This window comes from Lissotriton vulgaris, chromosome 5 (genome assembly GCF_964263255.1).
Source record: "Lissotriton vulgaris chromosome 5, aLisVul1.2, whole genome shotgun sequence".
NCBI lineage: Eukaryota > Metazoa > Chordata > Amphibia > Caudata > Salamandridae > Lissotriton > Lissotriton vulgaris.
In genome coordinates this window covers 507,651,708-507,795,886 of record NC_141693.1, presented here as the reverse complement: position 1 = coordinate 507,795,886, position 144,179 = coordinate 507,651,708, and positions in this window count along the sequence as shown.

The window sequence follows — 144,179 nt, the reverse complement described above, 5'->3', positions numbered from 1 at the left end:
GCTACCTGGCGATTAAAAATGCAATAAACAAACAGTATCTTTATTCGTCAATTACAAATGATCTAGCAGAATTCGTAAGAGAAAGGGGCCCACCCGGGTTGGCAACATCATATACAGGGCATAAAACACAGCCCTACTTCAGCCAAGCTCTTGGAAGGAAAGCACTCAAAAACATCATATGGGCCAGACTAGTGCCCCTTCAAATTAAAGAGCTAAACCCTGGGTGGAAGTCCCTGGAACACAAAATAAGATGCAGACTCTGCAACTATAAAAACGAATCTCTGTTACACATGATTTGCTGTTGCCCTGAGATGCTCCTGCCCCGACGGATCTTTTTAAAACAAATCTGGCTACGACAGAGGGTTCAAACAGTAAAAGAAGCCGTTTGGGAAATACATGGCCAAGCTTCGAAACAGGCTTTCGGAAAATGAAGGGTCAGGTATGATGAAAGTCACCTTAGACCAATAAGCCAACTTGCCCCACAAACCAGACGGATAAGACATCATTTTAATAACTATAATATCTTAACTTAAGCAAGCAAGTCACTATTGTGGACACACTGGTATATGCTTGCTGTTTTTATTCACAGGTGCAAATATTAATATATATTTGGAGTTTTTATATACTGATTTTGAAAGTTTCGTATACAAATGAATGTTTTAGGTCTGTTTTTTTTTTAAGATGTATTGGAAATGGTTTTAAGTAACTGTGCAATATAAATAAAATATAACATTCATTCAGTCTTCGACTCTTGAACAGCGTCCGACTCACTTGTTTGGGCAGGGTGACGGGATAAGAAATCAGCTGGGTTCTTAGCTCTGGGGCGGTATACTAAGTCCATTTGATATTGTTGCACCTGTATCGCCCAAGTCAAGTCAAGTCAAGTCAAAAACTTTATTCGGAGGCATGTAAATCATGTCCATAAAAGTACATACATATAATACATGTTAATAGAGAATACATGTTAATAGAAAATACACTTTACAATCGCAATCCGCATAGAATACAGTATGATACATTTGTTATTGTTATTATATTAAAAATTCATGCTTTTTCTAGAACTAATTGCCTTGAGTAAATAACTAGCCGTATAAAAACAGATGTCAGGGTGATGCAGATTAAAAAGTAATTTCATTGCCGCTTTGATGGTTCTTGCTCCAAATTTGATAAATAAAGGTTTTAAAAAGAATTTACGATATTCACTATACAGGTGACATATAAGTAAAAAGTGCTCTGTGCTTTGTTCTGAAATGTTGTCGCACCGACATGGACCTGTAGGGCGCATCTTAATCTCAGGGAATGCAACCAATAGGTGGACCGTACCCATCCTCATCCTGGTAAGAACAAACCGATGTTGCCCTTTAGTTACCTGGAAGAGGTAAGGGTGTAGGCCCACAAATTCGTTCAATTGGTTGTAACGTATACAGGTGGAAAGTTTAAGATCATCCGTGGCTCGTCTTTCTGCACAGTGATTTAAAAAGATTGATTTCAGACTCTCTTTAGAAAGATCCGAAGCAGAACAGTGATCTAATGTAACGTTTAACCCAAACACATTAGAAAAGGATTCAATTGTGTATTTAATCCATGGGATTTTGAGAAAGTAATTATAGAAAGGAAGCAAACCCTGCCTCAGGATATATAGGCCCTAGCTATGGGGTCCAAACTGATATATATGGAGGGGTGATTAACCAAGGGGTTGACGGCACATAGCAGAATCACATGGTCGAATCAAGAGGACTGAACAACTTCATTTTATGAAAATATATTTTTTATTTTTATTATTATTTTATAGTACAAAAATTACTCTTATTGTGGGGCAAAATAGATATTAGTTATGATGTATCACAGGTGCATATAAAAACAGATAAATTTGAAGGCAAAACTTTCACAACAGTTCATCCTACCCAGTAACAGCCTCAATTCACAAGCACATACTCATTCATTTCAACCCTACTTACACTCTCACTCCTAGTTACATACACCAATCACTCTCTCATTCATTCTACTTTCCCTTGCATTTATAACACATAGGTGATCATGTCGGGATGTTCATCCGGGTAGTTGATTTTTAGCTACAGGTCCTGGTGTTATGCGGGCAATAGCTGTGTTCCAGGGGACATACGCCGACGCGCGTTTCGGTGACCGGCCAATGAGGCCGCACCTTCGTCAGGGCAAGGGGCAGTATACTGGGGCGGGCACAGGGGTATAAAACTCTGGTTCTTTATTCAGTTCTGCTGTTTAGGGGAGGCAAGCTTCAAAGGACCCCGTCAAGTACATCAGCGTCTCCGCTGTGACAGTTTCGTGGAACTGAATGTTTGCTGAACATTCATAATTAGGTTCCTATTCATATATTGTGGTCTTCAACCTGGTAGCTGAGAGGCAGTTCACGGCGGCAGATTGATCGCAAAAGGGCCTTTCAGACTTTTTGGCGGAGTTAAAACTCTTGGATATCACAGATATTCAGAGGGGGCGTAAGGATATATGGATCCAATAGGTGCCTATATGCCTCTATATAGGCGGGAGGACATCTTGATGCAGGACTCGATTTAGTTCAATTTCCCTGCTGTTTACACGGCCGTTTTCAACAGGCGCCGACTGCTAACGCACCTTGTTTCCGGACATCTGTCTCCTCACAGAGGGGTTCCGCCGACTTAGTCCGTCGACCAATTTGAGAAAGTAGTCTAGACGTAAACAATCCTCAATGATAGCCCTATTAAATGAGGTTTCGTCTTTCATCCAGACCGAACGCCATAGTATCAGAGGTCTCAACAATAATAGATCATTTAGATGATGTAGTCCTAGTTCTTTGTGGACCAAACTATTAGCAGTGGATGTCGGGAGGCACAATAATTTTTTCAGAAATGTATTCTCTTCCACCTGTAGAGGTTCTACCCTGGATACCCCCCATACCCCTGCTCCATAGAGAGCAGCCGAAAGACACCTAGCTTCAAAGATCTTAAGCATTTCTTTGGGCCTTCTACTACCTAATTTACTTGCAAAAGCAAATATTCCATTGGCGCTCCTGATCATTTTGTCGCGCACCACCTTATGCTCGACATCCCAGCGACCATTTTTGGAAAAGGTGACCCCCAGGTAGCAGAAATTTTCCACACACTGCACCACTTGGCCATCAATAAGATACCTAAAGGGTTTTTTAGTTTTAACATTTCTAGCTCCACAATCCATCACATATGTCTTGCTCTTGTTAATGACCAGCTTTCTTTTTTCAATAAAGGCCACAAAGTTGTCCATCAAAAGCTGTAGACCCCGAGGAGTCCTAGAAAGCAACACAGCGTCATCCGCATAGAGTAACACGGGGATGTACTTGTGTTTACTCTAGGGGCGTCCGCTGGTGCCTTCTTAAGGATCGAGTCTACTTCATTAATAAACAGAGTGAAAAGCAGGGGTGCCAAAACACACCCTTGTCTAATACCTCTCTTGACCCTGAATTTGTCTGTACATTCGCCCTAAGTCCCGTACCGAGCACTCGAGCTAAGCCTCTCGTACAAACGGGCCAGAAAATATATAATTTCCCTAGGTGCTCCCATTTCTAGCAAGGTAGTCCATAGTATGGCGTGATCCACCAGGTCAAAAGTGCTGCTCAGATCAGCGAAACAGAGGTAGAGTGAACCATTTTTTGCTCTGGTGTATTTCCCTATCAGGAGTTCCAGGTTTAAACATTGTTCAATGCAACCTCTTCCTTTCCTGAACCCATATTGGCAGTCTGTCATTATCTGATTAGACTCTGCCCACTCTTCTAATCGGACGAGGAGTACACGGCTCATAATCTTGATGGAGGAATCCAACAATGAAATTGGCCGGTAGTTTTTAACGTTTCCTCGGTCCCCTTTCTTGTGAATGGGAACTATTATTGATTCAGACCAGGTACACGGGATAGTATAGCGAACAGCAGCATTAAAAACTTTGACTAGTACTGGCCCCCAAGTCTCAGGTGCGGATTTATACACATCAACTGGAACACCGTCGGGTCCCTGGGCCTTTCCGCCCTTACTAGCCCTGATACTACTTAGAACCTCCTGTAAGGTGATATCTAGGCTAAGTACTGGCCAAGAGCAACTTATCGGCAACATTACCGTGTTGGGATTAAAAATGCCGGAGAAATGCTGTACCCATGATTCCTTACCTACGTTTGAGGTTAACACGGGGAGTTTATCATCTTTTAAAAAGGGGCTGTTTACTACTGACCAAAAAAGAGTACAATTTTTCGATACAGCCGCTAAATCAAATCTCTCCCAAGCTTCCTCTCGTAGTTCAGCTTTCCTTTGCTTAAGAGCTAAGTTATAGTCAGATCTGAGCTTAGCTACAGCCGTTTTGTCTCTAGGTTTGGTGGATAATGCCATTTTTAATGTCTTCAGGGCCACAGTACATGCATTATTAAACCATCCCCTGGCTTTATTGTTAATATTCCCAGCAGCCCTAGTAAACTTACCACTAATAAAAACATTGATTTTGGTAAAGTGAATAATACAGGCCTCCATATTTGACTTCTCATCAATAATTGATGTAATGTCATTTAAGCAGCATGAGATAATGCAATTAGAAGTTACTTCAGCTTTATCCCCAGCCCACCTTATTCTAAATCCGTTCGGCCTATGTACATCAATGTTTGTGATAGGGCTACTATCTGGAATTATGCAAAATTTCCAAAACCTAGTTTCAATAACAAGACAGTTATGATCACTAACCATATAGTCTACAACCTTGACATCAGAGCTAAAATGAGCTAGTTCGGAAGACATACAAATAAAATCAATTACAGTGTTCGCCCCCCTCCCTACAAAAGTTGGCAAGCTATCACCCTTCCCATCCTGCTCAATCTCTAGGACCTCCACATCATAGGCGAGTAGGAAGGAGTTCAAAGTTTCTCCATATGTATTGTGTGGGAAATGTGTAGCTGGCTCTCCAACACGGTTCAAGGTGCCACACAACATTTGATTAGAGAGAGGGCAAACAGAAATGTTAAAATCTCCAACATATATGAACTCAAAAACTGTATTAGAAGCTTTCATCAATTGTTTGATTGCGATGTCTAATTCTAAAATAACCATGTGTCTGCTAGCATCAAAAACATTATTATACATATTAATCAGTAAAATGTTTTTGTCTGCCTCATCAGCTAACCACAGCAGTTGGGAATTATTGCCCACTGTGATATGCTCCTTCACCCTAATTCGCATTTTCACAGAAATCAGAATTAGCAAACCACCTTTGGCCCTCCCTGAGGTAGTTGCCACCGCTGGTAGCTCATATGCTACAAAACCATCGAGGCCCTTAAAGTTTAGACACCAGGTCTCTTGTAGACATAAGATATTGAATGTTCTGATTAGTTCTAGCCACCCTAATACTTCAGATTTAGAAGCTAGTCCTGCTATGTTCCAACTAGCAATATGGCAAGATGTTGATGCCCCCTCTAGGATATTGGAAGATGTACTCACAGACTTAAGCAGTGTACTACCTATAGTATTTGGGGACTGATTTAGGTCTACTTCTGCGGAAGCTTCGGCAATCTCGTGTCTGACCTCTTGTCAATCACAGTTATTAGGACCAGACAGGGCATCAAACCTGTTGTGTAACAGCAGGCTTGGTACTAGGGGAGTAGCCCAGCGGTTATGCATATTCAAGTTGTTATCCCATCCTAATGCTGGCGTTTTTGGTAGGGTTACATTTTGCTGTTCCCCATAAAAAAAATTTAATGTTAGGGGAACCACCGTACCTCTTCTACGCTGAGGCGGAAGAATATGAGTTAAGACATTTGGGAGTACTTCAGGGTGTGCAAATGTCACCGCCACACAGTCCCCTTTAAATCTTTTGGGGCGATTCCCAATCCAGGGAACGCAATTAACTGCTTTAATATCGTGCGCCAGTTGCTGTAACCCTCCAGGTGCTAACCTCATATTACCAGAGAGCCAATGGAGGGCCTTACTAGTCAGAGAGCTAGATGACTCGGTAATGCCGTCGTCCAAAAGGGGAACATTAGCTAACACCAGTACAACAGGTGAGGCTTCCTCGATAAACTGCAGTGGGTCTGTACCGTGAACTTGTGCTTGTGGTAAATTTACTATCAACGGACACCCTTCTGCTGTTGTTACGTGTTGATTATCTTTTGGGGCTGGCATATGGACTTGATTAGTCAGCACACCAGATGTCCCTTCTCCAACTTGGTTAACCCCTTCGGTACTATTTCTTGCTGTTAATAAGGTATTAAGACTGCCTATTTCCTCCGTCAACTTTATTTGCACACCTCCAAGTCTTTTTACTTCAGCCTGCAATTTATCGATTTTAGAGATCAGAGGTTTTACAATTTCATTAAGTTTACCCTCTACAACCTCGAGCAGTTTACTAATCATTTCGTCATCTCCTCTGTTTCTTAAAGTCCCTTCCCCTACAGCCTTTTGGGGGGCTCTCGAGGAGCCTGGGGATAATGTTCTTTTCCTTTTCACTCTTGGCCCTGGACCGCCCTGTTTCCGCTGGTTCTTCACACAGGTGCGCACAGGCCGGGGTGTGTGCTCAATCGGTGGTAAATCGTCCTCCACAGGACCAGTTACAGTTTCTAGGTCTGAATCTATAACATTGTCAGTGTCTACATCCAGAATAACAGGGGATGGTAACATGGTCAATGGCTGGCTACCAGACTCAATAATAGGTGATGCATTTGATGAAACCCTGGTTTCCACCAACACGAAAGGGCTATCGTCAGTTGACAGAGGTAAAGTAGGGCTTAGCCTGCGCAAATCTGGTGACTGGCTTAGCCCAAGTGATTCCCTCCTTTGTTCGTTTATTTTCTTTACTGTTTGCACAACATAGTTATCCATGGTGTTTGCGGGCAGAGCAGCAGGTTTCTTTTTGGACATCGTCTGTATATAACACAGTTCACAAACAACACAGGGACGACAACAGGGTCTTACTTGTGGGAGCGTCTCTGAAGGGACAGGGGGTCAGGCCCTGCCCCTGCCTCTTCCTGCCGATGAGGGCCGTAGAGGGCCCGCCCTTTGCCCGGGCTTAGCTCCGGGCGTCCCGCTCGCGTCCCGCGAAGCTGGTCCTGCGGCGCTTATGTGCGCCTCCCCTGGCGCCCTCGCGGTGTCACTAACGCGCGCCGCCGCGTAGGCTGCCGGGATTCGTAGTCCCGGAGCGGCGGCGCGAGCAAACTGCAGGTATGGTGACTCTCGGCGGTGGCGGCGTGGGCTGAGACTCCTGGCAAGCTGTGGAGTGTAGCGGCGTCTCTCAGGTAAGTTAATGCGTGTCCCAGAGCTCCGCCGGTCCTGCGGCGCTTATGTGCGCCTCCCCTGGCGCCCTCGCGGTGTCACTAACGCGCGCCGCCGCGTAGGCTGCCGGGATTCGGAGTCCCGGAGCGGCGGCACGAGCAAACTGCAGGTAAGGTGACTCTCGGCGGTGGCGGCGTGGGCTGAGACTCCTGGCAAGCTGTGGAGTGTAGCGGCGTCTCTCAGGTAAGTTAATGCGTGTCCCAGAGCTCCGCCGGTCCTGCGGCGCTTATGTGCGCCTCCCCTGGCGCCCTCGCGGTGTCACTAACGCGCGCCGCTGCGTAGGCTGCCGGGATTCGTAGTCCCGGAGCGGCGGCGCGAGCAAACTGCAGGTAAGGTGACTCTCTGCGGTGGCGGCGTGGGCTGAGACTCCTGGCAAGCTGTGGAGTGTAGCGGCGTCTCTCAGGTAAGTTAATGCGTGTCCCAGAGCTCCGCCGGTCCTGCGGCGCTTATGTGCGCCACCCCTGGCGCCCTTGCGGTGTCACTAACGCGCGCCGCCGCGTAGGCTGCCGGGATTCGTAGTCCCGGAGCGGCGGCGCGAGCAAACTGCAGGTAAGGTGACTCTCGGCGGTGGTGGCGTGGGCTGAGACTCCTGGCAAGCTGTGGAGTGTAGCGGCGTCTCTCAGGTAAGTTAATGCGTGTCCCAGAGCTCCGCCGGTCCTGCGATGCTTATGTGCGCCTCCCCTGGCGCCCTCGCGGTGTCACTAACGCGCGCCGCCGCGTAGGCTGCCGGGATTCGTAGTCCCGGAGCGGCGGCGCGAGCAAACTGCAGGTAAGGTGACTCTCGGCGGTGGTGGCGTGGGCTGAGACTCCTGGCAAGCTGTGGAGTGTAGCGGCGTCTCTCAGGTAAGTTAATGCGTGTCCCAGAGCTCCGCCGGTCCTGCGATGCTTATGTGCGCCTCCCCTGGCGCCCTCGCGGTGTCACTAACGCGCGCCGCCGCGTAGGCTGCCGGGATTCGTAGTCCCGGAGCGGCGGCGCGAGCAAACTGCAGGTAAGGTGACTCTCGGCGGTGGCGGCGTGGGCTGAGACTCCTGGCAAGCTGTGGAGTGTAGCGGCGTCTCTCAGGTAAGTTAATGAGTGTCCCAGAGCTCCGCCGGTCCTGCGGCGCTTATGTGCGCCTCCCCTGGTGCCCTCGCGGTGTCACTAACGCGCGCCGCCGCGTAGGCTGCCGGGATTCGTAGTCCCGGAGCGGCGGCGCGAGCAAACTGCAGGTAAGGTGACTCTCGGCGGTGGCGGCGTGGGCTGAGACTCCTGGCAAGCTGTGGAGTGTAGCGGCGTCTCTCAGGTAAGTTAATGCGTGTCCCCCTGTATCGCCCATTGTTATGTTCTGGGAGGTGGATGTGGCGCTGTCCCTTTGAATATTGGAATGAGCGGTTGATGGTCGGTCACCACCCGGAACAGGTGTCCGCTTACGTAGAGGTGAAAGTGGTTGCAGCCCACTTTACAGTGAGCGCTTCTCTCTCAATCTGCGAGTATCGTGACTCTGTTGGGTGAGGGCCTTGCTTGCGAACGCTAAAGGGGCCCAAGTGCCTGGCTCAGTCTCTTAGGTAAGTAGCGCTCCCAGGCCAACTGGGCTGGTGTCGACTAGCATTTCTGTAGGTCTGGAGGTGTCAAAGTAGGCCATGGTGGTGCTGTCTAGCAGCGATGACTTTACTTGTTCGAATGCCTTGCCTTCCGCCGGTGTGCATTTCCACAGAGTTTCTTTCTTTGTGAGGTTGCAGAGTGGCTCGGCGACGGTTGCCAGGTTCGGGATGAACCTTGCGCAATAAGTCACCCTCCCCAGGAAACTTCTGACTTCAGATGCGGTGGTCGGAGCAGGGGCGCCCTGGATTGCTTGCAATTTTCTGGGTCTACTTTGACTCCGTCAGAGCTGAACACGTAACCAAAGAAGTCGATGGTTTTTTGGAAAAACTGACACTTCTCCTTGTGGTGGGTTACTCCATGTTCCGCCAGCCATTGCAACCTGGCTCTGAGTCGCCGATGATGTTCTTCGACTGTCTTTGAGTGGATCAAAATATCATCGCTCACATTGAGCATGCCTTGAAGGCCTGATGAGATTTCTTTCACAGTGTTATGGAATATTTCGGCGGCTGATGAAATATCAAAATTGAGCCTCTTGTACCGGCGGAGTCCAAGATGGGTTGAGAGTGTCGTAATGTACCTACTCTCTTCTGCTAGTCTCAGCTGGTGATAGCCGGCATTGAGATCCAGCTTGGAGAACCATTGCAAGCCATTCAGGTCGGCAAGGATGTCGTCTACTGTCGGTGTGAGGTGCCTCTCCCATTTGATGGCTCTGTTCGGCATCGGCATGCCGATGCAGATCCTTATCTTGCCTGGCTGTTTCGGCTTTTCGGCGATGACCATGGGCGACACCCATGGGGTAGGGCCTGACACTTTTTCAATCATGCTTTGCTGTTCTAGTTTTAGTAGTTCCTGCTCGACTAACGGCCTCAGATGAAATGGGACCTGCCGGTGTCGTAGTGCCACTGGCTGCACAGCTTTATCGATGTGGAGCTTCACAGGTTGTTTCTTGATGGTTCCCAGCCCTTCGATGAGTTACGGGAATAACTCTAAGATGTCTTCCGTCTGGAGCATCTTTACCGCATTCGCGAATGCTATTAGTTGGAGGTCTTCTACGGTGTGGCTTCCTACTAGTGGGTCTGCCTCCCTGTCTTCACCGTGGAATGTCGTCGTGACTTCCTTGTCTTCCGCTTTCACCTGGACTACCATCTTTCCTCGGAGGGGTAGTGGCTTCTGGCTACCAGATGTCAGAATCTGGATTTTGGACGGTGTGAGCTGCGGCCTTGGGTTTAGACTTTTATAGTGCTGCAGGCCCATCACGTTGACAGTGGCCCCGTGTCAATTAGGCATGTCACTGATGACCCATCTACTTCAATGCTACACTTTGGCTGCTGTCTTCTTCGTCGCTTGAGATCACTTGCGAATGACACGAAGTAGCATTCTTCATCATTATCAGTCGAGGAGTCATCCAGGCGTTGATAGCTGCGAGACGGTGCCTTCGTTGACGGTGACGTCATTGGTTCTTCCAGCGATAGGTGCCTCACCGCGCCTGCTACTGACTTCTTCCCCGCGGCGCTCTTGCCTCGGAATCCTCCCCGGCACACACTTGCGAAGTGATTAGGGATTCCGCACTTGGAACACGTCTTGCCTCGCGCTGGGCAGCCGTCTGGGTTGTGTTCCTCTTTGCCACAGTACCCCCAAGGTGTACGTCGCATCGCTTTGCTGGGCCATCGTCCTCGTTCGCTCCGAGTTGGTGTGCGGATGGCGTCTACGTCTACTCGCTCTGTCTTCACGTGGGTGCTCACATCTGTCTGTTGATTAAGCGCGGCTTCCATTGCTGTAGCAAGAATATCAGATAGCTCGTGCGACCGCGTGAGGAGCAGGATCTCATCTAGGGTGATGCGCGATTGCCTGAGTATGAGTGTCGTCAAGGTCTTATTGCGGCAACCGTGGATCAGTTGTGCCGTGACTTCTTTAGCCCGGTCATCTTCCGTGCACGTGCTCACTAGTTCCCTGAGCCGGGCGTGAAAAGCGTCCATCGTCTCCCCCTCTCTTTGCCTGGATTGCCTAAACTTGAACCGTTTGTAGTGAGGGTTGAGCTACGGGTCAAAGTGAGCATTCAGGGCTCTGACTGCTGCGTCGTAGTTATTTGATGCTTATAGATTTCGTCTCCTCCAAAATGTAGGAGTAGCGACCTCTTCACTGCTACGTCTGTTTCTCTGGTCGCAATTAAGTAATTATTCAGGCACCCATTTAAACTGCCCACCGTGGGGCTGCAGTCAACGGGTCAATGAGTTTGCTGAAGGGTGGCAGCGCTTGAATCTGCGAGTGCGCTGGTGGAGGCGGTGGTTGGGCAGGTGCTGCAGCTTGCTGCTGCGCTGCATTTGGGGTTGGTTGGTTTGACATGGTGTGACCTTGTGTAGGTGGCACTTTCTTGAGTGGTCTGCTGTCTTGCTCTGTTCCAAAGCTTGTTGTTGGTGCCCCCTATATTGTGACTGTCCACTTTGCCTTTGCCACTGCTTGTTGTGTCGTGTTGCTGGCTGCTTTGCCTTTCGTTATGCTTTTGTTTATTTTTTTCACTGCTTGTTATGCCTTAGCGTGGGCTCCCTGTGCTGCTCCTTGCATTTGCCACTGCTTGCTACTTTGACTGATCCTTCCCCCTGGCGGGTGATGACTCAGCCTGGCCGGCATCTGGGGAAACTCTTCTCCCTTCTGAGTGCGCTCTGTTCCCACGTGGCGGTGTGCGGCTCGAGTGATCGTCTCCTTTCACTCTTTCTGAGCGTCGTAGGTGTCGCGCCGGCTCTGCATGGCGCATGCGCGTACTCTTCGGCGGGCCGCGGAGCATCTCAGCTTGAGCACAGGCCTTTCTGCTTGATGAACGCGTTTTTCACTCACTGCCCCCGGTAAACTCCTGCAGCTTTCTAGTCTTACGCCCCGCTTACCGGCCTCACCGCTGCTGACACGGGCCTTCGGCTCTCCCTCCTTGCGGCCGCCAATCAATTAAGGCACGTCCCACTCTTCCGCGGCGCGTTCACTTGGTGCTTTTCAGCGGGGCAGCTGCGGGTGGCGTGGGTTGTGGTATCCCACCCTCGTCGCCAGTGTGGGGCTGCTGATGGGCTTCACAGGACTCTCAGTGGATCACAGGCATACAAGCCCACGCAGGCATATGTGTATAACAAAGGGACATCCACACGTAGTACGGTAGCCTGGAGCGGAAGTCACGAGCAACCCCGGCCCGTTTATTTAACCTCTCTGGCCACGCCTGGCCAGAGAGTGATACATTGTTTGGGTGTGCTTCCTGCTATCTGCCCGAGGGCAGAAACACTAGAGCGTTACACACGTTACAATCCCTGCGATTTTTTGGGGGGTCTGGCCTAGAAATACATTTTTACGCTCTTCTCTCCTGACACACAAATACATGCACACACAGATTTCTGTTGGCTCGCCTCATCCACGAGACTGTTCATGTGTCATTTACGTTTTGCCTCAGCTCACCAAAGCCTACCTCATGGACGAATGGGTCTGCCCACTTCCGCCATTGTCATTCTTCACTGCGAGTGACGCATTCTGCTTGTGCACATCTGCGGTAGTTTACCTGTAGTGACCTGCCTAAAATGTAGTTCCATTTAGTGCTAATGTTGGTGGACCAATCTTTGCTTTCATTCGTGTTTTTATTTCATGTTCATTTTAATTTATTTTTGTGATGGGTGCATGTTTAGTTTTTTTCCTTTGTAAAAATATACAGGTCACTTTTAGATGGCGTCATTTTTACGTGTTATTATTTTTCAACTTGTATCACCTAATGTACAGCTTAGCAACAACAAAAAATTCAAAATTATGAAAAAATGCATACATTTGCCATGGCTAGACCCGATTGCTTTGCCAATGCTGTTTTTATTACCATTTCAAGACACAGAGTAAAGTCCAACAGCAGTGTTTACACCTAAAAGAATCCACTTAAATACTCTATCTTCCACAGAAGCCTCTGTTGGCGTATTATTATTAGGGGGTTTACAAGTTTGTGTTTATTGAATGAGACAGAACAACATCCCAACCAATGGAACAAAAGACGGATATGCCAGTAAGTGTAAAATGTGAGTCTATCCTGTCTGCTTCAATAGAGACCATCCCACTGTGAATTTAATCTGGTAATATTTTCGACAACACAACTGTAAAACCTGGAGATTATACCTGATTATACATACACAGCACAGTGGAAGAGGCTGCTGAAAGTCTACTGTGCACATTGTATGCCAGCAGCTCTATTGTGGCCCTAGCTAAATGACGAAACACATGGGGAAATGTCCAGTGCCCAGGTCCATCGTTTGAGGTGAACTGTCCTGTCGCCACTGCCCTCATAGGGTGGCAAATGCAAAAATGACATTTGATGGATAGAACGCAGAACAATGTCATACATTCATCCCAGTATAGAGATCTGGGCCTAAATCCATAGTTTTTTTGCTCACCATGCCATTCCAGTTTGGACTCAGTCATATGCAAATCAGTCTTGACCATGCGCCCAATGGGATCAGTCGAGCCTGAACTGCCAATACAGGTCCTCCCTGGACAGGAAACAGCCTTCCTAGGACCGGTTTCGGGCTTTCAGACCTCTTCAGCCAGGATAGCTTGACTCCATATGCATGGAGAGCACGGTACCCACAACTAGGCATTCCCGTCCCACTAAGGGTTACAAATGTAAAAAAAAACAATTGATGGAGAGAATGCAGAACAATGGCATACATTCACCCCAGTACAGAGATGTGGGCCTAAATCCATCATTTTTTGCTCACCATGCCATTCTAGTTTTTACCCAGCCATATGCAAATCAGTCTTAACTGTGCACCTAATTGGGAACAGTCCAGCCAGGCCAGGCCCTCCCTTGAATGGAAACAAGCATCCTAGGACCGGTTTCGGGCTTTGAGCCCTTATTAGCCAGGATAGCTTGACTCCCTTGGCATATAGAGCACAGGTCCAGGAAAGACATGGCTTTTTCAGTTTGGGCTGAACTGTTCTAATGAGGCACATGGTCAAGACTGGTTTGCATATAGCTGTGTCTGAACTGGGGTGGCGAAGTGAGCTACAAAACAATGGTGGATTCAACCCAGATCTGTGACTGGAGGTGAGTGTCTGAAAAGTTTCAGAACTCTGTCCATCATCTCCTTGTGTTTGCTTTGTTCGCCCTAAGTTGGCAGGGTATGCCCAGACGTGGGTCCCTTGCTGATTTTGCCACTGGATTCAAGCTAGCTTGGCTGATGAGGGCTGTTAGCCCGAAACTGGTCCCAGGATGCTTGTTTCTGGTCCAGGAAAGACATGGCTTGGCAGTTCAGACTGATTTGCATATAGCTGTGTCTGAACTAGGGTGACGAAGTGAGCTAAAAAGCGATGATGGATTCAACCCAGATCAGTGACTGGGGACGAGTGTCTGAAAAGTTTCAGCACTCCGTCCATCATCTCCTTGTGTTTCCCATAAGGTGGTGGTATGAGAGAACTGTGCTGTGTGCTGAGCCGTCCAACCACCTTTAGCTGCCAACTCTCCAAGTGACAGCAGGAAGCACGCGCTCCTGGTCCGACAAGAAGTGTGTGATTCAAGGGGTCCCAGGAACCCCTCCCGGGGCAGGTGTATCTAGGCTGTGGGATTCTCTTGTGCCAGCCACTTCACACCCAATCAATACCCAAACTGTCCATGTCCAATTAAGGTAGCAACAGCTGCACATGCTACAATGCCCCCGTTTACACTGCTCACATTTTCTTTTCACAACTTTTTCATAAACTGTTAAATGCTGATCTAGGCAATGGACCGTCTGAATAGCGACAGAAGCTTGCTGCTGAAATTCTCTAAAAAAGTGACTTCTCTGGCCAAAAATACACATACAATATTATGTTAACAGCACAAAGCTTCACAGAGTAGATCACCAGATGAGAACCCCACAAAAATACATATTTTCATAAATCCATCACCGAAGCACCAATGATTATACTTGTATTTTTTTTCTGAATATACTTTATGAGGTTAGCGGGATATCGCCTATTTGAAATGAAAATATTTTAAAAACTATTCGACCATTATACTAGTCCAAAATCGGCAGGTGGCTTGGCCATCCCACTCAACTGACTCGGTTTAAAAAATGGACACGCACATGTATTCAACATTATTATTGTTTATTTCTTTCATCTCAGCTGAGGTGGTCCTTGTGCCAATGTTGTAACACACGCAAAAGTCATCACCTTTCTGATGCTAAATCTCTTGGGTGTTTTTAAAGATGACAATGTTTGCCAAGTGAATGTTTGAAATTCGAAAGTACCCGTACAGAAAAAAACAGATGCGAGTCTCTCAGTGTTCTAAACACAGTTTGCCGCTACATTCACAGAACAAGTTGTACCATCATTCTTTTTTTAAGTGCTTTTTTGTTTTTATTTGTCGAGGTAGCGCATGTTCCACCTTTGCACTGTTAAACATCAGCCGCTGCTTTGCTTACAAAGTCATCAATAATTATATTAGTACGAAACAGGCAGATGGCACACATGCCTACAGGTCCTATTTAAAGTAAGGGCTCCCTCTATTTTCAGCCACTTTAATATTTCCCTTTGTTTACTTTCTTTTAACAGATAGCCACATAACAAATACACTTTTCTTCCTGACTAACTCATCGCTGCCCCAAACGTAAACAAGATGTTTTTTTTCAAGCATCAGACGACGTGAGAACACATGACAAGACAACGGGTGCATTAGCCTACAGCCCTGTTAATTGGGAGCAGAGCAAAATGAAGAAAAAAAAAAAAAAAACATTTGCAATGCAAATAGTACTCGCATTTATGTGAGACCTATTGCATTGCATCAAGGACAACGGGAGGGGGGAGAAGGGGGCGAGAAGGCACATACAAAGTAGTGCTCACAGTCTAAGTACTGTGTAAAACTTAAAGTAAAGGGGCCAGTATCCATTGGAGGGTACAAATGACAACATGGTCAACATAAGGAGGGACTAACAAGCCTTGTAATCAATCAGATGTCAGCATTTGCGACAGGCAATGACACAAGCCAATTAAACTATAGAGTTGCGTTTGCGGAAACCGCAGGTACATCCCCAAAGAGGCACACCGATAATGATCATCAAACGTGATTCAAAAGTTCATTTGAAACAAAACATTTATTTTCTTCAATGTTTTTTTGTATGTTCCGTTTTGGATTATTTTGCTGATATTCCAAGCATATCAGAGGACAACATGGTTAAACATATGAACAGTTGTTTCCAATGCATTTCGGGCTATTCAGCCCTTGATCACGGAAAAGCTGAAGAGGAAGAATACAAAAAGAGTGTTAGGGGTAACGTGACTATACAGCATAAGTGTTATATACAAGTGCAAGTGATGCTGAAACGTGTGCCAAATGATAAAGTGAAGGGTTAGGAGGTTGTTCCAAAATTTATCAATGGTGATAACGATACGAAGTGAAAATGTGTGACCGACGTAATAAAACAAGTGGTGACATTAGTAAGTAAAGTTACCATCGACAAAGTGCTCAATATTAGTGCAAAAGAGTGTCGGGGTGCTTCGGAAATTACCGATTGCGTGCTGTCAAGAGACAGGCAAAGAGGTAGATAGAAACGCGGGTTCGGCAAGCACACCAAAGTGCAACACTTACTTCATAGTGAGTAACGCGGTAGCGCAGAAACGTGCTCTCGGGCAGGTAACCGCCGGTTGTCTGGCGTGTAGGAAAAACGCGGGAGTATAAATAAACAGATAGTGTGAACGGACTAAAAAAAGCAGGGGAGGAGATAAAGCAGAGTAAAGCGGCCATATTGGAAAGGTGAAGTAATGGGTGAACCAAGGGGAATAGTTAAATCAACAAAGTGAATGATACAGGAGCAAGGTAAGGCAATGATGTTAATGCAGTAGTATAAACAATACAATATCATAAAAAGCAACTAAATTCAGTGCGGTCATTGAGCCCATTCGGCTTCAGAGTCTGTAACAGGTAGATCCATTCAAGTTCTCTCTTTAGTAGAAACTTGGTGTTGTCAATCCCTTCTCTCTTAGAGATAGTTTCTAGAATGATGAATTTCATTTGGGCGATGGAATGGCGAGCATCAATAAAATGCATGGCAATGTTGGATTTTTCTGATTTCAATCTGATGTTTGACTTATGCTCATTAAGGCGTGTTTTCATTTTCCGTTCTGTCTTGCCGATGTATAGTTTGTCTCATGGGCATTTTAACGCATAGATTACATTGGCGGTGTCACAGGTTGCATCAACACGAAGTTTAATTTGTGTCCTTTCATTGGGTGCTGTATAGTATTCCCTTTTATTACATTGTTGCAATGATTGCAGTTCAGGCAAGGTTGAGTGCCACGGTGGTGTTTTGGTATGTCAGTAGGTTTTGCAAGAATTTCCTTTATGTTATTGCTCCTGGTGTGTGCAAATATTGGAGGTTTAGCAAAAATGCGTTCTTCAACTATACATTCATCAGATACTACGCATTACTGAAATGGAAAACAGGTTCCTTGAACGAGGTTATCCGAAAAACGTCCTACAACAAGCACGAGCTCGTGTAACCAACATATCAAGATCAGACAGCATGACAAAAACCCACAAAAATCCAGATCAGCGTATGGTTCTTGTTTCCAAATTTTCCACCGCAAGTCCAACATACAAAAGAATCATATGGAAACATTGGCCCATCCTACAGAGTGAACCTGATTTTCAGGGCATTTCAGGGGACCCTTTGCTGGATTGGACTTCGTGCTACTGGGACCTTTGCTCTTGGACTCCTGGTTCTGGGCTGCTGACCTGCTTCTACACCACTGCTCGCCCAAGCCATTCTGCCGCAGGGGAAGCCGCCGGGGAATCTGTGGAGCTGTTGTGTTGACAGAGGAGTGTTGGGGCATCTGCTCAGGGCTGCGAGCGTTCTGCAGGGACTACATCTCCCAGGAGTTCCTGCCTGGCCAATTTAGATCACCTGGCCCGCTCTCCCTGTTGGCCCCGCCCCCTGTGCAAAGATCGTGTAAAAGAGACTCCCTGCCTCTCACCTGTGGGACCCTTTGCTGGATTGGACTTCGTGCTACTGGGACCTTTGCTCTTGGACTCCTGGTTCTGGGCTGCTGACCTGCTTCTACACCACTGCTCGCCGAACCCGCTTCGCGGATCCCGCTTCGCAGGGGAAGCCGCCGGGGAATCTGTGGAGCTGTTGTGTTGACAGAGGAGTGTTGGGGCATCTGCTCAGGGCTGCGAGCGTTCTGCAGGGACTACATTTCCCAGGAGTCCCTGCCTGGCCAATTTAGATCACCTGGCCCGCTCTCCCTGTTAGCCCCGCCCCCTGTGCACAGATCATGTAAAAGAGACTCCCTGCCTCTCACCTGTGGGACCCTTTGCTGGATTGGACTTCGTGCTACTGGGACCTTTGCTCTTGGACTCCTGGTTCTGGGCTGCTGACCTGCTTCTACACCACTGCTCGCCGGACCCGCTTCGCGGATCCCGCTTCGCAGGGGAAGCCGCCGGGGAATCTGTGGAGCTGTAGTGTTGACAGAGGAGTGTTGGGGCATCTGCTCAGGGCTGCGAGCGTTCTGCAGGGACTACATCTCCCAGGAGTCCCTGGCTGGCCAATTTAGATCACCTGGCCCGCTCTCCATGTTAGCCCCGCCCCCTGTGCGTCACCCCTAACCTATAATAGTGGTGTCTACTTCCGCTGCGCGGGAGCGCGCGGGAGCGTCCCGGGAGAAGCCCGGGACAAGGGCGGGACCGTCTGTGGCCGTCTGTGGTCGGGCGAGGTTGGGTTGGGCCATTCCCACTGGTTCATTTTGTATATATTATTGTTGGTGTTAGTATAATGTTGCTATTGTTATAGTGCTAATTAAAACTGCAATGCCTCTACGCTCCGGCAAGGAACCTACAGTACATTTGCAGACTGCTAAGGGGGTGGTCTCTGGTCCATTAGACGCATTCATTACTCGAGCTACTGGGATCTTAGAAAAAGAGATAGCGATGGCCGAGAAAAGGCTCTCTATTGACCTAGTTAGTGGGAAGCATTCCTCTCTGGGTAGGTTGGCAATAATACCCAGCCCCGTTGCACAATCCCCGAGTAGCAGTCTACATTTAGTTACAGCAGAGGTAGTTGTGCACCGCGAGGGGGAAGGGGAGGGCATCCCACCCTCCGTGGGGGAAACTGATCCGTATCTGGATGATACCCAAGATAGCAAGGGAAATGAAAATGAAAGTGTGCTCTTGGCCAGAAATTCTGAGTCCGGCTCACCAGGTGACGAGGACTCGTTGAGAATTGCACCTCGCAAAAGGAAAAGGCGCTTGGGCCACCAGGGGGGGGAGCTTAAAAGATACCAAAGACTATTGATCAGGCCCACACTAGTGCCCCAAACCCCGATGCCCTTCCTACTCTTTGTCCTGCCCCGGTACCAATAGATCCATTACGCCCCTCCCATATCCCCTTTGGTTCCTCTGATCCATGCCCAACCTGTTTTAGTAGCGATGAAAGCTTATTGGTAAAAATGGAGGCCATGAATAAAACTCTTTTACTTCCTGTACTTGAGAGAACAAGGCTGATGACCTCTAAATTGGATGTACTTGAGTCCATTGTAAATACTAATACTAGTTTACTACATAAGTTTACTAGCCCAAAAAATGTCGTGGGGAATCCTTGTTCCTCTACGATCAACACAAAGGGCCAGAAAATTGCCTTAACTGGTAAAACAGTAACCTCCGTGACCACTGGTTGAGCATTAAATTATCCTGAACCTAAAACAAATAAAGATTCAGTGGCGGGGGGATCCTCTAGGGTTAAGGATTGTACTTCGGTTGTAGGCTCTTTGTTGCAGGTGCCAAAGAAGGCCACCTCCAAATCTAATCCCCAACGAACATCGGCGTTACGGCCGCAAGACCGTGCAAAGGGTGCTCCTAGTACATCGTCTCAGTCTACCCCAGGGCAGGCAGCTAAAGGGAGCACAAACTCTCCCACCCCCTTAGGGAAACCTAACAAGCAGGCTCACCCTCGCACAGACCTACCCCCTGAAGCAACCCGGCACAAGATAGTTTTAACTGGTGTAGCACAACTTAGGGAGGGTGCCAACGAATCTTATGGGAACCTTCGTAACAAAGTGGTATTCTGGTTAAACAAAAATCGCCCCTTCCCCCATCATCCTCGACTGAAATTCTGTTTGTGAGGAGAGTTGAATGGGTGGGTCACGGCAGTAAGGACTTAGAGGGGGATTGTATTATTATATCTCTTAAAGATCCCTGGGTGGTAGATTTCTTACATAGGGAAGCAAGGTTTGCAAGATTGGGGGATGTGCAGACCGTAGGTCTTGGCTATTTTTATCCAAGACGATTCTGTGAGTTTCCCCCGAGACATCTACCCTCAAGATTGCCAGTCAGGAGGCACCACGTTGATAGAACACCCTACCTCCCGCAGTACCCATTATTGTTTAACCGCTTTGAGCCCCTCTCTGGCCTGAAGGCCATTGATTGACTCTACCCGGTTGCAGGGAATGAAAAGGTTATGAGGAATCGGGTGAGCGAGGCAGACGGAGCTGGTTTGGAGATGCCTCAGGGGGTTGTTGGGAAAGAGAGAATGGAGGTGCTGGATTCAGGGGAGAGTTCTGAAATACCCACATAGGGTGTGATAGAAGGTGCTGGTGGGGTGGGGTTCGAGTAGGGGGACACTAGCAAGGTGGTAATGGCTCGAGATGCGACTAGGGTGGAGAGTCATCAAGTGAGCTTAGCTGCACTCATGGCAGTGGACCGGAGTGGGCCACGTAGCATAACAACAATACAGGAAACACTCAAATTGGCCTCTTGGAATGTGGCAGGGATTAAGGGGCTGGTGGATTTTGAGGATTGGTTAGAATACATTGATACATTTGATGTTTTATTATTTCAAGAAACCTGGGCACCGGATCCAATTCATAGGGCCGGGTTTTTAAATTTTTACAAACCACCTATAAGGGGCAGCAAGGGCCGGGCATCAGGAGGACTAGTGACATGGGTTAAGCAGGCAATAGGATACCATCCAACTGAAATACTTGCGGATCACCCAGACCTCTTGGGTATTAAATTAAGCAAGGACGGCTACCAGGATCTCATAGTCATTAATATCTACGCACAAGGCCAACCGGGTGGCCGCTGCCCTAGCATTGTAGACTTTGTGGACACATATCTTGAAGGGATAGGGAGAGACAAGATACTTGTTCTAGCTGGGGATCTCAACTGTACCTTTGAGCCCCTTTATTCTGTAGAGGATAATTGGGGGTTAGCAGAGGATGTGGTTTGGAAGTTCCCAGAACTACCCGTTGATAAAATAAAAGGGACCACACTAATAGATAAAACTATCTTAAAGAATATCCCGAGACAACAACCCCAAAAAAAGCGAGGAGGCTGTTGAACCTGTTGGATCCGGCTACATGTAAAGTTACAGGTACACAATGATTCATAGATAGAAGTCAAGCGAAGCGCGATGGGTGAGATCTAAAAATTAAAGTATTGTTCTCTCTCGTTTGCACATTTCCCAGACTGAGAAAGGATAGAAGTGACAAGGCCCTGATGAGACCCCGTTTATTGATTTTACGGGTTCGAAATGCGTCGGCATCAAGAAGGTTATAAAAGTGCACAGGACTCACCGTGATATTGCATTTATTGATCTGTAGCCACTAGCCTTCTTGCAGACCCTTTGTCCTTCAATGATTCTTTGAAATTTTCATTTCTTGATATAGGCATTTTTGTAAAATTCGAATATTTGCCGCAATAGAAAACAATGTGCAAAGTGGTGTATGTTTTCATTGTTTTTTCATGTATTGTCTTTGGATCTAATGTTTTTGTAATAAATGTGTAGTCATTCATGATTTGTATATTATTTTGAATAAGTGTTACATGTTTCGTGTGTTTCTTATACATGCAACAGAAAACTAATTCTTGTATAAAAAGTAAATGGTTAAATTAAATAAACCTACATAATCAGAAGTAACTCTGGTTTATGTGCTTGTATTATCAAGCAACAAAGAAGTGTGAGAGGGGCATATTGTATGTTATTTGATTGTAATATGGTCCAGCTCCTCCCACGTTCCAGGACCTAACTTTAAGCTCTAGCCTCAAAGGAAACCAGGGCACAGTGTAAAAAAATCCAGTGGGAAGCATAAAGAGAGTGAGAAGATAATTATTGGTCTGACCTTCTGGACGCCTGCACTTCCAATAACCAGATTAAGTTCTGGGAAATTGTAAAGTGGGGCAGAAACCCCGACTCCCAAACACCTACTAGCCATGTATCCGCAGAAGCCTGGGTGGAGTTCTACTCCGGTCAATTCAAGGATTTGAATGTAGAATCCACTACAGGCTTACCCAGGTTACAAACTATGTTTGTCCATACAGAAGAGCTGACTTTTACAGAACAGGAGACCGAGATTGCACTTGGCCTGACCCAGCAGGGGATAGCACCGGGGATGGATCTAATCCCAGCTGATCTATATAAAAACAATCCCCAACTTTGGGTTCCTTACATTACCAGGATTGCAAATACTATTGCTAAAGGGGCCAGGATCCCCATGTCATGGAGGGGGGCTGAGATTCTCCCAATTTTTAAAAAAGGTGATCGCTCGAACCCAGGGAATTACCATCCAATTAGCCTTATAGACTCCTTCCAAAAGGTCATAGCAAGGATGGTCCTTGAAAGAGTTCAGGGCTGGATGGAGCTAGAGGGTATTTTGTCCCCAATGCTGGCCGGCTTCAGATCTGGTACAAGTACCATCGATCAGGTTTTCAGATTGTGTCTGATCTACTGGAAGGTGGAGCTGCTGGGCGGTGGAACTATCTATGCCGCGTTTATCGATCTGAAGTCGGCCTTCGACTTGGTGCCAAGGGCTAAACTTTGGTCCGTTCTTAGAGACCTGGGATTGCCAATATAATTATTAGATCTGATTGTCAGATTACATGAGGGCAATTTTGCAAGGGTTAGGTGGGGAGGCCAAGGACAGGTGACGGACTGCTTCCCCGTACACGGGGCGGCCGTCAGGGATGCGTATTGCCGCCCAGGCTCTGTCTATTGTTCATCGATCAAGTGGTTAAGTTTTTTGCTAGTACCCCCACTGATGCACCCACTCTGGGGAGGACCAGCTTTCCTATGCTTATCTTCGCTGATGACACATTACTCCTCTCTAAGACAAGTAGCGGTTTACAGTCAGCACTGGACCGCTTTCAGGAGTTCTGTCGCATCAATGATCTTAAGATTAATGTGAGCAAAACGAAATTTATGGTGCTCACTAAGAGTCATCCCCTAATGAGTGCAGTGACTATGAATGGAGAGAGTTTGGAACAAGTCGAGGTTATGACCTATTTGGGAGTAACCTTGGACTATCGTCTCCGTTGGAAAGCGCAGGTGGACACATTACATTTAAAATTTGCGCGTCTCACGGGTTGTCTCCTACAAGAGCCAAAAAGGTCCCTTACTAAACGAGTTAAACCTGCACTTCGGATCTATACCACCAAGGTTAACGCTGCAATTTTGTATGGGGCAGATCTTTGGGGACATATGGACCTCTCTACCCTGGTGAAAGTGCAGTGCAAGTTCATGCGGAAACTTGTAGGTCTAACCCAATCCTCTCCATCTAAACCACTTTGTCTGGATTTGGGTTGTAACCCAATAAACGAAATGGCAAGGTACAGACTGGTGGATTTTTGGAGACGTATTTGGACTTCTCCTGACCTTAGCCTTTTTGCTAATGAGCTTGCAGAAGTAAGATCAATTTGGGGGTCCGGTGGTATTCCATGGCTGCGTGCAGTAAAATCGATCCTGGTTGAAATGGGCCTTGAACAGTTGTGGGTTTCCCCGGGATCTAATATTTTTCCATCAAAACAGGAGTACAAGGCACTTTATTGGGCCTCTGTTCGTCAAGCTTTGGTCACTGCTTCTGGCTCCGCTAGTTTAACAGGAAGGTTCCTGACTCACAAGTTGGATCCCTTCCTAGAGAACTATTGGGACATTATCACTAGGCCACTTGACAAGAAACTTTACCAGTTTCGTGTGATCCTTGCCCTTGAATTCGTTCACTAAAAACTGGTCTAATGGAGTGAGTGAATATTGCCCTTGGTGCCCGGGACACAAGGAGAGTGTGGGTCATCTTCTATTTGCCTGTTCGATTTATCAAGCCCCTCGAAGTAAATGGATAAAACCCCTTTGCCAGCGACTTAAATACAAAGGGTGTGCTGAGGCTATTTGGGCACTTAGAACTAACACCTCTGATGTGATTGTTGTAAGCGTAGCCAAATTCTTGGGGTGGGCATGGGTGATCAGAATGAGAAGTAAGCAGAAATGATTAAGATCCTGTCTCTTTTTTAATTGCAACTTTAATTCCAATCTTTTTAATCTTTTTTAGTTTGTAGGTCAGGTTTGTCTTTGTATTGTCAGGCTGTTTAATTGTAATTTTAAAATAATGTTATATTCTATATGTATGAATTTCTTGAAATTTGAATTTGTATACAGTAATTGAAACTATAATTGTGTTTGCTGTAATACCAACTCTTTATAATATTCTGTATGTCCAAAACTTCACGTTTAAAAAAAGATGTCTTTTATGATTTTATTATCGAAATAAAGACTTTAAAACCTGAACCTGAATAATAACAGCTGTGAGCAACAGCATACTCTTGCACACACTCAAACTGCTCACCAATTCAAAGTTTGCTAAAGATTTTATGCAACGCATTGTCATACACGATGCCAATAACTCAAACTTTAACATGGACGGAGAGTGGGCAAAGCTTCCACTGAGCTTCCACTCCACACTCGATTACTGCATGCCTCATATGACATGCAAGACCAAACTCCAATTGTATCTGAGGTGGTGATGTGTGTTCTTTGAAGCCTGAATAGCTGCCTATATACGTTTGTTTGGTAAAACATCCATCATGTTTACATCTCTAATGCAGGGGCAGGGGCAGCTCCTCAGTTAAGGTAGAGAATCATCACCCAACTTATTAAAATGACCCCAGATAAAAACTAAAACGGCAATAAATATTTTTGCAATTTTACTTTTTAATAACTCTACAAACCTGCATCCCGAGCCGAGTGTCAGTGAGGTACAAGACTATACTCAGTGGCAGCACAAGAGAGGAGTGATGAGCTGGCCACTTCCAGCTTTGCAATGGCCAGACAGGTATGTACACTTTAAACCTCTCAATCCAGCTGTCTTGGACAGCTGGCGGAGAGCAAGGATAGGCCTCCAGACCCCTTTAGAGCACCGAGTGAGCCAATTCCATCCAATACTGGCGCTTCTCTAATGCTGGTTCACCGCCTGAGAACAGCACCAGAATTGGTTAGTTGAGTTGGCTTAGCCCGCGCTGGAGGAGAGAAGTACACAGCGACCGGAGCAGGAGCATGCAGCAAGGTAAATGACTTTCATTTACTTTTTTATGTATTCTATGTGTGTATGTACGCCCTACATTGCCGGCATACATTAAATTATTATTTTAAAGTGAAACATTTTAATTTTAAAACAATGATGTAATGCATGTATGCATTGATTTAGTTAATGTAGTTTTACGCATGCATGTACCTACCCTGCATTTGCCTGCCACACCACTCTGCATAGTTGGCAACCATCACCTCTCTCCTGTGCAGAATTTCAGATCCATCAGTTAGTGTAAGTATTAATTTACAATACATAACTTTGAGAAGTCGTGATTGCATAATTTGCTGTGCAATATTAAAATTAAATTTCAAAGATCTTGCTTTTGCACTTAAAGATTGAACATGAACCTTGAAGGTACAATGATTATTGAATATCATGCCTAGGTAGGTGTATATCAATATGGTAGCAAGATTTTCCTCTAAATACCACCTGCCAGAGTATTTAAATTGGGGGCCAGAGAACATTACTTTTTTCTTTTTAATGTTTGTTTCCATTCTATTTGTTTTGATGTAGGTTGCAAAGGTACTGATTAACCTCTACAGGTCAATAGGAGTTTTGCTCAAAAGAACAACGTCATCAACATATTATGGATTTGTTATTAGTTTAAAAAACGAGTCGAGGACAGTAGGAATTTGCTACATTGAGGGGCATATTAGCAAAACCTCGTTAAAATTATCGCCATTTTAGCGGCAGGAAACTGCTGCTAAAACGGCAATAATGGGCTTGCTAATATGCGTTTTAGAATTCCAATAGAAGCCCAGGTTAGATGTCCTGCACATCTAACCTGGGCTTCTATTGGAATTCTATAACACCCAGTTTTGGAGTCAAGAAAAAGAATGCAATAATTAAAGGCAAACATGTGAGTGGAACTAATAAGAACACACCGGCTAAAGCAGCTCAACAGGGTGGTGTATTAGGTAATAAGGAAATTAATGATACTTCCCTCCGCCGGTGGGTGCAAACGAAGGGTGGTGTCAAATCATTGGTCTCAAGACTCTCTGGGTCGAGCCCGACAGATACACTTTTGAGGGAAGGAGCATCAAGGAAAAATTCAGTAGGTACAGTTGGCTCCAGCATATCTCCCCCTTCTGCGATACCTATGATAACTTTTTCCGCCCCTCCACAAGTAAACCCGACTGATAATATCTCAGCCTCAGGTTCTCCTGGGATGAACGACGGAGCTGTCTTAAACACAGGAATCAGTTTTGAGCCATCATTAGCCCTTATTTTCAAGCTATAAAGGAGCAGAGGCAAGAATCACAGGAGTATTATTCACAACATAGGGTGGATAATGCAGATATCCAACAGGCTCTACAATCTACAACATCTAAAGTAGACTCTTTGGTAAATGACATGACAAATCTTCAGCAACGTGTCATGAAAATGAGGCGGCTGTGTTACAACCATCAGATCTAGCACAGACCCATGATGTTTCAAATAAAGAACTTCAACCTAAGGCGGAAGATTTCAAAAATTGCCAGAGATGGCAGAATTTGACACTATTTTGAGTTCTAGAAGGGAAGGAGGGCTCTGACCCTGGAGCTTACCTAGTGTTATTATTTCAGAAGGCTTTCCCAGATCCGGCGGATTGGGATTGGGACAGTCAGAAACAGCGGGCACACCGATTACCTTTTGGACCGCAAAGGCAGGGATCTAAATTTCCAAGGCCTATGTTAATCTATTTTGGTAATTTTTTGTTACGTCAGGCTGTATATTTAAAGGCCCGTCCTAGCTCTCCTATAACAACCGATACTGTCACTTTTTTTGCATGTTCAGATTTATGTAAGGCTAGGGGTTGGTCCATGTGACAGATAATAGAGCCTATGAAATCCCTGAACGCACAGGTCTTTTTACAAGAGCCAGCACTGCTAAAAGTACTTAGAGGGGGCCAAACTTATTTTTTCTCAATAATTGAAGAAGCTAAGAAGGCACTTAATACATGGCAACAGGAGAAGGGCGGAAAGCATTAAACCAATGAATATTTCTAGAATTGGTATAGAATTGTTATGTCGGGGTTGATCAATTATTCATTTTTATAAGTAGGCGGTGGTGGTTTCTGGGTGAGGGGGCGATTCAAGGGTTGCGCTGTCTCCCTTTGGCTGCTTGTTAGGAAGCTTTTACTAGGGCTAATTTCTCCTCCAAGGTACGAGGGTGGGTCAATAAGGGTAGGGGGGAGGAGGGAAAAAAATAAACAAAGTATTCAACAAGACAGCTAAAAAGAAATTTAAGACAATTATAATAAAGCAGGAAAGAAACAATCATGATCGAATGAGTGGTAATATTTTTATGACAAGTAAAGTTAAATGTATTATTTGGAACGTATCTGGTTTAAATGGTAAACTCAAGGGACAATTAGTGCGTGAGGAATTGAAAACATATAATCTGCATCTTGTAATATTAACTGAAACACACCTTGCTTATAAGGATCAGAAGTTATTAGGTCATCTGGGCTATGAAACAATCATATGTACTTCACAATCTTGTTCTATCAGGGGGGTCGCTATTTTCAATAAAAAGGGATTTTGCTGCATCCCCCTAAAAACTTTAACGGACCGAGCTGGAAGGTGGGCACTGGCCCAGTTATAAATACATGTTATAGGTGGGGTATACGGTCCTAATTTAAACGAACCACTGTTTTTCGATTCTCTAAATATGGAACTTCTGAATTGGGAAGGGGAAAAAATGATCATGGGGGATTTCAATCGTATTATGGATTGCGTTATAGACACTAGCAGACAGACATCTGTCCGTAGAATGAAAAAGTCAAGATCAGCTATAATAGAAATGGGGAGATTACATTTGGTGACTGATTTGTGGAGGCATTTACATCCTAATATGGCAGGCTTTACTTATTACTCGGCTCCGCATCAGTCATATTCTAGAATAGATATGGCATGGGTTTCTTACAGTATCGCCAATACAGCTGACATAACGGTATGTCCACGCATAACTACTGTTCATAATCCTCTTATGTTAATTTTTCAAGCGGCACCTTCAGAAAGGAATCGCAAAACTTTAATCTTTCCAAAATATTTACTTACAGACGAGCTTTATGTGGAGAGTATCAACAGGCAGCGTAACTTTTTTTCAAGAAAATAAGGATACTTCCACACCAATAGTGATATGGGATACATGGAAAGCGCTGGTACGTGGTTTGACATTACAGTTTATAGTGCAACAAAATAAAAAAAAGCAAGATCAAAAACAACAAGATATTTTGCTTATGATACAGGCTGAGGAGGCCCATATTAGGGCAGTTCGGTCTGCATCACCCCATCAGGAGGAGCTGTTACAAAAATTAATAGATCAAAGGGTATCTGCTAAAAAGGTACATAGGGAAAGTATGGTCAATAGATTCAACAAATATCGGGCTACACAGTATGAGTTTGGTGAGGATATGGGAAAGGTTTTAGCACATAAGGTAGCCGAAGGTCAGGCTAGAACCTATATTAAGGCAATTAAATCAGTAAATGGGACTTCATATTCGGAACCAAAGGGTATTTTAAAACAATGTTTTGCTTATTATAAGAAATTATATACTTCTGATACTATTGCTAACGACCAACATGTACAACAGTATTTTCTCTGCAAGAGGAAGATATAGCTATTATTGATAATGATATTAGCTTCGAGGAAATTATGCTGGCAATATTTGCACTTCCCTCGGGAAAAGCTACTGGGGACACACAATCCCTTTGGAATTCTATAAAGTCTTTCAGGAACATTTAGTTAACCCTTTAAGGGATTTAACACAATATATTGGTAAAAACGGAGTAGTACCAGAATCTTGGAACCTGACACAAATAGTATTTCTTTTAAAAAGACAAGTCTTCTTTAGAGTGTGGCTCTTATTGGCCTATCTCACTTAATATTTCAGGTGCTAAAATATTTTCTAAAATGTTGGCTACCCGATTAGCACCAGCAATGATGGAACTTGTATCAATCCATCAACATGGTTTCATTCAAGGCAGAAACTGCTGTTTCTGCTTTTGATTTTGTTGAAAAAAGGGGATCCAACTGGGGATGTTGCTTTTAGATGCCCAAAAGGCATTTGATCGAGTGGATTGGAAGTTTTTATGGGTAGTGCTGGAAAGGGCAGGCTTAGGAGGGAGATTTAAACAATTAGTCCAAGCTTTATATTGTAATCCCTGAGCTAAAGTAATGTATTTAGGTACACAATCAGAAATATTTTCTATATTCTCTTTTATTTGCACTTTATATTGAACCTTTTATGTTTTTGTTACAAGCTAACCCTCAAATCATGCCATTAAGGCAAGGTATAAATACACTAAAAGTAACAGCTTATGCTGATTATCTAGCTGTATTTTCACCCGAACCAGCAAGGGCCATGATAGAAATAGAGAAAGAAGCAGACAGGTTTTGAAAGGTAGCCGAATATAAGTTGAATGTACATAAAACACAGGTAGTGGTACATTTTAACACAGGGGATAGTCTAAGCGGTGTATGTACTGTAGCTGTTTACTTAGGGGTTAGAATAACATCGCAGGTTAGTCAAATAATTTCATTAAACTATGAGCTATTGATTAAAGAAACAGCTATCTTGCTAAAAAAGTGGCACACACTTCCAATCGGTATTTTGGGCTGTGCCAACATAATTAAAATTAGGATATTGCCAAGATTTTTATATCTCTTTAGATCTATTCCTTTACTTGTTCCCAATAGTTTTTTCAAAAGGTTGGATGTTTTTTTTTAGTAGTTTTCTATGGGGCTATAAGACGGCACATAGAGCTATGGCTCTATTAAAATGTCCCTTCGAACAAGGGGGCATGGACTTTCCAGATTTTAAAATGTATTTTTGGTCTTCTTTTACAGCTCGCTTTCAGAGTTTATTAATTTCTTCTTGTTCTACTTTCAACCATCAACTGCTTTTAGCAGAAAACTGTAAGATGTATATCTATAAAACTACTGATCCTAACTATATCAAGCGGGTAAAATTCAACACAGTGCTGGATACTATCTCCATTTGGAAAACCATTTTTAATAGCTGTGACCAATCCTACTACCACAAAAAACTCCCTTTATGGGGTAACCCAATGCTCCAGGAGATCTTTCATGATAACTTATCACGTCAGTGGGCGGAGTATGGGATTCAATCAGTAGAGGATTTATTTGATCACAATGGGTTCGATTCATTCGAAAAACTGCTAATTTTGTTTAACTTACCAGCCCATATGTTTTTTATATATTTGCAAATCAAGAGTTTTCTGGTGACGCATTTAAAACTGACTAATGTAATGGAGTCGGATAGATGGGACCTATTATACCAACAGTTATTATACCAACAGTAAAATCAAGGAAATCCCTTGGCAAGATTACGTACTAATCAGGCCCAAATGTTACTATTGGACGTTCGTATTGTACAAAGGTGACAAGACATATGCATATATATCAAAGTTATACCAAATTTATTGTTATATTAAAAACATAAAAATACACAATAAAGACAATTCCACATTATATTGGCATATACTGCTAAAATTATCACAGTGCTAAATCACATCTAAATTATAAAGTCAAGATATCAACTTAAAAAAGAGACAATACCATACAATTTATCAATTGTAAAAACACAAAAAGGGGGAGAGACAAACAAAAGACTGTGTAAATTGTCATTCAGACTATGCACATCAAGTATTCAAATTCAAAAACCCATTCCTGGACACATTCAATTATTGCGATACACAGGGGAAGCTGATTACTCAATTGTGCGGATTGTTGGGCGTCAATGCGTTTCGATAGCTTAGTTATTTTGCCATCTTTCTCAAGACTGAATTAATATTGATCTCTCCTATTGACCGGCACTGGATGGTTGCCTTGTAGTTAAAAATCCTGTTGATAAACATACTAGGATCAGTATTTTTCACAACATTCTCAAAATTACATATCTTAATTGATCATTTTAATGAAACTTCTATTATTTGTCACATCAAGTGTACAGTCCTTAGTCCTTTCACAGGCATCAATTCCATTATTTTGCACATCTTTTTAATTTATCTTCTTCTTATCTAAAGTTTAGAGCATTTACATTGTGTTACGTCCCATGTAACATATTCCAGGCACCTTATTAGCCTCATATTTATATCCATATTACTTTGAACAAAATAAAATACATGTCCAATGTTACCATGTGTGCTTGTTACATTTCATAGGTACTCCACCAATAGGGGAGGCCCACTGTCTAGGGAGCCATCTGGGGGATAAACCATCATGATCTATCATCGATCTATTATATTTTTCATATAGGCTGACAGTGTTATTACACCTACAGATAAATCATACCACCCTCTCTTGGAGTTATTACCTTATCTCTTATTATTATTTGAAGTTCTTCTGAGTTTCGGAGCTCAACATCATAGGATTTTTGGACAAATCTGCAAAGTAGTTTATTGTTTATTATTAGACTTTGTAAAGCAGAAAAGTTCTAACATGACAGAAGAGTAGTTCTCTCTATCTGGATACATTCTGTCTTTTTTTTTATTCCTAAATTACCTGAGTATATTATTTTTATGGCTACCACTCATGCCCCTGTTGTGTGATCATTCAGAATCGTGCAGAATCGGAAACTATATAAAAAAGATTTTTTAATTTATTATCATTCTTTGTTTCCTTCTGTTTCTTAAACTACCTAGCTATCATAATGTTTCCACACACTACGATTCTTTGTTGTTTAATAGATTTACCTGATTTTGCTGGTGCTTATTCCCAGATTTGGGGTTCTTTTATACTTTGCTGTCTGCCACCTTTTTGAAGAAAGTTGCTCCCTCAGATCTACGTATTTGGTAATTTCTGAATAAAGAGATAAAAATACAATGGGCATCTTATCGCAGAACGATCTACCCTTCCTGTATGTATTGTTTATAATGCGCTATAGACCCACCTCGTATCGTGCCTTGATGCGTTTAAAATGGGGTGGATAATCGGCGCCGTATGAAAGCTTGTTGTATCTGCAGGGAATTAAATTAAAGACAGCGCAGCTCCGTTAGTTACAGACACTGTCGCCCGTGGTTTCGAAAAGGTGCTAAAAATCAGCAGGAAGGCCCCATCAGCATAAGCGTTCCTTACCTGTTGCAGGTTTTAGCCTCCAAGTCTCCACACCCGTCCAGCGTCTAACGACGGCTCCTATCTTCTCATGGAAAGAGTCGAATGTTTCCGTCTCTTCCGCTGCCACTTTTTATCGTGCTCATGTTAATTGGCCAGTATTATTAGGTGCAGCTGTTCTTTCTAATTAGTGGCCATGGGCATTTTCATTATGGGCAGGCGTTATACACGGCTGAGCGTTTCACGCCTCGTTTCCATTCTCTATCTGTTTCACGCCTCATCCTAGTATTCTGACGACTTCCGGTTCCAAGCCTCATTCTCAATTGGAACCCATGCCTCGTTTCTACTTCTTATTAAGCCTAGTTTAAACAATCAAAATTACGAGCGTCCCTTCTTTACGATTCGAGGTGGGTCTATAGCGCATTATAAACAATACATACAGGAAGGGTAGATCGTTCTTCAATAAGATGCCCATTGTATTTTTATCTCTTTATTCAGAAATTACCAAATACGTAGATCTGAGGGAGCAACTTTCTTCAAAAAGGTGCAGACAGCAAAGTATAAAAGAACCCCAAATCTGGGAATAAGCACCAGCAAAATCAGGTAAATCTATTAAACAACAAAGAATCGTAGTGTGTGGAAACAATATGATAGCTAGGTAGTTTAAGAAACAGAAGGAAACAAAGAAGGATAATAAATTAAAAAATATTTTTTATATAGTTTCCGATCCTGCATGATTCTAAATGATCACACAACAGGGGCATGAGTGGAAGCCATAAAAATAATACACTCAGGTAATTTAGGAATTTAAAAAAAGACAGAACGTATCCAGATAGAGAGAACTACTCTTCTGTCATGTTAGAACTTTTCTGCTTTACAAAGTCTGGCGCTGCCTGTATACGGGACGCCAGTTGGAGAAGAGAGGTAAGGGTGCTAAAGCGATAATTATTTGGACCAGGAGAGCGAGTGGTTTTTATTCTTTAGAATACTAATGACGCGCCTTTCTGCTTAGGGTGCAGTTTTATGAAGGGCAGCGGAGCGGAAGTGATTTGCAGCGTAAAGCACTAAACGACAGGTATGAGTTTGAGTAACTGACATAAAAAGGATTTGTAGCGAATGTAACGGGGTTGGTAGAGTTGGTTATCTGATGATGGCTTTTTACTTTCAGAGAGAGTGCATTACGGAAATTGAGAGATAAGGCGAGACTTATACAAATGATATCGATTGGGAGACTTTAGACAAAAGTGCAGGTGAGGCTGGAAATTTTGTAAGCTATCAGTCGTGTCAGGACTTAATAGATAAAGAAGATAGTAGAGATGCTAAGAGTTGTTTTGATACATGGATACATATTTTCTTTTAGGACTTGAGAGTATAAGGATACTAGTCCCTCCGCCAAGCTAATATAGCAACAGATAAATCATAAAGCACCCGTGTGAAAAAATAGAAAAAACATTGAAAATACTCAAGGTATGCAACATGATATATTTATATGTATAATGCATTTGAGTAGGATTGTAATGGATCTAAGTTTGTCCTCTTGCCAAAACTTGAGAGTAAGGATCTGTCTCCCCCTTTCAGGCAGGTTCAATTTGAAGATAAGGTAAAACACTAGTATATGAAGTTGCTAGTCAATGAATTATAAGGATATGTGGGAGCAATTTCACACGATGTCTTTGTCACTTGTAATGTGCATGAACAGTGCTCACCGTAAAGGTGAAGGCAGGTGTTGTTTTCATACACTGGAAGTTGTTTTTATTTTTGATTAATGAGTTGTTAGAATGAATTCTAAAGCTGCATGCATTCACTTCTATTGTAAATATGGACACAGGTTTATTGAATGGGCCATGTGGGGCTCTATCCTCTTTTTTCAAATTTATGTAAATGTACATAATGGTAAAAGCATATTATTTTGTTTTGTTGCCAGCCCTGACGAAGCCGAAAGGTAGTTAATAACCTCGGCGAAACGCGTTGGTTGGGATTGGATCTACACAAAAAAGGAAATAAAGAAAGAAAATCTTCGTGGAAACTTTTGGATGTCTTTTTGTATGGACTATAGCTAACTTTGGGCTATTATAAGTTGGAGTGCTTCAAACTTTTTGTTAAATTGAATGTGTTTAATCGTTGGATTACACAGTGAGGAATTGGGTGTTATCCTCCCCTGAACATTGAAGCACCCAGTGTCTGCATCCACGGTCAAGTCTTAAAATAGAAGGTGAAATACGTCTAGAGCGCTAGTAATCTCCACCTGCACCCAAAGTTGAATTCCTATGATGTTGAGCCCAGAAACTCAGAAGAACTTCAAATAATAATATGAGATAAGGTAATAACTCCAAGAGAGGGTGGTATGATTTATCTGTAGGTGTATTAACACTGTCAGCCTATATGAAAAATATAATAGATCGATGATAGATCATGATGGTTTATCCCCCAGATGGCTCCCTAGACAGTGGGCCTCCCCTATTGGTGGAGTACCTATGAAATGTAACAAGCACACATGGTAACATTGGACATGTATTTTATTTTGTTCAAAGTAATATGGATATAAATATGAGGCTAATAAGGTCCTGGAATATGTTACATAGAACCTAACACAATGTACATGCTCTAAACTTTAGATAAGAAGAAGATACATTAAAAAGATGTGCAAAATAATGGAATTGATGCCTGTGAAAGGACTAAGGACTGTACACTTCATGTGACAAATAATGGAAGTTTTATTAAAATGATCAATTAAGATATGTAATTTTGAGAATGTTGTGAAAAAGACTAATCCTAGTATGTTTACCAACAGGATTTTTAACTACAAGGCAAGCATCTAGTGCCGGTCATTAGGAGAGATCATTATTAATTAAGTCTTGAGAAAGATGGCACAATAACTAAGCTATCGAAACGCGTCGACGCCCAACAATCCGCACAATTGAGTAATCAAGCTTCTCCTGTGTATTGCAATAATTGAATGTGTCCAGGATTGGGTTTTTGAATTTGAATACTTGATGTGCATAGTCTGAATGACAAATTACACTGTCTTTTGTTTGTCTCTACCCCTTTTTGTGTTTTTACAATTGATAAATTGTATGGTATTGTATCTTTTTTAAGTTGATATCTTGAGTTTATAATTTTGATGTGATTTAGCACTGTGATAATTTTAGCAGTTCATGCCAATATAATGTGGAATTGTTTTTTAATGTGTATTTTTATATTTTTAATATAACAATAAATTTGGTATAACTTTGATATATATGCATATGTCTTGTCACATTTGTACAATACGAACGTCCAATATTAACATTTGGGCCTGATTAGTTATTAATCTTGCCAAGGGATTTCCTTTATTTTACTGTTGAAAAATACCCTATTCCCCTGGTGTATACCTATTATTCCAAGACAGTGCTAAATTTAAGATTAGCCATATGTACAAAATTCTTAACGGTAATAGAAAGGGGAATTGTAATAAATTAGCTCATAAATGGTGTACGATACTTGCTGAGGAGGTCTCAAAAGACATAGAGCAAAGTTTACATATAGTAAAGAAGTCTGTGCATGCCACTAATCTTCAAATGCAGCAGTTTCGTACTATTTGCGATCTGTACTATACACCAGAGAAAATAACTAAATGGGTCCAAGCAGGTTCATCTAGAGTACATACGAAATGTCCTAAATGCGATCTTCGGGCTGCAAGCTTGATGCAAATGTTTTTTGAGTGTCCTAAATTGAAGGATCTATGGAAAGAAATAGGTCAAGTATGTTCTCAGAGACTAGGGATTGCTTTTTATCCAAACACAAGGGATATTATTTTAGGACCTCGGATGTTCAGTCATCAACTAAATCGGCTACTATTGATTATGTGTGTGGTAGCTAGATTGGTCATCGCTAGAGTTTGGATTAATATTTACTGTCCTAATATTAGTGATTGGTGAGCACTGTTAAAGGAGATATATTCAATGGAACTTTTATTGGCAAATACTAGGGGTTTACAAGCTCGGAACAAACTTAATTCTGTTTGGGGACTCATTTCGGAATGATTTTGATTAGGAATTGGGGATAACTGGGTACGGATGTTATGTCTCTTACTTTACTTTGGATTTTTATTTGGTGCTGCCTTTTCTACCTTCATGTTATCATTACCTTGTATTAACATATGTATTCCTGCTTATTATTTTTTGATTTATTCATTGAATTATTGACACGTTATTTATGTTAATGGCTGACTTGTTGAATAATAAAGAGATTCAAGAAAAAAAAAGAAATTCTATAACACATGTTAGCCAAACCATTATTGCCATTTCAGGAGCAGTTTCCTGCCACTAAAACGGCAATATTTTAACAAGGTTCTTGCTAATATGCCTCAGAGTTTGTTGTTCAAATCTGCATTATATAAGTTAAATAACGGGGATGCCAGAACATATCCTTGTTTTAGGCTCTCCTTAAAATATATTTTATTTGACATAACAATTTCTTATCCCAATTTTACATCACCAAGGTGTTCGAATACAATAATCAAATCACGCATAGGAACTTTTTAGAAATACCCCACTGATTTAACTTTGACCATTCAACTTAGCTTGATACCTTATCAAATGTGGATTTAAGTCCACAAACATGCACCTAATGGTGTTTTTTTTTTACTTAAACACCGATTGATTAAAATTGATAATGCTAAAATAACCATGGTTAGGCTGCTTATGGGGAGAAAGAGAATCTGATTTGCTCGCACCAGGGTGATTTTCTTCTGACTATGCTTCCAGGTCTTTTACTAAATGGTGAGCAAAGAACTTTTGGACATATTATCAAGAAAGGCGTTAAAATTATCGTTGTTTTAGTGGCAGGAAACTGCCGCTAAAGCGGCGATAATGGGCTTGATAATATGCTGTTGAGAATTCCCATAGAAGCCCATGTTCACACCAGAACATGGGCTTCTATAGGAATTCACAACAGCGATAATTTTAAAGCTGTTTCTTGATAATATGCCCATTTGCTTCTACCTCTATTAGGGCAATCAACCTGAAATTCTAACAGTCTCCGGGGAGCAATTTTTAAAAACTGGGTGAAATTTGACAACAAACACTGATTGAAGAAGACAGTCAGAACATTAGCCCTAAAATTTAAGTTGGATTTGAAGAGATCTGTTGGTGAGCTGTTGGGACTGGAGCACCATTTGACTTTGATTTGTTTATTTCCAGAGGCAATTAGTTGCTATTGTAACAGAGTTGGTTTGAATCGAGAGGCTTGTAACTTAACTTTTGCAATGTGTAAATTGAAAACAGAGTATTTGATTTTATTATATCACTGGTCTGGGCTGTCTCACTAATATTTGCATTTTTTGCTTTTGTATTCCTAAGTTATTTATCTATAAAACCCCAGAAACATTTCGACATGTCTTTACAAATATGAAACAAGATGCCCACAATTCATTTTGACCGTTTGCTTTTGCCCTCCAAATTGCTTTTTCATACATTTGTCTCAGGTTTTGCACTATTTGATGCTGGACAGGTTTTAGCACAGTTGCAGATTTTTCAAATAACCTTAGTTCTCTATTTGTTTTTTTTTCTTATTGGAGAGAATTAGAGAACTACTAATTTATTTGTGTGGGCATGCCGAGTCTAAATCCCCTGGTGTTGAAAGAGGTACAAAACTCTGTTATTTATTTAATTATAAAAGCAGAAAGTAACCTGGTTGAGAAGCCAGTGTATTATATTCTTCAAATAAACACAACAAAGGCGGGCCCATGTTGCTGATAGGGTGATCCATTCACGGTCTTGCGTATCTCTAGCTAACCATTTTAAGTTTGACATCTGTGGCTGAATCATTAGACTTTTTTCTTTTTGTTGGACGTGCTTATAGTGTTGAATGGAAATAAGCTGAGGAAAGTTATCAATCTGCATACGTGTTTCCATTTTAAAGTCTATTATATTAGACTCATTAAGGATTCCAATATAGTCCTAGATGTAAGAGATAGATGGATAAAAGCAGCAGGTTGATCTGCTATGAAGCATCCACCAATGACTATCAAGCTTGTTGAATGGAATAGTAGGAGAAAAGATTTCCATCACTAATCGGAGTACTCTTTTCTAGGCAAATTACATATAATAAGTGATTTAAAAAACGTATCAGTTCTATACCCTCTGCACTACTTGTTAAGTTCATGTTGAAATCATTGCTTTAAAACCACTGCTTAAAACCGAATACAGACAAAATGGAAGTTCTGATCATTGCGAACAACACCTCCCCGTGGAGCGACTCCTGGTGGCTGAACTAGGACCCTCACCCAAGCAGACAGACCACACCCACGACTTGGTCAGCATCCTAGACAGCAAACTCACCATGAAAAGCCAGATCAATGAAGTCTCTTCCGCTTGCTTACTCACTCGTCTCATGATACAGAAAATCTTAAGATGTCTCCCTGGTAACACCAAGAAAACCGTTAATCAATCCCTAGCCATGAGCCGGCTGGACTATGGTAACTCACTCTTGTAATGAATGCGCTTTTCGCTAAAAGGAGATACCCTAACTCAGCACTCCCAAAAGACGAGGCAAAGACCCATCACTCCCTTAAGGCGAGGCAAGAAAACTAATCCAAATGTATGTAAAATAAAACACAAGTTTATAAATGCAATATTTTAGAAAGGCAGGCCGAATATATCTGTCTTGGCAGACTCCCAAATATCAAGTGACCAATTAAAGGTACAATTGAAATAAAAATGCAATATATATACAAGTAGCAAAGAATAAAAAAATATGTACAGAAATGGTTAGGAACACCTCCCCTTCTGATTCTGCAACATCATTGCCAACTCAAGCTGGGGAAGCCCGTTCGACAGCCCAGGAAAGAGTTCATTCAGGACTCAAATTCCGTCACCTCCACAGCAATACGTCTATTCTGTGGTGAACTTCCACGTGACCCTCGAAGGTTCCCAGCTCAAATACCATTTCTAAACATGAGGCCAAGCATCTTGAAAACCTCGCCATCTTCTCATTAGAGAAGACCGAGCTGGCAGTACCAGTCTGTGTCAAGGCGAAAACGAAGGCTGGCAAAGCTCCCATATTTTAACACTGAGTAAGAGCTATACATTCCACAGACACTTACCGGAACATATTCCAGTTCACTCTGGTTGGTGAGGTGCGAATAACAAGAGAGGAGCAGAAAGACCTAGAATATGAATCACAAGCACTGCTGTGCACACAGAAGCAAGGCAAAGTCAACAAACAAGAAGACATGAGGCCATATCAAAGCCAATAGTAAGAACTCATGATTCTCATAAATGTACAACACAATACACATTTCTGCACAACTGCTTATAGCATTGCATACTTTATCTCTGAATGTACAACGCCAAGCACATGTGTGCACCACCGCTCACAACACTGCACTTTGAGACCAAAAAGTACAATCCACACCTCTCTCTCCCTCTCACGCCTTCAAATGCACATCCCAGACCTTCTGCTCTTGGTAAGACTGTTCCACTCCGTGACAGCTCCCACTGACAGACAGCAAGATTACAGGAAAGAAGGGAAGCAGACATATGCAGGACCGTCCTACATCAAGGCTAGGATAAATAGCACACTAAAGACAGGTAAAATGATGGTAGTTGAAGGTGATCATAGGGTGCCAAACCACAAGAGTGGCTCTTTCATTACAACTCTACGTAGAAATCACTACCCACCTCCTGATGCAGCTTCAGAAGATACAAAACACTCCTGCCAGACTCATCCTTGACCTCCCCAAAAATTATAGAGGTTAGCCTAACCCTTCAATGGGTTTAACAGTTTAAAGCTTAAAAGAAGAGGAAGAATGTTTGCTGTATGCCTCCGGATATTCAAATGGTGCAGCAAATCCTTGGCAAGCCCCTGAATGTGCAACCCAAACCAAGGGCCAGGCCTCTACAACCTGGAGCAAAGAGCAAGCTGATGGTCCACTATCGTGAGACGACAGTTTCTATGGTGGCAGTACAACAACACAGGAATACAACTAGGCTGAGCGGTAGCAGGGGCAGTGCGCCCTTTACCACCTATAATACTGAAGAGTCACTTTCAGATTGAAGGGAGTGCACAGATTGATCAGTGGAGTTTGGGGCAAGTCATGGGATTATTTTACCTGCTGACAGCAGGAAAAGGTTTGAGCCTGGGATGGTGTCAGGCCTTCAATAAATAGCTGTACGGGGTTCCGGCAGCAGTTGAGAACATGCATAGACATGTGGGAGCATCAGTTATTGGTCACAACCAGTATGTCTGCGATATCTTCTCTCACACCTCTTACATGGCAAAAAAGAGGGGTAGCAAAACACACAAGATGATGGATGAAATGTTGCACATTGGCAAAACATTCACAGATCTGGGTTTAATCCATCGTTATTTTGCTCACCTTGTCACCCCAGTTCAGACATGGCCATATGCAAATCAGTCTTGACCCTGTGCCTCATGGGAACAGTCCGGCCCGAACTGCCAAGCCATGTTTCCCTGGACCGGAATCAAGCATCCTAGGACTGGTTTCTGGTTATCAGCCATCATCAGCCAGGATAGCTTGACTCCAGTGGCGTAGTGAGCACGGGATCCATTTCTGGGCATACCCTTCCCACATAGGGTGAACAGCAAAACACACAATATGATGGACTTAATGTTGCACATTGGCAAAACATTCACCCCCAGTCACAGATCTGGGTTTATTCCATCTTTATAAAGCGGGGTACCCAGCCCATGTTGTGCTCTCTGCCTTCCCCCTTGCACCTGGTCCACATGGCTGCCGACGTTGCAAGCCCAGCTGATCATCCGGTTCAGCCACAGCAGTGGAGGGCCGCTGATGGTTCACCCAAGCCACGGGCCTCTGCAGTGCTGCAAGGCTCATATAGATGCACCCCACCTGGACTCAGAACAATGATTTCTGGCACTGCCCGATCAATCTGGTCTGTGACACATCAAGTGCCCTTTTCTGACCTGCAAAACCTGCCAAGGCAGCAGCTGCAAGGGGTCTGGTCTGGGGACACAATCCCAGCGCAGCTCGAGAGGGGAGAACAGGCGGCACTGATCTCCAGACTACAGGACTACAGGAAACCTCTGGCCTCTTAGATCATTTGCAGCATGGATTTCAGAGAGAGCACAGTACTGAGTCGGCCCTTACCACTGTGCTTGATAACATCTGCACTAGAGTGGACAAGGGCCAGACTACCCTCCTCATCCTGTTAGATCTCATGGCTGCATTTGATACCCTGTCTCCCTCAGTGTTAACATCTCGACTGAGGGGGATAGGGGTTTAGGGGCCAGCACATAGTTTGCTGGCCTCTTTTCTCGGCCAGAGGGAACAGAGAGTCAAGCTGGTGGAGTTTCTATCTCCATCCCTCCCGGTGCATTGTGGGGTCCCTCAGGGGTCGGCATTAAGTCCGACCCTTTTCAACATCTATGTGACCCCACTTGCCAGGCTTATTAGATCTTATGGGATGGAGGTAGTCTCCTATGCCGATGACACGCAGATTATGATGTCTCTCGCCCAATCTTCCATCTCGGCTGCCTCCAATTTTAGACACTGCATGGAGGCAGTGGCTCAATGGATGATCTGCAATTCATTGAAGCTCAATGGCTAGAAGACAGAGATTCTGGTGTTCGAAGGTAAGGAGGACATCTGGTCGGCGGAATGGTGGCACTCATCCCTGGGCCTGTGCCCTACACCCACTGCCCTGGCCTGGAATTTAGGAGTCATGATTGACCCTACTCTGGGGATGGGTCATCAAGTAAATAGGACCATCTCTACATGCTGGGACATAATAAACATCCTGAGGAACATAAAACACAATTTGTCCCCTGCAGCCAGAAAGCAAATTGTAATAGCATTAATAGGCTCAAGACTTGATTATTGTAATACCTTATATTTAGGCATTAACAAGGGCCTTATAATGCGACTTCAAATGGTACAGAATGCCGCCGCGAAGTTTGTTCTAGATCTACCTAAGCGGGCCTCCGCTACGGCTGCCAGAAAAAAGTTGCACTGGCTTCCGATAGAGGCCAAGATCTCTTTTAAGTCTCTATGCTTGATCTATGGGGCTTTGGCTACAAATAGATCTAGAGGCCTGAGGGACCTTTTGGTTCCCTATTCTCCTTCCAGAACCCTGGGCTCAGCCAACAACTCCTTGCTAACAAACCCCGCATCCGTAGAGCCAAGTGGGTTGGTAGAGCCTTCTCAACTCTGGCTCCAAGGCTGTGGAATGCTCTGCCAACTGAGATTAAATCGCTTCCTTCAAAGCAAGCCTTTAGGAACGTGCTTAAAACGTGGCTATTTGCCAAAGCATACCCTTAGCAATGGATCTGCCTTTTTCTGATTTTTTTGGTTAGGCGCCTTGATGCCTTCGGGCTTAGTTGCGCGTTTATAAATTTCATTTCATTCATTCATTCATTCAGGTAAGCCAACACAAGAACAGACACCACCAGGGCATCCCACCAAAGAGATGCTGTACTTCCAGAGCCTTCCCAATCAAGGGATGCACAACTTTAGCCATCAGAGGCCCTTAGCCCAATAGTAAGCATACCATATGACATAGGCCGTAAGAAGTGCAGAATCGAGGGTCACGCATTGCGCCAAGCAAACCCAGATTAGTATTCACCGAGAGGGAAGGAGTCGAGACTCGGGGCATGGCACAGATTCCTGGCATTGAATCCTTTGTAGTAGGGGGGTCTCCATCATCCAAAACCCCAAAGTTGAAATTGTGGGTGGAGCATGGTGGCAGTGTTAAACACTCACTTTGAATCTATGGAAACCCTGACTATGAGAGTTTCAGATTCAGACAGGCCTGACAAGAACCAGAACAATACCTGGTACATTCCATTTCCTGTTCAAAGAGGAAATATGGGACAGATTATCCAGGGGTGCTCTTCCATCAAACTGAGAGAACAGATACTACAGGAAACAGGAAAGCCCTTACTGGACATACTCACTGTAGGCAGGTCAAAGTAATTATCTTGTGTGAGGGCATGCCATATGGAGGCATCTCTTCACAGATCTATTGAGATGGAACTGGTCAAAGTAGTTATCCCATAACGAACTGAGGATGTGACAAGACATTGTCCCTCGATGAATAGCACATGTGGATTCTGCGGTGGGCCCCAATGAAGGCAATCCAAATGCCCTGCAAACAGAACCACTTTCTGAAGGTCTGCCGATCCAGCTAGGCAGGAAAACCTAAAGTGCCAGTCTCAGTGAACATGATTAACCTAGACACCAACATTGCTAGAGGGATGAATGACATGAATAACTCCCCATGGATGCCTCCATACAGTGCTCGCAGTCGGACCCCCATCATTCCAAACCACAAGCTAGTCTGTGTCAACAATCTTAGATATGAAGGGTATTGATCAATATAATGGCTGTGGCAGTGCATATGATGCTATTGCCCTGGCCATCTTCACCCCAGCGAAGGTCATAGTGTGTGCGTACAGACAGATCATCCTCCCTTCATGCTGGAATGGGTCATGACCAATGTTCCCTCTAATTATTTTCCTCTGCGTGCGGCAGTATAAGGTCCCTGTGAGCTGCAGCCAAGGCTACGTGCGCCAAGAACTCAACCGCATGTGTGGGTGCAGCGCCAATAATTTGTGCAAATATCACTCAAACATTTGCATAATAAGGAGAAAAGACAGTTATTTCTACACATACAGCACCACATGAAGGTTTGCCACATACAACAAACATAAAAAGGAAACAGTATTCAAAAGCATTTTCTCCATTGAAGGTCTTTTAAAGTAGCAATGTGCCCCTTTCTATCACTTGTCGAATGTGAATGCTACATCCCTGAGAGATGTCTGTGTTATTCAAGATAACACCACAATGGAATCTGTAAAAATGCGTTGTTGTGACCTAACCTTAGCCAACCACAGAACATTCCTTATATGCGTTTTATCTCCTGCTGCATTTCCTCCATGCCTTTCGCAGCCCTGCCAAGTACCATGCATCATGCTTAGACTAATGCATATTAGTGTGGTGCTCTGGAGGAGTAAGAAAAGCATACAAGGAAGAGAGCAAGGGGAGCATGAAGGAGGGAGTGTTTAAAGGTAGGAGGAAGTGTTTAAAGGTAGGAAAAACACAGGAGGGAGAAAGCAGCATGGAGCAGTTGGGATGGCAAAGAAAAGCACAAGAGGGACAGAGAGCATCACTGAGAGCAAGAGTGTTTTGCAGATGGAGAAACAGACAGAGAGGAAAGCAACACGGAGCAGGGAAGCATACAAGGGAAAGAGCAGCACGGTGTGCAGGAGGTAGTGCCTCTGTGACTCTGCTTCAAAATGTGCTTTTTAATTTTATTAACCCCTTCACTGCGGCGGCAATTCCGCCGCAGTGCTAGGGGGTGGGGGGTGGTCGCACGGCTCACCTGCGCTTGTGACGGAACCGCTCCGTCACGCGCCTCGGGTGAGCTGTGCTAGTGACGGAACAGTTCTGTCACAAACGCGCCCGCTCAATAGAACGCGCCACGCAGGCGCGAAATCAGCGCCGCGCAGGCGCGTCGAGCGGGCCATGACGGAACCGTTCCGTCACTAGCACAGCTCACCCGAGGCGCGTGACGGAACGGTTTTGTCATAAGCGCCGAAGGGGTTAATAGATCTAGCACACCGCAGTGGTGCAGGTCCAACTACCTAATACCTTGATTTTGCTCGCGAGAAAGTGGCACTCATAATACACTGAAATTAAGAAAAGGTGTTGCGTAGCAATCAGAAACCTTGGTAGCTATGCATTTGTTAATAAGGCGTAGCAGATTGTGTGCCTTTTTGAACATTTTTATGGTAATTTTAGCGCCCTTTTTGCCTACACACAGCACTGCAATGATCTTGAATACTTTCAAAAAGGCACCTAATCTACACCGCTCTATCAATAAGTTGACCATACCTCACAGATTTGTCAGGGTAGTCCCAGTTTTTCACCACCTACCCCAGTAGATTTCAGTAAATTTGGCTCATGTCCTCGTTTTTAGACCGGGTTGACTGAAAACATTCGGAGGTGCCTTTTTATGTTTTCCAAATCGGTGATAGTTAGCAGCTGTTATAAAAAATCTATTTAATTAACTGGCATGATACTGGCTTTAAAATCTTTATTTTATCAATGTCTTTACTGCCTCTTCTGTAATTCTGTACTGATGAGCGATGTTATCTTGTGTGCTCCATTTAAGTAGAAATTGCAGCCAGCCCTGCCAAGTACCACACATCAGGCGTTAGACTAACGCATTTCAGTGTGGTGGTCTGCTTCACCGAACTGAAATGCGAAGTCGCGCATTTATAAAACCTCCTCTGATGCCAAGCCCAGTGCCAGCTGGTAATTAGAACCACTTATAGAAAACGCAAACTTGACCCAAAGGTATCAGGTATCAGAGTGCTTTACACAAGTACTAGTTGCGTTACTTGTGGACACATTAATTTTTTTGTTAGGCATGGGGAGATTAAGTGATCTACCCAGAATTACAGGATTTTGCACGTCCTTGCCGAGACTTAAACCTGGTTCCACAGATTTGAGGTCGACCACTCTTGCCTTTAGGCCAACTCCTCGCCTGCAGTGTGACAGTGCAGTCTGACAGTCAGTTTACATTTGGCATTGTTGTGCCGGCCCGGGCAGCCCTAATGTGCCTACGGCCAACTGCGACACGACCCAGACTGCGGCTGCCGCAGTAGTGGTGCTACTTCATGTTTAGCAGATAGCCTGCATGAGTCGCCGTATCCTGGACCATGGCATCTTCCCGCAGCCAGGCCCGTGCAGGGGGAGTTGTTGCAGCGGTCGGCGAGCATCTTCAAAAAAGTCACAGGTCAGACCCCGGGGTGCAACTAGCCTTGAGTCAGGTATGTTGACAGTAAACCCTGCCAACCCATAGGCATACCAGACATGGTGTTTAAGCCGCCTAGGGACGAGGGCCGTAACGCAGGCTGCATACACTGAGGACCGTACTTAAACAATCCCAGCACTGTGGCATTTAAATAAAGAAAGCACACTTATGAATGCTGCTTCCTGTACAGCCTGCCAAGCCAGTGACTTGCAGGCCCTTGGTAGATTGTGCTGGAAACTGTGAAAGTGCGGTGCAGCCCAGGATGGCGATAAGAAATAATTGAATTAAAATCTTTCTGCTCACTTCCTCAGTCCCCTGCAGCCTGACAGACAAGTTAATTTTGATGAATGTTGTTCAGTTGTTGACTGAACAACGGTTCACCACATGCCCTTTTTCAATTGTGTGACAGTTACAGTGTACTAGCACCAGGGTCACCATCACGGCCCGGGTTACAGCAAACTGAGACTTAGAGCTACCCTGTGCAGTTTACGTTAGGACTCCGATTCAGTGCAGCCCCTAGGACACACAGGCAGCAGCCCCTCTCTGTTGACACAAACCAAAGGCCGCATGTAATACCCATAACGAAGCATCGTACAATCTGAGGCCAGTCCTGAGAGTCGGCCTCTCTCCTGCAATAATAAGCAAAGCAACGCCAATGTCCCCTAGGCTCATCTCAACCTAGCCCGAGTCTTGCTTGGAACAGGTGAGCTGAACACTGTGGATGTGAATGGGGTAAAGATGGACTGCGAAGGAGCAGGTTGGTTCTGGTGGATATGAATGGAGTTAGTTAATATGGCTGTGTGGTATTTGAATGCACTGGGTGGGGCTGGTTGGTTCATATTGTGAATTGCGTTCTAGTGTACTTGAGTAGAATCAGGCTGATTTTGCTCTCAAGTAAGTGTCACTCCTTGTTGTTGAAATGTCACTCATATTTGCATTGACATTTTTTAAATATCACACATAGTAATCTAAAACCTTGGCAGCTATGTGCGGTCCCTTTTCTGTTTGTATGAAATGTCCCCGTTTTTGTCTTTCGAATTCTGGTCACCCAATCTCTCAACAAAAGGCACGTAGCAAGCCTAACAGCATGACGTGTGCTTTCACAATCCCTAATATATATTATGGATTGTAAAAGCAAACGTCGTGCTGATAGGCTTGTTGCGTGCCTTTTGTAAGTGCTGCCGTCGGCCAACGGTCGTCGCGAGCACTACCTTGCCAGTGCTGCGCACAACCGTAGGCTGACGGGCCAGCATTCGTTCTTCGAATGTTCAGCACTGGGCGCTGAACGTTCGACGCTCCTATGAGGTTAATAGAGTGCAGCAGATTGTGTGCCTTTTTGAGAGTGTTCACGTTAATTGCAGCTCCCAACATGCTTACACTCGAGGCTGCATTTAACATGAAAACTTTTCATAAAAAGTATGCAAACTGCTATGCTCTGTTAAGAAAAAGCATGCAGCAATCCCAACAGCACCATAGGTGCTTTCACAATCCCTAATACATATTAGTTTATTGTGAAAGCACACGTTGTGCTGTTAGGTGCTATTAGGCGTGTTGCATTCCTTTTCATAGCTATCAAGGTCTCAGATTGCTTATGTGTGACATATTCATAATTTTAGTGTAATTATGAGTGACACTTTCTGGAGAGCAAATCAAGCAACGAGGAAGAGTGAAACACATATATATATAAAAATAATTGCACTAATTTGAGCAACTAGAAACTATCAGAAGATCTTAAAACTGCTGGAAAGCACCAGACATGGAAGGGCACTAATCTAGTCAAAAGACATAGCACACAACTAATCCTCATAAAATACAGTTTTGGAAATATGCATGGTTCGTGTTCTACATGAAACACGTCCCGGTCTCAGTTTGAAATGTAAATTAAGAAAAGCATGTCCCATTAACCGTGACTGGAATTGATGGCCTAATGGGTTTAAGCGCATGTTGCGAAGAATAAGATGAACTTCAGAGTGCAGAGCCTGTAGTGCGATAGACTGAGTGTGCATGAATGACGAGCGTTATTACAAGTAACACGGCTAATCGTGATGTCGAACTGAGGAAATACAGAACCATGCCTTTGCTCCAAACTGTCTGCTTTGCGTGCAATGGACAGCAAGCATTTTTGGCATTGGGAAATCTTAATTACCCAAATTCAAACATCAGAAACACGTGCTTCACCTATTTTATAGCGGAAAACCATAACCCCTGAATATTTAGGGGCAGATTTATGAGTTCTGGCGCATCTCTGCAAATCAGCAGGGATGCGCCAGAACTGATGCGTCACGCAATTCCCTCCTTACGGCACCACAGATGCGCCGCATTTACAATGCAGCGCACCATGGTGCAAGGAAGGGCAGATGCGTGACGCATCTTGTGGTGTACGGGCGGCGCATTGCTGGAGTAGCGTCGCAAGTGCGACACAACTCCTGCAATCTACAGAGGCCACCCATACATAACGTGGTGCATCACTCCTTCTGCCTGCTTCAATCAGGCGTAAGGATTTGACGCAGCAGCCTCGTAAAACTGACTCAGTGAAATCTTGTAGATTTCACTGCGTCAGTTTTACGGGGCTTTCCTACGAGGGAACGCCCACCCTGCGACAGAACGCCCACATGAAACCTGACGCAGGTTTCATGTGGCGCAGGGCTTTACAACGTGACGCATCTGCCTAGATGTGTCACGTTGTAAATAGGTCGCTGGGACGCGCCACGTTTCCGCACCGTTGCGTCACGCAATGGCGGCGTAAACGTGGCGCAAGTCCGTCATAAATCTGCCAGGGCTTTCCAGGCAGTGACAGTACAGTCAGCTCAGCTCAGCCCAGCCGCTGTTATATCACTGCCCTGGAACAGGAGGGCAGGGCGGGAGGGGTCGGGGAGCCTAGGGGAGCTGGACACTTCCCTCGGGGGCTAGAGGGGTGTTTAGTGTCACCAGAGTCCCATGCAAGTAAAGACTGCACCCCACCACCTGCACGTGTGAAGTGCACTAAATGCGTTCAGTAACACATGCACGATGCACGTCACACGCCCCCCCCCCAATGTTGGAGGAGACTTCAGCCACCCACTCTTCCTGTGCTCGCACCCTGAATTGGACTGTGTGGGCGTTTTACAAGTCTATAAATAAACTGGGAGGTGCTGGCACTTAACCACCGCGGAGTGACCTTACACCACTCATATGAGGCAGCCCCTCTGCTGCCCCCCCCTAAGAGGCAAGTCTGGAGCTGAGCTCTCCAGGGTCACGGGGATAATAGCCATGCACCCCTTGAGGAAGCATTATGACACCCAGAAACATCCAGGAAATGCAAATCCGTATTCGCTACGGTGACATAGGTGTGGAAGGCGCTATACACGTGTGCTTTCACAACCGCTAATGTATGTTAATTATTGTGACAACACACATTGTGCTTTTAGTTCAAGTATTCATGTTAATCGCAGCGCCCATCATGCTTCAACAAAGCGCTGCGATTAACCTGAATACTTGTCTCTCCTGGTGTGTGCGCGCTACAAAGGGGACACTGCACGCCCAGATTCACCCAGGTGGGAGCGCACGCATGCGCAGGTTAAAAGGGAACAGTGGTCATGACCATTATCTCCAATGAGGACTGTCAAACATCTGCCTCTGTGTATGTCACCCAAGAAGGAGCAGGGATGTTACTGAGCTGCTGCAAGGTGGAACAGTTAAGCCTAGTACAATTCTCTTTCCAATGCTCCTAATGGCTTTTTGAGGCATCCTGGCTGTTTTTAAGACCTATTTATTGAAATTTGGTGTTTGAGAGATAAAACAACGTCATTCTACATCACAGGTACTCACAGTGTGGCCAGCGGGCCGCCAGCTGCCCGGCCTGCCTTCCTTGGCGGCCCGCGGACCTTGCAGACAAAGTATCTGTTTTTTTAAACTTTTTGAGAGAGTGTCAGGAAACACCGCCGGTTGTAGCAGTGCAGACTCCAAGGGACTCTGCTCAATGGGGAGCCGGGCAATTCCAGCAATTGTGAGAGCGGAGAAGCAGGGGCGCTAAGAAGAGGTAAAATACAATAAAGCCTCATTAACAAGTAAATGGTCTTTTAAAAAATTGTGAAGTACTCGGGTGCGGCTGTCTCAGACCAGCTGACACACACGAGGTGGGGGGTGTAGCCCTTTGAACTCAGATGGCAAAGTTTCTTCTGATGCAAAAGGCAAGTGTTCAGAGTTTAAAGGAGTCTTTTCAGGAGGAGAGTCAGAGTTCGGAGTGTCAGTAATCAATTCGGCATCGCTGAAAGGGATGAACTTTGGCGTGTGTTCAAATTCGGAGGCACCAATTCCCTTCTTCACCCAGTCGTCGTAAGGAAGTGGTAGAGGCACACGTTTGACATGAGATGCATGAATCCAGTGCTTGCGACCAGCTACACGAACAGCGGTTCTCGTCGCAAGCAGGACCTGGAAGGGGCCGACAAACTTGGCTTGAAGGTTCTTTGTCCTCGCGAAATTTCTGACCACAACGTGGTTGCCTGGTTTCAGTTGATGCCCTGGACTCTCCGGAGGCTTTGGCAATGCATCGAAAACCTGTTGGTGAATAAGACTCAATTTAGCAGTCAAGTCGTAAAGGTAATCGATCAACATAGGATATTCTAGAGAACAAAACTCCTTTGGCCTAGGCACACCCCAAATATTTGCCGGACGGCCGAAAACAATTTCATAAGGACTAAGCCCTACTCTAGAATGTACAGTTGCTCTCGTTGATAACAAAGCCAAAGGAAGTGCGTCTGGCCAGGATAAACCCGTGGATGCCTGTATTTTAGCTAGTTTTAGTTTGAGGGTGCCATTGTAACCCTCGACTAAACCAGCAGACTGGGGATGGTTTGCACTGTGAAACTTTTGTTTGATGCCCAGACCGGCACATACACTCTGCATAACTTTCCCTATAAACTCACTTCCGTTATCTGACCATACAATCCGTGGCATTCCATATCTAGGGAAATATTCTTTGAGAAGAATTTTGGCAGTTGATAGGGCAGTATTATCCTTTAGTGGATATGCTTCGATCCATCTGGAAAAAGCACAGACTACCACCAGGACGTATTTTAGATTATTACAGCGATCCATGTGTATGAAATCTAGCTGAATCACTTCAAAGGGGCAGGAAGGAGGAGCGAAGTGACCAGCAGGAGTTGGGGTTCCCTCGCCAGGATTATGCATCAGGCATACCATACAATTTTTCACCACTCTCTCTGCACATTTACTAATCCCATCATTCTTCCATACTGGAGCCAACATCTTACAAATTCCTTTAGAGCTTATATGCGCTACTCCATGCGCCTTTGTCACCACTGCAAGCACATACGCATCAGGCAACATCCAACGCTGTTGTTCTGTCAAATCAATCCAACACCCACTCGAATCCAACTTGCCCGAACTTTCTCTCCATGCACGTTTTTCCTCCTCAGTTGCCTCTTTCTGAATCTCTTTCACACTTTCTACTGTATCCTCACACATTCCAGACTCAGAAATCCATCTTGCAGACGTAGCAACATACATTCTACTCATCATATTTCTGGCTGTCTGTTTAGCAGTTTCATCAGCAAAAGCATTCCCACGACCAACATCATCCGTAATTGCTTTATGAGCACTGCACTTCACAATCGCAACTTCAGTCGGCAAGGTTAGAGATTCCAACAAGTTGTTAACTAGTTGACCATGTTGAATCTTAGTCCCATGGGACGTAATGAAACCTCTTTCTTTCCACAAACGGCCAAAACTATGGGCCACGCCAAATGCGTACTGACTATTTGTAAACACATTCACTCTCTTTCCCTTAGCTAAAACACACGCTCTTGTTAGAGCTATTAATTCTGCAGCTTGGGCAGAATTCTGACTCACTCTTGCAGTCTCCACAATCGTCTTCAAAGTTGTTACTGCGTAAGCAGCAGTCACATCACCATTCTCCAATTTGAAACATGACCCATCCACATACAACGTGCCATCTGGATCTGACAATGGAGTGTCTTTTAAATCAATTCTTCCTTTTGTCTCTTCCTCCGTTCTAAAACAACAATCATGAGGCTCGGAATCACTCGACTCTTGATTAGCCGGCAACAGCGTTGCTGGATTCAATACATTACATCTTTTGATCTGAATATGGCTCGCTAGTAATGTCAGCTCGTAACCAGATAATCTCGCACTGATAAGGTGTTGTGTCTTGGTTCGGTTCATGAGTGTATCCACTGCATGAGGAACCATGACCACTAGCATGCTGTTCATCACCAAACCAGCAGATTGTCGAATGGAAGCCGCAGCTGCCGCTGTAGCTCTCAAACAACTAGGTAACGCTCTAGCTACCGGATCCAATGTTGATGAAAAATACGCACAAGGGCGTTGTTTATCACCAAATTTTTGTGTCAGAACACTCAACGCGCAACCTTCTCTCTCGTGAACATAGAGCGTGAATGGCTTACTGTAATCGGGTGTACCCAATACAGGAGCTGAACACAATGCTTTTCGTAACTCAGTAAAACTCTCCTGACATTCATCAGACCATGGCACTGGACTCGGAACATTTTTCCCAGTCAAGGCTACCAACGGTTTTGCTAAAAGAGAAAAATTTGGGATCCACTGCCTACAGTAAGAGGTAATACCTAGAAAGGCACGTACTTCTCTCTGTGTGCGGGGAACACTCATCTGTGTAATTGCTTTTATTCTCTCTGGGGTCAACTTCCTTCCCTCCTTTGACAAGAGATGACCTAGGTAGGTCACTTCTTGGCAGCAGTATTGCATTTTCGAAGGTGATACCTTGTGATTCAAATTAGACAGATGATGCAATAACGAAACCGTAGCTGCTTTGCAAGTTTCCTTGTCATCGGCAGCCACTAGAAGATCATCTACATACTGCACTAAAGCAGAACCTGGAGAAAGGACAAAGGAATCTAACTGACTTTTTAATGCTTGACTGTAAATAGATGGGCTCTCACAATAGCCTTGTGGAGCGCGTTTAAATCTGAAACTTCGACCTCCTAGACAGAAGCCGAAAATATCTCTGCTTTCCTCGGCTATCGGAATGCTGAAAAAGGCATTTTTCAAGTCAATGACTGAAAACCATGTTGCTGTAGCAGGAATCAATGTTAACAAGGCAGTAATGTCTGGAACCACAGGAAACTGCGGGACTACAATCTTATTAACTTCTCTGAGGTCAATGACAAACCTATATACTGGAGGTTTTGTAGGATCAGTTCGTTTCAAAATCGGTAATACAGGACTGTTACAGACATTACCTCTAGTTTCTTCAACCACACCTTTCTTAATCAAATCTTGCACAATCAATAAAAGTGCATGTTCACCTTCACTAGATATTTTATATTGAGGAATTCGTGGGAATTTCACATTTGCTTTTAAAGTGACTACATATGGTGGAATTTCTAAAAGGCCTACATCATTAGGACCAGTCGCCCAAAGAGAATCAGGGAGTGAACGCAGCTCTGGCGGGAGTGCATCGATTGACAAGTACATCGGAGAGGTGATTCTTTTGCCCAATGTAAGCTGTACTCCTTCCGGAGAACAGTACAATGTCGCATATAGTCGTTTTAACAAGTCTAAACCAAGCAGATTTTCATTACAACCTGTCGTCAAAATCAGGGGTGCTTTCAATTGACACGGTCCAACAGAAATAGACAAAGGACCAGATATGGGGTTGTAAACAGGGGCGCCTGAAAAACCTACAGAAACATTTGTTAAGCCGGACAAAGGTGCGCCAGGGAGTTTCGCATGAATGATAGAACTTTTTGCGGCACCAGTATCCAACAGAAACGGTTCGACTACACCTGATGTTGCTACTGCGACATAAGGCCCACTCTGATCCACTGGAACTGATACTACTCCCTCTCTCTGTCCATGGCTGTCCTAATACCCATTTTGCTGAAATCCCTCATCCACTTCACAATAGTCTTCAACAAGATATTGTTGAGATCTATTTTGCTGGGCAGACTGTCCATTTCGTTGATCAAAGTGATTGGAAGGACGATCATTCGTCTGTGGAGGCATAGCGCCTCGCCCTCGACCTCTAGAATTTTGCACAAAACCACCACGACCTCTCTGAGCTGCTGCTGCATTATTTTGCGCTAGGATCGGACACTCATTCTTATAGTGACCCTCTTTCTTACAGTACGCACATTGGTTCCACTGATATTGAGGCCTAGGTGAGCTATAATCTGTCCTTTGATACGAACCTTGCTGCGTATTAGTCTGATTCGTACGAGGCGGATACGCCTGCTGCAAAAGAACTTTAGTCTTTAAATCTTTTGTTTTTTTATCTGATTTCTCTTTTTCCTCTTTATCCCTATTTTCATAATACTGTGCAGTTGCAAGTATTTGCGCAGTTGTAGAGACAGCCCACGCACTTTCTGAATCTTTTAATTTATTGCATAACTCAGGTAACAAATTATGCACGAATTTATCGACAAACAGTCTCTGTCCTCCTTCTGTACTCATATCCTGACCACTGTGATCTACAAAAGTCTCTTCGAACCTCGTGAAAAAGTCGGAGACACTTTCGTCTTTCTTCTGCCTGCATGCGGACAACTTGTCCCAATTGACGCGCAATGCGGGCATCAGAGTCTTCATTAAGTCGATTATCCTACCTGGAAGATTAGCAATTATAGGTTCAGGTTTGGCACCACCTATTTGCTGACCATCCGCTGCAATGATAGCTGCCCAATCACCACCTAGGGCACCTGGATGATTCTCTTTACGAATTTTAGCCCAAATTGGTTGCGGAACTACATTGCCAAATAACATGTCAATGTCCGCCAGATTCATTATACAAGCCTCAACTGTTTGCGTTAGTTCCTTATAGTACCCAGCAGGATTCTTACGCGGATCTGGCAAGGCCTGCTTCACTGCTAGCACTTCGGCTCGCTTCCATGGAATGTGCATCCACACTCTTTGGAATTGCGCCGGAGCGGCTACAATACCATTCGGTGCATCAGCTTCTATAGCTTCGCGCCAAATTGGTGGAACCTCCCTCATTGGATATTGGCGAGTTTGCTTCATACTACTTTTCTCTAAGTCTCTCGGTGAACGAAGTGATGGATCATTTCTATAACTTAAAATCAGTTCCATTGCTTCTTTTATATTTTGACCTACTATCATTCCTGCAGCGAACTCTTTCTGAACCTTAATTAAGTCTTCTAAATTCGATTCACCATCATTTTCTTCTACCTCCTCACGTAAAAGCGAGCACATCTCGTCAAAGACATATCGTTGCGTTGGTTCATTCCACTGCATAAATGTATCTAGTACATCTCTCGTACTATATCTCCTACTCTTCGAAATCCATCTGAGAGCCGTGGAATCTAAAATCCCCCGTTCCTCAGTACTTGGAAGCTGACTACGTCTCTGTACAGAGTCAGAAGTAGGAGTCTTAATTAAGGTTTTATAGAAGGGAGACAGAATGTTAGAAACAGAATCAGTTATTCTTCGACGAACAGAAAGTGGAGTCAACATACTAGCAGTCGCAGAGAACACAGTAGAAGTAGGAATAGATAACGGAACAGTAGGTGTATCGAGGAAGATAGTTTGTGGAACAGTAGGTGTGAGTGATATAGGTATAGGTAGAGAAGTCGGCAGAGGAGGTGCCGAAGGAATGTTCACATTGACCATAGGAGGTACAGGAGCTTGATTCTGAGGGGCAGGAGCAGGAATACCAGGTTGTCCAGCAACCGTCAACTGAACATTCGGTACAGGTGGAGCCACAATACCCTGTGCATACGGTGGAGGTGATCGTAACAAATAAGACAACAGAGGATCGTTTTCGGGGTCCTCCAGTATCTTAGCTGTTTTCGATGGCAAGGCAGGGTAGCACTTGTCAATCGCAAAATTATGCTCTCTAATGGCCACCTCTACGGCCTTTTCACACTCGTTAACTTGCAGCTGCTTAGCCGCCTGCTCTAGAGTCAACTCTTCTTGCTCTTTCTGTTCTTTCTTCAACCTCTTAATTCTTTTCGCCAGTAACGGAAAGAATCAAACATTGCCGGCCGGGCATTCTTCCTAAACAATTTCGCTTCTAAATTGTCGAGGATTTCGGGTTCAAAACTACCATGCAGTGGCCAACTAAGGACACCATCCTTCTCAGTGTATCGGACCCACACCTCATTATAAGATATAGGACCCACACCATGCTTACAGTATAAATCATATAGGAGAGTCCCAATCGGAGGAACCAGACATGAGTCCTCCAATCGTGAATCACTGTTGCAACCAAAACAAGACAACATACAATTTCTCCGACTTACCATTTTTCAGTCCGGAACACAAAACAAACAAAACAAGAAACAGATATGTGCACCTGAACCAAGAACTTAGGCCTACCAAAAGCGAACTGATGTATCGATACCCAAACTAAACCAAATAGATTATCGTAACCAGAACAACTAGTGATAATCTTACGAAACCAAATCAAACCAAGAACCACAAAGGATTTTAACAACCCTCACGAAGTAACCAACTAGCAACCACTAAATACTTAACTGAGGCACTGAAGACGTCACCAAGGAGAAACCCGTCACGTTTCGCCGTACTAAGGACTGCACCTCGGGTCCAAGACAGGGCGACGGTCAAGGCAACGGCCCACTGCAGCCGTCCTGAACGGGAACCCTCGTGGAAGAGAACTTCGGGCCACTTTTGCGATATGCCGGGATCGATGAAGTGGGGCGCCTCCCTCAGGAATCTTCACACGAAGCTTCTCGAACTCTTCAGGCTTTTGGACCGGTACCGAATGACGTCGCCCCACATTGGGCGCCAATTGGAGTCATGGACTTTTTGGTTCCGTCCAGAGGTGTCAGGGAACAACACCCGAAGACCCCGGAGTTCCACCTGCCTTGGTGCAGAAATGAACAGAAACACGGGCTTCTCGATGGTGGCGTCAAAGACCAAAGGTTTATTACTGCAGGGACACAGAAGTCACAGATACTACACACGGGCAGAATCTAGGAGCCTGTTCGATTTGTACAAAGAGGGTTGCTCCTTATATACTAAATTTTAAGCTGGGGGCAAATTCTTTACATGTAATACATTCCCAAAACCTTTGTGTCTAAAACAATAAATATTTGGCGTTACACAGGAACCGTCGATAATATCTGATGCCAAACATCTACGAAGAGGGGTTCCCACTAGTTCATCACAATCCCTTGTCAATATTGCATTCAAGAGCCGGACCGCCTCATCGTAAATTTCGTTACCTCCCCCTAATAAAGATTCAGAAAGAAAGGAACGGAGCCAGGTGTGGAAGATAGAAAAGCGGGATAAGAGATGTTTGTGGGTTGTAAATGGGCAAGGCTACCGGCTTCGGCCGCCTAATCGTGATCAGGACAATGGACGCGAAGACCAGTTTAGCAGGACTGGCCTCGGGCAGAGGAGGCGGCCTTTGTCGAGTCATGCAGCTACAGCGTGATCTGGTTTAAGGTGCACGTGTCATGAAAGAGGTGAATCTTCGGCTAATGCTACGTGTCCTTAATCGAAATGAAGTGATCAGAGGTTATTGCGTATGTGAGGGCAAGAAACATAAAATGGCTGCCATGATCTAAGACGGATGCCGTGGGTAGATCAGAAAAGTGTTTGTAACAGGAGTACTCTTGCTCGTAGCATAGCGAAAACACCAGGATATGCTGAATGGATCATTTGCGGTTCGCTGATACCAATATTATGTATTTCCGACAATATTGAAAACACGGGTTCAAATTGCCACGGAACCTCACGCGCCTGTATGTGGCACATATATTTCTTGCAGGGCTTTGGCCTGGCACGCTGGTTTGTGGTGGTCACATACATGAGCTTGCTTTCCCCTGGCTGACGGCAGGGCTGACCTTCACAACCTACTCTTAATAACAGTGTCCAAAGCTTCACTTTAAACTCAGTGCATGGCTGGAGCCAGGCCTTGGGAAACATCTGACCAGGAGCCCCTTTGGCTCTATGACTCAAGAGCCACCCCTGCGGTTGGTTGGAGCAGTCCTCCCACTTTGCTTCTTTCTCTTCTCTCTTGTAATCCGGGAATTGTTGCACAATTAAAGTGACCAGGACTCAAAGACAAACCCCGTGACTGATTGAACCGAGCGTGAAGTCAAAGATCACTCTGCGCAGCTCGTACTCCCTGAGTAGCATTTGTTTTATCAACACTGAAGGGATGAAAGTCTGAGTCGGCCCAGCCTTACTTGGAATCTCTGCCCTCCGGATTACACCTGATCGCTGCTGCTGCAGTCCTGCCAGCTCTTGTGCACCCTCCACATAAGGGTGTCATTAATAACATGCTGCAGAGTTTGGGAAGGCTTTAGAAGGTGGTTTGATGTGTGCAGCAAAGAAGCTCTTGCTTTTTGAGATATTTCTAATAGAATTATTATACCTCGCCTAGACAGAGATAGGGAGACGGAGAGGGAGAGGGAGACAGAGGGAGAGAGCGCGAGAGAGAGAGGGAGAGAGAGGGAAGGAGGAGGAGGGAGAGGGAGGGCAAGGGAGGAAGGGCGAGGGAATGAGGGAGATAGAGGGTGACGGAGGGAGGGAGATAGAGAGAGAGGGAGACGGAGACAGAGAGAGGGAGACAGGGAGGCAGAGGGAGACAGAGGGAGGGAGTCAGGGGGAGACAGGGGGGAGAGGAGACAGACAGAGGGAGACAGAGGTAGAGTCAGAGGAAGGAGAGTGACAGACAGAGGGAAACAGAGGGAGGGATACAGATGGAGGGAGACGGAGGAAGGGATACTGAGGTAGAAAAACTGATACAGACAGAGGGAGACAGAGAGGGAGGGAGACAGAGAGAGAAAGTGAGGGAGAGAGAGAGAGAGAGAGAGAGAGAGAGAGAGAGAGAGAGGGAGGGAGGGACACCGAGTGAGTGAGACAGAGGGAGACAGAGAGAGAGGGAGGGAGAGAGAGAGAGACAGAGAGGGAGACAGAGAGGGAGACAGAGAGAGAAACAGAGAGAGAGATAGAGGTAGGGAGGGAGTCAGAGAGAGGGAAGGAGAGATAGAGAGGGAGGGAGGGAGAGAGAGAGAGAGAGAGAGAGAGAGAGAGAGATGTCTGTATGCCGGGTCTGGTGGCTCAGTGGACGAAGGTGTCCACTGCAGGGGCCTGAGTTCAAAATCATGGTCATAGTTATTTTTTGCTCTAGCCCCACTCCCCTCTCTCACTGACCCCACCCCTACCAGTGTGGCCCCCGGCCACAAATCACACTGTAAATTTGACCCCTGGGAGAATGTTTGTGAGTACACATGCTTTACATCAACCATCCGGTCCAACCAGCGTCCTTGAGACACTAATGCATTGCATTCCATCTAAAGCCCAAGGTGGAATTGGACCTACTTAAACTAGGTCATGGGGACATGATAGCAAAGGTAGAAAGCCCCATGCCTAGGGCCTCACCCATTGTGGTCCCCAGAAAGCCAAGGCAGCTAGGAGAATTAAGACAGTGCATCGACAATCACTTTCCCAATACTGCCATCAAGCATGAGGGAAACCTCATGCCCACTGTTAATGCCATCTCCATATAGTTAAGTGGAGTGGGTGATTTTCTAAAATGGACCATAAACAGTTCCTCTAGCTGTCAACATTGATCAAGACTTGGGTGTTGCAGCTCCATGTATATCACTTTCATTTGGAGTATCAACTAGAGTCGTCCAATCTGGTGGGCTACCTTTCATGATACCAAGGAGCACCCAAGCCACAGGAGGAGCAAGAAACAGTCAGAACAGAGGAAAATGTGAGATAGGTGGTGGAGAGGTCCCGGCCACTACCGATCACACTGATAACTATCCTAGACATCACCAGCCATAATGTGTGTTTACAACTTGCACTACAAAGGGTCACCATGGAGCAATGGGAAACCATCAAGGCACAGTGGGTGATGGGAACACCAAATGCCCAGCAGATAATGACAGCCTTATATAAAGTATGTAACAAGCTGGCAGAATGAGAGGAAGGGGCCTCTTGAGAGGGTCATGATTGGGGGTGTGGTTCAGCCTGATCTCTGCATTGTACAGCTTGCAATATGTGGGACACCAAAGCATGAGCAAAACAAACAGCAGACTCTGGAGTAAGGTCTGATTCCCAGAGTTAGATGAGGCTGGAGAAACGGTGGTCCTAAAGTGCTTCCTAGGCCAAGCATCTGGGCAATCTGACCCATCTGCCTCTATCATAACTGAAGCCCTGGATGAGTGCCAATCTGGATTTTGATGGCCTTCCTGACGAGCGTCACCCTTTAATGATGATTGATGATATTATATAGATATTTTATAGTACTCAGTGGTAGAAGTGATCATCACTGTACAAGTCCTGCCGAATATAGACAAAAACATGGTCACTTATTGAATCATTCGACAAATATGGACTGACAATGGCCCCCTCATTCACCAGACACGAGATGCCCAGATACATCAAATCATTATGGGTACAATACAAAAAAGTGACATAACGTTGGCCCTAGGACAATGGAGAGGTGCAGCATGTTATGTGTATATTGAACAAGGTGATATGAACTGCTCAGGTGAGTGATCGACCACTTGAATTTGCCGTATACTCATTCCTATGAAAATACAGACAAACACCCCATGGCACAACAGGGCAAGCTCTAATACATGAATGCACGAGGCAGATAATCCAAGATTTTATCCCACACTGTGGGGTGTTGCAACCTGCCCTTATCGATCCCCAATTAGTCGTCCGCCGGAAAAAGCAGGTCATTCGACAGAGAGGTGCTTGAACCTCTGACATTCAGGTTGAAGATGTGGTCTCAGTCAAAGACGTTCACCCTGGAAGCAATTTTTGTATGACATTTGAGCCACAGTCATGAACAGTGGTAAACGGGCATGACACAATGGTGACAGCATGGAAAGGAGAAGAAGCGTTCGAAACAGGATGAGAGTGATAAAGTCATGTCAAGTGAATACTAGATGGGAAAAATGGAAGAACCCATACTTGAATTTTCACACAATCAAGCTCCAGACCAAGGAGAGGTAGTCAGAGAGAGAGAAAGAAGGAGTTAGATAACACACCAAGACAATCCCTCCAGACAGATGGAAGAGGGAAATCACGCCAAAAAGCGAGGATAGCAGCTCCAGAGGGCTACAATGCCACTATCAGCTCAAGAACAACCAAGGCCTGTGTGCAGGGCTCTGAGACTTCATGGTGTGAAAGGCATGGCCCTTGGACCTCAGGATAGACAATTGTGTTATGATTCTGTTCTGAATGTGGACAAATGTAATATTGAAGGGGTACTCCAGGAGTGAGAGGAATGCACCAAATGATCAGGTGAGTTTGAGGAAGTTCAAGGGGTTATTCTAACTAAAAGCAAGAATTGGTTTGAGCCTGAGATGACATCAGGGGCTTAATAAATAGTACTACAGTTTATCCTTGCGCCACCCATGATGCGCCGCATTTACAATGCGGCGCACCATGGCGCAGGAATAAACAGATGCGTGTTGCATCTAGGGCGTGAAGTTGGGGCAGTGGTGAAGTTGTGTTGCGTGCGGCACGCAACTCCAGCACTATTCCAACTTGCCCTATCTCTAACGTGGTGCGTCAACCCTTACGCCTGCTTCAAGCAGGCACAGGGTTTTGACGCATCAGTGTTGGGAAAGTGACTCAGTGAAATCTTGTAGATTTCACTGAGTCAGTTTTTTGGGGCGTTCCTGTGACGAACGCCCCCCCTTGTGTGGAAACGCCCACATGAAACCTGACGCAGGTTTCATGTGGCGCAGGGCCTTACATCGTGACGCATCTCCATAGATGCGTCACGATGTAAGTATGTCGCAACATGGCGCAGAGTTTACGCCGCCGCTGCGTCACAGAAGTGCCCCAACGGCGGCGCAAAAGTGCCGCAAGTCCGACATAAATCTGCCCCTATATATTTTACACGCACACAGTCACATGACAGGAGGCTCTTCACCGGGGAAACTGGGACCCATGCCAATGCTTAGTAAGCAGCTCGCAGCGGTGTGTCTTTTCTTGTATTCTTCTGTGGTGCCACTGCTAGGAGCTATATTTATAATTACAGCGAGTATCCAAAACGACCTCTTCCTAGCAAATGTCTGGCCTCGGAGAGCACATTTTAAAAAATGCTTGCGCCGTCCCTGTATTTGGAATAATTCACGTTCCAATACGCAGACACAGTACAGCCTGTGAACGCCCGCCGATTATTCTTACATCACCGCGGCAAGCAACGGCATTCAATTTAAGTGTTTTACACACACGCATTCACATGAGGCTCTTCACCGGGGAGACTGGGACCCATGTCAAAACTTAGTAAGCAGCGTGCAACGCAACCAATTCTAAGCAGTGCAACCAATAATATTATACATACTTCGTGCAGAGTGTAGACCCGGCCCTGAAAAATAAGTGCTGGTGCTTAGCACCAGAAAGCACCGGCACAAATTAAGCACTGAACGGTAGGACTCAGGCTTGACACAAATCGTAAAATACAAAAGGGTGGATCTACTATTCGACACCTACACAGCAAGGAGCCAAGAATATTTAGAGCTAAACCTACATGTTTACATTAGAAAGAAAGTTTTAAGGTTTAGACGTTTTGAAGGGAAATGCAACCCAGTGTTTACAAACAACACTGCCTGTCATCTCTGTGACACTGCAGTCGAATCCCTTATGCATATTACATGTATCTGCCCCAAACTGTTCATCTTCTGTTGTTCTTAAGGAAAATAACATTACCTTGCTTGTTTAAAAATTACCAAATAAGAGCAACTGTGGAAGCAGTTAGATATTGTTTTAGAATCAAATGACTCACTGCAATAATAATGTTATTAAAGTGTCTAGATCAGGCATATAAAGCACTAGCTGTATGATGTTATGATCTTTACTTATGTGACTAAAGGAAAAAAGAAGACGTAAATATCGAAATAGCTATGTAATTTCCCTTTGTATCAACGTATTTGGTGTGCATAATCTATGAACTCTATGCATTTTTTGGCACTCAGCACTTTATAAGATAGGGCAAATAAGACAGACAGTAGGGCAAGTAATTGGGACGGAAAGTCGTACAACCTTCAGTCAATGTTAAGAACAACAAGGCTCGTACTGCCAATGGTAGAAATTGGAAAAACTCACTCTAGTATCTTCCAAGACTATATATGAATTAATTGTATGACTATATTAAAATGTAAAGATAACATTTGCTTGGGTTTTAATGTAACGAATTTGGCCACATATATGTTAGAATTGCAGAATTCTAAAATGTTCAATACCTATAAATATCATGAGTGATGTTTTATATTTTTGTTGCTGTAATGTTTGAATAAAACAATAAACTTTATTTTACTACTACTAGAAAGCTGAAATCTTGCAGAGAAACAATCCCCTTCCATAGCCATGCAGAAATTGCACCCTTACCCCTCCTTTTTCAAAGGTTTGTGATCAGACCTAACCTTGAAGTAAGTGAAACCACACAAAATTTCTGAATTTGTTCAATGCCTAGTATGTTCCAAGAGATTAATGTTAGTAATTGAATAATGTCTCTCAGCCTCCTTCAAACCTCTGGAGGCAAACATAATTAACCAGTTGGCTGCGTCGAACGTTCAGCTTCAGTGCTGAACGTTCGAAAAACGGGTGGGGCAGCGTCGGCCAACGGATGATGAAGTCAAGCCTCCTCTAGCCAAAACATTATTCATGAAATTGAGGTATTGCAACCTAGTGACCAACTCAACCATGGCATGATGGTCCAGGAGGGGCAAAGATGACCAAACGACCAGCAAAATCTGTACTATGTGTCAGGGAAACTTTAAGGAGGACGACCAGCATATAATTTTCTTCTGTCCGGCTTATGTGACGGCTAGAAGAAAGTGGATTAAACCCTTATGTAATCTTTTGGGTACAAGATCATGTATGGAGGCACTGAGAATAATTAAATCCGACACGATCAGAACAATAGTATTCGGCGTCAGTAGATTTTTGCTCTCTATCTACTTTGTACGCAGGAGGAAAGGCTTAAAATTATACGAAAAATCTTCAAATGATCCATTCCACATTGTAATTCGACTTGTTCGCAACTTGTTTTAAGTGCTTTTATTTTGCATGATTTATGGAAGACCCATTGACAGTTCTATTTTATTGTATATGTATGACTCATATCCTCTAGTTCCCCGTCAAAATGTTTACTTATTATTAGTACTGCATTCTCTATCCATAACGTCTATACATTATGAGAATTGCTTTTTCTTTTTATACTTGTTTGCTCTGTATCACAAGACGTTTATGATATGTAATTTTGATAAATGTATTGTTGCTTTGCTAATCTTTTTTGGCCAAGTTGTGCCGAAATAAAGATGGAAATAAACTACCAAGGTAGTGCACGCGACAAAGGTTGGCCGACGGTAGCAACCAATGGGTTAATTCTTCCACTCCTTTCCTTTTCTGGATTAAAATAGTTCCTAAACCTTTTAGACTCACATTCTTTACTATGATTGTCTCATCACCTGGAACAAACGTTTTAAACAGAAAGAATCTTTCAAATTATTCTTCACCTCTTTATATTCCATCTTGCACTCCTAATTCCGTATAAAAACAGCTTTATTACTTAGGAGAGATCTTAAGCATACTGTTTTCTTTGCATAATTCTTGACAAACCTGTTGTAATATTTTGTCATTTCTAAAACAGAAACCAACTCGTCTTTGTACTTTGGCTGCTCTGGATTTATAATGGTCTCCAGAAGTTCTTTTTGGCAAATTACCAGGAGCTGTGAGCAAATGACCCAGATAGTCTAACTCATGCATATAAATCTTCCACTTTCAGAGTGAGACCTGACTACATGAAGCTTTCTAACACTAATCGTACCCTTACATAGTTTTCTTGTTTATCTTTCCCCAAATAGCAGCAGTGTATCCTGGTAATGCCTGAACCTATAAAGTCCTTTTAAAGCATCTGCTATTACCATCTGGAACACTGAAGTCACTGATTTAAGACCAAACTGTAGCCTTTTGAAATTATATGCATCCAACTGTGATATAAATTGCAGTTAGATCTTGTGAGACCAGGTACTCTTCAAACTGATGATTAGCTGATGTCATGTTGAGTGTGATTAATACCTTTGCCCTAGTTAAGGTCATTCCGAACTCCTGAATGTTTGCAAGGGAAAATGTATCCACCATAACCTTGTGAACGATTCCCCTCAAGTGAACACAAAGACTAATGTCTGTATTCTGTTTTTTGCCAGTACAATGACTGGTTCAATCACACCCATATCACCTAATTTCTGTCTCTCATTCCTCACACTCTCTTACATTCTGAAGGGAATGTGTCATAATTTAGCCACCACAGGCACCACATTCTTGTAAAGATTTAAGTGGTGCTTACATCGTTTTAGACTACCTAGGTTTTATTGAAACAGTTGAGGAAACTCTTTGACATAGTGTGTGGTGAGCTGCTGGATGTGCTGAACACTTACCTGTGGTTCTGAATTGGTATCTAACTTGACCAACAACAATTTCTTATAAGACCATCCAATCAGAATATTACCCTTAAGTGATATATAAACTTTCTCTAAACCAGTATGCCCCGCAAACTCCATATCAGCTGTAAAACCTGGATGAATATCCACCTAATTCAGTTGTACATGACTACCAACATGTTCTTTGAACACTTTCTTTAAATTATAGCCAAATAAGCACAGGAGTCAAATTTCAGCAATAGTTCAACATCATTTATTTTAACCAGAGCGGAAAGATGTTCATGTTTAGAATTCCCACATTTGCCACTAGAACTCAAAGTTTCAGTCTTTTAGATCACAACATCTTGCATCACCTCATGCACCACTTTTCGTTCGTCGTTTTCCTTTTCTTTGCTCCTACAGCATTTTCCGAAATGTAATTTTTTTTACACAGTTGACACGTGACTCATATGACAGGACAGTCACTATCACTTGCTTTGTGATCTTGCTTACCACTAAAACATTATCTTTTAAATTCAAATTTCTCACTCTACTTTTATCATTACTCCTTTCTTTGATCTCACATACTCACTCCTCAGATTTCTTTCTACTACCCTCTTGTTTCAAGTTGCTTAATTCATTTGTACATTTATTCATCTGCTCAACTCTTTTACCTATGCATATTTCTTCTTGTAATGTGGTTCGTCCTTTACTCACAACTCCTCTCTGATCATGTCACTGCTACATTTTAAATACCAACTGATCCATGATGCTCTCATTGATTGCACCACATAATTTTCACGTGGCAGTCAACTTTATGCATATCATTCCCAACGACGGAATATAGCAAGTCAAGATGCCACTAGCATTATTGAGATTGTAAGTCTATGACCATGACTATCCTCGTTGTAGCCAGCACGATTTCAACCACTGATAGAGTATAGTTGACCCCTAATCTTCGCTTTATGACATATGTTATCTTCCGCCAAAATTTTCATTAAATCAGGACAAGTAGAGAATATTTGCACCATGTTGGCTGCATGTAAACCACATTTGGGCAATTTACAGTGGTCTCCTCCTTGTCCCCAACCTTGTCCCCCCGCCCTCAAGTCCATCTAGGAATCCTGTCTGGGGTATAGTATAATAAGCAGATCCTATGGAACTGCTTCATTCTTAGACTGAAAGAGTGTATTGATTGCTCTATAGCACCAAATGCCGTCTCGATTTCTTCACAGGTGAAATTTATCCCCAGAGTTTTCCTCCATCTTGCTGCTAGTTTTTCGCAACTTTTTACGCTAACCTGGCACAAGCATTGGTACATCATACTGACTGCTGACCTCTGATTCTATCCTATTAAACATTCTCATACTGCGGAGCTTGATACTGTTAGTAGTGTGTGGTGTCTCATAAAATAATCCCTGAGCTGGAGGTATTTAAAGAACATCTGACAAGTATTATCAAATGCAAAGTGCAGGCTTTCAAATGACCGAAAACCATTACGGCCATATAACTGGCCCAGGTGATCAATGCCATACCTTGCCACCGCCTGCTATCAGGGTCCTGAAATACCTCCAGAAACATTGACTTACCCAATAAGGGGATATTATCATGGAAAAGAGAGATATAACCCCTTGCAACAATTCTCTGCCATATGTGTACTCAATCCCTGATGGCCTTAAAGCGGACGCATTTAAAATAGTTAGGGTCATTGATTCTATATAAAATCATTTGACTCTTCGCCCCAGAACCAGCCAATGCCAAAAATCTTGTTTTTCTGGATTAAGATGGCTACGGAGGCACCACACGAATGCTGCCCAATAGTACATTTTGAAATCCGGGAGTTCTAGCCCCCCCTGATTGTACAACAATTTCATTAGCCCTATTACCCGTTGTGTTTTTTTGTACCCCCAAATAAAACCGCTCAAGACACCATCTAATTTACTAAAGAAGGAGTTAGGGAGCCGCAGTGGAATTGACCGGAATATGTTTAAAATGTTGGCAACACTTTCATTTTAATAATGTTACATCTCCCCAATATGCTAATTGGAAGCTTATTGTATTCATCAAATTGCACCCAAACCTGAGTTTGGCTCATAGAGGGCTTCTGAAACTCCTTATGGTGATATATGCCGCTAAAAAGCAGAAAGCCGGGGATCACAAATTACCAAATAGGTAATCCACGGGGCTGGACCTTTGGCGTAAGGGGGACTACAAGGCTACCCATACGTGATCCTGTTTAAAATTGCATTTCCCCTGAATTGGGCAGATTTTTCCAATAACAGACGCCGGGAGCTATGTATTCTCCCCACATTTATTATAATTTTTGTCACAAAGGTTGCAGCTATCTGCACCTTCAACATGTATATATAGGCAAGGAATATTGTTACTGATTGATTCCAGGGAGGGAATTTTCATTGTGCCCTGACGAAAGCCCAGGGCCATTTTTGGCCTTTGATTTTTGGGCTGAAACATGTTGGCAATCTAATAGGGTCTTAGGACCATAACTTCCAAAAAAGACCAGTTTTTACATTTTTAATATTCACCACATCACCACCAATAAAGGGAGATCTAGGAGGTGCAGTAGGATTTTTATCTTTAACTCCCCCTGGCTTACATTTCCTATGAGCTCCCTGAAATACAGTCGAGCCTACCCTGACCTTTAGGTCACCAATAGGGTGTGTGAGGGTTGAATAACAAAAGGAAATGTTTTCCTTTCCGCTTTTTAGCGGTATATACCACCATAAGGAGTTTCAGATGGCCTCTGGGAGCCACACTTGGGTTTGGATACAATTTTGTGAATACAGTTTGAATTGAGAGGAGGTATCCTCACCTGACCTCTCTTACTCCTTCACGTGGTCAGTGGGGGACTCTCCGCTGTCACTGCTGGGTTATGATAATTGGAAGCTTATGCAAACTTTTCAGTTGCTTGTTTATAACTTCCAGCTAAGGATCGTAATTTAGTGCTGTATACATTCGATCTTTGGAGAGATGTGTAGGTAGTGGTCGAGCAGACACATGAGTAATTCAAAATGATAGGATAAATATTCTTTGACAATTCTCTTTGCAGATCACTATTGTTTATTCAGATAGTGTCAAAACATAAAACACTGTATTTTTTCATTTTTAGTTATAAATACAAACACATAATTCACATCTTAACAGTGCCCACTGCACAGGGAAGGGGGAAGGTAGTGCAGTGATCAGGAGTGGTGTGGGTAGGTGAAGTGACAATTCAATCGTAAATTGCTTTAAACAATTGATGATGGCTTCACAAGGGAGCCTTGCCAGAATTAATCCACAATTAGGTATAGCATTTAGTATGACATCATAATTAACAGGTGTCCTAAATCACACTCTGATTATGTGTAATAGTTGATAGTCGACGTTTCGACGTTTCGACCCTCTTAGTAGGGATGATATCCCTTACCCGGCGGGTCTTCCTCAGGACAGTGAAAGGGGAGGTGTAGGCAGTTCCTATAGGGGAAAGGACATTTAAAAACACATAATTCACATCTTAACAGTGCCCACTGTACAGGGAAGGGGGAAGGTAGTGGAGTGATCAGGAGTGGTGTGGGTAGGTGAAGTGACAATTCAATCGTAAATTGCTTTAAACAATTGTCAGCAGGCTTTTGAATCTTCTGTTACTTATCCCCTTAGGAATGCGTTTGCCTATGCAGTAAACCATCCCAATGAAAAACATTACCTCATGGAAATGCTCATGATCGCTCCCACGACATTGTTGTGTTATGAAAAGGTAATTCTTTGAGCTACTGGCGATCTCTAGTGATTTACTACACATCACTGTGATATATAATCTAATCAGTTATCCATCTTCTTAGGAATGCACACACATATGAAATATATATGTCCAACAGAAGAGCACTGATGGAATTTATACACAAGGTAATCTGTTACCTTTCTGTCATTGTTTGGCATGTTTAATGTTAATATAGGTCAGTCTGAGTGAACATCTTGCATCTAAGAATACTGCCTTAAACATAAGTAACCCCATCAGAAAGGCTCCCCGTAGTCTTAGAGAATTCTCCTAGTGACGTACATTGTATGAAGAAATGGTGTTGAGAGCAACCTTTATGACCCCTCTAATGTCTTTCAATCAGCTGACATTTTGGAGATACTTGGTCATCCTCAATAAACTACTTAGCTTCAGCTTCTGGAGCACCCATAGACAGAAACTAGCCTGGCACCTAGACCCTGGTCCTTTTGGATCAAATATAGGTTCTAGCAAGGTATGACACCTTATAATGTACCCCTGTGTAAATATTTTGCATTTAGTGATAACCTAGTAACCGTTTTTAAATGTCCTTTCCCCTATAGGAACTGCCCACACCTCCCCTTTCACTGTCCTGAGGAAAACCTGCCGGGTAAGGGATATCATCCCTACTACGAGGGTCGAAACGTCGACTATCAACAATTACATATAATCAGAGTGTGATTTTGGACACCTGTTATTTATGATGTCATACTAAATGCTATACCTAATTGTGGATTAATTCTGGCAAGGCTTCCTTGTGAAGCCATCATCAATTGTTTAAAGCAATTTACGATTGAATTGTCACTTCACCTACCCACACCACTCCTGATCACTGCACTACCTTCCCCCTTCCCTGTACAGTGGGCACTGTTAAGATGAGAATTATGTGTTTGTATTTATAACTAAAAATGAAAAAATACAGTGTTTTACGTATTGACACTATCTGAATAAACAATAGTGATCTACGAAGAGAACTGTCAAAGAATATTTATCCTATCATTTTGAATTACTCAGAATTGGTCAGGGACCACTCTCTCTATAGCATAAAACAAGCCTGGCATCACGGGAGCCAACCAGGTAGCCAGGAGTTTAGCGAGTATCTTGGCATCCGCAATTATGAAGGATAGCAGCTGGTAAGAACGCCACTCCTCGGGTGGTTTGTCCTTTTTCAAGAAAAAGACTATGTTTGAAATATTCCATCATTCAGGATCCAAGCTCCTTGCTCCTATAAGTTGATTAACCTCTCCCAATAGAGGAACCAGAACACTTTTGTAGGCTTCGTAGAACTCAGCTGTGATTGAGTCTTTCCCGGTCGATTTCCCAGTTGGTAACACAAGTATTGCTTCAACGATTTCCTCATGCGTAAATTCTTATTCCAACAAGGCCGAGTCCTCCTCCCTCAAAAGCAGCAGCTTACTCCCCATTTAATATTCCTTAATTCCTGTCTCATCCAGCACCACCTTTTGTGTATAAAGTTTTTGATAGAAGATGGAGAATTGCTCGACTATATCTTCTGGATGCTTGTGTTGTATTCTGTTCTCCCCTTTGATGACCTTTATCAGTGTTTTAGCTCGATTGTCTGCTAACTGATGGGAGAGCACCTTCCCAATTCGATCCCAGTACTCATATTGTAATGACCTGTGCTTGTTGTAACTCACAGCAACTTTCTCCCTGAAAAATCTGCTTATAGCCAACCATTCCTCTATTAGGGAGGTATACATTAGATCCTGATCTTGGGTGCCTTGCAGAATAGCATCTGTATGGTGAAGTTCACTGGCTAGTTGTTTTTGAAGAGCAACTCTATCAGCAGTCTCTCACTCCCTATTTTGCTGCCAAATATACTACTGGGTAACCAGTAGTATCCCACACCACAGAAGGAGAAGCTGACCCCAAATTATCCTCATGGGAATCCACAATTTTTTTTATAAATAAAGGCTAAGTAGTTGCCATCGGTGAGTAAGTAGCACTGGAATGAAAAGGGCTAAAGTATTTTAAACCCTGCCTTGACCTGGAAAGATAATTTTATGGGGTTGTGATCAGATGTGAACCTAGGGCATACTTCCATATCAGTGTTGACAGTCTATTGTCAGAAACCCAAGCCATGTCTATTCTAGAATACTGTTGATGTGGAGCAGAGTAGTAAGTATGCCCCGGAGCTTCTGGATAGAGTGAGCAGCAAGTCACCTTTAAAGAGTGCAACCACCCCAGTTCAAAGATTGAAGCTCTTACCTTCCCCATTCTATGAGTGGCTGCATGATTTGTGGAGTCAATGGCATATTTCACTTCACAAATAAAATCCCCCATGGTTAGTCGCTCCCCTTGCCAATCTAATAACTCCAAGATAATAAAGTCAACAACAGCAGGGTCATCAACATTGGGGCTATATATTGCACAAAACACATATATTGTACCCTTAATTTCCAATTGCACCAGTGCCAATCTATCCCTTTGATCAGCCAAGGTCTTAAGTACTCTGTGATCAAATGTCTTGCTCACCAGTATAGCAGTACCACTAATAGACGTGCTCTGAGATGTGCAAATAACGATTTGGTACCCAAGGTGCTTAAGCAAGCCTCGATCTTTATGAGCTAAATGTATCTCTGTAAGAAGGATTATATGAGGTCTATAAGCTTTCAGCTCCTCCGGAACTAATTGGTGCTTAACTCCACTGTTTAACCTAACGCGTTCCAGCACATACATCTGATCGTGCCATAAGACTTGACGAGCTGTGTCGCTACTGTGTATTTTAAGTGTGGACCCATTATCTACCCTCAAGTCATATTTATGTTCCCTAATCCTGCTCCCAGCCACCCTCCTTCCCCACTTGTGTGTGCCCTTTTTGACTTTTTCATCTGCATAACCCCCGACCCCCCTTGCCCTCTTGCACCCCTCCCCCATCCCCCCAGTATCATGAAGAAGGAATAATCCTCCTTATATGCTGCTGTTTGGATTTGCAGCTATTAGCCCACAGCACACCCACAGCAGCCCTCTGTCCACCCATTACCCGCCACCAAAGTGCCCCATGGAGAAGAAAGGTAGAGCCATCCCAGAATCAAGATAAAAGTAAGAAAAGAGAAAAAACAAACATCAATGTGTCGATTGGCCTCATTTCAGAGCTAAAGCGCTTATTGTCTTAGGATTCTAGATCTTTTTAGGAGCCCTCTCTGACTGCCATTGGCTTAAAACTTGCTTAGTCTCCTGGTCCGTGAGGAAGAACTGCTAGTGTCTGCCTTTTGTGGCCTTTCGTCGGACCGGCTCTTGCAAAAATACCTTGGCACCTTCAGCCTTTATTGGATCAATAACTTGTCTCATCTTCCAGCGTCTGTTCATGGTGGCTCAGCATAGGTCTGATCCAACAAAGATAGAGAGGGAATCAATCACTACTGGGGTGCTAGGCTGAGCTTTAAGAGATATCTCCTGCCCAAAAAAATCTAAAAAGTTCTGGGATAGGGAGAGTTTGGATTATGCAGAGTTATAGGCAGTCTAGGCGCTTGCTGGATTTGACAAACCCAGTCCCAGTCCAACAGTTCAGGGAAGGCACTTTGGAATAGCTGGACCACATAGGCACGAGGGTCAGAGCCCTCCTTGCCTTCAGGTGTTCGGGATTGCCAGTTCCCCAAATCCTCAATTTTAGTTTGCATGACTAGTATTTGCTCATCATAAGTTTGTACAATTCTAGTGGTTGCAGTGGTAATCTTTTCTGTCTCTGTGACCCTTGTCTGCAGCTCTGCTATCTCTCGTTAGTACCCCGACTGTGCTGGACACCTTGTTTAAGGACAGCTGGATATTGAGGAAAGTGATCTTGTGCCTGCAGCCTTTTGGTCCTGCAATACCTGTAGAATTAGAGAGAGTGATGGCTCTTTAGTGTTTGAGGAGTCCCTCAGCAGTTGTTTCCCAGCAGTATCCTCCCTTCACTGATAAAGTCCGGGTTTGATGGAGACTCAAGTGATTCAGGGGTTTGCACTTGGTAGGCAGGCAAAGCCAATGCATCTGGCTGGGGACCGGTAAATAACAAGAGTGAGTCCATAACAGAGCCGGCTGGAGCATTAGGATCCAACCTAGATCTCATGCCTGAGCTTGATAACCGGGAGATCAGAGATTCTAATTCACCCTTCGGTTAAACCCATTTACGAAGAGGGCTACCATCTGGAGTGACCTTTGTGCGAGTGCTAGTGTTATTAAATTGGTTGCTTCCGTAAAATCTATACCTTTCTTCCCCAATTTATTCGACTTAGGTTTCTCTTTCTTATTCCAAGGGGATGAACTTGACCCCAGTCGTGTGCCCGCTTTTTGTTTTGCCATGCCCAAATAGGGTAGCCTGCTTGTTCTTAACCCCATGGCTGATGTTAAATAGTTGTACCTCATATGCTGTGAGTCCCTCATGTCCTTCTTCATTGGCTTAAGGTGATTTATGAGCAGCTGTGTGACCTGGAGAATCAGGGCTGTTACTAGGTGAGGCCAACCCCACATTGCCTCCTTGCCATCCATCATGAGCCATTAGCACTGCCTCTCTCAGCCTCCCGAATCCGAGGCAGGTCTGTCTATCTTAGCAAGCCCTAGTGCAGGTGCCAGTTCCGCTGTTTCCCTCACCTCAGACTGTGAGTCGTTACAGTTGTGACTGACCTTGCCAACAGCGTTGTTACCTCCCTCGACGAGCGCGTCTTTTGGAGACATTGTATTGTCAGTTTTAATTCCCTTCCATATGTGGCCAACACCCCCTGCTCGTTCAGAACTCTCCATACATCTGAGTGTGCATAGAGAGCCCTCTTGGCTCCCCACGGTGCCTGTATGGGCTACCGGTATTGCACCCAGTAGTGTGTTTATCATTTTAGCCCCCTCCGTCTGCTCTGTAACATCACTAGACAAAAACAAATCTGCCACCTTTGCCGGTTGTAGCAGCCGCATCACTTGCTTACTGACCCGCGACAAGCCTCCTTTCAATGCAGCACCCCTTGTCGCTTCTGCTGCTGGATCCTCTGCATCCACAGACAGCCCTGTTCATCCTGGGTTAACCAAGGCTTTGGCTGCGCATCCTGCTTTTGCTGCAGTTTTTAGTGGGGCCATCTCCTTGTCTGGGGAGAGCGCCAGGGCTACTGCCAGACCAGTCCAGCGATTCCAGAGAGATGGGAACAGGCAATCTAGCAGGCTAGTCAGGATGAAAACCAAAGCTGCCAAACACCCTACATTGCCAAAACAAGCATTTGCTCATGTAGTCCTCCTTAATTAATTTCCTTTTATTTCTTCACCACTGTACTCCGCTCCCTGTCTTCCGCTCTCCTGCCTCTGTCACGTTCTCATTCGGATGGCGTGTAGAGGACAGGAGCTGCTCTCAGTGCCTGTGAGCCGCGGCTGCATCAGTCTGCCATCTTTCTTCCCTGAGTGACCTAGCCATGCGTTTCCAGTGCAGGTTTTCTGAAATACTCAATGTTGGTGTGCCTGCTACCGTTGTGCAAGCACTCCTTTTTGAAATGCTCAATGCAGGTGTGCCTGTTACTTTTGTGCAAATGCTTTCATATCTTCCCCGAAATCTAAGATGACTGCTGTGTGCGCAGTGCACATCTTGCTGTGTTCAGAGAGTATGCTTTCCATGACCAGAAAGTACTCCTCTTTCAACATCACATGCTAAGTTACCAGATACATCTACCTAGGACGGTCAATATGCTTGACTCGCAGATGTCATGTAAATGTGAAGAATCCATTCAATATGGCTGCCAAGCCTGTCTTACACATGCAGTGCTTTAGACATTGCCACACATGTTCAACAAATTGCTTGTGCACAGCTTGTTGTATCCTGTTCCCAGACATGCGCTGACAAGTTTCCTTCAAAAGAAAGCATACTCAGACCCTTGCTGCATCTTCAACTGATATACGGGACACAGGGCTGCCATGGCACACACCAGCTAAGTCTATAACAGGCAATACATGTGAGAGTTCTCTCTATCTTCTGACACCAATTGAGGTGTTAGGCAGTCCATGTGTGCAGCAATGCTCTGGGGGGCCCTATCTGTCCAATGCTGTGTCAAGCTTTACGCCTGCTTCAAGTAGGCACAGGGTTTTGACGCGGCATTGCCTAAAAGTAACTGAGTGAAATCTTGTAGATTTCACTCAGCCACTTTTTAAAGGCGTTCCTGCACAGGAACGCCCCCCCCCCCCTGTGCCGGAACGCCTCCTTATGGTGCAGGGCTTTACAACGTGACGCATCTCCCAGATGCGTCACGTTGTAAATACCCCGCACCATGGCACATCTTTTGCGCCACAGCTGCATCACAAAAGTGACACAACGGCAGCATAAAAGAGGCGCAAGGGGCTTGTAAATCTTCCCCGTAGTGTTTAGGCTTGCTTACTGCGCTTACTTTCTATGGACCATATGGGGGATGGTCTGACCAAATTTGCCACTGCTACTTTGTGTTTCTGTTTTGGCCCTGGCGCAAGTTATTAGCTGTCACCTTCACTCAGCTGAATCACTACCCCAAACTGTCACCTTCACCCGTGCTGGCCTGCCAAAAAGGGTGAGTCCCATCCATTAACTACCATGTAGTAGGGGGGAGCAGCCAAACAGCACTATAGGACACACGTACCTGAACCAGGCTACCAGTGTTTGTGGAGATTTTAGCTCAATAGGACACCAGTGCATCTGGTTGCTTCCACTGTAAAGGGGGCGTGGCAAACAGCAGACCATTCGGGCTTGATTGAATGTTATGCCTCCGGCATAGGTAGTTGAAGTAGTGTGCGTACAATGTTTTTAAAAGTCCCATTAAATTTGCAAGCTCTGTTTGTAATTGATTAACTAATATAACACCTTTAGTCTTTTGGGTAAGCTATGGCTACACGAGAGAGATGTAGGTGAGTGCATTCTCTGAATTATTTTAAATCTATTCTCATTAAAATAAAACCTAGTGTGCTGTGACTTCAGGGAATCTGATTTGCAAGTGTACCATGCACAATTTCTCCTTAAAAGTCCTAGACAACAACTGGTTTCTCTCATTTGATTAACATTTAGGGATAATTCTTTCCTAAATGGGATCCTAATACATATAATTGCAGTCATAAACCAGAGCACTATTCTTGATTACTCATATTTATCTTACCCATGCCCTCTCCTGAGCAATAACAGTGTTCCCTGTCCCAAAAGTTACAATTTCGTTAATCTATAATATTTTATTAGTAATTGGGAAAAGAACTTTGAGATTAGTTACAGGTTTGCGAAAAGATGGATGAAACGCAGCATTTCAAATAAGGGCATTATGTATTTCAACAAAATAAATCTTACCAGCATTTTCAGCGTATTTACGCCTCAAGCAGAATATTTTTTAACGATGTCCCAAATAAATGCGTCTTTCTTTGACAGTTCGATATTTCAAAGCAATCTTTATTGGCGTTCTTCAATAAAAATTCTAGAACCAAAATTAAATATGTATTTTGGAAGGCTGGCTGCTAAAATACAAGTGTTCAGCTGTTTTTCTGAAAGCAGAATGTACCTCATACACTTTGCTTGAATTGTACAAACAGTAGCTCTATCAATGAAATTCGACTTTCCAGCTGTTTTCCCGGTACGTACAAGTGCAAAACAAGCATTGGCATCGCCAATAAGTTTCGCCTTTGGGACCTTATAAGTGTTTTGCCAGAGCTATTGGCTTCGCGAATGTGTTCAAGCTATGTTGTGGAGCAGTGTGGCTGCTGTGCAGCATGTTGAAAAGCTAAGTGTTATAAGCATTTTTGTTACCTTGGGGTGGCATTGCGCTGTGGCTGAGTGAAGCTCAGGTGGTGCTGCTGCTGTAGTGGTGATGAGTGACACTGACTGGTGCTGAGCAGATGCTGGGGAGGTGCTGTGATAGTTTTGCACTGATGCGGAGGTGATGCTGTGATGCTAAAATGGTGCTATGCTGGTGCTGAGTGATGCTGAGTCAAGCTGATGTGGTGGTGCTGTGCTGGTCTATGACATTTATTTTATGAAATTCCGTCTGCTTACGGTGTCTCAAACCCTCTGAAGATGATAAAGTGCAACACGTTGGCAGCCAAAACAATTAAATAAACATACATATAAATCAGCTTAAACACAACAGCACCATCATTAATGTATAGTCAATACAATTTTACAGCGTAAAGTAACTACGGGGAGTGGATCAGAGAGAAAGAACTTCAACAAAAAATGGCTTTTTAACACAAAAAGAGAAGTTCCTTGTTTTAATTCAACAGCAATAGAACATTCTGTGTGGTGCAACTGTAAGAGTATTGAACAACAGCCTATGAAAACAAATAGAAATTTGGACTGTTGAGATCTGGTTGGTGTCTCCTAGTTCCTTGCTGTTCAGCCTGTGTCAGTGTGATGTAAAAGAATGTCCATGAGTGCATGGTTTGGATGAGTGACTTACATTGATATTCCTATCATGAAGTGTATGCAGAAAACCAAGCTGACTGGAAAGGTTAGTCTGCTTCAGCTCTCACATTCTGTTTATCTCCCAGAAACCTGATTTATGAGGGAGGTAATAAACAGAAAGAAACTTAGCCCGCTGACAGCAACTGTTCTCATTATAATGGACCTGTGAATGATGAAAGGCTATGTGGACTTGCCAGGATTCCATGAGGTGGGGAGGCGGGGTTATCCAAAGGGCAGATACTTAGATACCTTGCATCTTTCCTCAAAATCCCCAAACTATTCTTCTGTGGAGCGAGTCACCACATTGAGGTTGAAAACATATTTGACCAAATCAAAGTACAAATGACCACCCCCCCTTTCGGAGGTCAACTTTCTTCAGACTGTTGCTCTACTATGCACTTAATTTGTGCAGGTGCTATTCATAAGAGTCATGGGGAAGTACTTATTTTTATGCATCAGTTTTTGAAGGCAAGGGAGAGGAAGTAAGAGGAATACAAAAGAAGTAAAACGGCGACAACAAGGGGATAAAGCCGAGATGAAAAAGAACTTATACGAGTGATACATGAAGACAGAAAATGTAGGGTGGTGGAAGAAAGAAGCTGGACTGGGAAGCCTCATAATTCAGACACCTGGCATTTGTAGTGGGCCCCTCTAATAAACCGTAGACCCCGGCACTTACTTATTTACAACATAAAGAGTGGCAATACCAGGAAGTAGAACTATAGGAGTGTTCCACCTCCTCGGTTCTATTCTAGACTCTTGCACCCACGCCACTGCTCTGCACTTGAAACTGAGAAATGTGCCCCACCGCCCAAACTCAGGAAGGTCAAATATTGCCGGAAGGTCAATGCTGCCCAATGATGTGCAACAGCACACTGTGTTCTCTTATATGCACTAGTCGCGAAAACCTTGCTCTACTGCTCTGATAGCTTGAATTCTAACATAAAGTGTTGCAACGTGTGTACTTCGTCATTTCTCAAACCAATTTGGGGAGAAGCCAGTGTAGTTAGACAAAGACCGTTAAGGTCCCTTCGTAGGGCCAAATCAAGCGATTACAAATCATAACAGACTCAGAAATGTTCAAAAAGGATGTACATTAGTGGTGCAGCTGTAGATGGGCAAATTAAACAAGGCTCGAGCTGAATGTCCGGCTCGGGTCGCGCCCTTCTACTATGGAACTGTCAAGCCGTAGGAGAGCAGAGCACCGTCTCCCTGCCCATTCAACTAAATAATTAAGTATTTAAAAGACAAAACGGGTAATATGAAGACAGCTGGAAATTATATCTTAAAAGGAAAAATAAAAAATATATAAACCGGTGCTCTTTTTCTTAAACATTTTTTCATTGACATTTGGGTTTAAATATTGAAAATGTCAATCAACACATAGGGGTTTCAAAGCCTCGTCGGGGGTAGTAAGCGCTACATAAATCCAAATAGAAGGCAATGTCTGCAATTCATACATGTCCCACTGGTGGTGTGAGCATAAAGCAAACTCTCTCTTAGGTTTGCCAATCCGTGAAGATTTGCTAATCTGCTAAATTTTCTTCATTTGGGATGTGTCAACGGCTGGGACATTGTTATGGGTAGTTTGAGGGATGTCAGTGGGTCTAACATAGTGTCTTGTCCTTACATGTCATCTTGTACAATGGAAAGCAACTTAGATGCACTTTCCATGCACTTTGCTCATGCGTTACAACTACTATTTTTTGGCAGCTTTGTATAACGCACACTGTCAAAGGACATGAAGTAACATTACACAGGATCAGATTTATTTTTTTAGAAGATTACCCAAATTTCCCGGAATCCCAGGATGTGCGGAGCTGACGCTGGGACTCTGGGGGTTTATCTCTGCTTCTTTGGCTTTAAAAGCCAAGAAAGCGGAGATAAAATTATCTCCCTATTACCTAGCTGTCGCTAACACCAGTTAGCGACAGCTAGTAGGAGGTAGCGACCAACTTGGGCCCCTCTTTGCATGTCAGTGATATTTATCACTAATGACTAATGCAAAGTGGGAGTGCCAAGATGTTAGCGACTGGAAACAGTCGCTAACATCGCTTTCTCCTATTACCAACTTTTGGAGATATTCAAGCTAAGCGCGAATATCTCCAAAAGCTAACACCTGCCCTGAGCAGTTCTTAGCTATGTTATCCAATGGTAGGTAAATAACATGGCTAAGAGCATTAGCTCGGTAATGCATGAATATCGCTGACTTTTCAGCGATCTTCATGCATTTCGGCCGATTTTTATCGCTTAGGAGATATACCTTGATAAAAGCAAGGCTCCTAAGCGATAAAAATCGCCGCAGCTCGGCGATAAAAATGTTGCCGCTAAGCCAACATAGTGATAATTATCGCTAGTTGTTGGTAATATGCCCCCAAAATCCCCAATTCTAAAGTTGGCAACTCTGGTTGTTAGGCCCCCTCTCCTCTCCTAGTCGTTCTCTTTCCTGATTTAGCCCTTCTTTGTAATCAATCACGCAAACATCTTCACGTAGGAAGACTCCCCCCCTTGCGTCAGAGTCCCATAACAAACATAGATCAGCAAATAATTCAATATAACATATGTTTCCGCTTAAAACTAGAAAGAAAGGATTGTATATACAAAGACCAAATTGCACAATGGGGGGATTCAAGCGATTTACAAATTATATTAACATAACACAATGTGTTAACAGAAAACCTTTGCTCAAATCCGGGCTTCTCCCTGTACAAACTATTGATCTTATGCAAAATGGTTTAATTCATTGTAGTTCGTTTCGATGACTATCCAAATAAGAGCACCTTTAAGTAAGTTGGGTCAGAATATGCACCATACAAACTCCCCATTCAGATACTGCTTCAAACAATGCATATTTGACCCCGGTATAATAGGAAAAATGTCCATTTTTATTTCAGAACGGCCCGAATCATGTCGATTGGTTCACTCATGGAAACATCGCAGGGCGTGTATGTGTAGAGGGGGGTGCAAATAAACATTCTTAAGTTCATGTTTAAAAAGTTTAGATTAATTAGAAAGTTCAGTTTAAAAACGTCACTCAATGGAGTGATATAATCATCTCTGCTCATATTAAACAATAACTAGAGAAAGTTAATTTTAAGAGTGTTTATCACATGTGTACAGGACATGTTTTGCATCGACTTCTTGGCTCATTCACCTCGGGAGGTCATGTTTTACAAATGCGGCGATGGTGCTTTCATTCGCAGCACCTGGTGCCGCACCACAGGTGACACCTCCCTAGAACAGGCACTGGCTGATTCACATGGAGCAGTGCTCATGTGAGCGTAGTTACTAAAAGAAGTACAATAGTCAGTCGGTGGTGAATGAGTCTTACCATAAGCTTCATATTGCTTGCTGGTGGGCTTGCTTGAGAACGAAGTTTGTCATGCTCCTTGAGGACTGTCCTTATAAACACGCAGTCGGTATGAGGCGGCACCTCAGGCTTTGGAAAACACCCGCTAGAAAGAGCCAGCAGCCACACATACGCCTGCTGTTGTCTCCGCGTCGTGGCGACCAGAATGCTCGCGGACTTCAAGCTTCCCCAGATTATTTACTTCAGACTCGTCAATCTCGAGGGCATGGGTCTCAAACTCTGAACATTCCTCCAGGAAGTGTACTCATGATGGGGATGAATGGCGGAAGTAGATATTCCAATGATTGCATTTTTCAGTTTAGGAAATTTTTATTTGGTTTTAAGAGAAACACAATACACGATAATAAAATAGTACATGAGAACCGAATGAGAAAGAACATAAGGCATACAAAATGACTATAAAATAACGGTTCAGCACGAAGTGAGAAGAGAGAAGAAAAAGTAAAGAGTGGAAAAGAGAAGAGAAAAAAAGAGACAAAAGGAGAAAAGGAAGTGAGGATTGCATTTTAAACCAGCACAAGTGCCCACCTTGCGCAGCAGCAGGGGTAGGGACCCACGTGATTCCCTTGCGGGAGCAAGCAGCAAGGCATGATGATTGCGACCATATGGCGCCGCGCGCTCCCGCAAGGGAACCGCCAGACGTGCATGTGTTGCCATTGCAAGCAATGCAACGCATGCACGTTTTTGCCTGCAAAGCTGTGTCCATGTTTCAAGGTCTCTCTACTAAACAGCACATGCGCGCTGCATAAGCGAGACCTAATAATACAAATGGAGCAACAGGCACACACGTTTCAGTACACGCACACTAATTCTGAGTCAGGCGCAAATTCAGTGGACTAACAACAGAGCACACAGCTTGAGTGTTGAGTTGAGGGGACAGTAATTAGCGGGAACACAATTACAGTACTATGATGCTGATTATGACGAGTCAGGCATAGTGGTATCATCATATGGACTGCCTCTGTCTGCCCCAATGCAAAATTTACCCTCCAGCACTTCCGCACACCTTAATCGCATACAGCTTTGGCTGCATCATTCTACTTTAATTCTGGTGGGAAAGCATGGCCTGCCAGAACCTATCTTTTCCACCATCCCGTACTCCACACATTCCCTCCTTCAGTGCCCATTCACCACACAATCGCCGTTGGCTTAGAACGAGTGGTAAATGCATGTGTTGAAACCAATCGAATTGGACATTCTGTGCGGGTTTACAACTATTAAATCCTTTCATACATGGTAATTTCCCACTCCATGGGCGTAACATGTAGTTGGACAGTGTTGTGGGAAATATGCCACACATTGCTTGCACATATGCCATTCCCAAAGTACTGCCCAACTCATAATCAGGGCTCATATCAGGTTGTGGGCCTCTGAAAGAAAATAGCGTTCTCATCCTTGGTGCTTTCATTTGTTTTGGATGATTTTCTACTAAAATATTTTTTAAATATTATATCCAGTTAACCTATTTGAAATGTCGTTGTTTTGGTGTCATTTTGCTTATTAAAACTTTCTCTGTTTTCTTAACTTGAAGTGGAATGTTGTATCTTTGACATGATAACAGGTTTGTTACTTCTAAAGTATTACACATTTTCTTTAAGTTAAGTCTGTTTGCTCTGTGCCGTGGCTACAGAGGTTGAGTTCAGGTTTAAATTACTGATGTCTTTGACTGGACATAATGGGTTAGTGACTTTGGGCCTGTTTTAAATGAAGGCAGATGGCCCGTTGGTCTGCCATGGGGATGGAATAAATTGCTCCGTCCCCATGGTGGATAGCCCGCCCAACTAATTTATAAATGACCGCCAAGCAGGTGCTCATTTATAGAGGCATTTTCTGGTACTGCTGTTTCACTGGTTCATACCAATGCATTTCACTGTTTGTTACAGGGCTGAGTTGAAATAATGCAACCCTGTAGCAAACCGTATTTTTTTTTTCTGATCAAAAGAAAATCCCAAAATATTATTTTTAAAACAATTTCAAGAAAAGTAATACTCCCGCGCTATGGGAGTCTCCTCCCATGGTGGTGGGCATATCATAATGCTTTCATGTACCTTACCACCAAGTTTTACCTGCCAATAAGAAGCATTACAAAATTACTACATGTCCACCTGTGGGAGAGAAGGGCAGAAATATGGCTTCAGAGGATTTGTTAGTTTATTCATCTTGACTGTATATTGACCAAGAGTACTCAAACAGGATTATACTATTTACTGTTTTATATATATATATATATGTATATTGGTCATGTGATCAAGGCAGGGAGCTGCCGAAACGCGTCGTGGTGATGTGGTTGCACTGTAAAGCAGAATAAAAAAAAGAAGCACCAAATTGGGTCTACCTCGTCTTTTTGTGTGTTCTGGCTGTCGTGTTTTCGTGGAGGAAACGAAGGACGAGTCTTTGCAGCATATATATATATATATATATATATATATATATATATATATATATATATATATATATATATAATATATATATATATATATATATATATATATATATATATATATATATATATATATATATATATATATATATATATATATATATATATATATATATATATATATATATATATATATATATATATTACCTACTGGCTGTTGCCAGTAGGTAGTCATAGTTAGGATCTACTTTCCATAGGAAATCCGCAACATTCTATTGGGAATAACTTTGGCGCCGGTGGACGAATCTTCGCGAATTTCTCCAAGAAAATGGCCCGCTCCTTCCCTGAAAGTTTGGGGGGGATTCGTCAAGTGGGGGCCGAGATAAAAGTGGGGTCCCAAAACGTGTTTTCCCCAGGTTAATTTCCATAGGGCGGTCGACCTCACTTTTAGCCCGAATGGCTGAATGGATTTCCACCAAACTTGGCAAAATTGTAGGGACTGTTAGCCCGAAGTGCCGTTGCTAGGTCTCAAGATATGTGCTTTAGTGGTTTTTGAGTAATTTAGGTTTCAAAAAATATATATATCTATGGCAGCGCCCCGGTACGCACTCCTGGGAGCGCACTGGGTGCGCCACGTGACTTTCGCATGGAAAGCCGATTGGCTCTCGGGTGTCTGTAAACATTCGAAACAGTCCGGAGCGGCCGCCATCTTGTGTCTCGGTAGGATCGAGACACAAGAGGTGGCAAAATCAAAGGGGAAAATGACCATAAGGGGGCATAGTAGACCCCCCTGACCCCCTAGGTTTGATGTGGGGGCTAAAAAAAAATATATATATTTTTCGATTTTCGCGGAGGGAGCGCCCGGTACGCGCACCGGGGAGCGCACCGGGAAGCGCACAAAAGAGAAAAAAGAATGCCAGTTTAAAATTTTGTGCAATATTTTATAAATGGGAGGTAATTCTGAAAAGAACTTTTTTTTAATTCTTTTTGTTGTTTTAAATTTTTTACATTATTTTTCTGAACTTTTTTTTGTATTTTTGAACAATTTTGTATTTTTTTTACGTTTTTAAAGGGAACAAACAAAAACAGGGAATTGGAAATGGCTCAACAGGAGCAAAAAAAGAAAAGAATTACTGCTTCCTTTTCTTGCTGCATTGGTGGTTGTCAACAGCATTATTTATTAAGGTGACACTAAGTTCACCATAACATAACGTTTTGCCACAGAAAATGCAAACTATTTTTATTTTGCCAAATTGTTGTTCAATATTTGGCACCATTTGGCGTCCTTCAGGACCAGAAAGTGGGTGTTCAGTAGAGGAGGTGCTGGCCACAGGGGGTGGGTAGTTCTGAAGTTCCTGTACTTCAGCCTGGGCTAAGTTATTGGGATGCCACCTCTCCATGTGGCGGATCAAGGTAAAATTACCAAATGAATATTTTTTGGGGGGATTGCCCCTGGAGAGGACTTTTTCACAAATTAGACAGGGGGCATTCACCTTTTTCTGGCCTTCAGGGACTGAAAAGAATTGCCAAATAAAGTGCACTTTAACATGCCTTTGCCTTGGTTCTTCAGGCAGGAAGCGCCTTGGTTGTTCCTCCTCCTCCTCTTCTTCCTCCTCTTCTTCTTCTCCTCCAAGGAACTGTGGTGGTGGACCTTCTTTTCTTGGTGGCGGTGGTGGGGGTGGGGGTGCACCAGCTGCAGCTACAAGTGATGCCATTGCACTGATCAAAAGTAGCTCTTGCTCTCTCAATGAAGAAAGTTAGAATGAGGAAGAAAAGGAGGGGGCTTTCATCATTTGGAGAAAAAAAATAATGAGAACCAATGAAAAGTGTTATTTTCAGGTCACATGACCCGATGCGCTTATGTTACGCGCTCTGGCGTGCTTACGTTAAGCACACCGGGCCGCGCTGCGGAGCGCTTCCGGGTGCGTTTGTTGTTTTTGCAATTGCCGCCCTAAGTGCGCTGGGGATGCCCAGACGTGGGTCCCAGGCACTCCACACCACTTGGAGTCAAGCTAGCCGGGCTGATGAGAGGTGTTACCTCGAAACCGGTCCGGTCCTCGGATGCTTGATTCCGTTCTGGGAAGGACATGGCTTTTGTAGTTCGGACTGGACTGTTCCCATGGGGCAACAGGGTCAGAGCTGATTTGCATATCGCCATTGTCTAACCCAGGGTGGTGTGGAGTGCACAAAAACGACGGATTTGGGCCCAGATCTTTTGACTGGGGTGAATGTGTGACATTGATCCACATTCGGTCCATCACTTGTTGTTTTTGCAATTGCCGCCCTAAGTGCGCTGGGGATGCCCAGACGTGGGTCCCAGGCACTCCACACCACTTGGAGTCAAGCTAGCCGGGCTGATGAGAGGTGTTACCTCGAAACCGGTCCGGTCCTCGGATGCTTGATTCCGTTCTGGGAAGGACATGGCTTTTGTAGTTCGGACTGGACTGTTCCCATGGGGCAACAGGGTCAGAGCTGATTTGCATATCGCCATTGTCTAACCCAGGGTGGTGTGGAGTGCAAAAAAACGATGGATTTGGGCCCAGATCTTTTGACTGGGGTGAATGTGTGACATTGATCCACATTCGGTCCATCACTTGTTGTTTTTGCAATTGCCGCCCTAAGTGCGCTGGGGATGCCCAGACGTGGGTCCCAGGCACTCCACACCACTTGGAGTCAAGCTAGCCGGGCTGATGAGAGGTGTTACCTCGAAACCGGTCCGGTCCTCGGATGCTTGATTCCGTTCTGGGAAGGACATGGCTTTTGTAGTTCGGACTGGACTGTTCCCATGGGGCAACAGGGTCAGAGCTGATTTGCATATCGCCATTGTCTAACCCAGGGTGGTGTGGAGTGCAAAAAAACGATGGATTTGGGCCCAGATCTTTTGACTGGGGTGAATGTGTGACATTGATCCACATTCGGTCCATCACTTGTTGTTTTTGCAATTGCCGCCCTAAGTGCGCTGGGGATGCCCAGACGTGGGTCCCAGGCACTCCACACCACTTGGAGTCAAGCTAGCCGGGCTGATGAGAGGTGTTACCTCGAAACCGGTCCGGTCCTCGGATGCTTGATTCCGTTCTGGGAAGGACATGGCTTTTGTAGTTCGGACTGGACTGTTCCCATGGGGCAACAGGGTCAGAGCTGATTTGCATATCGCCATTGTCTAACCCAGGGTGGTGTGGAGTGCAAAAAAACGATGGATTTGGGCCCAGATCTTTTGACTGGGGTGAATGTGTGACATTGATCCACATTCGGTCCATCACTTGTTGTTTTTGCAATTGCCGCCCTAAGTGCGCTGGGGATGCCCAGACGTGGGTCCCAGGCACTCCACACCACTTGGAGTCAAGCTAGCCGGGCTGATGAGAGGTGTTACCTCGAAACCGGTCCGGTCCTCGGATGCTTGATTCCGTTCTGGGAAGGACATGGCTTTTGTAGTTCGGACTGGACTGTTCCCATGGGGCAACAGGGTCAGAGCTGATTTGCATATCGCCATTGTCTAACCCAGGGTGGTGTGGAGTGCAAAAAAACGATGGATTTGGGCCCAGATCTTTTGACTGGGGTGAATGTGTGACATTGATCCACATTCGGTCCATCACTTGTTGTTTTTGCGTTTACGCAGCGCGTCATAAGACGCATCACTCGGCTACGCGATACGTCACGCTTACGCGACGCGTTACGATGTTGTTTTCGATCGCAGCATAGCGCTGATGGGGCGCTCACCGGAGCGTGCACCGGGGCGCTCCACAAAATTGCGCTTACCGGTGCAATCCCCAGTGCACGCACCGGGAGCACACCAGGGCAAAAAAAAAAATATTAAACATTAAAAAAAATGAATTACATACATAGAAAATATAGTATACATTTTAAAGAAGAATATATATTACAGCTACAGATATTTGCTATTCAAACATATACTAACACATACTTACTCTCTAATACAATCACTGATACAAGTACACAATGATCCATACAGGAACTGGCACAATCACTGGCTCTCATGTATAGTCATTTATATATGTGAACTGTCGCATGCATTGTGTTTTACATATGTACTTACATGGACATGTAGCACTGAGATATCAATTCACTCACCAATACACCCATGCAGACAGTCAACCGCCCATACAGGTGTTTCCACATGCACTCTTGAACCCATACATCTTGTGGATCATCTGCTCACACATCTATGAACAGAATCACACACCTCCCAGCCACCCACACACACACACTCATTCTCTCATACAATTACTTGGGCAACCAATCAATAACACATATAGCCACTCGTATAGCTACTGATCAACAAATGCAACAGGTTATACAACAACAAACATAATGATACACACATTCAGATAGTTTAGTCACTAACCTATGCATTCAGAAAGACACATTTAATCACTCACTCCTACAGTCAGTCACGCACCTACTTAATCTTTCATCCAGACACTTATACATCCACTCATTCTTCAATATGTAAAACATATTTAAACTTCACATGAACAATATACATATAAAAAATAGTATTACATAAATATACAATATAGGATTCATTTTAGAAAATATTACATTTCATAGCTATAGAAATTTGTTATTAAAAACCTATGAAATTCACTGAAAAAAACATAGGTTTCACACCAGTTATAGTTAACTGGAAATTTTATTGACATAAAACAAATGAAATTCCACGTTATAGATAGTTGGACTCACTATGACTTGCGCATGTAATGCACTGCTGATGACATCACATATTACATCACTCATGACTTGGTCAGTGACATCACTCATGACATCACTGATGACACCCTCCTTGTGACAGGTTGATAGACCTCCTTTCACTGTAAAGTAACCCTTGAAACACATATTCAAAAATAGAAACTAACATTTTCAAAAAAGTGGATATACCCATACCAGTTACAACAACCAATTCAGTAATTCCACCATCTATATATACATCCACTCATTCACCAACAGTTCTATATAGTCACTTGTACATATACTCACTCATCATATGTAGTGATACACCTATACATCCTGTTACACACCGACAGTCATCCAAAGGTTACTCACACACATATTCACACATGCAAATAAACTAATAAACATCCATTTATTTACATATACAGATATTTATTTTTATTTATTTTTAGAGTTTTATATAGCGCGAACAAGATCTTTACAGATATCAGAGCGCTTTACAGAAACAGTAGGTAGGAAAACAAACTTTTGAAAACAGTGAAATATACGGTAGAGAGTGAGTTGCAAAGTAGGGTAGTACTAGCACAAGAGTATGCACACTAATAACAATGTAGAAGCAATAATATTGAAGCGGTGCAATGACGATTCGAGTAAGATTATAGCACCCCGGAGGGTGAGTAAACACACTATTGAGAACGGAATAATAGGCAGTAGTGAATGGATTGCAAGTTAGTAGGGCACTCAGGTCATAGTGTACATCCCTAGTAAACCTTCTGGAAACAAATATTAAGGCATCCGTGCTATGATTTTAGTCCAGTAGCAGTCGTATAAGAGTCTAATGTAGATAAGCAATCAGGTAGCCGGTAGACTAGGAGCCCTGTACTGTCATTGATCCAGTAGCAATAGGGTTCAGGTGAACTTTGCCATAAGGATGGCTTTTACCTCTTTCTTGAAAAGTACAGAGGAGGGGATAAGCCTAGTTTCTGGCGGGAGTGCATTCCAGATCCTGGGTGCCATTCCTGAGAAGGAGCGTTTGTATGTTTTTTCCTTCCGGAATCTGCGAGGTTTCAGGAGGAGATTCTTTGTGCTTCTGTTGGATCTTGAGCCTCCTGATATAGTCAGTTTGTGAGTGAGGTAGTTGGGTGCCTTGTGGTGTACGGCCGAATGTGTCATACAGGCAATTTTCAGCTGTACCCTGGCTTCAAACGGCAGCCAGTTCAGGGCTTTTAGGTCAGGGGTTATGTGCGAGTGTTTTCTTGAACCAGTGATGAGCCTTGCGGCCGCGTTCAAGGAGGCTCGTAGGGGCGCCGTTGTTGTTAGGGGGAGCCCGCTGAGAGCCACAATTCCGTAGTCTATGCGAGGAATGACTAAGGCTTGTACAACAGTTCGGAAGTCCTTGGGTGGTAGGAAGGGTTTGAGTTTTCTCAGCGTGTTGATTTGGAAGTTGGCACCCTTGGTTGCTTTGCTAATATGCTGCTGCATGTCGAGATTGGAGTCAAGTGTGATGCCAAGGGATTTCGCCGAGTCCACGATGGTGGGGTGGACATTTAGTGCGGTTAGATGATTGAGCCAGGTTTGGGTGATGGCCTTTTTCGCAGGAGGTGAGATCAGAAGGAACTCAGTTTTCAGAGCATTTAGTTTAAGGTGATTGTCGGCCAGCCATGCTTGAGTGTTTCTTAGTGTGGCATTCAGAAGTTTGATGTCTTCAGGGGATTGAAGTTTGAGGTAGAGCTGAGTGTCATCTGCGTACATGTGGAAGTGTACATTTGATGCTTGAAGCAAGGTGGTGAGTGGTTCCATGACGTGGTTAAACAGTGTGGGCGATAGGGAGGAGCCTTGTGGGACGCCTAGTGTTACGGGCACAGGCGAGGACAATGCATTGTTGATCTTGAACTTCTGAGACCGGTTGTGCAGAAAGGAAGTGAACCATTTGAGAACCGTCCCAGATATGCCCATTCTGTTGTTTAACAGCTCCAGTAGATTCTCGTGTTTGACCGTATCAAATGCGGAGGAGAGGTCCAGGAGGATGAGGAGGCAGGACTCGTTGTGATCAAGGATTTGGAGGGCGTCATCAATTATGTGTGTCATAGCCGTTTCCGTGCTATGTTTTGCTCTGAATCCTGATTGGTGAGGGTTGAGGAGGTCAAACTGCTCAATGTGTTTTGTCAGTTGGAGTTGTAAACATTTTTCTAGCAATTTGGCCAGAGTGGGGATATTGGTGATAGGTCGGTAATTGTTTAGGTCGGCCGGGTCGGCTGTGGGTTTCTTGAGTATAGGCGTGACCTGCCCTATTTTGAGGGAGTCTGGGATGACTCCTTGTTGCAAGGAACAGTTGATGATTTTAGTCCAGAGTGGGAGGAGCATGGGGGTGAGGGCTTTAACAGCGTTGGCAGGTAGGGGGTCTGTGAGGTGATTGGCGGGTTTCAGGTTGCCGAGCAGCTTCTGAATTGATTCTTCAGTGTAGGTGACAAAGGACGTCCATGAAGCGTTGTTTTTAGGTTGAGTGTTAGTTATGCCTATGGAGCAGGAGTATCGACTTACGTCGTTGATGAGATCATTCCTTATGTTGTCGGTCTTTTGCTTGAAGAAAGCAGAGAAGTCTTCGCAACTTGGAATATCCTTTGCTGAGCTGTTAGGTTGTGGAGGCTGCGTCTTGGTTTGGGTTTTGACTAGCTCGAACAGTTTTCTTGGTCGGTTTTTTGCTTGGTCCAGCTGTTGGCTAAAGAAGCCTGATTTTGATTGTTTGATTTTTCTGAAGTAAGCGTTTCTCCTACTCTTAAGCGCTCTAAGGTGCCGTGCTGAGGGGTCAGATCTCCACGTGCGCTCTGCCATGCGCATAGCACGTCTGTCCTCATTGAGTCTACCATCATACCATGGGTTCGAGTTCTTGGTGGCGACTCTCTTCATTTGCAGGGGTGCGGCTTCATTGATTATTGTAGACATAGTGTTTAGATAGTGGTCGGTCAGTGAATGCACATCAGAGACGCCCGTCGGGGGACGAAGGAGATTGCCTGTGTGGGCAGGCAAGGAGTTTGGGTTAAGATTCTTCATGTCCCTCTTCCAGATCTTGGTTTTGGCAGGTTGAGCCGGGTTAAGTTTGACCTTTTCGTTGATGAAGAAGGTGATGATGTGGTGGTCTGACCAATCACAGGGTTCGATTGCCTCCAGCAGGGTGGAGTCTTCTTTGGCGATGATAAGGTCAAGGATAGAGCTTTTTACATGTGTTGGACGGTTGCAGATTTGGGTGAGGTCAAGCGCGTTGAGGAAAGTCTTAAGACTATTCACCACAGCATCTTTCTGGTCGTTCCAGTGGAGGTTAAAGTCTCCTAAGTAAATTTGATTGATCTGTCGACCGGCGTTGGTGGATATCGTGTCCATGATTTGTTGGGAGAAGGTGAGGTTGTCCCTGGGTGGGTGGTAGATAACATGAAGGGAACACACAGGTTTGCACTCGCTAGTAATGTCGAGGCAGATGAGTTCGCAGGAGGAGAGGGACGGGGAGGGACCTTCAGTGATGACGAGGTTGCTCCTGTAGATGCAAGCGATTCCCCCGCCCGTCTTGCCATCTCTGTCGAGTCTAATAATGTGATAGTTGGGGGGGACTAATATGTCCATTATAGGTGTGGAGGCTTCAGTTAGCCACGTTTCAGTCAGAATGGCTAGATCGAGGTCCATTGATGATACGAGATCCGCGATGCTGGCGGAGTGTCTCGGGGCCGATCTGCAGTTGAGCAGGATACACTTTAGTTTGGGGGTGAAGAGAGTGGGTGAGTGTTCTAGGGCGAGGGGTACTTTTCTGAGATTACAGGTGACGGAACTTCTATTGCTCCGTGTGGGGGGCCTGAGGGGATTTGTGATAATCGTGGGTATGGGAAGGTGTGTAGTGGGTGGGAGTTTTGTGGGACCTGGGCCATATGAGCGGAGTAGAGAATGCAAGTCTCGGTCAGAGAGGGGGTGTAGGGTGCGACGGGGGCGGCCGATGGCCTTGCGGTCGGGGATCGAGGGCCAGTGTGGGGAGTGATGAGTGAAGAGGTTTGAGGGGCGAGTGGTGTACCTATTGGGCACAGAAGTGAAGGGTAGGGGGTGTCTGGGGTATGTGAACAGAAGTTCTTTGATGGAGTGCAGATCTTCTTTGACTTGTAGGAGGGTGGATATGATCATGTCCAGAGTAGGATTGGGGATGGTATTGGGAGTGAGAGCAGTGGGTGCGTCATTGAGTGGGGCAAAAGGATGGGCAGTGGGACGCGTGGGGCGGGATGTGCACGCGATGGTACATGGCTCTGCGGCCGAAGAAGGTGGGGTACAGGGCTCTGAGGCCATAGTAGATGGATGAGAGAGTTTGTGAGCAATGGGCGGGGATGGCGTGGATGAGGACAGGGGGAGGTTAGTAGCATAGGTGATGGCGCTGGAGGAAGGTGGCGCAGGTGAGTTGAGGGATGAGTGTAGGCTGGAGAAGGAAGGGGTGACATTAGGATGGTGGGGGCTAAGAGTGGGGGGGGCTAGAGGGTAGGGTGTTGGGTTGAGGGAGGTGGAATGTTCCGTGAGTCTGGCTGGTGGGGTGGTGTAGTGGGGAGTGAGGGTGGGGGGGGAGAGAGGGAGAGAGTTGGTCGTGTAGGGGGGCGTGAGAGATATGCTCAGTGCGGTGTGGGTGGGTTCTGTGAGACTCGTGTGAGGTGGGGGATGGAGGGTAAGGAGGGTGGGGGTATAGGGTATTTGTGATGGGGGGTGATATTTGGCCGTGCATGAGGGGTGTGGGGAAGTGAGATCGGATGGGTGATCGATTTCAGTGGGATCTGAGACATTCGCAGGAGTCGTAAGGTGGGGGGTGAGGAGTGTGGGGGTATGGGGAATGTGCGAGGGGGGGTGAACTTGGCCAGTGCTTGGGGGATTTTGGGAAGTATGATCGGGTGTGTAACTGAGTACCGCGCTGGACAGAGGGGAGAGGTGAGAGGTGTTCCTCTGCTGTGAGTATTGACGCTTGGAGTTGGGGGGTGTTGAGTAACCCGTGGTGTTAGGCGTGGCGGACTGCCTGTTGGAGATATGATTTAGGAAGGTGGGGAACAGATTGTCGAGTAGATCAAGGTGCCTATCAGTGGATTGGAATAGGATAATCCCATTGTTATAGATGGAGATGGTCGCTCTGCCCGGGAACAGTTGGGATGGTGTAATAGAGAGTGTTAGGCCATGCGCGGTTTTTCTAGAGGTGGAGATGGTGAGGGAGGCGCGGAGCACTTTCCTCCACTGTGCTCTGCGTGGGGTGTAGAAGATGATATCAGTGCTCGTGGCCCCATTAGTTAGCGAAAAGTAGGTGTCCACAAACGGGGTTTCGGGGTGGGTCTTCAGGAAGTTGTGTTTGAAGCGTTTGGCGTTTTTTTTGGTGAGCTCGGATGGATAGTTAATCTTGTATGTGTGCTTGCCCATGCGTTCCATAATGGAAGAGGTGTAGGTATACGAGGTAGAGGAGGGGGGGTGGAGTGTGTAGGTGGGTGGGCGCGGTTATATGGCGGGAGGCATGGAGAGAATAAGGAGAGAAATAGCAGATAGCTAAAGGTGTGAACACGGTTATAGGGCGGGAAGCGTGGAGAGATTAGCGGTGAAAAATAAAGTATAGTTATAGGTGTGAGATGATGAAGGAGACTGACTAGTCTAAGATGGCAACCACAGTGGTGTACTAGTCTAAGATGGCCGCCATAGAGAGAATAGAGAGGCAGGAGTACAAGTCCTTTGTCTGTTGTTGTTGGGTTAGCAAGCCCAGTTTCCCTTTCTTTTGATGGGCAGGTCCAGTTAGTCCCACTTCTATGTTGCTGCTTGGCGAAGATGAGAGAGGAGGAAGGAGCCTTATCTCAGTACAGGTGACCCCTGACCGAGTAGGAATGTAGCCTCATGGTCAACTGTGGGCAGTGGGGCGATTTATTGCTCTAGTTTATAGCCCCCGCCATTTTAGCCAACAGTGCGACTCTGCCACGTTGGCACAGAACCCTTTGTTAGGGGGAAGTTTTGATTTGGTCCATCACGGTAGCGAAGGGGGAAACCGGCCGGTAAAGCCGGCATACAAACTTGAGGAGACAGTGTTAATGAAGGTTAATACAAGTTATGGGCACACACCTTTAGGGCTGTAGGCGGCTCCTCGAGGCACCCTTGCATCCACTGCGGCTCCGTTTTCGCCACCTCCCCGCGGCGGCAGGGGGGGGGGCCGCAGGGAATGGGCGATGTCTCAGTGAGGGCAGCTGTCGAGGGAGAGGGGTGCGAGGACGTCCCTTCCACAGGCTCGCACTGCAGTCGCCGATGTAGTTGGGAAGGGAGTTCCCCGGTGGTGAGCTCTAGTCAAGCTCCGTAGCGCCAGCTACCTCGTTGCCTGCCGAGGGAGGGAGGGGGCGCTGTGGTGAGAGGGAGCTGGCTCCGGTGGGTCCAAACGACTGCTCTCCCGGCCCCTCCAACCGCGCCCAACGGCGCAGACCTCTCAGCCGCAGCCGATGTGCATTTGCTGACATGCGTGTTGCTCCCGGTCACAACCGTCACTGCAGGAGCCCTCCCGTGGGCTGTACCGCGCCCGCGGTATCAGGCGCGACCAGCAGCACCAAACTCCACAGTCCGGTGCAGTCCCCAGAACCCTCCTGAGACTCGCGCCCCACAGGATCGCTCCGGTGATGCCGCTCAGACCGACAGGCGCCCACCTGTGGGCATTGGGACACTCCTTGTTTGGGTCGTGTGTCTGTGTTTGGCTGTGGCGGTGCAGGACTCCCCGACAGAGCCCCCCCAGGACCGGTGTGGCCAGGGGTGCTCTCCGACCTCCAAGCGATCCCGGGCTCCGGCTGCAGAGATGTCCAGAGCCAGTGTGTAGCTCCCGAGCAGCAGCCTTCCGTCCGACCAGCCGATCACCTGTGGCTCCTAAGCTGACCAGCGGTGCGCGGCTCTCCAGTGTAAACAGCACCGATCCGGTGCAGGCACTTCAGCCTCACGGCGATCCCGGCCTCCAGCGCCTGTGAAGTCCAGCGTCAGCACAGCAGTCGTCCGCCCAGCAGCAGCAGCCGATCTCCGCTCGCAAACAGGTACAAATAATAAAACAGGTCCACCTTACTTCTAAGGAAACTTACACATACTTACTCTCTTAAAAAATTACTTATAGAAACACATACTTATTTAAACAGGAACTCTTTCAATTTTCTCACTCTCACATATACTGACTTATACATATCAATACTCACATAAACTAGATTAAAACATATGTAGTTACTGATAAAGACACTTAATAAGCCAGTTATCCAATCATTTTTTAAAAAAAACATTCATTAAGACAATAATTTAAACATTTAGTCTTCCTTCGACCTTTACATATACATATATAAAACATATTTATTTTTCAGAAAGACACACATTCACTGGAAGGTGTCATCAGTGATGTCATGAGTGATATCACTGACCATGTCATGAGTGATGTAATATGTGATGCCAAGTTATAGTGAGTCCAACTAACTATAACGTGGAATTTCATTGGTTTTATGTCAATAAAATTTCCAGCTAACTATAACTGGTGTGAAACCTATGTTTTTTCAGTGAATTATATATATATATATATATATATATATATATATTCACAGAAAAAACCATAGGTTTTACACACGTTATAGTTAGGAAGTAGCATTTAAAAAACTTATGAAATTCACTGAAAAAACCATAGGTTTCAGCAACTACTGAACGGATTTACACCATTCCAAAAAAAGCGTAATCTGCGAGCCGGACTGTACAGTTTTGCCAAATTTCTTATAAATCCATTCACACGTTCGACCTGTAGCCGAGTCTAAAGGTCCTATGGAAAATAACATGGAGAAAACACGTTTTGGGACCCCCCTTTTATCTCAGCCCCCACTTGACCAATCCCCCCAAAACTTTTAGGGAAGGAGCGCAGCGGACCGAGCCATCTTCTTTGAGAAATTCGCTAAGATTCTTCAACCAGGGCCAAAGTTATTCCAAATAGAATGTTGAGGATTTCCTATGGAAACTAGGTCCTAACTATAACTACCTACTGGCGACCGCCAGTAGGTAATATATATATATATACATATATATATATATATATATATATATATATATATATATATATATATATATATATATATATATATACATATATATATGTATATATATATATATATATATATATATATATATAGAGTGTGGTGTCAATGGCGAGGTCCTGTAGAACTCTTGACAGGGGTAGCAATAATTGTTTCCCCTCTTCTTCCTTCTAGGATCCAGAGTTGGATATGGCAGCCAGAACCGTCGAACAAAAAGTACAATAAAGGTGGTAAGCATTAGTGTTCCGATACCCGAGTTCACCATCACCAAAACACCAGTGTCTTAATGTGCCGGTACCACGTCCTCTCTTTCCCATCATGCAAATCCTCGGACTGGCCCTTAAGCATAAAAAATTGGCAGGGCATTTGACATTATGTTCACTGTCACCCCATAGGTGAGATAATAAATGCTTATGAGGAAAAAAAAAATGCCAAGTTCAAAACCAAAACGTCTAGTTGTCGTATTTTGGGGGTTTTCCCTCCTCCCCACCCTTTACTAGCCAGCTCCAGACCCAGCCACTCACTGCGCTAGCAATAACGCTCTTGAGCTGTGGAAGGCTGCTGTGCCACATCTGGCGGCTTCCCACTCGTCAGACCAGCTCTCTGTGACTTCTTCGGTCTTCGTATTCACAGTGGATCCCTATATCTCTTCGACCTCACTGGCACTTGCACTGCTGTCCTCCGTGTCAATTCTTGCTGTTTCTGAGCTCTTCTTTCGTCTGTGTATCCATCCTGTAGTGGCTGCGCTTTCTCTCCTACTTCCCTCTTTGCCTGCAGCATCCTCGAGCTCCTTCCCAACGTTGCTTTTGCCCGTCCCATACAATCCATCTTCCTTTTTACTTCCATGGCCTGCCCATATCCCTGGAAGGAGAAGTATGTTTTCAGTGTTTTCAAGTTACAGATCCTTTAACTGCGTTCCTCTAATCCTTTGTCCTTTACATTTTCCAGGTGTCACCTATCGTGAAGTTCACCCGATTGTGGACTGGAGCTACAACCGTCTCTGCCAGGTAAGTAGAGGGTACTGGATGGGATCCCTTTACATACCTTCACCCCAATTTCTTCCGTGGGTGAAATGCATCTCCTGGGTATCAGGATAACAAATATGCATTAATCTGCTCCTTCCCTATATGATGCTTGGTTTTAAAATGGGAAGGTTTTAGGGCCAAGAGCCAGCGTAGATGGTGTGGATCATTACCTTTATTCTGAGAAATCCTCTCAAGAGGGGCATGGTCAGTATATAAGGTGAATTCTTGACCTTCAAGATAATATCTAAGGGCTTCTATCACCCATTGAATGGTTAATGCTTCTTTGTCTATTGTTGCGTAACTATTTTCTTGAGGAAAAAGTTTCCGGCAGATATACAAAATGGGTCTCTCAATGCCCTCTGTATCTGTCTGGGATAGAATTGCACCCAGTCCCACTCCATGGGCATCTGTATGTAGGGTGAATAGTTGTGTAAAATCAGGACTACTGAGGCCAAATTAGGAGGTGAGGGCATTCTTTAACTCAATGAAAGCATCTACTATCGTCTGTGAAGGAAACCGTAACCCTGCATTGAGAGATCAGGTTTTGGGATTAGGACAATTGGGGAATTCCACTCACTCACTGATGGCTCAATAATTCCTGATTTTAACATTAATTGTACCTCTTTTTCAACAGCTTTTCTACAGGCATCAGGTATCCTATAGGGTATCAATCAAACCCAGTCCCTAGGCTTAGTATTATTCGAATGATAAATCATATGGGTCCTTCCGGGGTTTGAAAATGCCCTCAAATGTGATTGTAATTTTTCAAGCAATTCCTGTTGTTAATTTCGTTTTAAATCAGGATTTATACATGCCTTGAATAAATTGGGTTATTTAGAAAGGGAACCAAAAATCTCTGGGTTGGGCCTTCCAATTTGTTTAAGACATTCACATCATGAATTTCTGACTCATTCTTTCCTTTGTCCAGTTCTATTCTGTATGTGACTGGTGTGACTCGCTCTAAAACTGAAAAGGGTCCATGCCATTGGCACATTTTATTCCAAGAAGAGGGCAACATCAACAATACTAGATCTCCGGCCTTAAATTATCTGAGTCTTGCCCAATTATCATATTGATCTTTTTGTGCCTGTTGAGCATTTTCTATATTTTATTTTGATATGTCTCTAATCGGATTCAAATGTGTTTGAGTCCTTTCACACACTCTTGCAAGGTTTTAAAATAATATTTTTCTTGGTTCCAGAATTTTCTGTCCATATCTAACAAAGAACGAGGTTTGCGTCCAAATACCAGATCAAATAGTGAGAACCCAGTGCTGCTTTGTTCTTCACAACTAATAGCAAAGAGCACTAAGGGTAACATCTGTTCCTACTTTCACACTCTAGATCTAATAGTTTTTAAAAGTAGTCATCGACCATTCATATGAGGATGGTAAGCAGCTGGATGTAAGACATTACAACGAATGCTTTTACATTGCATGCTTTTACAACGCGGGTTTTACAACACATACCATTACAACGCATAGTGCTTTGGGGCGCTGGATAGTGAATAGTTTAATTTACTATTCCAACTCCAGTCCCCGTGGATAGTAGCGAAGGTGTTGGACAGTAAATTAAACCTATTCCCTATCCTAGAGCGCCCCCCAGCGCAATGCGTTGTAATGGTTTGCGTTGTAAAAGTTGCATCGTAAAGGCACTGCGTTGTAAAAGTTGCGTTGTAAGTGATGTTTCCCTAAGCAGCTGTATGGATTTGTTTAATTTCAAGTTGCTCGCATGTCTGTTTCATGTATTTGGAGGTAAAAGTTGGTCCCTTAGTTGTTAATATTTCTTGCAGAAATCTGACCCATGAGAAAAATTCAATCATAGCTTTTGCAATAAGTGTCTAGGTAGTGTGGCGTAGAGCAATAGCCTCAGAGTAAATTTAAAAGCCACTCAATTGATGGACGGAATGGACGGAATGCAGAACAAATCAAAACATTCACCCCAAGTCAGGAGATCTGGGTTAAATCCATCATTGTTTTGCTCACCATGCCACTCCAGTTTAGACCTGGCCATATGCATATATCAGGGTAACATGTGGCATAGTCAGCTAAAAATAATACACATCTATACCCACTCCCAGAGGGTATTAAGGGGCCAATAATGTCCAATCCTACCTGAGGAAAAGGTTTCTCAACTATCAGTAAGGGTAGTAAGGGTGCTTTACTTCGTGTAGCTTTACTATGCTTTTGATAAACAGTATATTCCCTACCCAGTAGTGGCTCGTGAAGGGAGTTACGAGGGTCGGTGAGCGGGGTGGGGCGGGGGTGAGGCAGGGTGGGGGGTAGTAAACCCCAGAATATGGATGAACGGAGGAAAGTAAACAATTAAATACATAAAGCAAATTTTGTTGCTCGCATTTCATCGCATTTTATTTATTTATTTGCTTGCTTACCTCTGTTCATCCATATTCCGGTGTTTCCTACCCCCCACTCGGCCCCTCCCTGCCTCACCGCCCCACAGAACTCCCTCCACGGGCCACTATGGTGATCCTACAGTATTTCTTCATATGGCTGTAGATACCTGAGGAATTTCTCTGTCTTTTCCACGGCAAAGTGCCCTCCTAATAAAGGACTATGGGCCGAGAACAGAACATTAGCGCTAAAGGGATGAGGAATGAGCAATTTCCTAGGCTGGGTGTATCCCTCTTTTCAATATAACAACCTTTGTTGTGTGAAAAACTGTGAATCCTCTTCTTCCTTAGCTACATTCCATGCCTCGCAAAAAACACCTGGGGTTGTTCCCTATGGGCCACCCAAAAACTTCTATCGGATTCCTATATACAGTCTTCCCAATAGAGTGGCATCACCCCTGGCATTTTGTGTTTTTCTGCTTTTATTTGTTTCCTACTTTTTCATTCCTTTGGAACAGGCCACCCTTCATCTCCGATTTGGGTGAATGGGGCAGAGGTAGACCAAGACGCTCCTTTCCAAGTTTCCCAGACCAGGTTTCCTAGGTTTGTGTAATCAGTACCCACAACAAGTAATCAGAGACTGGGGTATCATCCCTAATTGTAGGGACACACTAGGCATCTTTCCATGTTGTAAAGGAAGCTCAGCAAGATGACATTTCTTCGTTTCCCCATGATCATATTGTATATTTACTGCCCCAGATGGATCCGGGGGGTACGCCAGGGATGACCTGTGACCTAATTACACTCAGGTGGCATTAGTTATCTAGAAGTGCTGGAACAGGGTCCCCACTGACTTTCATTAAACAATGGTTTATTTCCTGATATGGTATAATAAGAGGATTTAGCTTTTTTTTTTTTTAAATTGTATTTTTGGAAAGTAAGCACTGTAGTAACAAAACAATCATATCATCATATAGTACATGATACAAAAACAGCAAGGAAAGAGAAAATGCTGTTATACTTTAAACCAATGAGTAAATAAATAAAATGTAAGGAAAGATTGCGAAAGTGTATATTCTTCCTTATTTAATCTATCAAAGGTCCCCAAATTCGATAGAACTTCCTCCATGACCGTATGCCTCTGCCCTTGGCTATAGCAATCTCTCTTTCTAAAATCTCCCTTAATGCTTCCCACCATTCAAAAGCTCTAGGAGGGGTTTTAGATATCCAAGCACCGCAGAGGCGTGCAGCTACAAGCATAATTGATATTAGAGATCTTAGTCTGAAAGGTACATCTGCTTTATAGCCAAGCATAATCTCTTTCTCTGCTAAGTGAAAATCAATTTTTAAACGATCAGCTGTAAAGTCCCGTATCTCATTCCAGAAGACAGCCAGATCTGGGCAAGTGACAAACATATGTACATTTTTGCAGCTATCATTCCACACTTGGCACATTTACATTTATCATTTGTGTTTATATTAGCAGAATCTATCCACTTAACTATACATTCTGATGTATAGTAAAGCATAAACATTGTTTTAAACTGTTGCAATTTAAGATTATTAGAGTGGACTGAACTATTTAAATTCTCCATTGATTCTTTTATATTGGCTGAACTAACAACTTGGCCCAATAGCCCAGTCCATTTGAGTGCTATCTTTGGATGGTACTTTCAGGATGGTGGGAGCGCACCAGACACGCCCCAACGAAATTACCTTTTGCATGATTGTTCATGTACTTCATTTTTTCTCGGTCAGTTCAATTCAAAGTGTTCAAAGCCAGTGCTGTATTATTAGTTTCAATTTGTGTCCCTAGACACGTGTTTCATGATTCCTCAATCGTCAGTAGGGGAAAAAAAAGCAAAGTTCATACGTAGAAGGGCATGCTGCCTTATCTCTCAGGACCAGTTCCACTCACAGCATGAAGGTGCAGGCTCCCGAGCTCGTCAGCTCACAGGAATTTGAAACTTTCAGGGAGGTGGGAGCGCACCAGACACGCCCCAACGAAATTACCTTTTGCATGATGGTTCATGTAGTTCATTATTTCTCGCTCAGTTCAATTCAAAGTGTTCAAAGCCAGTGCTGTATTATTAGTTTCAATTCGTATCCCTAGACACGTGTTTCATGATTCCTCAATCGTCAGTAGTGAAAAAAAGCAAAGTTCATAGGTTGCAGGGCAGCTTGCCATATCTCTCAGGACCAGTTCCACTCAAACCATGAAGGTGCAGGCTCCCGAGCTCGTCAGCTCACAGGAATTTGATACTTTCAGGGAGGTGGGAGCGCACCAGACACGCCCCAACGAAATTACCTTTTGCATGATGGTTCATGTAGTTCATTATTTCTCGCTCAGTTCAATTCAAAGTGTTCAAAGCCAGTACTGTATTATTAGTTTCAATTCGTATCCCTAGACACGTATTTCATGATTCCTCAATCGTCAGTAGGGAAAAAAAGCAAAGTTCATAGGTTGCAGGGCATGCTGCCTTATCTCTCAGGACCAGTTCCACTCACAGCATGAAGGTGCAGGCTCCCGAGCTTGTCAGCTCACAGGAATTTGATACTTTCAGGGAGGTGGGAGCACACCAGACATGCCCCAACGAAATAACCTTTTGCATGAAGATTCATGTAGTTCATTATTTCTCGCTCAGTTCAATTCAAAGTGTTCAAAGCCAGTGCTGTATTATTAGTTTCAATTCGTATCCCTAGACACGTGTTTCATGATTCCTCAATCGTCATTAGGGAAAAAAGCAAAGTTCCTAGGTTGCAGGGCATGCTGCCTTATCTCTCAAGACCAGTTCCACTCACAGCATGAAGGTGCAGGCTCCCGAGCTCGTCAGCTCACAGGAATTTGATACTTTCAGGGAGGTGGGAGCGCACCAGACACGCCCCAACGAAATTACCTTTTGCATGATGGTTCATGTAGTTCATTATTTCTCGCTCAGTCAATTCAAAGTGTTCAAAGCCAGTGCTGTATTATTAGTTTCAATTCGTATCCCTGGACACGTGTTTCATGATTCCTCAATCGTCAGTAGGGAAAAAAAGCAAAGTTCATAGGTTGCAGGGCATGCTGCCTTATCTCTCAGGACCAGTTCCACTCACAGCATGAAGGTGCAGGCTCCTGAGCTCGTCAGCTCACAGGAATTTGATACTTTCAGGGAGGTGGGAGCGCACCAGACACACCCCAACGAAATTACCTTTTGCATGATGGTTCATGTAGTTCAATATTTCTCGCTCAGTTCAATTCAAAGTGTTCAAAGCCAGTGCTGTCTATTAGTTTCAATTTGTATCCCTAGACACGTGTTTCATGATTCCTCAATCGTCAGTAGGGTAAAAAAGCAAAGTTCATAGGTTGCAGGGCATGCTGCCTTATCTCTCAGGACCAGTTCCACTCACAGCATGAAGGTGCAGGCTCCCGAGCTCGTCAGCTCACAGGAATTTGATACTTTCAGGGAGGTGGGAGCGCACCAGACACGCCCCAACAAAATAACCTTCTGCATGATGATTCATGTAGTTCATTATTTCTCCCTCAGTTCAATTCAAAGTGTTCAAAGCCAGTGCTGTATTATTAGTTTCAATTCGTATCCCTAGACACGTGTTTCATGATTCCTCAATCGTCAGTAGGGAAAAAAGCCAAGTTCATAGGTTGCAGGGCATGCTGCCTTATCTTTCAGGACCAGTTCCACTCACAGCATGAAGGTGCAGGCTCCTGAGCTCTTCAGCTCACAGGAATTTGATACTTTAATGGAGGTGGGAGCGCACCAGACATGCCCCAACCAAATTACCTATTGCATGATGGTTCATGTAGTTCATTATTTCTCGCTCAGTTCAATTCAATGTGTTCAAAGCCAGTGCTGTATTATTAGTTTCAATTTGTATCCCTAGACACGTGTTTCATGATTCCTCAATCGTCAGTAGGGAAAAAAAGCAAAGTTCATAGGTTGCAGGGCATGCTGCCTTATCTCTCAGGACCAGTTCCAATCACAGCATGACGGTGCAGGCTCCCGAGCTCGTCAGCTCACAGGAATTTGATACTTTCAGGGAGGTGGGAGCGCACCAGACACGCCCCAACGAAATTACCTTTTGCATGATGGTTCATGTAGTTCATTATTTCTCGCTCAGTTCAATTCAAAGTGTTCAATGCCAGTGCTGTATTATTAGTTTCAATTCGTATTCCTAGACACGTGTTTCATGATTCCTCAATCGTCAGTAGGGAAAAAAAGCACTTCATTTTAGATGAAAGATTACTACCTTTAGGTGCTGGATCAGGTGTAGTTGATACAGACAAAGTGGTCCCAGATAGTCGAACAATTAACTTGGCAATAAAATCACTTGAGTGAATACAAAGACAATTATAACAACATTGTTTTTAATCACAACGTGTATCGTAAAAAATATTTCATAAAATAAATACATAGTAAATTACATATAATGCCCCTAAAGGATGGAATAGGGAAGGGTAGTGTTGGGATAGTGAAGGTATGGGAATTGCAACAAGGGTCACTCAGACCTGAATTCACCAGAAATAATGGTAATTTAACACAATGGAAAAAATAACTCATCAATTAATTTAGTAATTATGCCACAAATGATAAGTCAAGGAGGAGGCTGAACACAGGAGAAAGTGTCGTCGTTTCGACCCAAGTAGATGCAGGCATAGTATAAACCTTGCTAGAGGGTCTTCATCAGGACAGTGGAAAATGGGGCAATGAATATTGAGTTGGTACGAAAGTGCAATAAGTTAGGTTCAATAACAGTAGGCTCTCAAGGGTGAGACATTGTGGCTGCGTCTGATATGTTTGTACCAGTTTGCTATAAATAGCGTCTCTCGCTGATGAATTGTCAACCGGAATACCGCGTCTTTTGGCGGTGCTGTGTGTGGTATTGAAATGACAGAGCTTTACGTGTTAAGGAAATCTGTTGGGAGGTGAAAGACAGCAAAAAGCAGGGGTTCCAATGGAGTTGTTGTAAGCAGCATACACTAATCGCCGTGGTGTTGAAAGGCAAAAGGTTGTTCAGGGGTAGTATTTTGGTCGTTACATCCAGAGAGCGGGCTCCGACACGGGGTGCGATCACAGGCTTGTAATGCGATTCTGAGGAGCAATAGTCATCGGACCCCTGAACAACCTTTTGCCTTTCAACACCATACATCCAAACACAAGGGTTCAAAGTAACTAGGCCAGATCCAAGATATTCCCAGAGACAACATCCAGGGTTAGTTACAACATACAGTGTAGGAAAACTATGCCTTGAGTGGCTACAGAAATCCACACTTCCAGAAATTAAACAACACTTAACTTTACTTAAAGAAGGCGTTGATTTATGAGACTTCTTACTTGGACCTCGTAAACCACGTCAAAAGCGTTTCATATATGCCGGTATATACTCTGTTTACAATGAAGCATGGAAAGTCACGCAAATGGAAACTGCAGAAAGGATACGAGAAATTGATTGTATTAATTTAGAGAAAGCTCTCTCTGTAGTGGACAATGGGTTAACAACTCTGTCCTCTGGAATTTAGTCTTTGGACAGCATTGTATCATCTGCCATTGACGTAATAGAGCAGGACTTGCTAATGTTACGACATGGCCAGTCTCGATTAGGTTCTATAATGCTGCTAAGCTGGACGTTACAAAATCTCCATTCAGGCTACGTGCCATGGCGTCTAATCAACACCACGTCATTGTTTACTGTCTTTAACCTTACAGATAAACAAATCTCTTGGCACAAAGTGGAGCAGACTATACGGTGCTGAGCATAGAAAAACTGGAAAGATTACTATTAACTGTTCTGAGAAACCAGTCATGGAGTGGATAATACATGGCACTATCACGATACCAGAGACGATTTTCCAGTTTCAGTATTGCTTAAAACACATACCAGCGGGCCTGTATGAAAGTTTGGGTAAAGAATACATTAAGTCAACCTGGAATTTACCATACACACACAAATGTTGGAGTGGGGGAAAGGAGGTATTTCTTAGTGGAAAAAAATGTAAGAACTCACTAAGATGTACACTTTTATGTAAGGGTATTAATTTACACTGAGCCTGTGAGGGCTCTTTAAATAACCTTTCTTGCCACCTGCACAGTTCACCAGCAGCAGTGATAGATTTAGTTTTAGGCAGCTATCCAATGGCAGCTACATAATGTTGAATGATCACAGCTGTTGTGGCATGTTGCCAGGGAAAGCCTATCTAGTTAGTGTGCCAGCCAGGGTCACTTGTATGCAAGTATTGTTTCCAAAAAGCAAGACAGACAGGGAGTCGGCGTTATGGCCTAAACTGAATATCTCTTCTATACAAAATGATACTTTAAGCAGAATTAAAGCCATTCTTGACAAAAAACTGTGCCACTGACCTCGTCCAGAGAAACATATGATCTGCAAGTTGCAAGGACTTCTACGGAGATACATGCCCTATTATCAGCAAACTGTTCAATACATTTCGCAGAAATGTTAGGTCGAATCTTAAACATGTCTGATACCAGTGGTATTGTACATGTATTTAAGGCATTTTTTTCGGGACTGTTAGCACCCTTTGAAGCAGTCCAAGGCATTTTTCCAAATTTTGTGCACTCTATGTTCGGCGGCCTCCCTCTTCTTTTGGTACTAGTAGCAGGAATTCTATTTTTGTTTCTTCAGCTCCGATATGGCAAGTCCAGGCAGCCACGATACCCAGACTACCATGGAGCATGCTCTCCTAGCCATGCGATACCATGACAGAATTACACAGATTCTTGGCTTGGCTCGATTAAGAGATCTGAATACCACATGGTTTCTCTCGTTCGGACCAAACTGGCAAGATTGCATCTTACCTGTTCTACGATGCCTGCTTTGTGGAGAGGAATGCGTGTTGGACGTTTGTCTTACACTTCCATCAGCACTGCCAACGGATGCTGACGCAGTACTGGGTCCGGTAAGGGCTCAAGTGTTGTGTTGCCCCCAACGGCTACCTATCCTGATGACGGCATTCATTAAGATCTCACCGGCAAATCCAACTGGAGGTGAGATACACGGATCAACAGGCAGACAGGTACCATCTGAATTGAACATTGCTAATGCGGCTGACGCTGACGACGATGCTTCTCATCTGTGCACAATTGATCTACTTAAAGAAGTAGTTCAACTTTCACCTACTGTGGTAGACAATTTCTTTGCCAGCCTAGACGATTTGATGCTTTCTCCTGACACCGAGAATAACTTTCGCAATCTGCACACAGCGTTCCATGAACTCTAAATTTGGCCTTCACTTTTAATAACAATCCTTCCAAAGCTTTGGAACTCTATTTTTCTACGGCTAATTTTGACTTTTCCCCAAAAAAACTTGAAAAAAAATGTTGGGCCTAAAGTAAACTGCCTAAAGTAGAACTATTCTTAGAGAACAAGAAATTCCTTTTGAATACTTCCTAGAAACAATATTTGACCTTGTCCTCAAAACCAAACAAGTATATTATTCTACTATGGGATGATCTCAACCTTTTTTTCTGTAACTAAGAGCCATTTCATGATTGTACATTTCATTATTGAATTACTTAGTATTAATGTTCTCTTGCTTTATACTTCGTATGAAAACACTATTCTTAAATGCGTACAGTCAAAGGCTCATTTTTTCGTGTACAAACCTTTTCAAATGCATTTTGTGTATTTTGGGGGGATTGTAAACACTTGCTTTAGATATGTTTTAGTACTTATAGTTTAGTAATGTTAAACATAATAAAGTGGAGTGGGTGTTGTATATGAATTTAGGACCCTAGTGTAATTTTCCCGATTCATGCCCATATATAGGTATAAATCAACCTATCCTTATATAGGCATATAAATCATAACCATATTTAGACTTAGCCTATGCAGTCTAAATACGGCATGGCTACTTCCACTAGTTCCGAAAATTCACAACGATTTCTTGGAAAAACCCGCCTTCAGCAGTCAGGGACTTCCACTAGCTTGAATATTGATTTATCAAAGAACTCATGGAGTTTTCAAAGAACTGAGTCTTTGATGACGTTATTATGTCCAACCTTACATCAAATTAGGCACATTTAAGGTATAAATATTCCCACACTTTCCCAGGCAAACACACTGTGGTTTGGAGCAGTTCGACTATCTACCTACACGACACAGCTCGCCGCAGCAAGTACGGAAGGAAGCCGACGCTGTCTTTTCTCTTCCCGAGAAATCCAGTTCCAGTGTTTCCAACCTACCCTTGCGGGTTATTGGGAAATCGAGTCCTGTGAGAGAGATACCAGACCTCCTTAATTCTAAACCAAGGTACGGAGCTGATTAGACCTTTAGAGAATTCTTTGATTAGATTCTTGGCAAAGAATACTGAAACTAAGCTACACCTCACTTACTTCTTCCCTTGTGCTAGACCTAGGTTAGGTACACCGGGGTAGGCATATTTTAGAAGCACCAGTTGAGTACTTTTAGTCTTTATTTATTAATGTATGTATTCTATGTATTTTATGGCTTAGAAACCATATCATACTTTTACAGTATTATTTTATAATACTCTTCGTACTGTACGCATTGTACTTTGCAACCAGTATTACGATTGTAGCAGTTAATTTCCTCTGCATGAGAAAGAAGACTGTTCAATTAATACCTTTTTATTGAAAACGCCCATCTCTCTATTTCTCTGCACCTCTGGTGAAACGAAGCATGCACAATTGACTGACTCTCCAGAGATGTGGCAGGCAACTTCGTCACACCTTAAGGCATCCACCACTCTTCAGACCAGCTCTCAGTGACTTCTTGACTCTCAATATCTCCAGAACATCCCTCTGGCTCTCTGACCTCACTGGCGACTTATGCTGCTCTTCTGCACGTCTCTGGCTTGCTGTCACTCCGTCACTGCGTTCTTCTGCCCACCCTCGCTTCCTATCCTCTTTGCCGGAAGGGGGACCTCAAACTCCTCCCTTATATTCCTTTAATTCCTATTTGTAAAGCTCAAACACATCACCCATTAAGGGTTTCAAGGCACTTGGGGCAGTCGGAGAGTTTAAGTGAGCTATTGCCCAGAATCAGATGATGTAGAGCTGAGCTGCAACCGAGAATAGAACCACAAGCCCCGCAATCAGTAGTCAGCCGCACTGGCTGCTGTGCCACAACTTTAGCCTGTCCCATCCAATCCGTCTTCCTTTTAACTTCTCTGGCCCACCCCTTCCTCCTGGAAGGAGAAGTCTGTTTCCAGGGTTTTGAAGTTACGGTTGCTTTTATTTCTTTCATCTAATCCTTTGTCCATTTCTTTTCCAGGTGTCCCTGATTGTATGCCTGCCTGATTGCAGATGGCAGCTACAACCATCTCTGTCATGTAAGTAGAGCATACAGGAGGGGCTCCCTTCACACCACCCATTTAAAATACTCTTGTGGACATGTAGTCATTTCTCCGACTGCCCTCACTTCCCATGGAGAAGGTTTGCCACAGCTGATACAGAGTAGGCTCCGCATTGGGTCCATGCGCAATTACATTTCGTGAGAAGACCACTATTTTGACTGGTAGGGAACTCTGTGGCCATTGCGACGGAGTACCATCTCTGCCAATATATCAAGCTGTTATTACTTCAGTTGGACTAGCGTTCACCCCAATTAATAATACATTTTCTTCCATTGATGCGAGTGATGGAATAAAGAACTTTAGCAGTAGCAATCAGTTTTAACAGTTGAAACAAAAATGCATACATTTAATTAACAGCAAATATAGATTTTTCATTTTTATATATTGTCTTTTATTGGGACATTTTTGAACTCAGGTTTAAATTATTGATATTCTGACTGCACCTAATTGGTTTAGGACTTCGGGTATGATTTAAGTTAAAGTAGATGGTCCGTTGGTCTACCAAGGGGATTGCGTACATTACTCCATCCCTATAGTGGAGAGGCCACCCACCATATTTATAATTGACCTCCAAGAAGGTGGCATTGGCAGGAACTGCCATCACTGCAATTCTTGCCAATGTATTCACTGTTTTTTACGGCGCTGCGTCAGAACAAAGCAGCCCTGTAGAAAACTGTGTTCTTTTTTTCTAATTAAAAAGTAAATCCCAAAACTGGATTTTCTTTTTATTAAGTAAAAATGGAATGCTCCCTCACCATAGAAGTCTTCTTCTATGCCGGGGGAATAATAGAAGGTTTTTACTGTTTTTACCACCAGTGTTCACCTGACGGTAAAAAAAAAGTTAAAGAAAAGACTACACGTCCGCCCATTTAAATTGGACTGGTGTCCAGCTTGCCATTTCTCCTATGGCCAGTTTTTAAGCTTTATCCTCTAAACATATAGAAAAGTTCTGATCCCTTATTGGCATATTTAATTCTCCTATAAGGACATAGTATATAGTGTAGAAACTACAACCATTGCATGGAATGTTACATGCTTCTTGTCACTTTCTTTATATGCCATCCATTCATTTGAAAAGGTCTACCACTGTGGCATAACTGCTGACGTTTAAACCAGCTGCCCGACTTTTGAATATACCACTTTCATCAGGGGTAAATCTTTCCTTTTTAATATTAAAAAAGTCAAAACTTGTAAGCATTTAGCCATGAAGTAAGGATGTTAAGCATTTAAAAATGGTACCTGTATAGTTTTAATGTCACCAAGTCAAGGAATGAAAAGGATCCACAATCTATTTTCACTGTGAAAAGGTCCTGACTGCCTCATGGGAAAATTAGAGTACAGATTAAAATCCTAAATCTGCCAACTTGAATTTGGGGCCAGCTAAAAAAATAATTTGGCCCCAAATTCAGGAAGAGGGGAACTACCCCCAACACTGGCTCTGAATGACCACAGAAGAGGGGACTGATTGAAACCATTCTGTTGAGCACATCTGTTCTACATAAGAGAGAAGGGTTGCTTTTGGATATAAGGATTCTGGGCTTGATTGCAGTAGGTCAAACTGGAACTGCTGTAAAAGTAGGGTAACTAGACATAATATCGACTACATAATATCGAATGGAAAAAATATTGAGTAAAAATTATCGACATCATTAAAATATCGACTTCAAAAATATCGTTGGACAAAATATCGACTGAAAAAATGATAAAAAAATATCGTTTACAAAAATATTGACTCAAAAATATCGACCAGACAAAATATCGATAAATAGTCAAAGGAAAAAATATCGAGAATATGTTGAAAAAATGTTTTTAAAAAAATTGTCTTAATATTAATATAAATAGTAGTTAATGTTTAGGAGCGGGTAGTGGGTTTATAGGGGAATAGGGTGGGAAGTAATTTAATAATAATTAATTGATAAATATATGTTAGTTAAATTTAGTAAATTATTACTTAATTGGTAATTAAATAATGTTAATTAGTTAATTATTTAATTATTTGTTTTACATATTTTTTTAATTAATTAATTGGTAATTAATTAATTTTACTTAGTTGATTACATTAATTAGAGTAATTTAATTATTATGTATAATTGTGTGTTAATGTTAATTACTTAATTGGAAATAAATAATATTAATTATTAAAATCTATTAATTACAGCTAATGTGCTAATATATTTACTTTTTTGTTATTGTTAATTATTCATTAATTGGTAATTAATTAATATTATTGATTGTTGTGTAAAGGAGTCTTTTTAGGGTTCAGGGACAGTTTAAAAATCTTGGTTAAAGGGGAATGTTTTTTGGGTTCAGGGTCAGTTTTCAGTTTGTTGGCAAAGAGGTTTTTTAAGGGTTCAGGGTCAGTGTTTGTGTGCTTGGGTAAAGGTGTTTTTTTTGGGTTCAGGGTCAGTTTGAGTTTGTGGGTAAAGGGGTTTTGAAAGGGTTCAGGGTCAGTTTTCAGTTTGTGGGTTAAGGGGTTTTTTAAGGGTTCAGGGTCAGTTTTTAGTTCTTGGGTAAAGGTGTATTTTGTGGGTTCAGGGTCAGTTTTCAGTTTGTGGGTAAAGGGGTTTTTTAAGAGTTCAGGGTCAGTTTTCAGTTCTTGGGTAAAGGTGTATTTTTTGGATTCAGGGTCAGTTTTCAGTTTGTGGGTAAAGGGGTTTTTTAAGGGTTCAGGGTCAGTTTTTTGTTCTTTGGTAAAGGTGTGTTTTTTGTGTTCAGGGTCAGTTTTCAGTTTGTGGGTAAAGGGATTTTTAAAGGGTTGAGGGTCAGTTTTCAGTTTGTGAGTTAAGGGTTTTTTAAGAGTTCAGGGTCAGTTTTTAGTTCTTGGGTAAAGGTGTATTTTTTGGGTTCATGGTCAGTTTTCAGTTTGTGGGTAAAGGGTTTTTTTAAGAGTTCAGGGTCAGTTTTCAGTTCTTGGGTAAAGGTGTATTTTTTGGATTCAGGGTCAGTTTTCAGTTTGTGGGTAAAGAGGTTTTTTAAGGGTTCATGGTCAGTTTTTTGTTCTTTGGTAAAGGTGTGTTTTTTGGGTTCAGGGTCAGTTTTCAGTTTGTGGGTAAAGGGTTTTTTAAAGGGTTCGGGGTCAGTTTTCAGTTTGTGGGTTAAGGGTTTTTTTAAGAGTCCAGGGTCAGTTTTCAGTTCTTGGGTAAAGGTGTATCTTTGGGTTCAGGGTCAGTTTTCAGTTTGTGGGTAGAGGGGTTTTTAAAGGGTTCAGGGTCAGTTTTCAGTTCTTGGGTAAAGGTGTATTTTTTGGGTTCAGGGTCAGTTTTCAGTTTGTGGGTAAAGGGGTTTTTAAAGGGTTCAGGGTCAGTTTTCAGTTCTTGGGTAAAGGTGTATTTTTTGGGGTTCAGGGTCAGTTTTCAGTTTGTGGGTAAAGGGGTTTTTAAAGGGTTCAGGGTCAGTTTTCAGTTCTTGGGTAAAGGTGTATTTTTTGGGATCATGGTCAGTTTTCAGTTTGTGGGTAAAGGGTCATTTAAAGGGTTCAGGGTCAGTTTTCAGTTTGTGGATAAAGGGGTATTTGTAGGGTTCTGGGTCAGTTTTCAGTTCTTGGGTAAAGGGGTATGCTTTGGGGTTCAGGGTCAGTTTTCCATTTTTGGGTTAAGGGGTATTTTTAGGGTTCAGGGTCAGTTTTGAGTTTTTGGGTGAAGGGGTATTTTTAGTGTTCAGGGTCAGTTTTGGGTTTTTGGGGTACAGGTGTACAGGGTACAAAAAACAAAATAATACCTTAAAGCTATTAAATGAAATTACAAATATAAATATTACATTATATTATTCAGTTTTGAATTTTTCTACAAAATATATGTATTACCACCTTCCCCGATAGTAGCTAGACTGGAGTTGGAATAGTAATTATTAATTGGTTAGTGTCCAGCACCTTCACTGATATTAGCTACACTGGAGTTGGATTAGTAATTAATCATTGGTCACTGTCCACCACCTTCACTGATATTAGGTTGACTGGAGTAGGAATAGTAAATATTTTTTTGGTCACTGTCCAGCACCTTCCATGATATTAGCTTGACTGGAGTAATAATAGGAAATATTAAATTGGTCAGTGTCCAGCACATTTGCATACATTTTTACATTACTGTCTTATAATATTCTAAAATAATGCAACATGGATGTTTTCAAAAAACTTTATTAAACATTTTAGAAATTTTAATTGTGTACTACAATACAATCCTAAACAAAAATAACATAACATTATTTTGAAATGTAGTATTCGCTGAATAACACATTATCATTTATATACATGTTGTCAATTATAAAAATAAATTAGTTAACAACATTATTTCAGTAAATATAAAACATTTTCATCATTAACTTTGAGTTACAAGTATTTATATTGAATTAAATAAAAAACAAGTTTTTTGTAAACTTCTTCAAATAATATTTAATAATGTTAATATTAAATATTAATATTATTAAATATATATTGTTTACCTTTACATTTTTATAAAGTAACATGACTATTATTACATTTGCTCAAGAAATTGAAATACAAATTAAAACATTTGTTGTTACATATTTCAGACAATGTTGTTTTTCAATTAAACATATAAATATATTATGTTGTAAATTTCATAACAGTATAGGGGAACAATATGTTTAATAATAATATCTGGTATTGCAAAAAGATTATTTATGCTATTATATTCTTTTATAATAGTTAGAAATTATTAAAAAACATTTTGTTATAATTAATAAAAATAATAACAAATATATTTATTATTATTAATATTAATTACTAAACATAATCATTTATTTATAATTTTCAGAAAAACATACATTCAGAGATAAAAAATACATTATTTAAGGGCATTGTTTATATATTAAATGGTTATAATTTTCATATTAATAACAATAAATACGTTTTATTTTTTATTATTATAAATTATTACCATAAACAATTATAATGTTTACATTATAACAAACAAAAACGCATTCCTATAAATGTACACAATAACAAAATATTAACATCTTTTATTCCAAGTCTTACATAATGTTTTAATATTATTAATATATAATAATTACTATATATTAATTAATATTAAAAATATTTGTATTTCTTAAACATGTTAAATTATAATGAGTCTAGTGTATTAATTTGTAAAATTAAAAATGTGTATGTATTATATTTTTAAACTATAACATTGTATTGTGTATGATACTTTTACAAAAATGGTTTAAGGGGACTACTTTTTTACCGCGTAAGGTTATTGCGCTTCATTCAGGACTGGAGAAGCTCGTGGTTGGGAGTTGCTTCACGTGGAGAGAGGTAAGGTTATTTTTACATATAAATTATAAGTAAGTGGTAATGTTTGAGGGTATATTCGAACTGTGTAGAGTTTTTTTGTGTATGTATGAATTGTTTAAGTAGCGTTTAGGTGAAATGTCGTCGATAGAGATGCGTCGTGTATGTTTTAGTTCTAGTGTTATTTTAAGTGTTCGGAAATGTCTTCTTACATGGTTAATGTTAATTGTGAGTGTATTTACAAATGTTATGGGCTATTTGTGGGTGGGTTTCGTTATGTCTGTTATTTTACAGGTTCCGGTTCCTCGCATGAAAACTACATGGAAGGAAGCGTGTTTTTTTCAGGAGAAACTAATGTTTGACTTATTATGGTTATATTTTGACATTTATCTCCTATTTTTCGTGTTTGCCAGGAGCGATTTTTACACATTTTCAAGTTTTTCGGGTTTTTGGAGGGTTTCGAATCGGATTGATACATTGATATGCGTGAACGTTTTTTAAAAGTTGTGTGTATATCACTTTAAATACTAAAGTGTCCACACTACTGTTTTCGGGATTTCCAGGAGCATTTTTTTTTTTTAAATACATTTTCGAGTTTTTGAGGGTTTCCCATATTGGAATTGTCCTATATTGGATTGGATTGCATGGATTGCATTTTGCTTGATTACGTCTTTTTCATCTACAAAAATTGTAAGTATTTAAATTACTATTTTTATTGGGTGGGAAACGTCGATTTTTATGTAATGTGTATGTGTGATGTAATTATAAATATTGCATATTTGTTCAGAAATAATGTTACAATTTTTGATAAGTTTGTTAAACAAATATGTATTATTTATAATTGATGACAAATGTTTATGAAATGTAATTTTACCATTATTGTAAGAAGACATTAGTATATTTTGTAGACATTTTTATAGTAGACTTTTAGCTATAATTGACAGGTATTCTAATCCTCTAGTTGTAGGGTATAGTGTGACTTGACTTTGCAGTAGTCGGAACATTTGTTTAGTTTGTTTAGTGAGTTTTGGACCAATTTGGGACATAGATTGTTCATTCTTAGTTCTTGATAGCTTTGGTCTTTTTTCAGAGCTTCTAGAAGGTTATGGAATATGGGTTTGCCTCTGCTTGTGGTAGCTTGGAAAGCATTATGCCACCCTTCTACACTGTTGTTTGTTTTAGCCTCTCGGTTTAAAGTACTATGATAGAAATTCCACCAAGGGATTTGGAATTTGGGTTGGCGTTGATGTCCAGATCTGTGCAAACTTCCCACCCAAGTATCTTCGAAATAGTCCAGTAATGGCGTTAGTTTATCTTCATTCCTCTTGTAATATGTGCTGTCAATTAATAAATTGTAGTGTTCCGCTACATCGGTAACAGGAACGTAGGCCAGGGCTATCAATTTTTTAACTTGATAGGTAAAGGTGCTATCTGTTGAGTATAGTATACTTAAAGTTGATTTTTGGAGATGCCTCCATATGCTCTGATTAAAATGATAATAGCAACCCTGGATTGCTGTGTGGGGAAATGTTCTCAAAATGCTATTAATCATAGCTAATTCGAAATCAATAATTATTTTTTCTGGAAAATAATTATTGATTTCAGTTTTGAGAACATTTAATATTTCTGTATAAGTGTTTTGCTGTTTGTTGGGTAGCAAACAGTAAATGAAAGGTATGTTAGAGTTATGGTATAAACCGTGGATGGCATATAATTGATAAAAAGGTTTTGGGCATGGTTTAAATGTTCCATCCATCATCCATTGGGGACACTGCTGGATTTTTCTTAAATTACTTGCAGTTGCAAACATAATCATTCTGTTTGTACTGCTTTCATTGTCAAAAAGGATAAATTAGTTTTTATTGTGTGTGATGGCCATTTCTGGTGAAATAATAATTTCCTCAAAAGTAGTTGGGCTGGGTTGGGTTGTGCTAGTGAGTCTTTAAGGGCCCGATGTAGGTAAACTCCAATTTACCACTTCTTAAATACCGAATCATACCGATTCGGTATTTGAGAAGTGGTAAATTGGAGGGGGGGAGATGTGGGTATTTCAGAATCCGTAAATACCGAGTCTGTAAGATTCTGTATTTACCGATTCTGTGAATACCGAATCGGTATCCCCCATTGATTCCTAAGGGCCTTGAATCCCATAGGAATCAAAGGGCATTACCGAATCGGTATTTACCGATTCGGTAATTACCAATTTCTGCAAGGGTACAGGGGGTGTCACTTTGACACCCCCTAGCACCCCCAATACAGGCTTGGGTGCCATGTGGCAGGCATACATGCCCTAGGGGCAGGTCTGCCTGCCACATGGCATAGGTGTGCATGCACACATGTGCATGCACACCGGAATCGGTATTTTACCATGAAGTTGTATTTCATGGTAAAATACCGATTCGGTAACACCTGTGGGACTCAGAAGAGTCCCACCTACATTAGGAATTTACCGAATCGGTAGAATTACCGAATCAGTATTTTACCGATTAGGTAATTTTACCGATTCGGTAAATGTGCAGCTACCTACATATGCCCTTGGAAACGGGCACCTACATACCAAATGGCCATTTACCGGACGGAAACGGCCGAAATCGGACGTTTCCGACCGGTATTAAGGCTCCTACATCGGGCCCTTAGTGCGTGCAATTGTGCGTTTCAGGGAGTCAATAGAGGGTAGTTGACCTGAAGCATGGGCTGGGATTTTTAACAGTTCTTCTTTAAGTATTTGTGTTGTTGGTTTATCAGTTTGTGTGCTAGCACTTTTAATACTTTCTAAAGCATCTCTTATTTCTATTTCTGTGACATTTGGGGGATGATTTTGTTCCCTGGTAAATAACACATTAGTTTCCTCAGTAGTAGCCCTCCCATAACATTTGTTGGAGTAATATTTGGTACACTTCCAAAAAACTTTTCTACCACTTTGTCTTTCCTGATTATACACATAACCCATATAACATAATAGTAATTTATTTTTCTGTGACATAACAAATTCTGCACCTTCTGTCATTTTGTTTTACTTGTTCTAGGAAAGAGTAGAAAGAAACAACATCAAAACACATATATTTCACTTTGTGGTGCAAACATCATTAATGATGTATGTATACTTACAGTTACTAAAAGTAGTAATCACAAATGCAGAACTGTATTTTGATGGATTTTCTTGTATGTATTTATTTTTTACTGTTGGTATGAAAATATAGAAATGTTAAGTTAGTGTTTACACATAAACGTTTTTCCTACGAAAAAGCAGTTGTCCATTTTGCTTAGTAGTACATTTGATGTAAACATTACATATACTTACTTGTTTAAATAGTACAGTTGTAGTATTTGGTGGAGTACATCAAGGTTGTAAAGTTCAGATCTGTAGAGAAGATAGAATAAATAAATGTAAATTATTATATTTAATATTTGGAACCGTTGGGAAATGGGAAATATTTAAAAGTATACTAACTTCTAAATAAGTCGTTTTCTTTGCTGTAGGCAGAATAGCTGTATGATGTATTCTGAATATCTGTAGAGGAAATATAAAATATATAACATGTTGTTGAGAACATAGTTTGCGTGTTTTTTCGGACGTTTTAGACAAATTACAAGAATACTTACATTTTTTACAAGGGTAGTCCTGTCTTTTGGTATAGTCGGTGTTGGATGTTTTTATAGGATCTGTAGAATAGATGTATGATGTATTCAGAATATCTATAGAGGAAATTAAAAATATATAACATGGTGTTAAGAACATAGTTAGCGTTTTTGTCTGAAGTTTTAGTCAAATTACAAGTATACTTACATTTTTTACAAGGGTAGTCTTGTCTTTTGGTATAGTTGATGTTGGATGTTTTATATGATCTGTAGGGAAGATGTAATATGCAAGATATGTTGTTTAGAAATTTGCATTTTTAATATTGGGTGTTTAATAACAAAAACATATATACTTACATGTTTAATTAGTGTAGTTTAGAAATAGGAAAATCTCAGTATTTCTGTAAATATAATGTTTAAAATAAAGAAAGAATCTTGAAAAATAGTGTTTAAAAACAGCAGTTGGTGTATAACAGAGCATTAATATATACTTACTATCTGATTTTCCATGTGAAGAAATATGGCCATGTATTAGGAATTGATTTGGAGGGAGTAGTTTCTATCAGAAATGTAGGATGAGATAAAAATAAAATAAGTGCAACAGTTAGGAGATGTAAGTAAAATAGTACACTTCTAATTTAGATTTCTAACTAATGCACTGTTACTTACTTGAATAATTAGCTAGTGAGTTGGATCTTTAAAGATGTTTCTTCAGGAACAAAATCTTCAGAGTGTTGGCATCTACTTTCTATAGAGTGAGCAGCAACAAATGGTAGAATGCATGTATCCCTTTTATAGTATGTGTATTTTGTGTGCTTTGATTTGATTGGTTGTAGGATGTAATGAAGCACTGTATAGGCTAGTTTGAATTTTTTTGTTAATTGGTGTGTTTGTTGATGTGAGAATGGTGGTATGTGGTGATTGCCGCATTAAAGCAGGTTAGTTGTTAAATGAAAAAGATTGTTAAGTGAAAATAAGTAATGAAAATGTTTGTTAAATGCAAAGAATATTTAGAAAATGATAGAACGCATGTAATAGAATGTATAGCAAATGTAGATAAATAGGAATGTAATAAAAGTAACAGGTATTATATGTAAAATGTCTTTTGTATAGAGCAATGACTTTTATTGATGATTAATATGGTATTTTAGACCTGAAAGGGTACAAAAATTAACTCGATAATTTTTAAAAAACAATATTTTAGTAGTCTATATTTTAGTTGTCGATATTTTTGTAGTATTAGGGCTAATTTCATGTTACACAATATATTTGTAGTCGAAATTTATTAATGCGATATTTATGTACTCGATATTGTAAGTACTCGATATTTTTGACTCAATATTTTTGTAGTTTGTGTAATAAGTAAAGAAAGTCGATATTTTTGTCGTCGATAATTTTTCAACGATATTTTAGCAAGTCGATAATGTGACCGTCGATAATATTTCAGTGATCCATAAAAGTAGATAGGGTTGCCCATGGGCACTTTTACCCCATTGGTTAGGGAGGAGCCAGAAGTTTCCCTTACCCGCTAGCTGGTGCTAAGCATAAATGTGGCACCCAAGTTACCATTCTCAGAATGCTAATAACCAGAAAGTTGGTAGTGGTGCTTCCCAAAAGGGGAAAACCGCACATGCACTAGCTATATTCAATTCTACAGTAATACTGGGTTTACAATGTAAGATAAAGCATCTAGTCGAGACGGAGTGCTACATAGACCACTGTCCCTCACTACCAAGGGTGACTCTTGTAGCATAAGTCAAATTCCAAGTGTCATGGAGTCTTCATGCTTGGACAGGATAACAGAACAAAAAGTTCATATTGTAAGTTCATTTATTCACAATTCCGTCATGAAAAGAGTTAAAGCATCAACCAGAAACAGCCAACACGTGTTTCGTCAGTACTACCAATCAGTACCATGACTTTCTCAAGGCTGTAGAATAGAAAAAAATATAATACATGAGTGACTAAACATATACAATAATAATAAAAATGAATTCAAACAATGTTGCAGGCCTAAAAGAAGAAAAGGTAAACAATGAAATCAGAAAGAAGAAATCAGTAAGAAAAATTAAGAGAAAGGAAGGGAACGAGAACAATAAATGGGAATCCCAAGTGTGAAAGCATGTATCAAAAGCGGGGAGCAAAGACTAAGATTCCCATCCATATGTGATAAGAGAAAAAAAGGACAAAAATACATGCTAGAAAAATAGAAAAAGTGAAATATACACATGCCCACAATAGAAAACGGTCCTTTAATCCAAACTATAAGAATTATAAGGATATAAAGGTGGAACAGAATTCTAATCACATAGCTAGAGCATTGGAATTAGAGCAAGCAGACGGACCTAAGCAGATGATAGTGGCCGTAATGAGTCGAGGCTTTTCGTGCAGAATAAAATTATGACTATAGTGTCATAGACCTAATATCAAAAAGTAAAATAATATCAGTGTGACAAAGTTCAAAGATTATAGATTATCTCAAAACACAGTATATTGTGCGAGCTAGATATAAATATAACACATGCGACCAAAAATATAATGATAGATGTAAAAAGGGTAAAACAACCAAAGGAAATATTGTGGTTACCCCTTTACAATCTGGTACAGCGGAGATGGGAGCATGTGAATATAGAGAAATGGCTCACCAAAATTGTATACAGTAGAGATGAGCACAGGAACACTGTCTCCCAAGAGTAGTCAGACCTCGAACATAATTGTCTTGAAGAGAAAAGTCCTACCCCGTCTGATGTACCCAACTAAATTGAAGATATGGACTGGTGATAATCCACTAGGGATGGAGAATGGATACAATCAGAACAAAATATATAATTGCCCATAGCACTGGTCAAGTTAAACGAGTTATTACAAATTACAAAAGCACTTAATGCAAAGTGTGGCTGAATGGGGTTGATAAACATATATCTGTGGTCATAAATATAGACAACAAGATTCACCAAACGTCACACGTTCTTGAACTAAAAAAAAACAAAAAAAACCATACGTCACATTGTTTTAGACCATGAAATTGAACCGAATATAGTGGCAACAACTGTGTAAGATTCCAAGATTGCCTGAATAGAACAAAATGAATGTAACAGGCAATATATATATATCGAGCCACACTGGTCCCCAAATAATGAAAATACACGAGTAAAAACGGTCAGTTTGAGAACACATGTTGAAATCTGTATAATACTTGACTATATTTTAACAAGTCATATTGATTAGAACAGATATTCGAAATACATTATTATTGGTGTCATATAATGGAAATCAATCCACAATTTCCCAAAGTATGGCGCGAGTGGAGGAGTTATATTATTGGGAACTACATAATACTCACCGCAATAAAATATAATTGAAGTAGAAAAATTGATATGTGATATTATGAACCAGAGGAATGATAAGAAAAGAGCCAAGAATAAAAATAGACAATTGTAAACATATGAACCACAACCTTCATGATTAGTTTGCAATTGTAATTGAAGATGGGGCGAAAATAGGAATAGGAAGGGCAACAGCCACAAATAAGGAGCTGATGTCAGTCTGAGTCGACAATTTGAAATAGACCAGCCGCAGGGTATCTACAGACTAAAGTAATGAAATAACAGTATTAAACATAGTAAAATCTTAAGTACAAAAACCGCGAGCTAGAAAGACACTTAATATAACTATGGGCTTACCTGATGCAAAGCCACAAAATATCTAAAAGCTGGAAAAGATTTAAAATACTCATGTTAGAGCAAGTGACCTTAAGAACGACTAAATACATAGGCTGGAGGAGCATATAAAATAACTTGTGGCTTACCTATAAATGAGCAAGCAAGAAGGTCCGCATGATAACGCGACCAAGAAAACAGTGCTATGACCAAACGCCAGCTTAAATAATCAACAGATGACCAAGAGCCTGATCCCTCATCAAAGCGTCTACACGCGTTGAAGATAAAGGAAGGACCACACCAAAATTGAACAGCTCATTATGGTGGCAAAACCTAGAAGAGGTACTGCCATTTTGAAGTGGGGTGGAAGTGGTATTGACTCCGATTCTCAAACGAAAGGGACCCCAAAAGCTAACCATACAATGCGATTGCAATAATAATCCTCAGTTCGAAATAATAAAACAGCCTGAAACTAATGGCTGATTAAAGGCAATTGGTAATTAGCCAAGATTAAGCAATCCAGTACAGAGTCATAACAATGTTAAAAAATTTGGATGACAACCTCGAACTAGTTGGTGGTATCCCAACATTACTCATAAGATCATTTCATTAGGAAAGTGGCCTATATTAAGGAAATGGAAAAAAACAGTCAGTGTTGGTGTTTGTTGTTCCATTGGTTTAGTACCATGACTTTGGATTTTCAAGGTTTTTACTTAACCCATACTTGTCTGCAAAGTTGCTTGTGGTGTTTATCAGATGCTGCAGGCCGACTGGAGTTCGACTGATGAGTATCAGGTCGTCGGCATACAGTAGGTTTGAAAGAGTTGAGCTCCCCAGATTTGGGGCATGATGGTTACAGTTGTCCACCTCTGTAGCGAGGTCGGAGATATTGAACAGGGTCAGGGTCAAGACACAACCGTGCTTCAGCCCTTTGGTGGTTGGTACTCTCCTTAACAAACAGTCCCCGGCTCCAACTTTAATTTGGATCCATGTCTTGGAGTGAAGTAAAATTAACTGGTTCAGGAGGTTTGTGGCTATTACCCACCTCCAAAGTTTTTCCCAAAGTATCCCCCTGTCAACACTATTGTTGGTGCCTTTATAATCGGTAAAGCAGACAAATCGTGGCTTGTAGATATTTTTAGTACCATCTATCAAGAGCGAAAGAGCAAGAATATTTGTTGTTGTCCCTGATGAGTCCCCGGGAGTATGTGCATAGAAATTCTCCTGCAAACTATAGTCTCAGGCAATGGCACAAGCTCACCTCCACTCTTTTTATTGAAACTTTGACCACCCCAACCACTTACCCACTGACACGGTTGAAGGACTTTTTAGGACCTATCAAGATTCTATCAGAAACACCATAGATACCCTGATTCCTATGAAAAAACGGGCAGCACCTCTCACTCATCCCCAGACCCCTGGGATTCGACAGAGCTAAGAATAGGGAAGTGTAGGTGTAAAAACCTTGAACGCCTTTGGCACTGCTCTAAGAACATGCTGGCCAAAGGAAAATTCAAATCTGCCCTTGACAACTATCATAAAAATCTTAGGAAAGCCCGGAAGAATTACATAGCTACCCAAATTGATCAAGCAGATAATACATCAAAAACTTTGTTCCACATTCTCACTACTCTGATCAATCTCAAAGCTTGCAATCCGGAGGAAGAGTTTTCCCAATCCTTATGTGACAATATTGCCGACCACTTTACACATAAAATAGAGGAAATATACAACAAACTATATTCGTCGAATAATAACTCTAGATCTTTCCCTATGCAAGGATCCCTTGATCCCCCTAGCCTGTACATACTGAAAGATTTCCCTCTCCTCACTATACAAGATACAGAGAACCTATTAAAATCTGCAAAATCGGGTTCCTCTCTAGACCTTATACCAGCTAAAAGCGTAAAAAAACTCGCCACAGAATTGGCGGAACCCCTTTGCCCTGTTCTCAACTGCTCCATTAGCCAAGGCACAATTCCTAAAGAATGAAAAACTGCACAAGTCATACCAATCAAGAAAAATGACAAATTACCATTGAATGTTGTCACAAACTACCGACCCATCTCACTGCTTCCTCTGTATAGCAAATTGCTTGAGAAACATATTAATAAGCACCTTTTAGCCTTTGTGGAGTCCTCTAACTGCCTCGACCGACATTTCTCAATCAGGGTTTCGACCTCGGCACAGCACCGAACTGGCCTTGATCAATGTGGTAGATGACATTCGCATGCAAGTGGACGCAGGCCGGGCAGTAATTCTTATACTGCTCGACCTTTCAGCCCCGTTTGATACTATCTCCCACCTGATCCTGCTAGACAGACTACATTGTATTGGCATTCGGGGCACTGCCCTTGATTGGTTGAAGGACTTCCTCAAAGACAGAACACAAACAGTTAATCTTGGACCCTTTAAATCTAACACCACATCGGTAACTAAAGGGGTTCCCCAGGGCTCCTGTCTCAGCCCGACCCTATTTAATGTGTTCATCGCCCCCTAGCTTCACTCCTTAGGAACATGGGGTTTAATCCTATCTCCTACACAGATGATACACAACTTCTTCTGTCTTTTGATAAAAATAACCCTCACGTACTCTTCGTTCGGAAGGGAAAGGTCTACTTGTGATTCCCGTATTAAACAAACCTGAATGGGAGGCAGATCTTTTTCCTATCTTGGCCCCAAATTCTGGAATGATCGTCTTCTGGACATCCGTTCTTCATCTAACTATTTGACTTTCAGGAAAAAACTAAAAACCTACCTGTTCTAATTCTGGACCACTTTCCTTCTGTCTACTACCTTTCAGCAATGTCCTAGCGCAGAGATACCCCATTTGGGGGGATTCAGGCACTTTACAAATGACATAAATAAATAAATAAAATAAAATGCTTTTTTGAAAGCCAATTTGCTTGATGGGAATTAGGGTTCTTTCCAGTGCCCACTCCGTAATTTCGTTCAGTAGGAGGCCTGCATAGTATTTGGCTTTGATATCTATTAATGCAATGAGCCTATAGTTCTTTAGCTCATCCTTGCTGCCTTTTGTATGGATCAGTGAAATATTTGACCCTTTCCAAGGATCAGGAATTCTTTCGGCTTCCATAATATTGTTATAGAGGGGTAGTAGCGCTTCGGCCAAATATTTTGGATCCTGCTTGTATATGATTGGTGGTAGGCTGTTGGGCCCAGGCGCTCCCTCCTTCCTGTTTTTTCGAGATTCTATTCACAAGCAGTTTATTTGAGAAGAAGGGAATGAGTTCTGATTCTCTGTGTTTGGGGGGACTGCCGGTCGCATTGGCACACTAACGTGTCTTGTTTGATTTCACCAACTTCTGTGTTGAAGTGGTTCTGTAGGTACTCTTTACCCAAGTCTCCTCCGTTATGTGCGAATTTATTCCTGTAGTCGTTGGGCTCACTAAGCTGTTGACTGTCTGCCATAACCTGGAGTTGTTGTTAGTTTTTGCATCATATAGCAATTTTGCCCATGTTATATTGGCATTTTCCTTTTCTGCTAGCCATAATATTTTATTTCTGCGTACCTTTAGCCGCCTTAATTCTGACTGTATGTTATCAACTGGGCCATGTAGGTGGAGACTACGCAGTGCTCTATTTGTTTCAGTCTTTATTTGTCTTAGTTCGGCGTTTTGAGTTCTTGAGAAATAAATTCTTTGGTTGCTTGCCTCCCGTTGGTTTTTTGAGCCTGCTTTTTCTTTCGCTGTCTCATTTTTGGACTTGGTTGGGTAAAAGCTTTTGATGAAGTTTTCCCAAGCAGTTAAGCTGTTCACACTCAGCTGTTTGCTTTCCTCCCACCTTTTTTTCGATACAGCCAGATGTTTTTCTGGATCTCTTGTGTTGCATTTAATTCGCCGGTGGTTCGATGTGACCTTTGAATTTGAATTATCAATTGGGTATGTAATTGCCGTTCCATGAGTGACAAATATGAACTCTTGAGGTTGGTGATCCCAGTGATCCAGCGTTCCAATCCTTAAACCTTTTATTGAGCTGAAGAGTGATAAAGAAGTCAGGGCCAGATATGGGTGGCCCAATACCGGTTGGTAACGGCCTAAATTACCGAATTTCGGCCGTTACCGACCGTAATTGGGCATTTGGGATGTAGGGGACTGAAAATCATCCGATTCGGTAAATTCACCAAATCGGTAAAGTTACCGATTAGGTAAACATTCCGAATCGGTAAATTTACCGAATCGGTAATTTTACCGAATCAGTGAATTTACCGAATCGGTAAATCAATCAATGAATGACACTTATAGAGCGCGCTACATACCCGTAGGGTCTCAAGGCGCTGGGGGGGGGGGGGGGGGGGGTGCCGCTACTGCTCGAACAGCCAGGTCTTCAGCTTCTTCCTGAAGGAGAGGTGGTCTTGGGTCAGGCGCAGGTCGGTCGGGAGGGAGTTCCAGGTCTTGGCGGCCAGGTAGGAGAAGGACCTTCCTCCTGTAGTCGCTCTTCGGATGCGGGGGACGGCGGCGAGGGCGTGGTTGGCTGATCGGAGGTGGCGTTTGGGAGCGTAGAAGTTGATCCGGCTGTTGAGGTAGCTCGGGCCTTGGTCGTGTAGGGCTTTGTGTGCGTGGGTGAGGAGGCGGAAGGTGATTCTTTTGTTGACGGGGAACCAGTGAAGGTCTCTCAGATGTCCGGAGATGTGGCTGGTTCGTGGGATGTCGAGGATGAGTCTGGCTGAGGCGTTCTGGATCCGCTGGAGTCTCTTCTGGAGCTTGCCGGTGGTACCGGCGTAGAGGGCGTTGCCGTAGTCCAGTCGGCTGGTGACGAGGGCCTGGGTGACGGTCTTCCTGGTCTCGGTGGGAATCCACCAGAAGATCTTCCGTAGCATGCGTAGGATGTTGAAGCACGCCAAGGAGACGTTGTTGACTTGCCTGGTCATGGAGAGGGAGGAGTCCAGGATGAAGCCCAGGTTGCGTGCATGGTCTGTCGGTTTGGGTGCGGTGCCCAGGGCGGGAGGCCACCAGGAGTCGTCCCAGGCGGAGGGTGAAGAGCCCAGGATGAGGACCTCCATCTTGTCAGAGTTCAGTTTCAGGCGGCTGGTCGTCATCCACTCGGCTACCTCTCTCATCCCTTCGTGCAGGTTGGCTCTGGCGGAGGTGGGGTCGTTGGTCAGGGAGAGGATCAGCTGGGTGTCATCGGCGTAGGAGATTATGCTGAGGTTGTGTTTGCGTACGATGGCCGCGAGGGGGCTCATGTAGACGTTGAAGAGGGTGGGGCTCAGAGATGATCCTTGAGGGACGCCGCAGATGACTTCGGAGGCCTCTGACTTGTACGGTGGTAGGCGGACTCTCTGTGTTCTTCCGTCGAGGAAGGAGATGATCCATTCCAGCGCCTTGAATTTGAATTTAAAAACATTTCTATAGCGCACTTTTACCATGCGGTTTCATGGCGCTGTGGGATTGTGAGAAGCGGGCAGGAGCAGAGGGGGATTAAGCATTGTAGGCTCGAGAAAAAAGAAAAGTTTTGAGACCCTTCCGGAACTCCATATAGGAAGATGACATGCGGAGTTCCGAGGGGAGGGAGTTCCAAAACGCAGGAGCAAGCACTGCAAATTTCGTACCACCAGTCTTTTTCTTACTGAAGCGGGGGATAGTTAACAGAGCCTGATGAGTGGACCTAAGCTCTCGTCCAGGTATGTAGGGGGTGATGGCAGAACAAATAAATTCCGGGGCGGTGCCTGTTTTAGCCTGGAAGGTGGTGCAACCAAGTTTAAACAAGGCACGCTCTTTCACCGGCAGCCAGTGCAATGCCTGCAGTAAGGGAGTGGCTCGATGGTATTTAGGCAGGCCATGAATCAGGCGGGCAGCCTGATTCTGCACTAGCTGCAGACGGCGAATGGCGTAAGCTGGAGCGCCGTTGTAAATGATGTTCCCATAATCAAGGCGCGAGAGCACCATGGCCATCACTATAATCTTTAGGGCGGGTAAAGAAAAAAAACGAGAAATCTTTCTGATGATTCGAAGGGAAAAGAAACAGGAGGAAACAACTGAACTGACCTGGGAGTGAACGGAAAGTGAAGGATCCAGGAAGATGCCGAGGGTCTTGACCTTGGGGACTGGGAGTGGGGGAACACCAAGTGAAGAGGGCCAGTGAGAGGGGGACCAGGGGCTGCAACCACCTCTGGTCAAGACTAACTCCGTCTTGTCCGGGTTGAGTTTGAGGTGGTTGCAGTTCATCCAATCCTGGATGAATAACATGACGGATTGGACATTTGAAGCAGAGGAGGAGGGGTGGGAAAGGTTGAAAATTAGCTGGAGGTCATCGGCGTAGTTGAACACCGTGACCTCGAGCTGCTGTAACATAAAAATGAGGGGGTAGATGTATAAATTAAACAAAAGAGGGGAGAGGGAAGAGCCTTGGGGAACTCCACATGCGACCTTACGAGAGGCAGCGGTGAAACCAGCAAGATGGACTGCCTGAGCCCTATCACTCAGGAAGGACTTGAGCCAGGCGAGGGCCAGGCCCTCTATACCCGCCGCCTTGACACGGGTGAGAAGGATGGAGTGGTCCACCGTGTCAAATGCGGCGGATAGGTCTAAAAGAATGAGGGCCTGGGGGATGTTGGTATCAATGCCCTCGCGTAGGCTATCCATCACTGAGATCACTACCTTCTCCGTCGAGTGGAGGGGGCGAAAGCCCGCCTGCCGGGGGGAGAGGCAGTGGTTGGCTTCCACGTAGGTACTCAGGGTGCTGGTTACGTGGGTCTCCAAGACCTTGGCCAAGTAGGGTAAAAGGGAGATGGGACGGTAATTTGAAGGAGATGAAGGGTCGGCACCAGGTTTTTTTAGAATGGGGATAACTGCCGCAAATTTATGGGCAGTGGGGACAACTCCGGATTTAAGTGAGTCATTTAAGAGTGTGAGGGGGGGGGGGTAGGACAGTGTAGGAAGACTTCTCGCAAAATACAAGCGGGGGCAAAGTCTAGGGGTGAGCCGGACTTTACCTTTTGAAGCAGAGGAGAGAGTGTAGCTGTGGTCAGAGGGGGGAAGGACGTGAGTTTGGAAGTGATAACCGGGGGGGAGGGATTGATGAAGGCCGGGGAGGGAGAAGAGATTTTAGCCTTGATCGTTGCGACCTTGTCAATGAAAAAATCATTGAGGGAGTCGCAGAGTGGTTGGGAGGGGGGGATCAGGGCCGTTGCTCTGTTAGATGAGGCAAGCTCATGTACTGTGGCGAAAATCTCTTTGGATTGAGATTCGGCTGCTAGTATCCTGTTTGAGTAGAACAGGGTCTTAGCATCAAGTATGCTTTGTTTGTAAACTTTGAGCACAGAGAGGTAGATGTTTTTTTTGGCGGGGCAGTATTCGCTTCTCCATGCGCGCTCTGCTCTGCGTGCGGCCAGCTTCTTCTCCTTGAGATCGGAGGTGAACCAACGATTGGCCGCATGGGCGCGCTTCACCGTGATCCGTCTCAGGGGAGCGAAGTCGTCGCCTGCCCGGGTCAGCCAGCCATCGATGGTAGTCAGCTGGTCTGGGGCGGCGAGGCCCGAGAGGTCAGGGCAGGAATTGGCCAGAGATAGGCAGAAGGATGGCATATCTGCCTTACCCCACTTTCTAGCCCAGGTGTTCTTAGGGAGAGGGGGTTTAGATGCTGGGGCTAGCGCGAGAGAGAAGGAAATTGAAAAATGGTCCGACCAAGAGCAGGGGGAGATGACAGGAGGAGTAGTGGAGATATTTAGGGTCCAGACCTGATCAAGCGAGTGGCCGTGGACATGTGTGGGGCTGTGGACGAGGGGACAGAAATTCAGACTGGTCATGAGGCTGGTAAAATCTTTAGAAAGGGGGGTTTCGGCGGGATCGTTGGGCCAAAAGTTGAAGTCACCCAACACCAGCACTGAGGAGTTGTTAATAACCAGTGTGGCGAGGATGTCTTGAAGACAAGAGACAAAATTGGAAGTTGCATGAGGGGGTCGATAGATGAGAACAGCCCTCCTGGATTCCGATGTTGCTGAGGCCCTGTACTAGGGTGCGGTGGCAGACTGTGTCGAATGCCGCGGAGAGGTCTAGGAGGATGAGGGCCGCTGTTTCTCCATAAATATACCGATTCGGTAAATAAGAAGTGGTACAATTGAACATTGAGATGTAGGTAAGCTCTTAAATACCGAATTTGCTTGAAATTCGGTATTTAAGAGTCTGTATTTACCATGGATTAAAATCAGGTGGTTACCAGGTGCAGCCTATAAAAAAGAACCCAAAATGCAATACGTTTCACACAATGGCGGCATTCTATGTCATTGCGAGGCGGCTACAGCTACAGGAGGAAGGAGAGAGGGAATGGCTGAGGCAGGAGCAGGTCTACAGACAGAGGATCACCTTGTTCATGCTCACAGAGCCTGAGATTCTCCAGAGGTACAGGTTGGACTCAGACACCATCTTGGACCTCATCAGGGACTTCCACCCACTGTTGGAGCACACTACCCCAAGGGCGCACACCATTCCACCCCACGTGCAGGTGCTGTGCAGCCTACACCTGCTTGCGTCAGGGAATTTCCAGAGTGTGGTTGCTGCGGTAAGTGGGGTGACCCAGAGCAACCTGTCATGCTTTTTCTACAAATTCCTTGACGCCATGCTACAGAGGATGGACCAGTATATAACTTTCCCTGAAACCCATGCTGAACTGCTCCAAACAAAAACTGACTTTTATCTGATGGCGCATTTCCCCAATGTCATTGGCTGCATTGATGGGACCCACATTCCATTTGTCCCCCTGCTGCCACTGAATACATATATAGGAATAGAAAGTCCACGCACACCATCAATGTACAGTTGATCTGCAATGCCAAGTGCGTCATCACTGACCTTGTGGCAAAATTTCCTGGGAGTACCCACGACTCCTTCATATTTCAAAACAGCGGTATCTATGCACGGCTGACAGCAGGGGAATTTGGTGAGGGATACCTGCTAGGTAAGACACAGTGTGCGACCTCATTAACACCTATTGCAGAAAGAAGTACATGTATGCATGTGAGTAATGTACTCCCATTTCATTTTAGGGGACAGTGCATATGCCCTCCGCTCCTTCATCCTCACCCTCTACCTCAACCCCTCAACACCCAGCCAAAGGAGATATAACAGGGCGCACAAGAGCACAAGAAATATTTTGGAGCGTACCTTTGGTATATGGAAGAGTAGGTTCAGGTGCCTGCATAAGAGGGGAGGTGCCCGCCAGTATACCCCCATCACCTGCTGTAAAATCATTGCTGCCTGTGCCATGTTGCACAAACTTGCCGTGAAGAAGGGCACAGAGGTGGAGTTGTCAGACTTTGAGGGCCATGACAACGAGGTTGCTGTGCCTGAACCACAACCTGCTGGAGTGTCCACACCAAGTGATGGCAGATACCGACGTGAGGAGATTACACGCAACTATTTCTGAGTAAGTAATGAGACACAGACAGGTTGTGTATGGGACCAACGTACTTTAATGGTACCACAAAGTTTGTGCACGTAAGTGCAACAAAAAAAAATATACACGTGGGGACTGTGTGTCCCGGGCTACTTCACCCATGAAAGGTAATGTCACTTGCGCCCATGCTTCCCTGAGCCACTTGGATGTTGTTCGCTTTGTTCAGCGTGCCCTGCAGCCTCAGCTTGGCACCTGGTACTCCTCCGTGTCTCCACATTAGAGCTTGCTATGCTGCTCCGGCTACTGGTATCTTCACCCTCTGCCACGTCCAGGGCAGGATTCTGTGCTGTGTGGGATATCAACATTGCCTCTAGGGCACTGGTCATTCTGGCCATGCTCCTGGTGACCTCAGTTATATTCTGCGTCAATGCCTCCTGCATATTTATGCCTCTCCTGCATAGCAGGGATGTGGCATTGGCCAAGCGATTGATGGCCGTATTCTGGGCACGGGCATCCCTGCGCCATGTGTGTGACACACTGTCAAGTTTAGAGCATAGCTGCGTTACTGAGTGGCTCATCTGCTGCATCCCTGCTGCAATGTCCCTATTTGTTTGTGCAACAGATTTATTCGCCTCCACTACATCTCTCATGCCCTTTCCTATGTCTCCTATGTGCACATTCAGGGCTCTGATTTGGCGTTGGCATGCTTGCATTGATCTGGCCTTCATCCTTTGAATGCGTACCATGCTCCCCTCCAGCCCACGGAACACAGTGTCCTCACCTCGTCCACCTGCACTCCTGACTCTGCTTTGTGTTCTGCAAGAAGGGCCCATCTCATTTGTGGACTGCAGTGCTGCAGAACTTTCATCCACAGTGTCTTCAGCCTCCCCATCACCCTCTGCTGCCTCCATTGCTGAAAGTGAGGCCACGACACGCCTCCTGGCTGGTGAGGTTACAGGAGTGGACTGGAGCAGAGACAGTGACATTTCTGGTGAGAATTGCAAGAGAGGGGATTAGGAAAGCTGTGGGGAGTGCAGCAACTCTGAGGTCAGTACAGTGTCATCTTCCAGGGACATGCCAATTGTGTCACCTTCGTCCTGCGAGACTTGCACTTGGCTTGGACCTGCTTCCTCCCTCTCCTCCCTCTCTGGTGCAGTCCCTTCTGTGTCAGTGGGTCGACTGCGTGATTTGGCCCTAAGGAATAAATGAGCGTATATTAACTGAGTGCTACTGTGTCAGGGTCACTACAATAAATAATTTACACATTTCACTTTCATTTCTCTGCAATCATTTCACTACCTTGCTGATGTCTGCGCTGTTACACATGGTCTTACATTTGCTGACTACATTTCCCATAATGCATTGCTCCTGTATGGTGCTAGCAGTACTAGACTGGGGTTTGCTTGTCCACAAAGGGTAAAGGGAAGCAGGTTGGTATGGGGTGTCATGCTGCGCATGCGTCTTACCTTTTTTTTGTTGCAGCTTTGGCTGAGCTGTCCACATCTCCCAGTCCGCAGACGCTGTCTGCCTCAATAGTTGAGGCCACCAACTCCTCCAGGTCAGTCATGGGGGGGGGGCTGTGTTCCAGCCTCCACCGGTTTGGCCTGCCTGCTTGTGGATTTCAGCCATTTTCCTCTTGGTGAGGCTCCTGGGGTCATAGAACCTTTTTTTAAGGTCCTCAGTGTTCCTGGTTGTGACTCCCACAGCATTCACTTTCTCACCAATTGCCAGACAGATTTTTCTTTTGGCAGCCTCAGCAACAGTGAGGGATTGCCTGCCAAAAAGTTTGGCGTGCACCCTCACTACCTCCTCCACAAGTACCAGCAGCTCCATGCTGTTGAACTTCATTTTCCTTTTCCTGTCTGCCGTTTGGCTTTCACTGCTGCTTGCCATTTTTCAGTTTGTAAAGTTACAGAAAACTCTCACTGCTGCTCTGCGACTCTGCTCAGCTCTGACTGCCTCTCCAGAACCTTCTAATTAGGTGCAGCTGCCTGGGTAGCCACTTCCTGGTAGGGAGGGGGAGTGTGTTTGCACCTGATTGGCTGCCTTCATAGGTTTCACTTTTGTTTTTTTTCCCGATTCGGTATTTACCGATTCGGTATCTACCGATTCGGTATTTCCCATTCTATCCCATGGCCAAAAAGGCCCATAGGAATGAATGGGGAATACCGATTCGGTAAATGGAATACCGATTCGGTAAATACGAATGTACGATACCGAATTTTACCGATTCAGTAAAAATGACCAATTTTTTTGCTACATCCCTTTTAACGATTCTGAAATACCAAATCGGTAAAATTCGGTATTTTAGAATCGGTAAAATGGATTTACCTACATCTGGCCCTAAAAGTGTAATCTGTTGCAGTGTTTGTGAGGGCATTGTGAAAAGTTGGAGCTTGTGGGCGGTCTCCTGCAAATTGACCATTTAATGCAAACAGGGACAGATTTTCTAGTTTGTTCAGAGGGTCTTTAGAGATCTTAGTGTGCTTGCCCCACCTGCACTCATCCTGGCGTGGGACCCCCCCATGCTGAATGTCAGTCTGCTGCCGGCCTGTCCGAGTCAGCGCCCCCTGCGAGGCATATGTTTAAGTCACCTAAAACGATGTTGTTTGAAGATGTCTCTTCAGTACCTAGCTTGGTTAATTCGGCTACTAGAAGTTTTGCACCTATTTTTCTATTACGGGGTGTATGTAGGTATTAACAAGTATTAAGTGTTATTTGTCTCTGGGTCCTGCTATTTCCATCGGTATTGTTTTTATTCCGTTTGTTGGAGTGTTTTTACTTGTTAGTTCTTTCACGGTCGTTATAGATTGGATTGAGGCATAAGTCGTAAGGCCACCTTTCAAATGGCCAAATTTCAAACTTCTGGTTCCCGGGAGATGATATGATTTAAAACCATGTAGATGAAAATGATCTTCCAGCCATGTTTCTTGTATGAGAATTAAATCGAATTGTTGGAGGTACATCAATAAGACCTTGTCAAAGATTTTAGTTCCAAGGCCCTTTATATTCCAAGAGCAGAATTTTAGATTTGGAATGTTTTTTACCTTTTCTGTTCTCTGGCATTGGTTCTCGGGTCTACAATTTATGGCTTTTGCCATCCATGACGAGTCATTCGGTGTATCCTTTCCTCCTTTGTCCGGAGCATTCTGCTGTCATTAGGCCCTTGATGATGTTGGAGTAGGGGTTCTGGGTAACCGACTGCTTGGTGAACCTTTAGTTGGTTCCCACAGGCTTCTAATTGGTACTCCTCCTTAAGAATTCTGTGCGATCTTTCCGGAGTGGCCCAGGTTGTTTTTGTTGCTTCATTCTCCGACAGGTGTTTGAACGTATCAAATTCAGCAGATTCCAGGTCTTGTGAACCGATCCAAACCAGATTGCTAATAGCAGTTAGTATTCGGAGAATGTTCCCTCTGTTAAGGATGTCATCCCATCCTTTAGATTTCTATTTTAGGATGACTTGGAAGTTTCCCATAGGGAATTGTTTGGAGGAGTTACACTGCACGGGTCCTTTTCCCCTCCCCTTGTATTTAGGGGTGACTGTTTCTATTTCCACTCTTTCTACTGTTTCAGTGCTTGGCTCTTTTTTCCTCCACCCTGCATTGAGGCTGCTCAGTCTAACTGGTCCTATTTTTCTTGCTATTTCCACTTTTGGTTTGAGGTCTGCTGTTTCTGTTAGCTTGGTGGAGACCGTTACGGCAGCTGTTATCGTAGGGGTGGTTGCCCCTGTAATTACTGGTGGTGGATTATTTTCCGCCTTTTCGGTCAAGTTGATAATCTCTGGGAGTTTGTGTTTCCTTAAATGTGGATTCCTGTGTCTTATAACCCTGTTGAACAGGATGCAACGGGAGCGATCAGCTCAGACTGTGGGTTTGATGGCTCCCTGCTTGCTCTTTGTTCTAGCTGGTGTCGACTCAAGGCTTTTGTTGATACATTAAAGAAGGTTTTAATAGTTAGATTTTTATTCCTCCCTTTCCTCCTCTGTTTCCGGTGTTGTTTGAATGATCGCTATTTATTCGGCGATACCTCCCCTTTGAATGATTGGCTTGTCTGCTTGTTGCAGTTGCTGCATCTCTTCTCAGACCTTTGATGTTCTGGATCGTCCCTGGTGCTTGTAACGACGAAGCCTAAATGCTTGCTCTTGTTGTCTCTATCATGGATCCTTGATTCCTCTTGTTGTTCTGGATCAGTGGCCCTTTGTTCTCCTGGCCGTTGTTCGATTCTGGCTGCAGCTGAGGAAGAGACTGGAGCATTCTTGTTCTCATCAGTTATAGGCTGCTCTTTATGATCCTGGGCGAGCAGTGCTTTATCATTTATGAAGTCTCCTTTTTGTTTGTTGTTGTTGGATTTTGATTTACCTATATTTGTTGTGTTGGTTAAATTAGTATTTTTTAAGTCCGTAAGGAGATCACCCATCACTGTGGGTCATTTTGCAAGTTTATCGATAATTAAATGGCAGGTACAGCTCAGAGGAATTATTGCTGTTTTGGTTTGGGCTCTTTTGATGAAGTTATCCAGTTCTGCTAACTTACTATCAATGCTTGTAACATATAAGGCTAAACAGTTGAGGAGAGTTAGCTGTATATCCATCTTGTCCGAGTGATATTCCATGGCTTTTGTTGTAGGTTGCATGGTGTTGCTGTGTCGCCTTTAACCTCGGAGGAGTATATGGTGACCAGATTTTCCCATTCTTCATTCCTAAGAAAGGACGTGTTACTGACTAAGTGAATTGGTGTCTCTTCTTGTTCATCCCCAACCTTTCCTATACTGCTGCCTGATGTAAGGAATAAGGGTTCTACCTGTAGTCCGATAAATACTGGATTTAATGACTCAAACTTGATGTCAGTATTGATGTCTGTGTTGATGATTTATGATGCCTTTCCCTGGGCCCCACTGTGCTGTGGAGTCGCATTGGTTCTTTTGTTTGTGTAATCGAGGGCTGTGGCATCCATACTTAATTGTGGGTTCTTTACTTCCGCTGTTTTAGTTGGAAAATTGTCTGGGATAGTAATGCCAGTTGAAGTTATCTCAGGGCGACTGAGTGGGCTTGTGAGTCTGAAGGTGCTACGGCTGCATAAGGTGTTGTGCACTGGTGGGTCTGTGTTTTAATATCTGGTCCAGTGCAATTATTGATGGTGTTTTTGAGCCTCCGGGGGGGAAATAGGTAGACCCAATTCCTGTGGGATTTTTTTTCCTTGTTCTATTTTCCAGTGCATTTGTTAATATTTTTATCATTTTTCAGGGTTTCCCATTCTGTAACTTGTACCCCTCTCAAACTGATTTTTCTCTTTTTGCACAGTTGTTTTTTGTACTAGGTGGTACTAGGTGGTACCTCACCCCTGCTTTCTGGTGGAGTACCCTTGCTTGGTAGTGTTTCCGTTTCCATTTCCATTTCTATTTCTGGGAGCAATTGGGAAGGGAGGCCCAGTTGATTGCTGATACTGAGGTTTAACACTGCCCCAGCGTCTTTTATAAAGGAAAATGTTGAATATATTTTGGGCTGAAAATAGTTTTTTCTGATTCGCTGGCGCCAGCACCGGCATACTCATTGCATCCTCTATTTCCACCAGTGCGTCAGAGTCCTTGTGGACTTTTGTTGCATCTGAGCCAGTGTTATTGATGTATTGATGTAGTAACTTGAATTCTGATTGGCTTTTTTAAAATCATGCTTTTCCTTTTCCTGTTATTAATGACTTTTGTAAGAGACTGCCTTTCTTTACCAGATCTTATGTTTGTCTTTCGTCTGTTTTGTTGTGAAAGGTGAATTGCAGGTTTGGGTCTGATTTTATTTTTGTTGATTTTTGTTGTAGTTGTTATTTTTTGTTGATTGTTTGTTTATACTATTTATGCTGTTTTGTAGTGAAGGACCTGTTCGAATGTCCCCCGGGTCATGGCTCTGGCAGATTTGTATAGTTGACAAATCTGGCGCTGATGACTATAAGGTTCAGGGGGCTGATGCTCCTGCTGGCTATGGTGCAGGGTCCTCTTTTTGTAGTGGTGATGGTGGGAAATTTTAAGTCGGGGTGGGCAGCCTCTAGGTACTAATCCTATTTTTAGCACTCACCGCAGCCCACCTTTGAACCCATGGGGCCTGTGCTTCAGGAGCAAAAAGCAAAAAGCACAAGCACAAGTGAAAAGAGGTCCTATCGGGGCGGGCGGGCACTCGGGTGCACTGCACTGGACCTGCTCCTAGAATGCATCCGCAGCCTTTTACCCCCCGGGAGTCTCTCTCCTCACTTCACCCCTGATGGCGGTCGCTGCTCTCGCTACAGCTCTCACCTGTGGCCGGACTCACTCTCCTCTGGTCTCCGCTCGGGCCCCCTGCGTTTGGCCCCGCTTGGGTATCAACGGCTTTCAGCGGGTTTCAGTTTTCAGTGGACCAGGTGATCCCGTGAACGAAGGCGCTCGATAAATCACTCCCACTCCACTCCGTTCTGCTGCCTCTGCGGCTCCGACAGTGCCTGGCCTGACTTCCGCTTCTCAGCCTGACTTCCGAGTTCACCGCATTCAGTTTTATGTCAGTTACAGAATACCTGGGTTCTTTAACATTCAAGATTTTAATGTTACAAGTTGTTAGCTGTGATGAGCTTCAGAGAAAGGTGAGCATATTTCTGACATGTATGTTCATAAGTCATAAGTGCCTTGATTTTGCATAATCAGTAAAAGTAAAGTTTCCTTTTAACTGATTCTGATGGTTTTTGGACATTCTGAAATTAACTATACCCCTTTTTGGCATCTCCAACTTACCTAAAGTCCCTAGTGTATGGTGCATAATGTACCCAGGGACTGTAAGTTAAATGGCACTAGTGGAATACAGAACCCATTGTACCACTCACTACAGTGACAGTGCAAACCTGACTGCAGGCCTATTTATTTATTTATTTATTTACGCAACTTTTATAGCGCGACAAATACCCGAGGGTGTCTCGGCGCTGTGGAGCAACTGAAGTTCATCATCCTACCGTCTTCTCACTGGTTAAACAACCATGTTTTCAAAAGCCTACGAAAACTAATCAGATTCGGAGCGGCTTTAATGGCAATTGGCAAGAGGTTCCAAAGTTTTGGAGTGGCCACGAGAAAACGCCTGTCGCCCCAGGTGACTGATCTTGTACGTGGCACCGGCAGGAGACTGGTATAGGCCGATCTTAATTGCCTTCTGGGAGTATACAGCTGAAAGGCTTCGATCAGGAACCTGGGTCCTATGTCATGTATGGCCTTATAAGCAATACAGAGGGCCTTGAATTTAACGCGGCTCTCAACTCTCAGCCAATGAAGCTGACGAATACCAAGAGTGGTAGATTTGCGGCGAGGGATGTTGAGAAGAGTCCTGGCAGCCGCGTTCTGAATGGATTGCAGCTTCGTTATGACACGCTTCTGAGTATGGAGGAAGAGAGCGTTCCCATAATCTATTTTTGAGAAGACTAAGGTAGAAACCAGAGTCTTCCCAGCTGACAGAGGGAGGTAAGGTAGCAACTTCTTAATCTTTTTCAAAATGAAAAATGAAGATGACACAACCTTATTAATGTGGAGGTCAAAAACCAGCTTGTTGTCAAAAATCACTCCCAGAATTCTGGCTTTTTCCACTGGGACAGGTGGATGGCCAAGCTTTTCTGGCCACCAACCGAGAGACCATTCAGGAGAGAGTCTTCCAAAGGTCATAATCTCGGTCTTGTCTGAGTTAAGCCTGAGGCAATTCAAGGCCATCCAAGTACTGACCTCAAGCATAGCTTTCTGGAAGTTGGCTGCTACAGTAAGGCCATCCTTGTGGATACCCAGCACTATCTGGGTATCATCTGCATACGATGTTAACTGTATCCCATAGGCCTTTATTATCCTCGCTAAGTCCGCTACATAGATGTTGAAAAGCATAGGACTTAGAGAGGAGCCTTGTGGGACTCCACAAGGGAGTGCAGAGATGGAGAATAAAAATCTCCGAGCCTTACTGTCTGGGTACGGTTTGCCAGGAAAGATGAAATAAGATCCTTGGCCCGACCATTGATCCCCGAAGCTGTGACGGTCGACAAGAGTGACATGGTCGACCGTGTCAAAGGCTGCTGACAGATCCAAAAGGATAAGGACAGCCACCCCTCCCTGATCCATGATCGTCCTGATCTCATCAGAGGCCTTTATCAAGGCAGTCTCTGTTCCATGCCCTTTCCTGAACCCAAACTGTGTTTCGTCGAGAAGTTGGTGAGTCTCGACGAACTCTGAGAGCTGCCTATTCATCAGATATTCGCATACTTTGGCAGGAAAGGGTAGGCACGCAATCGGTCTATAACTTGCGACGGCTGTAGGATCTAAGGAAGGTTTTTTTAAAAGGGGTTTAATAACAGCCTTCTTCCATATACTAGGAAATTGGCATGTTAGGAATACATTATTGCAGATTTCCATCAAAGGGAGGGAAATCACTTCTGTGAGCTTCAGCATCACAGACGGAGGACAGGGGTCCAAGGGAGAGCCTGATTTAATAGTAGAGATGATTTTAATCACGTCCTGATGTGAGACAGGTGAAAAACATGGGAAAGAGTCAGGATTAGGGTGCGACAGTACTTCTTTCCTGCTGTCACCTCTATGTTCAGTTCTGATATCTTCAAATGAAGCGTAAATATCTGCAACCTTTGTGGTAAAAAAGATGGCTAATTCATTGCAGAAAGTCTGTGAAGGCTCCACTCCAGGCCCGGTGGAGGGGGTGGACAAGGTGGTGACGACGGAGAAAAGTTCTCTGGCAGAGTTAGCAGCGGTCTTAATTTGTGCTGAGTAAAAAACTGTTTTTCAGGCCAAGATCGCCTTTTTATAAATCATAAGGGCATCTTTGTAAGTTTGTCTGGCTGTGGGACAGTAAGCTTTCCTCCAACGCCTTTCTAAATTCCTACAATGTTGGCGATGTAGACAGAGATCTTACCTCTCTGGCTTGCATGTGCAGGTTTCATATTGCAAATTCAACCTTTTAAAATAGCCAATTTTGACAGGCATAACACCACCTTTTAAGTATTAGTAGGTAATATAATGTAAGTAACATTTTTATAGCGCAGCTGCCACCCAACGGGTATTCCGGTGCTGAGAGTCAAAGAAGGCTTTAATGCCCATGAAGCTTGTTGCATGGTATTTAAAAGTAGGACATGTACATGTTTAATGCTAACATGTTCTAGCAGTGAATAGGCATTTCAAACTATGTTCACTGTAGTAATATTAGCTCTTCCATAGGAAAGCAATGAGATACGACATTAAATGTAATATTGTTAACTTTGCCTAGGGAACAACTACAGAGGTCATTCGTGGACTTTTAAAAATATTTCTCATATGCAAATTCATGGGTAAAGTCGAATTTGTAATAAATAGTTTACAACAAGGACTTTCAGAAAGTCACCTGCTACCTGCCTAAAACATCTACAAGTCCATGTCTATGATTGTCCATCTGTATTCCAGGAGCCCTTTGATGAGGTGTGAGCCTGTTTCCAGATCTGAGACCAATGGCTTGGATGTTGGGAAATGTTCTGTTCCTATGACAGAATGGCCATCTGGGGTTCGGCCGAGGAACTTAATTAACTTCATACAGGCCTACCTTATCATAGGCAAATGTAACTTATACATAGGCCTGCCTCCTCCTGTGAACCTCGAGTCAGTCATGCATCAATATCATAACTGTTTTTAAAGGACTACAGAGGAGGGCATACTCATTTCCATGGCCACACCTCTGGGATGGGCACAGGAGCTCTGCACAGGGTAGGAACGTTTTTGCTGTGTTGAATTAAGGTTAAGAGGGGCACTGTGGGATTGTTTGCAGTAGAGCACATACAAACTGCTACAAAAATTGAGAGGGTTACCCCTGGGAACTGTAACCCTATTGGTAAGGGAGGGAGCACGAGTAACCCAAAACCACAGGCTAGTGCTAGGCATACATGTTGCACCCCTGGGCATCAATGTCAAATCACTGCTGGACCTGTGGAAGACAGACAAGGGACTGAAAATGCTTTTGAAAGCTGTGAGGAGACCTGAAAGGCTGCCCCTGTTCCCACTTGTACCATACCAAAGAAGTGGAATCTAAAGGTCAGTTGGCTGAGTTCCTGTTAAGCTACAGGGGCACTAACGCTACTAGAAGCCTTTTTTGTGAACAGCCCAGCTGACCAGTTCACACTGGAACTACTCTTGACCCTGTTGGTGGCTTCTGCTGGAGAGTCTTGACCCCCACGTTCTGTTCCTTAGGTCCTGGGACCTTTGGTTGTGTCAAAGTGTACTCCTCCTATCACCCTGAAAAACCTGGGACTTAGAAACCTGTTGGCTCTAAAGATCTCTGGAAAACCAGTACAAATCTGTCAAGTCTACCTGATGAAGGCGGATTGAGCTGGACCAAAGATTCAGGTTCCACTGAGAGGTTTTATGCAGCAGCAAATCTGTTTTAGCAGGACCTCACGGATAAGGTACTTGACCTTATGGAGCCATGTTCGGCTACTGCTTGCTGCCTTCTCCACCGGATGAATCCAAGCTCTAAAATAGTGACTATGTCCAAATGAAGGAATCTTCATCGGGCAAAGATGCCAAAAGTGTCTGGCTGTTGAGGGACCTTCCATGGGTGCAGATTTTTAATTTCTCAGAACTACTATCCACCCAAAATAATAATCCACTTCCTCATAATAAGAATACCCTTTACTGCACCCATTCCATTTCTTAAGTGATGATGCAGGTTCACACCATTTTAAATTCTGCACACTAAGCGATTGTAGAGTACAGAAGACACAAAATGCACCACTCTACAGGCTACAGCTATTAAAACTCTTGGGGCAAGATGTACGAGAGAAGTGGTGGAGCATGGTGTTAGCCTCCTTGGCTTAATGCCTGTTGGAACTGGGATTTCTGGTTGGCTAAGGCTTACGCTAAAGCCAGGCAGAAACCACCATTCTAGTCAGGGCAAGGGAGTCACACGCCAAGATAACCCCTACTCACCTCCCTTGGTAGCTTGGCACGAGCAGACAGGCTTATCCTGGAGGCAATGCGTAAAGCATTTGTGCACACTCACAGCAACAACATCCCAGGCACACTACAAAAGGAACTCCACAAATGGTTATATAAAGATAACTTTTTTATTGTCAAAACACATCAGATAGTAATCACACAATATATATTGTGCCAACTGGCACGAACAATATTCACAAGGGATTATTTACACCAGGACAGGGCCACATGTTCCACTGTCAGGATCAACACTTTACAGAAATAGCACTTCTAGAACATAGTAAGTGTAGCACAAAATAACAATTATAAACCACAACCAGTAACCACTGGTAACAGGTAGGTACACACTATGCAATACTAATAACCATAGGCATAGAACACGCATGGACACATACCCTCTCTAGTATAAACTATACTAGGCAAAACAACCTCCTAAGCATGAAAGCACATCTAGAGGTATCACAGACATAATGGCATTGCACATTACGCCTAAATCACATTAGGCCTAACTAGTATAAATACTGTAGGCAATCTCTTCACTAGTCTAAACACATTAGACCCTAGCCCTAAGCATAACTCACCTCTAGGGGCGTAAATCATTGTGAAGCACAATCTCACTAACACAAACCTTCACAGGTAAAACCATCTCTAGATGTATCAACACAGAGTGCGTAATACATACTAGATGCATTACATTTCCTAGCACCACATTTAAAGCATATCACCTTTAGCACATAAATCACATTAGGCAGTTATCATAACAAACATAGTAGAAAATCACAATGCGCAAAAATCACATTAGGGCAATGCGCCCTACCCACATACCAGCCCCACTGGCCAACTCCCCATCTCAAGAAGGGGCTCAAATGCCCTGTGTTCAGAATGTCAGGTCGCGCTGCCAACGCAGCGCCAGTCAGCGGTGCACCACCGGTGCAAAACCTAAACGTTGCAGCTGCCCACTACTTGCTGGGCAGCTGAGGACAACAACAGGGCCTAAACGTTGCAGCTGGCACTGAGTGCTGCGCAGCTGTAGAAGGCCTGGCACCTCTGTGCCACTTCTGTCCCACTCAGGGACTCTCTCTCAATTGCGCCTAAACGGTGCAGCTGACCACTACTTGCTGGGCAGCTGTAAATCAAAATCTGCTGCATGGCTCTCACTGACCCTTGAACAAATCTGTGCCCAAACGCTGGAGCCCTCTGGCTCTGAAATCAACTGTGCCCCCGAAGCACCCTGGCTCCTTAAGTAATCAAATATGGCCCCCAAACGTTGGAGACATGGGGCTCAGAACCAATAACCATGCCCCAATAGCGTGTGGAGCGCACTGGCGCTTCTACAATATCTAGGGCCAGTGTTGGAGCCACACGGGGCTCTGTGAATAAAGATATCCCCCAAAGAGCCACCTGGCTCTAAAAATAATCTGCCCAATTGTTGGAGCCCCGCATGGGCTCTTTAAACTAATGGGGGGAGGGGGAGCCACCTAGGCTCCTTAAACAAATATGGCCTGGGTTGGAGCCACACAGGGCTCTAAAAGAAAACATGCCCCACTGTTGGAGCGGCCCGCTGCTAGATGGGGCCGCTCTGACTGCCACGGGCCCTCACTGGCCCTCAGTCATTCTCGCGGGGGCGGCCCTCTGTCAGGCGGGGCCACCCTTCACCGTCACTGTGCCTGGAACAGGCACCAACAGCACGTAGGCCCAACGGAATGCCACTCACCTGCTCTATGGGCAGGACACTTCGCGCTGCTCTCCCCACCTCCTGGACAAGCAGGCTCCTCTCCTCCGGATGCAGCAGGGGGCAGGAAACGGCAATGTGCCTCATGCCCCCCCCTCCGCACGAGTCAGGCTGCTACCTTCACCCGGGCCCCTCCTGGGACCCGGGGCTTTTACTGTGCAAAAGCAGGGCTCTCTCCAGCACACGGGATCCCTGCTGGAACAGGCACCACCATGCTTTTGCTCTCCCTGTTGGATGGCCTGGAAGCGGAAGTGACGGACTCCCGGCCCGCCCACAACCAGGCGGCGGGCCGGACTTCAGTTTCCGGTGCTTCCCCTCGGCCTGCGGCAGCGATCACTTTGGGGGCAAAAACGAGGGGTAGGCTCCCTCGAGACAAGAAATAAACAGCAGTGCGGGCACCCGCTATAATTTGAATTAAAGCCAAAGTCGCAGCGCGGCACCTGCATAGTAAAATCTCAAGCAGGCATAAGGGCGATAAAGCGCCCCAGGTGCTAAAGGTACTGGCACCCACAAGGCATAAAAAGGAGGGGGGAATCCCTACGTGGGGGATTCCCTCGGGAAGGGCTGCAGCGCCACACTGCTCAGCACCCAGGCTCTCTCTTTCCTAGGGAATTCAAATCAAAGCAGGATAAGGTACTCAGTCTGCCAATAGAGCACAAGAAGGCTGTGACAAAGCATTGGAAACCTCAAAAAAATAAAGGTCCAAAAGAATCCTCCAGCATCCAGGGGCTAGGCAGGGCCCAGGGAGGCAAGCCTTCCCCTGGGCCTCAGCAGCAGAACGCCCCTGGTTGTTTCAAGTTAGGAAAAACAAGAACACTTACATGGGGTCAGGGCCCCTCATTTATACAGCAACATCCTTTGTCTAGCAGGGTGCAG